Source organism: Muntiacus reevesi, chromosome 14 (genome assembly GCF_963930625.1).
Source record: "Muntiacus reevesi chromosome 14, mMunRee1.1, whole genome shotgun sequence".
Classification (NCBI taxonomy): domain Eukaryota; kingdom Metazoa; phylum Chordata; class Mammalia; order Artiodactyla; family Cervidae; genus Muntiacus; species Muntiacus reevesi.
The window spans coordinates 46,387,946-46,501,246 of record NC_089262.1 but is presented as its reverse complement, the minus strand read 5'-3'; the positions used below and the strand labels follow the sequence as shown (position 1 = coordinate 46,501,246).

The 113,301-nt window shown below is 39.4% G+C and overlaps 2 protein-coding genes and 1 pseudogene across 3 annotated transcripts; all 3 read right to left on the bottom strand.

Annotated features, from left to right (window-relative positions):
- Positions 1 to 2,957: 2,957 nt before the first annotated feature.
- Positions 2,958 to 11,102, bottom strand: SETD9 (SET domain containing 9). Its single transcript, XM_065905399.1, has 6 exons — positions 10,956 to 11,102; positions 9,176 to 9,543; positions 7,369 to 7,492; positions 6,188 to 6,303; positions 5,388 to 5,493; positions 2,958 to 3,415 (listed from the first exon to the last, which is right to left on the bottom strand). Exons 1-6 carry the CDS (start codon positions 11,051 to 11,053, stop codon positions 3,328 to 3,330), a joined length of 900 nt encoding a protein of 299 aa, XP_065761471.1. The 5' UTR covers positions 11,054 to 11,102; the 3' UTR covers positions 2,958 to 3,327.
- A 20,330-nt stretch (positions 11,103 to 31,432) lies between these two features.
- Positions 31,433 to 101,325, bottom strand: MAP3K1 (mitogen-activated protein kinase kinase kinase 1). 2 transcript variants are annotated; one of them, XM_065905404.1, is made up of 20 exons: positions 100,847 to 101,325; positions 59,963 to 60,113; positions 59,135 to 59,335; positions 55,752 to 55,952; positions 54,895 to 55,011; positions 54,377 to 54,525; positions 49,591 to 49,712; positions 48,924 to 49,005; positions 48,626 to 48,809; positions 46,007 to 46,285; positions 43,506 to 43,627; positions 41,813 to 41,904; positions 41,373 to 41,562; positions 39,776 to 41,057; positions 39,246 to 39,398; positions 38,390 to 38,552; positions 37,133 to 37,264; positions 35,973 to 36,115; positions 35,241 to 35,372; positions 31,433 to 34,008 (listed from the first exon to the last, which is right to left on the bottom strand). In XM_065905404.1, the coding sequence occupies exons 1-20, from the start codon at positions 101,323 to 101,325 to the stop codon at positions 33,859 to 33,861; spliced, it is 4,524 nt and encodes a 1,507-aa protein (XP_065761476.1). In that variant the 3' UTR covers positions 31,433 to 33,858. The 2 variants fall into 2 exon arrangements, with proteins under 2 accessions (XP_065761476.1, XP_065761477.1); XM_065905405.1 differs by lacking the exon at positions 100,847 to 101,325 and adding an exon at positions 99,784 to 100,142.
- LOC136146495 (small ribosomal subunit protein uS8-like) lies at positions 50,051 to 50,627 on the bottom strand (annotated as a pseudogene).
- Positions 101,326 to 113,301: the final 11,976 nt, after the last annotated feature.

Genomic DNA, 113,301 nt, shown 5'->3' with positions numbered 1-113,301 from the left:
ATTTCACTTGTTCTGACCAGAGCTTTCTCTATTTGTTTTCTTAATATGCAGTGATCAGATGGCACCTAATGTCCAGATTTTGTACAAGGACAAGAGGACATCTTTGCTTCAGTTGCTCATCTAAAACCACATTTCTTCATTCACAGACACCAAAGAGCCTTGATGAGCAGGCCTCCCTGGTGGACACATACACAGAAGTGCCTTCAAAGTGGGGAGAAGCAACAGTGTTTCTGGGCTGATACAGCCATGCGTGCAGACGGGTGCCATGTGAGATCTCAGCCCTTCAGGCGTTTAGGGGAGGGAGGAGCCTCCTGAGAGCAGAGTGATCTAGACACTTGGAGACCTTAACCCATTTCATCCATCCATAGTTTGCTTTTCCCGCATACTGCTTCTCTTCCTTTTTCAAAGGTTTCGTGGCATCTGTCAATTGGGTAGTTTGTTATACACACTTCCATTTAATTTAAATTAGTCTTGGGGTATAGCACTGTTTAGGATTTCCCACCCAGGTAAGTGATCTCTAATCTGTATTCTTTTCTGTGGCTGGCTGGTTTCTATGAAAAAAAAAAACTGCACAGGAGCACTGAGGTCCTAGTCCTAGATCAGAAATGCTCATATTTTTCAAGGCTTAATATACTTTAGCTGGCATTCACTTCAGCAAGAGACATGCTTCATAGTATACCTAGATTTTGATGAGATTGTTTTTATACAAGTAAAGCTAATACTGCCATGAAGTTGTTTCCTGGTGTAGAATAAAAAAAAATATTTCACAAACATGTCAGAAATGAAATAAGTCATTTATAAATCTTGAAAAGTTATTCCAGTAAGGAAAAGATGATTAAAAAAAAATAGCAGTGTTTTCTTTTTTAAAAATAACTCCATCCCTCTAGTCCAGACCAAGTCATCATACTGGCAAGCTCTATACTCCCATTGTGAGCATTTTATCAGCAGGAACTATTTTATTCTTTGAATCTTCCAGGACCCTTCACATAGTAGGCATTCAGTTTGATGAATTTGATGTTTGTTTCACTATATTACACTTAAGTTGATGGTAACTTTCCCCCCCAACTTAAGATAGTAAAACTTTTAAGACAAAAGTTAAAATAAGAGTATAAAGAACAATCCTGATTGAACAATTAATGTTATACCATATTTGTACTCTATGTTATACACATTTTTTAATGAATTATTTTTAAAAAGTCTGACATGGCAACACTTCACTCCTAAATACATCAGTCTACCTAACACTACCACGGGAGTTACATTTCTGTATTTAACATAAAGTTCTGGATAATAGGATCTTGATCAACTAACTTGGCTTCATATATATATAATACTATGATTTATTTATACTATACTATATAAATATATAAAAATAATGCTAATAATGATATATAAATAAAATATACATTCTACATATATATATGTAGAATGTATATTTTATTCTTGGCTTTTAGATATATATATATGTAGAATGTATATTTTATTTTTGGCTGCGCTGGGTCTTTGTTGCTGCAAGAGGGCTTTTCTCTAGTTGCGGCAAGTGGGGACTACCCTCTGGTTGCTGTTCTTGGGCTTCTCTGCAGTGGCTTCTTGTGTGGAGCACGGGCTCTGGGGTGCTCAGGCTTCAGTAGTCAAGGCTCCGGGGCTCCAGAGCACGGGCCCAATAGCCTGTGTGTTGCACAGGCTTAGCTGCTCCGAGGCATGTGGGATCCTCCTGGACCAGGGATTGAACCCGTGTCTCCTGCACTGGCAGGCGGATTCTTTACCACTGAGGCACCAGCGAAGGCCTGACTTGTTAACAAAGTGAGTTCCCCTGGTGGCACAAATAAAAGACAAATGAGGCTGAGAAAAAGATGCTCACATGGACTTAGGTGCATATATATCATACACGCTACATAAGAGAAATGAATGGGGAGTGTTAGGGGTTGGCAGTTGAGGATTGTAAATTTCAGTAGGTTAGTTAGGGAAGGTGACGGAATGAGCTATATGGCTATTTGGGGGGAGGTTTTTGGAGGCAGAACTAGTACAAAAAGCCTGAGGTGGGAGTGCACCCCGCAGTCTCAGGAGTGGCAAGGAGACAGCTGAGACTGTGTGGAGAGAGCAGGATGTGAGATCAGTGAAGGACTTGGCATTTATTCTAAAGTAGGAGTAATCAGAGTTCTGAGCAGATGTCAGCAGGATCTGATTTGTGCTTAAAAGAATCACTCTTGGCTGTCTATTCTGAAAAGGGGGCAGGAATGGAAACATGGAAAGCAATTAGGAGGCTACTGAAATTGCAATAAACTTGTGTGAAAAGCTGTTGGTGTAGCAGTAAAGAGGGTCAGAATCTGGTTGTACAGGTGCCATTGAGAGGCCCATAAATCACACCCTCACTATCCAAGTATGGAGCTGAGGGCTGGATGTAAGAGTCAGGTCCATGGGGATCAAAGTAACTCCTACTAATAGAACTGGAGAATGTGGCTTCAGAGCTGATGCCAGGCCAGCTCACTTGATACTCCACCTCTGAACTAGACTCACCCCTTTTCTGGCTGGGCTGACTACAGGCTATTCCCCATCCAGGGCTGAGAGCCACCCAGAACAGACTCTACTGGGAGAGTCCACAGAGAAGGAACTAGTGGGGTTTGGGCCATGGTGTCTAGTTCTTCTCTAAAAGTAATCTCAGAGAACCATTCTTCCTCCAAAAGGTGGAGAGAGAGGCAGAATTACTAATGGAAGCCTTCTAAACATGAGAAATGGGAATAGGTGTTCCTCCCACCACTATCTTTTAACTATATTTCCATGCCAAAACAATCTCTCTTACAGTCTCTTAAGCTTTGTAGGTGTGCACGTGTGTGAAAATGTTCAAATAGAGAAAATAGTATGACTCCCCATTGCCCCCTTAACCAGCTAAAACAATCTTGAAATTATACACAAACCCCAATTAACTCATGACAACACAACAAATATTTTTGGTCTTGGTTTATTCTGAATAAGTTTTTATGGATGTTAGTACACATCAACATGTAAGAACTGCTGATGACTTGGCTAAAATTTGATAAACTACCAAAGACAATCAAAAGAATAGTTGAAATTATAAGTTCAGATGGTGGCTTTTAATTTAGTAAGCTACTGTGTACTTAGGTAAAAACCAAATTAACACTGGAATTGCATTACAAATTTGAAATTGTAACGAAGCAAATAGGTTTTATGATGAAATACTAATATCAATAAACACAAAATTCTCAGTCCGGACCAATTAGGTATAAAACATTTGTTCTGCACGTGAAACTTAACCAAAAACATTTAGAATTAACTCAATAACTCAGTAGTAAACGTAATTTCATAGAGTTAGCTGACAATTGTATAGTAGTTTGAAAAAAGCTCTTCTCCTTGTTCAATGTCCCTGAGTGCAACAAGAACGACACATCGTAGTGGACTGCAAACAAAAAAACAGACAAAAGTTAGGAGTGTTAACAGATACAAGCTCATATTTTTAATACCATCAAGATGGATTTTATTGATAATTTTATTCAGATTCCTATCATCTCAATTTATGTATTTGATTTCCATAAAGAAATAGCTCTCATCACTGATGGAGGCATTTTAGAGCATATTTGTTTTGCATCATTTTAAAAAGCCCACAAATTAATAAGTATATATAACTGACTGCTTCTTTGAAAATGTTTCTATGTTCCAGTCCTCAAAACTGGTATCATAAAATGCATTTTAAAATGACATTATAGTTCAACACTTCAAAAAAAATTAATTTGTATTTTTGTATTCTGCAAGGCTGGAAACGTTACTTAAAATTTATTGGCATTAAAAAAAATAACTTTTATGGACACAATAAGACATATGCATACCTTCAGTGTTCCTACTCTTCTAACTTTTCCTATACTTGCTGAACAGTAATAATATTATACCCCAGAATATCAGGTTAAAAAAACTTCATTGTTAAAACACACACACACACATACATATAGAGACATAAAAGTTATCAAATTTTAAGTACAGGGAATTGTCTAAGTTTTAAATATCATTCATCATCAAAGGACAATAGGACCTGTATAAAATAAAGTTTGGTAGCAACTGGCAGCTAAGTGAAATGATATAAAGGTAAAGTCTTCCTATAGCATTGTTAATTAAAAAAAAACCTCTTAGCTATATACAATTACTTATATTTAAAAATTGTTACATGAGTATTCTCAGTAGACTTTCCACTTAATGCACAAAAAATAAATGTTACATTAAAATATATTCTTGGGCTTCCCTAGTGGCTCGGTGGTGAAGAATCCACCTGCCAAGGCAGGGGACACGGGTTCGATACCTGATCCGGGAAGATCCCACATGCTGCGGGACAGCTAAGCCCATGCACCATGACTACTGAGTCAGAGCGCTAGAGTCCACAAACCGCAACTTCTAAGCCCACATGCCACAACTGCTGAAGCCTGTGTGCCCAGAGCCCATGCTCCGCAGCGAGAGAAACCACTGCAGTGAGAAGCCTGTGCACTGCAACTAGAGAAAGCCTGTGTGCAGCCAAGAAGATGCAGAGCAGCCATAAATAAATATTTATTCTTATCACTTATATGTGGAATCTAAAAAATACAACATACTAGTGAATATAACAAGGAAAAAGCAGACTCACAGATACAGGGAACAGACTAGTGGTTACCAGTGGGTGGGAGGGGAAATGCAAGGGTAGGAGAGTAAGAGGTACAAACTTCTGGGTATAAGACAGGCTACAAGGATGCAGTGTACAACATGGGGAATATAACCAATATTTTGTAATGACTGTAAATGGAAAATAATCTTTAAAAATTATATAAAAATAAAAACAAAACCAAAAAAATGCATATTTTTTTGAATATTTCCCTTTTATTCACTCTTAAGTTTCTGAATCTAGTAGCGAAGTATACACAGTCAATAACGTGTAATTTGGTCCCTATATTTTTTTGAATATTTCCCTTTTATTCACTCTTAAGTTTCTGAATCTAGTAGCGAAGTACACAAAGTCAATAACGTGTAATTTGGTCCCTTTCTTCAACTGGGTGCTCTCATGTAAAATGGAGAACAGGATTCTTAAAATGATTAAAGTTCATTTGAAGTATTTGAAGGTAGGAAAAACAATAGAATCACCTAAAAAATTTTTAAGGTTGAAGCTTATAAAGTACTACATAGAATAAAAGTGGGTAGTGATAATAACCAGAATGAGCTATGTTAATGGAAATTTTAAAATTTCAAATAACCTACATTAACACATTTTATGATGAACATAAAAATCTAAGTTATACTTTTTCACACACACACAAAAAACCCAAACTCTCTATAGTTTTTTCTTAGAAAATATATATCTATTTTAAGGTACAGCATAAGACAGAAGATAGGAAAAACTTTTCGCGAAGACTAACCTTTGTCTGTCATAGCTGTAGGCAATGTTTGGAAGATACTGCTTCAGTTCTATAGGGAAAACTGCAGGCACATCAAATTCCTGATAACAGACATTAGCTGCTCTGTCTAAGAACAAGTACAAAACTTTTAGAAGCAGAACCATTTCATCAGGTCATGGAAAACAGTACTGAATTATGGCAATTGATGTATGGTTTTCTAAATTATTAGAAAATGCTCAAATTAATAATCACTATTATGTTCCAGGCACTGCGAGATTATATATATACATATATTTGCATGTTTTATTATTTACTTTTTGAAGATTAGGAAACAGCCTCAGAGAGAATAAAGGTTAAATAGAAGAGTCAGGCTTCAAGTTCATGTCTAACACCAAAGTCTGTGTTAAACGTAGCCAGATGATCAAGCTTATAGGAAAGTAAAGACCTAGAGAAGACTGGTAACTCAAAAACTTAGTAACAGAACCAATGTAGTGATTAATCTATAAGGCTGTGTTGAGGAACTGACAAAATAATCTCTAAGTTAACTAGTAAAAATAACTAAAATAATAGTGATCAAAAGGGTAGTTATCAATTGCCTCGTTTATTGCAAAATCAGAATAAAAACAGTTAAAGAATTCCAATTAATGCATATCATTATCTCCCCAAATTCTCTGGTTGATATCAGCCATTATAAAATTTACTTGAGGGCTTTCAATATCTGAGATATTAAACTTAACTGCCTCTGGCACTCAGTCATATGGCAAAGGAGGAACATTACCACTGCTATATTTTTATCTCACAGTCCCAAGGTGCCAACTTACCATTTGAACAATTGTTCACATACTGTCCTATAGCCAATGGATTATGAATTTCTGATGTTAGCCATGTACTATCACTCATTTTTAAAGGGCCAAGTCGATCCCTCCCATGGCAAGATCTGAAACATGTGGAAGCATTAGCTAAGAGACTGTTCCTCTGTATCTTAAAATTCAGTTAACCCTAGAATTGAGCAGTGAAATTTTTCTTAAAAACTTTTTATTGTTGTTTTAAACTTTTTAATTTTGTATTAGGGTATAAGCTGATAAACAATGTTGTCATAGTTTCATGTGAGCAGAGAAGGGACTCAGCCATACATATACACGTACCCATTCTCCCCCAGACTCCCCTCCCATCCAGGCTGCCACATAATGTTGAGCAGAGTTTCATGTGCTATACACTGCTGGCTATCCATTTAAAATATAGCAGTGTGTAACTGTCTATCCCAAACTCCCTAATTATCCCTTCCCCCCATTCTTCCCCCCACCCACCCCAGCAACCATAAGCTCATTCTTGAAGTCTGTGTTAAAAAAACTTATCTAATCAATTGGGCAATTAACTAAATAGATTTTATTTTTGGTCAATTTTCTAAATTGACTTTTTCAGAAGAGTTTAAGGTTCACAGCAAAACCGAGGAAAAGGTACAGATGTTTCTTAGGTACCCCCCATTCCCATACATGCACAGCCTCCCCCGTTTTCACCATCCCCAACCAGAGTGGTATGTTTGCTACAATTGACGAACCGACACTGACACATCATAACCACCCCAGAGCCTATACTTTGCCTTACAGCTCACTCTCGGTGGTGTACGTTTTATGGGTTTGGATACATGTATAATGAGAGGTTATCCATCATGATGGTATCATAGAATATTTTCACTGCCCTAAAAATTCTCCATGCTCCACCTATTGACCTCTCCTCACCTCCCCAGACTTTAGCACATGCTGATCATTTCACAGTCTCCATAGTTTGGCTTTTGCTAGAATGTCATATAGTTGGGCTTTATATATTATGCAGCCTTTTCCAAATTGGCTTCTTTCATTTAGTAACATGCCCTTAAGTTTCCTCCATGTCTTGTTCTGGCTTGCTAAATAGATTTTTACTTAAAGTATAAATGCCAGTGGTCAGAGTCATTGTGGTATGGTTCTGTCTCCTACAATTAAATTTGAACATGGCACCAACTTACCTATACACGACTTTTGATATTCCTTTGTCATTTCCATCAATGAGTACCCCATCTAGGCATCTAAAAATAAATGGATTTCCAATGGACTGGAAAAAGATTGGCTCGTACTTCTGATATACTGTACCTAACATACAAGATAAAAACATATTATAGCAACTTATAAAAATCATAACCATCATGATAAGGACCTTTCTCTGGAACATAACATGGAAGAATTTGCTTTAACTTCTCTACCTTTTTCTAATGTTTCCATTCTCCAATCTAGACTATCACATTCTCTTTGGTTACTTCCCTCTTTAAAAAGTGCCCAATATCAGAAGGAACACAGAACCAACTTGTCCACACATATGAACACCACATTTTAGGCTCAGTTTCAAAGTTGTGTTTTTGTTTTTATTTTTTAAAGTAGAGTTCTATTCGACATCTATTAAAGAAACTTTTAAGAAATGTATTTTGTTATCAACCAATTAGTATAGATATGTACGGGAATAGATGAGGCTGGCATTCAGGTTGTTTTTCCTTTCATTTGCAATGGAGGAAAGGAGCAAATATTTACAGGGTGCTTCCTATGCCGCAGGCATGTTGAAAGTGAAGTCGCTCAGTCGTGTCCGACTCTTTGCCACCCCATGGACGGTAGCCTACTAGGCTCCTCCGTCTATGGGATTTTCCAGGCAAGAGTACTTAAGTGGGCTGCCATTTCCTTCTCCAGGGGATCTTCCCAACCCAGGGATTGAACCCAGGCCTCCTGCATTGCAGACAGACACTTTACCGTCTGAGCCACCAGGGAAGCCCTGTTAATTTATTTATTAAATTTATTTTAGTATTTATTTGTTGCTGGCTTGTTCTGTTTAGTCTTTACGGAATTAGGACAGTTGTGAAGGAGGAAACAGATGCCCCTGTTTAAGGACATAGAATTAGAAGATAGTAGAATGACTACTTAAAAAACAGGTCTGTCTGACAAACATTCACACATACTTGCTACTGCACCAAATAACAGGTTTAACAAATAACATATTCTACTGAGCATTCCAGTTAATGATCTTTTGCAAAGAAACTGCTTTACTTATCAACTTTAGAAATGACAGGAAGATCTTTACTCAGTGATTTATAGATTTAAATTTAATCTTTATGTTTTAATCCATATCATTTTTTACCTTTAATTATTATCTAAGCCAAACTGACTTACTCTCTAGTAATTTCTAAGTAATCAGTCTTATCAAAGCAGGCCATACTATAACTCGCCTAAATTTAAATATTGATTAGGAAAATTTCCTTAAAAGAAAAATGCATTTATCCCAAAATGCTCCTGGATACTTTCTAATACATGAGATAATTTACAAACAGTTAATTTCCAACTCAAGATTTAAAAGTCCATGGAAATCATATTTGCAGGGAAGGAATACAGATGCAGACATAAAGAATGGATTTGTGGATATGGGGAAGGAGAGGCTGGGACAAACTGAGAGAATAGCAGTGAAACATATATATTTCCATATGTAAAATAGATAGCTAGTGGAAAGCTGCTGAATAACATAGGGAGCTCAACTTGGTACTCTGTGATAACCTAGAAGGGTGGGGTGGGGGTGGTGGAAGGAGGCTCAAGAGTGAGGGGACATATGTATACCTATGGCTGATTCAGGTTGTTGTATGGTAGACACCAACAGAACACTGTAAAGCAATTATCTGCCAATCAAAAAAAAATCTGTGGAAATCAGTTTCCAATACAACCCCGTATGTAAGGCTTATAGGGTTAGGTATTCTGTTGAACTTAAGAAACTCTTGGTCAAGTACTAATTATGTCATTTACCGGGATACATAGATACAACCGCGCCTTTCTGTACCAATCCTTTAGTAACGAAGACACCTTTTCCAGCAGAAATCAATGAGCTAGGTTCTCGGGCAACACTGAAACCCAATGTCTTATAAAGAATTTCTTCTGGTGTAAAGGTATTTTGCTGCTGATGTCTGTATTCAAGCTGTTTCACCCTTGGATGCTGAACTGACAGTAGGTCTTGATATTTTGATTTAACAGGTTCTGGAAGCACAGTCAAGATATCTGATTGTTTACTGAAATCATTTATGAATAGAGCCTGGAAAACTTTCAGTAATGTTCCTAGGACATCTTCATCTGAGATAACTTTGTCTTTGGATTCTTCTGGAACATATCGGAGGGTCCTGAAAATGGGAAAAGTTTCTATTCACTACCCTTCAACTGATAAAAGCCAGACTGTCTTGATATTCTCAGGGTTACTGGCCTTTATGAAGATAATTCTCATGTGTTTGAAGCGCATAAAAGAAAGAAGTTCGGAAAAGAGTTTTGGGGGTTCAGTTCTAGTTACCTGACTCCCAACAATACTTACACAAATCAACAACAGCTAATACTTACAAAAGGCCCATTCCATACCAAATTCTGTTGGGTCCTAACTTTCACTATCCCATTTTTGCAGACAAGGAAACTCAAGCTTAGAGATGTTAGGGAACTTGCCCAACTGTCCTAAAGCTGGTTAACAGCAGAACCAGAAGCAGAAAATGCGTTGGTTCCCAGTACACCTAAAGCCATTATGTCCTCAAATTGCAATGGCTCTTTTTACACGCGTGTAGCTTCAAAGACACATTTAACATTATATATGTCGTCAGTCTCTCTCAGTAGTACTTTAAGGATCACTTTTTAAATATTATTCTACTTCTTGTTTTACTTACAAGGAATCAATTTCCGCCTCACAGTTTGATAGTAGTAATGATGCACCTGAATTTACATTTCTGTAGTACGAAACTCTGGGAGAGCTCTTTGGCTATTAACCAGCCTTCAACCGAGCTAGTCTGCCTATTTAAGTGAGCATCGCGTTGACTTTTTCCAAAAAGGCTATTTACTAAAGCCAGTATTAACACTGATCCTACGGCCATCCACTCAGCTAGATCGCCTTCTTTAGGCGCTAAATCCGTATTCTAAACCCAATACTCCGACGTGCTTTTGGTGGCTTCTTGTTCGTTTTTGTACGTCAACTACTCCAAGCTGTTACCCTCACAGCCGAGCTGGGTTGTTTTCTCCGTACAAACTACAGAGCTGTAAAAATAAACCACGGTTTGGCTTTCCTAAGGCACTTCAAGCTCCTAACTATCCCGTACACGTTATTTCCCTTTTTCAAAAGTTCCTATTTTTTTGCCCAAACACCCAACGCCTGCAGACAGTAAGACTTAAAACTCTAGCCAAGCCCGCGGGCAACAGGGTCTGGAAAACCTCGCAGCGCCGGGAACGATGGGAAATGCGCCTTAGGCCCCGCCCACCTAAAAGCCCCACGCTGTCTTCAGGCCCCCAACCCGCCTCTGACTCAGCCAGCCTCCGCCTCGCCCACCTGGGGCCTTGCCCACTTCGAGCCCCGCCCACTCAGGTCCCGCCCGCCTCAGGTCCCGCCCGCCTCAGGCCCCGCCCGCCTCAGGCCCGAAGGCCGTCTTAGGCTCCGCCTGCTTGAGGCTCCACTCGCCTAAGGCTCCGCCCACCTCGGTCCGCTAGCGTAAGTCGCAGCGGCCGCGATGGCGGCGCTGGGAGGTAGGAAAACGGCATGGATCAAGCCGTGTCGCCCTCTCACCTCGGGTTGTGGCTTAGGTTCAGCGCGATCCAGGGTACGAAGCGGTACCTGTAACGGCGCCATCGCTGCCAGAGGCCCCGCATCAGGCGGCCCGGCATGGCTGCACCGTGGCGCCTTGACGAGGACGGCGCGGGAGAGGTGGGTCGCGGTCTCGGGCCCGCCCCGACCGAGGAGGAGCGGAGGCCGCGCCGTCCCGCCCCTTCGTGTTCTCAGCCCTCTTCGCTCCGCTTGGCTGTCCCGGTACCCCTTGGCTCCAGTTGCCGCTTCTCCGTTCCTCCGCTCTGTTGATGCCAGCTCGCTGAAACAGAGGTTCGTAGAACTGTAGGAGGGCCCCTTATTTCCTTTTCCTTTCTCCATTCGCTCGTGTATTTGCACACACGAGACTGACTCAGTCATCTTCACATCAGATGTTCATTAAGAAATAGATAATTGCCATTTCCTTCGGATGGAAAGTTTGCTTTCCTGTTCTTTGCCTGAGAGTGACGGTGAATCCTAACCTAAAAGTTTAAATCGAACTAGTCAGATCTCGTGGAAATTCAGGGAAATCAAGTAGCTTTAGGACTAATACGTTCTATTCCAAATAGGAATACAAAGAAAAAAATGTCAAAGTTTCTGTTTCACCCTATTATAATAGGATAATTGGCAAACTCCAGAGGCTCTGCTGTCAGGTGTTGTGTTTGGAAATCGACATCCTCCAGAGTTAACCTGATTTGCTAAATGGAGACAATTAAGTTCCAGGATGTGTAACAAATGGCATTCAGAGAGTAACTTCAAGGTCTCCAGACTTAAAAGGAACCAAAAAGAACTAGTTGACTTCTTACCCATAGTGATATACTTAACCTTTAAAAGCAGAAAAGCAGTTTTTGTATATATTTCCAGTGCTTTAAAATATTTTATCATACGTGTAATCATCTAGGTGTACACCTAGTACCAAGGACCATTTTGCCCAGACCTTATTTATATACTTTTTTGAATTACAGTTGACATACATTATATTAATTTCAAGTATGCAACATAATGATGGGATATTTATATATATCACCACCATAATGTAGTTAACATCTGTCACCATAGAAAATTTTTTTCCTGTCATGAGAACTTTGAGGATGTACTCTTAGTGACTTTGAAATGTGCAGTAGTTTTATTAACTGTCATCTCCATGTTGTACATTACATCCCCATGACTTACTATTTTATAAAAGAAAGTTTGTACCTTTTCACCCACTTCATGCATTTCATCCACCTGACAATCACCAATCTGTTCTGTTTCTATGAGCTTGTGTTTTTTGTTTTTTTTCAGTTCTTTTTTATTTTTGTTTCCACATATAGGTTAGATTATACACTATTTGTCTCTGTTTTATTTCACTTAATGCCTTTAGGGTTCATCCGGTTGTTGCAAATGGCAAAGTTTCTTGTTTCTTTTATGGCTGTTCAGTTTAGTATAGTCACTTAGTTGTGTCCAACTCTTTGCACCCCATGAACCACAGCACGCTAGGCCTCCCTGTCCATCACCAACTCCCAGAGTCCACCCAAACCCATGTCCATTGTGTCAGTGATGCCATCCAACCATCTCATCCTGTCATCCCCTTCTCCTCCTGCCCTCAGTCTTTCCCAGCATCAGGGTCTTTTCAAATGAGTCAGCTCTTCACATCAGGTGGCCAAAGCATTGGAGTTTCAGCTTCAGCATCAGTCCTTCCAATGAACACCCAGGACTGATCTCCTTTAGGATGGACTGGTTGGATCTGCTTGCAGTCCAAGGGACTCTCAAGAGTCTTCTCCAACACTACAGTTCAAAAGCATCAATTCTTTGGTGTTCAGCTTTCTTTATAGTCCAGCTCTCACATCCATACATGACTACTGGAAAAACCATAGCTTTGACTAGATGGACCTTTGTTGGCAAAGTAATGTCTCTGCTTTTTAATATGCTGTCTAGGTTGGTCATGACTTTCCTTCCAAGGAGTAAGTGTCTTTTAATTTCATGGCTGCAGTCACCATCTGCAGTGATTTTGGAGCCCAGAAAAAGTCAGCCACTGTTTCCACTGTTTCCCCATCTATTTGCCATGAAGTAATGGGACTAGATGCCATGATCTTAGTTTTCTGAATGTTGAGCTTTACGCCAATGTTTTCACTGTGCTCTTTCACTTTCATCAAGAGGCTCTTTAGTTCTTCTTCACTCTCTGCCATAAGGGTGGTGTCATCTGCATATCTGAGATCATTGATATTTCTCCTGGCAATCTTGATTAAAACTTGTGCTTCCTCCAAGTTCCATGTCCAGTTCTAACTGTTGCTTCCTGACCTGTATACCGGTTTCTCAAGACTCAGGTCTGGTGGTCTGGTATTCCCATCTCCTTCAGAATTTTCCACAGTTTATTGTGATCCACATAGTCAAAAGCTTTGGCATAGTCAATAAAGCAGAAATAGATGTTTTTCTGGAAGTCTCTTGCTTTTTTGATGATCCAGTGGATGTTGGCAATTTGATGTCTGGTTCCTCTGCCTTTTCTAAAACCAGCTTGAACATCTGGAAGTTCACAGTTCACGTATTGCTGAAGCCTGGCTTGTAGAATTTTGAGCATTACTTTACTAGCGTGTGATATGAGTGCAATTGTGTGGTAGTTTGAGCATTCTTTGGCACTGCCTTTCTTTGGGATTGGAATGAAAACTGACCTTTTCCAGTCCTGTGACCACTGCTGAGTTTTCCAAATTTGCTGGCATATTGAGTGTAGTGGTTTCACAGTGTCATCTTTCAGGATTTGAAATAGCTCAACTGGAATTCCATCACCTCCACTACCTTTAGCAAAACTCTTATGGCTGAGTAGTAGTCGTGGTATGTGTGTGTGTATTTACTGCATCTTCTTTATCCATTCACCTATTGATGGGCACTTAGATTGTTTCAGTAATAATGCTGCAGTGAACGTGGTGCAGATAACTTTTCGAGGTTGTGATTTGGTTTCCTTTTGGAAACAACCGGAAGTGGAATTGTTGGATCATATGGTAGTTCTAATTTTAATTTTTTGAGGAACAGCCATACTGTTTTCCATAGTGACTGCATGGATTTACATTCTCACAAACTGTGCACAAGGGTTTGCCTTTCTCTACATCCTCACCAACACTTGTTTTTGGTTGTCTTTTTTATAATAGCCATTCTGACAGGTGCAAGGTGATATCTCATTGTGGTTTTGATTTGTATTTCCCTGATTATTTAGTGATGTTAGCGTCTTTGCATGTACCTGTTAGCTATTTAGATAACTTCTTTGGAAAATTGTTCAGATCTTTATCCCATTTTAAAAATCAGATTGTTTTTCTGCTTTGATTCGTATGAGTTGGAAAATTCCATGGACTGTAGAGACCATGGGGTCACAAAGAGTGGGACATGACTGAGCGACTTTCACTTCACTTTGTATATTTTGGACAATACCCCCTAATCAGATTTGTGGTTGGCAGATCTTTTTTCCTACTCAGACGCTTGCGTTTTCATTTTGCTGATGGTTTTCTTTGCTGTACAGAAACTTTTTAGTTTGATGCAGTTGCACTTATTTTTTATTTTTGCTTTTGTTGCCTTTTCTTTTGATGTCAAATCCAAAAAATCATTGGTAAGAATGAGCTTACTGCCTGTGTTTCCTTTGAGGAGTTTTATGATTTCAGGTCTTACATTCAAGTCTTTAATCGATTTTGAGTTAATTTTTGTGTATACTATAAACTGGTGTTCTAGTTTCATTCTTTTTCATGTGGCTGTCTAGTTTTCCCAACATCGTTTATAGAAGATACTTTATTGTGTATTATTCTCTCCTTTCTTGTAAATTTATTGTTGTAAATTTGTTTATGTGCATGGCTTTATTTCTGGGCTATTTTGTTCTATTGATCTGTGTGTCTATTTTTATGCCAATGTCATTCTGTTTTAATTACTATAGCTTTGTAATATTTGATAGCAGGCAGCGTGCTGCATCTTGCTTTGTTGTTCTTCAATGCTGCTTTGGTCATTTGGGATTTTTTGTGGTTCTATACAAGTTTAAGAATTGTTCTGTTTCTGTGAAAAATGACATTGGGAAGTTGATTGCATTGATAGGGATTGCCATGAATCTGTAGATTGCTTTGGGTGATATGGGCATTTTAACAATATTAATACTTCTAATCCATGAGCATGAAATATCTTTCCATCTATTTGTGTTTTCTTCGGTTTATTTCTTTAATGTCTTGTAGATTTCACTGTCTAGGTCTTTCGCCTCCTTGGTTAAATTTATTCCTAAGTATTTTATTTTTTTTTGATGCATTTGTAAATGTGGTTGTTTTTTGTCTTTCTCCTAGTTCTTTTTTAGTGTATGGAGATGCAACAGATTTTTGCATGTTGAAATTGTTCCCCACAAGTTTACTGAATTTGTTAGTTTAACAGTTTTTTGGTGGAGTCTTTAGAGTTTCTTACATTTTGTATATTCAGTTTCTTTTATTTATTGAAGATATATTTTGTAGTCTCACCTTATTAGTTCGTTAAGTATACTTCATTCTTCTGTCTGTTTCTAAGGTTTCACCTTCAGGTTTAATATTTACTGTAATTTTCTGGTAGGTATAATTTATAGAGTTTAAAAAGTTTTCTTCTATTTTTGGTTTGTCAAGAATTTTTGTCTTAAGTTTTAAATGAATGGTGAATATAAAATATTTTTCTTTGCTATCTATTAAGATGATCACATAATTTTTCTCTGTTCTCCCGTTAATGTAGTAAACTATAATATTGTTGTTGTTTAGTCAGTCAGTCATGTCCAGTTCTTTGCAATCCATGGACTGTAGCCCTCCAGATTCCTCTGTCCATGGGATTTCCCAGGCAAGAATACTGGAGTGGGTTTACATTTCCTTCTCCAGGGATCTTTCCCACCCACGGATCAAACTCAGATCTCCTGCATTACAGGCAGATTCTTTACTGCTGTGCCACTGGGGAAGCCACATTGTTAAATGTTGACCATCCTTGGATTCCTGAGATGACACTACTCAGTTGTGAATGACACTTTTGTCACACCCTGTCATTTAACAACTTTATTTATTTAGATATTTTTGGCTGTGCTGGGTCTTTATTGCTGCACGCAAACTTTCTCTGGTTTCAGTGAGCAGGGCTACTCTTCCTTATAGTATGCAGGCTTCTCGTTTGGTGGCGTCCCTCGTGGCGCACAGGTTCTCGGCACTGGGCTTCAGCAGTTGCAGCCTGTGGGCTCAGTGGTTGTGGCTTACAGGTTCAGAGGCAGGCTGCGTAGTTGTGGTGCCTGGGCTCAGCTGCTCCACAGCATGTGGAATCTTTCCTAACCAGGAGTCAAATGCGCATTGGCAGGTGGGTTCTTTTTTCAGTTTCATGGCTTGTTTGTAGTTTTATTTCAGATTTTGGTGTTTGGCTTACGCTGACCTCCTGCAATGAGTTCAGAAGTGTTGCTTTCTCCTCTACTTTCTACCAAAAAAAAAAAAAAAAAATTAACTATAAGATTGGTGTTATTCCTTTGTTGAATGTTAATGGAATTCACCTCTGAAACCGTGGGCTTCTACTTATCTTTGATAATGAATTGAGTTTCTTTTAAAGATTGTAGGGCTATTCAGAATTTCTCTTTCATCTTGTCTTAAGTTTGATAAGTTATATTTTTCATGGAATTTGTTCGTTTCATCTAAGTCATCAAATTTGGTAGTATAAAGTTGTCCATAAATATCTTACTGTCTTTTTAATATCTATATGATCTGTAGTGATACATTCATTCCTAATTTTGGTGATTTGAGTTTTCTTTTTTCCTTCATCATTGTAACTGGAAGTTTATGGATCTTTTCAAAGAAACAGCTTCTGATTTTATTTATTTTCTCTGTTGTTTGTCTATTTTCTGTTTTGTTCATTTTATTGTTTTATATATCCTACTCACTTTGGGTTTATTTTGCCCTTCTTTTTCCAGCTTCTTGAGGTAGGACTTTAGCATCAGTGGTTTTAGACCTTTTTTCTTTTCTAGTATATGCATCTAAAGTTAAAAATTTCCTTCCAAGCATTATATTAGCTGAGTCCTGGGAATTTTGATATATTTTATTTTCATTAGCATTCATTATAAAATATTTGTAAAATTTCCCTTATGATATCTTTTTTGATTCATGATTTAGAAGTGTTTTTAATTTCTAAATATTTGGAATTTCCCTAGATATGTTACCGTAACTGGTTCTTAATTTTTTTTGTCACTAGAGTATAAGTATGTTTTCAATTCTTTTTTTTTTTTTTTTTGGAACGCACGCAGAGGTATTTTATTATCCATATTTAGGCAGGTATGCATACATATGTATGCATAACCACATATGGACACACACCATATGATAGACCGCTACTTATGCTTTGATGCTTGAAGATCATTTCCTCTCCTTTTTCTTAGCCATGATTCTGCCGGTTTTCAGTTCTTTTAAATTTGTTAACTTGTCTTATGTCCTAGGATATGCTCTCTCTTGGTGAACATACCAAATGCGGTTGAAAAAGAGTATATACTTTATAGCTATTTGGTTTAAAATTCTATATATATCAATTAGGTCATAGTGGCTGGTAGTGTCCTTTAGATCATCTGTGTCTTTAATGATTTACATAAAATTTTAAATACAGATAAATGAGAAACAACAGACTGCCAGACAATTTTCTAATATATAATATATGACAATCAAAAGATTAGTATTGTTAGGCATGGAGATGTGCTGTTGTCCAAAGTTGCCCTCTTCTCTCTGATTCTTTACCCCTGCTTCCTATTGTTTTCAGTCTCTTGAAATACTCTACCCAATTAAAGATATGTGTGCTGTATTTTTTCATTTAAAGCCCATTTATGCTGTTAATCACAGAAATACCATGTAGGAGAGATAAAGTTTATCAATGTCCTAAAAATCCACAAATAGTGCATGTGTCCCTAAATGGATTCTAACTTCAAGAATTAGTTCAGAATGAGATTTCAACAGATAATCTATTGAGCACCTATTGCAAGTGAGGGTCTAATGTAGGAGACAGATACTAAACACATAAATAATATCAGACAGTGATGAGTGCCCTGGAGAAAATGAGGTAGAGTCCTGAGAAGAGAGTGGGATGGATAACTTCATCCGTGTCATCTGTTTCCTCCTGGGACTTCACTTTCTTTATAAAGGTCACTTGGGGGTGGGAATTGTTGTAGCAACTTTGGATAGGGTAGTGGCATGTACAACTGAGACCTAAATGACAAGAAGGCAGAAAACTTGGGAAGATCTGTGGGGAGAGCCTCTGGGTAGGAAATGCAGAGGCAGTGAGATGGGTAGGAGCTTGCTTTGTTCAGGCAAGGCAAAGAGGGCCATGTGGCTGGAACATGATAGTAAGGGAGAAGGGAAAGATGCTGTCAGGGAAGAGGCCAAATCACGCAGGGCCTTGCAAGTTCAGGGAAGGGTTTGAGATTCTTAGTGTAGTGGGAAGTCTTTGGAGGGTTATGAGCAGAGAAGTAATAGGATCTGATTCTTGTTTTTAAAAGACCAGTTTGCGTGTTTTATGGATAATAGGTGGGTTGTCACCATACTTGGAAGGTTAATTAGAAGGCTAATATAATAGTTCAGGTTAGAGATAATGATAGTTTAGACTAAGTGGTAGCTACGGAGATGGAGAGAGTGAATGGATTAGGACTATATTTTGGAGGAGCTGACTGGACTTGCTGATGAATGGATGTGGGAGGGTGAAGTTAAAATACCTGTGAGAAATGTCAAGTAACTAGTTGAATATCCACACCTAGAGCTATAACCAGAGATAAAATTAAGATTCTTTAGCCAGAAGACTTGAAGAAGAGATGGCAAAGAATGTAGATAGAGCAGCAACCATGAGTTTTGCAAGATACAGGCCCATGATGACTTGATCAAAAGCAGTTTTGGTGAAAAGTTCGAGTGTGTTGAGAAAATGTGAGGTAAAGTAGGAAAAATGAATGTACACAATTCTTTGAGTAAGTTTTAGGAAAAGAGAGGCAGGGAAATAGGGCCAAAGGTGAAGAGAACTTTTGTAAATGAAAGATCCTATAGTGTATTTGTGTGCTGATGAGAATGATCCAACAGAAAGAAAGAAATTGATAGAGATGTATGACTAATTTCCAGAATAAAGTTCTTGAGAAGGTAGGAGCTGATTCAGAGCATAAGTAGAGAGGTCCTCTGACAGGAGCACGGATGCATCTTCATCCAAAGCAAGACGGATGGCAGAGATTGTGGTTTCAGTGGAAGGTGTGTTAGAGGATTTGGTTGGAGAAAGTTGAGGGCTAAATTGTGATTGTTTCTAGTTTCTCATTGACCTATGAGGCAAGATCTTCGACGAGAATAATTATAGGGGAATATTGGAATTTTGAAATGAGAAGATAAGATTTAAAATAGCCCAGAATTAGAAAGCCAATCTTATAGGGAAATGCAGGAGGGAATTACTGAACCATTTCAAATAAACCCACCAATGTTTTTCTGCTCTTGGACAAGAAAAGAGGGGTTCTCTTCCTACCTTCAGAGGGAATTAAAGTTACTCTCTCTGTAGTAAGTGATGAAAAGATTGAGTTTATGTTGACAAACTAGCAGATAGTCAAACATTTTATGAATTCCTGGCAGTTTATCCACTCAATATTTTTTATGGTCAGGATCAGTAAATAACTTAGAGCTTTGACTTTATCCAAGAAAGAACTGTTTTTCAAACTGTTGGAAGACAAGCTCATTTTGCATGAGTCATTATTTCACAGTTCTTTGCTCTAAGAGAGTTAATGTTTAAAGTTGGTGGATATTCTGGAGCCTACTTGAATAGCTACATCATCTAGTGTGGGTAACATAACTGGCAAATATTTAGTTACTGGTAACTGTGTGCCTACATTCAATATTATGGTCTAGTTGGAAAAACATAATTATAAATATTAAATAATAGTTACCACAGAATTTGAGTATGAGTTACTGGAGTTAAGGAGTGCTTAAAAAAAAAAAAAGAGTGCTTCAAGGAGAAGTAGATAGAAGAGAGATAGAAAGGAAGGGACAGCATAAACCAGCAGTTCTCAAAGTTCTGCCTAGTGACACTGAGGGTCTCCATGACCATTTTAGAGATCTGCAAGGTCAAAACTATGTTCATAATAGTACCAAAAGGTTATTTGTCTTTATTCTCATTCTCCCACAAGGGTACAGTGGAGTTTTCTAGGGGTCACATGATATATGGTAAAACAGATTGAACGCAGAAGTAGATATGAGTATCCAGCCATCTATTATTAAGCCAGAAATAAAATAGATTTGCAAAAATAGTAGAATGCCATTCTTTTCACTATTTGGGGGAATTTAGCTATTTTTCATAAAGATATGTTATCCATATTAACATATAATAGATTTTTAAATTGTTATTTTTAATGAATAAGTAAATAAAGTTTATCAGTTTTAATATGATACACTAAATATCAATAGATACAACTCACATAAACAAAAGCTCCTTGGGGATTCTCAGTAAAATTTAAAGGGTAATGGGGTCTGAAGACAAAAATGTTCAAGAATTACGTGTTAGAGCCACATATTATAATGCAAATTTTTAAAAGGAAAGTTGTGACAAGCCGTTTTATTAACTTCAGATATTGAAGTTAATGTCAGTTCTGTGAATTACAGTAGTATATTGCATATTGATAAAATTAGGCGCAAAGTATTTTGAAGTCATTTTGTGCTTTAGGATCTAAGATACTGTGTGAAATAATTATCATGAGGGTGGTTTTCCCAGGGCGAGGCCTATCCAGATGTGTTGACCCCTGCAACTTCCCTAAATGGGGAGAACTCGGCTGGATAATTTGTGGTAGTGGAGGACTGTGTTCGTACTTTCCCTTGGAAAAAAGAAAGTAAAAGACAAGAAAATACTGCATGAAAAGGAGAAAAAAATGGTCTCCATTAGTCTGTGAATTAGTAAAACTCACCTCTTTCTCCAGGCTTCCCAGGTGGCGCTAGTGGTAAAGAACCTGTCTGCCAGTGTAGGTAGCCGGAAGAGAATCGGGTTTAAACCTTGGGTCGGGAAGATCCCCTGGAGAAGGGCATGGAACACACTCTGTTATTCTTGCCCCGAAAATCCCATGGACAGAGGAGCCTGGCAGGCTGTAGCCTGTAGGGTCGCAGAGAGTTGGGTACAGCCGAGCATGCTTGCACATTGAGCACGCACGCACACACGCTCTTTCCCACAGTTTGCTGCTATCTAGTTTGAGAACCATCGGCATGAGCAAAAGTGCAGACGTGGGAATGAATACTGTGGGGTCTGCTCAGAGTAAAACTTTGCATTAGAAATAGTAGGAAATGAAATAGGCAGAGTAAGCTCAGACCATCATGAAATCTTGAGATAGGCAGTAGGTCATCGTTGAAGGTTCTTAAGCAGAGCACTAGCATGTGGAAATAGTTTGAGCTCAGAGGAACAGTGGTTGGCAGCGTGGGTGAGAGTCAACCCAGAGCAGGGTGGTCTTGAGAACAGGAAGTCAGGAAAGAAGGCATCAAGTGTCTTTTTAAAGCCTTTCTTTGGTTGTAAAGTGTTAACTTTTGTCTCAAGGGGATAGCAGAATAGTCCTCTGAGAAAATGCATAAACACTGAATTCAAGGTTTTGATTGGAAAAATGGAATTGTCAGTGAATTGCCTTGAGTTTTTTAAATTTTCTAAAAGGAGCAATGAGATTTATTCTTGAGAAAGAAGGGGTGTAAAGTCTGATTTCCAGTTGTCAGTCGGTACACTGCTGAGACCGTCCTTTCACTAAAGAAAGTGTGTGCTCTGCTGCCCTCTTCTGGAAGTTCTGTCAGTTCAGTTCCATACGGTCGCTCAGTCCTGTCCGACTCTGTGATGTGTAATTCCCTAAATAATTCTACCGGTGGTGCGTTAGTGAAGGCTGAATTGCCACAGGAAGCCCATTACAGGGGTAAAAAGGGAATAAAGGTAAAATGCAAAAATAAATGAAACCAAGTTGAAGAATATACAAACAGAAATATTTCCCCAATTTTTTATTTTGAAAATTTCTAACCTTTAGAAAAGTGCAGGGAACAAACATGTATCTTTTATGTAGGTTCATCAGTTGGTAACATTTTGTAACAATTCCTCTCTCTCTCTACACACACACATACCCCAACATATGCCTTGCACTCATTTCAGAATGACATTTAAAGTGAACAGTAATTCAGTATCATGAATATAGCTCCTATTTAAATTTTTCACATTTCAAAAATACCTTTTACAGCTGTTTGTTCTATTATTATTTGCTTTTAAAATTGGGTCCAAGTTAATCTAGTCTAATTTAATCTATCCCTGTTTTTGTTTTTCATGACATAAAACTTTTATGAGTACTGAAATTGAATCAGCAATTTTAAAACTCCCAACAAACAAAAGTCCGGGGCTGAATGGCTTCACTGGTGAATTCTATCAAAAATTTAGAGAAGAGTTAACACCTGTCCTTCTGACACTATTCTAAAAAATTGTAGAGAAAGGAACATTTTTAACTCATTCTGTGAGGACACCATTTCCCTGATACCAAAACCAGACAAAATATCACAAAAAAGAAAATTACAGGCCAGTATTACTGATGACTTAAATGCAGAAATCCTCAACAAAATCATTGTCAAACCAAATCCAACAATACATTAAAAGGATCATACACCATGATCAAATGGGACTTATCCCAGGGATGCAAGGATTTTTCAGTATCCATAAGTCAGTCAATGTGATATATCACATTAACAACTTGAGGAATAAAAATCATATGATCATCTCAATAGATGAAGAAGAAGTTTTTGATAAAATTCAGCATCCATTTATGATAAAAACACTCTCCAGAAAGTGGGGCATAGAGGGAACATACGTCAACATAATAAAGGTCATATATGACACACCCACAAATAACATTATATTCAGTGGTGAAAATCTGAAAGCATTTTCTTTAAGATTAGGAACAAGACAAGAATGCCCACTCTTGCCACTTTTGTACCACCTGCAGCAGTCAGAGAGTAAAATGAAACAACATCAACCCAAATTGGAAAAGAAGCAAAAGTGTCACTGTTCGCAGATGACATGATATTCTTCATAGAAAATCCTAAAGATGCTACTCGAAAACTACTAGAGCTCATATTGATGAATGTGGTAAAGCTGAAGGATACAAAATCAATATACAGAAATCTGTAGCTTTTCTACACACTAACAGTGAAATGTCAGAAAGGAAAACTAAGGAAAACAATGTCATTTACCATTGCATCAAAAAGAAAATACCTAGGGATGAAGCTACCTACAGAAGTACAGGACCCATATTGGAAAACTATAAGATAGTGAGGAAAGAAGTTGAAGACAACACAAACATTTGAACATATGATATATCTACACCATGTTCTTGGATTGGAAGAATTAATATTGTTCAAATGACCATATTACCCAAGGCAATCTGTAGATTCAGTGCAATCCCTAGCAGAATACTAATGGCATTTTTCACAAAACTAGAACAAGTAGTTAACAAATTTGTATGGAAACACAGTAGACCCCCAATAGGCAGAACAATCTTGAGAAAGAATAATGAAGCTGGAGGAATCACATTTTCTGATTTCAGACTATAACATAAATTACCACAAAGGTATAGTAATGAATACTCCACTGGCACAAAAACAGGCAGGTAGATGAATGGAACAGAGTGGAGAGCCCAGAGGTAAATCCATGCCCTTACATTTAATCTACAACAAAGGAAGCAAGAATATACAACAGAGAAAAGACAGTCTCTTCAGTAAGTGTGCTGGGAAAACTGGACAGCTACACATGAAAGAATGAAGTAACATTCTCTAACACCATATACAAAAATAAACCCCAAATGGACTGAAAACCTAAATGTAAGACCATTTCTTAAAGGAAAAAACAGAGGCCAAATCCTGTAACATAAATCGTAGTATTATCTTTTTGGATCCATTTCTAGAGTAATGGAATTAAAAACAAAAGTAAACGATTGGGACCTAATTAAACTCAAAAGCTTTTGCACAGCAAAGAGAAATCATACACAAAATGAAAAGACAGCCTATAGAATGGGGGAAAATATTTGCAAGCAATGTGACCGACAAGGAATTAATTTCCAAAAATAAATAAAGAGCTCATACAGCTTAATACGGAAAAACAAAAAAAAACAGCTCAATCAAAACACAGGCAAAAGATATAAATAAGCATTTCTCCAAAGAAGACATATAGATAGCCTGACACATGTAAAGATACTCAATATTACTAATTATTAGGGAAATGCAAATCAAAACTATGAAGAAGTATCACCTCACACCAGTCAGATTGAGCATAATCAAAAAGTCTACAAGTAGTAAATGCTAGAGAGGATGCAGAGATAAAGGAACCCTCTTACCCTGTTGGTGGGAAATGTATCAATAAATTGCCTCAGTCAGAATGGAGAACAGGCACTTTTCAAGCTGCTGCACTTCTCTCCAGGGTGAATGAGTCTGCATGTGAGCCCTTTAAGAGAGACATCTCAGTTCTCTGCAGCCGGAACCTTCTGGGGGTTCATCTCTTCCACTGCAGGTCCCAAGGCTTGCGCGATCCAATGTGGGGCACGAACCCCTCCCTCCTCGGGGAGAAGCTCTGCACTTTTGATGTCCCTCCTGATCGTGGATCACTGCTCCAAGGTTGGGTTTTTAGTAAGACCACTCCTTGCCTCTCCCGCTTGTCCCAGGGTGCCCTTTTATCATTTGTCATGAAGGCGCTGGTCAGTGAGTTTTCAGATCTTTTCTAGAGGGAAATGTTCTGAATGTTGATTTGGTGTAGGAGGAGATGAGTTGAAAATCTTCCCACACCACCATCTTGGACCACCCCTGGCCTGTACTTTTCTTTTTTCTCCTTATATTACTTATCTGACTTTGGTGTTGGTAATGCTGGGCTCATAAAATGAGTTTGGGAGATTCCCTCCTCCTTAGTTTTTTAGAAGAGTTTGAAAAGGATTGGCATTAATTCCTTTAATGTTTGATAGAACTCCCCAACAAGACCATCTGGGCCCAGGCTTTTCTTTGTTGAGAGGCTTTGGGGTACCATTTCAGTCTCTTTACTTGTTATTGGTCTGTTTAGATTTTCCATTCCTTCATCTCTCAGTGTTGATAGGGATATTATCTTCTATTGATGCTGACATCACTCTCCCCTCATACTTTTTTTGGGAAATATTTACTTATTTATCTGGCTGTGCCAGGCCTTGGTTGTGGCATGGGATCTTTCATCCTCTGTGTGGCTTGTGGGATCCTTCAGTTGCAGCATGCAGGATTTTTTTTTTTTTCCTTAGTTGCGGCATGCGGGATCTAGTTCTCTTGACCAGGGAGCTCGGAGTCTTATCCACTGGGACCACCAGGGAAGTCCCTCCCCCTCATACTTTCTTATCTAGATACTGCAGTTGTCTTCTGATGTTCTCTCTGCCTCTTCTTCAGCCAGCCCTGTTTGATTCTTTCTTCAAGATACTGCTAGAATGATCTTTTAAAAAAATACATATTTGGCCATGCTACTCCCTGCCAAAGGTTTTCCAATATTTTCCCATTCCTTGTTATTTCCCTTCCTTTTCTTTCTTTCCCTTTCATCCTAGTTACAGCCCTCATCCTCTGTCTGCGTAGATGTTGGGAGAGCTCATTAAGCAAATTGATTTTAAGGGAAAAATAGCACTTAGTCATTTCAAAAATAAACTTTAATACAAATTTCAGCATTGTGGGAAAAGAACTCTGGGTCATGAATCTTACATCATCGGTTTAGCCTCACTGTATTTCAGCATGAGGCAAAGCTGAAGTGAGGGCTGTGGGGTAGGTCTCATAGTGATACTGGGTTGATGCAGAGTGATGGGATTGGCTTCAGTTATGGGTGAAGTTCTTTAGTCACACGGAATTAGCTGCACCACTGGGATGGCATTAGTGAATGCTGCATATGCATAGTGGGCTTCTCTGGTGGCTGATGATAAACAATATGCCTGCAATGCGGGAGACCTGGGTTTGGTCCCTGCGTCAGGACAATCCCCTGGAGAAGGGAATGGCAGTATTCTTGCCTGGAGAATCCCATGGACAGAGAAGCCTGGTGGGCTACAGTCCATGGGGTTGCAAAGAGTTGGAGATGACTGAGCAACCAACACTTTCATTTTCATGTATAGTTTGCTACATGGTAATTAGGCTTTAGTGGTAAGCACCTCACACTAGTGCATAAAATCAGACATTCGTTTTCTCCTCGTAGATTAGTTCTCAGCATCTCCACTTTCCCCTTATGTCATGTATCTCAGAAGACAAAAGTCCTGGATTCAGCTTCCCGAAGCTGAGATTTCACTCTCACTTTGTTATTCTTTTATTTTACAAGCCTGGCCCTAGCTCAGAAGTCAAAAGCAGCTAGTCACAGGCCACATAAAGCATGTGAATTTTGTTTAGCCTACAGTTCCTTATAAAAATGTAAAATTAGCTTCCAGTGTGTAAACATCAAGAAATTGCATGTAATATCTAGATCTCTCCAGCCTCTTTTGAAAATTTACAGGTTTTGGCAGTACTGGGCTTTTTTTCTTCAGTTCCAATGTGGTAACTGTAGGCCCCCTTGGACATGAATTTGGCCTGAACTCTCAGGTCAGCCAAAAGCTCTGTTAAGGGTATTCTAGCCCCACAGGCATTTGAGTCTGTGACTCTTGGGTCACTTCATTCACAAAACACATACTGTGCATCCAATGTGCCTAACACTGTACTGAGCCATTTATATAGGCTCTCTTCAAAGCTGTTGGTTTCATCTTGTAGATGCAGAAATGGAGGTTCAGAAAGTCAAACAGGAGTTACACGACTGGCAAGTGGCAGAACCAGATTTGACCCAGGTAATGCTTCAGGCTCTGTGGTTACCGTGTCCATCATCATTCAGTTCAGCTCAGTCGTATCCGACTCTTTGTGACCCCATGAACCACAGCACGCCAGGTCTCCCTGTCCATCACCAACTCCCTGAGTCCACCCAAACCCATGTCCATCGAGTCGGTGATGCCATCCAACCATCTCATCCTCTGTCATCCCCTTTTCCTCCTGCCCTCAATCTTTCCCAGCCTCAGGGTCTTTTCAAATAAGTCAGCTCTTCGCATCAGGTGGCCAAAGCATTCGAGTTTCAGCTTCAACATCAGTTCTTCCAATGAACACGCAGAATTGATCTCCTTTAGGATGGACTGGTTGGATCTCCTTGCAGTCCAAGGGACTCTCAAGAGTCTTCTCCAACACCACAGTTTAAAAGCATCAATTCTTCGGCGCTCAGCTTTCTTTATAGTCCAACTCACATCCATACATGACCACTGGAAAAACCATAGACTTGACTAGACGGCAAATTAATGTTTCTGCTTTTTAATGTGCTGTCTAGGTTGGTCATAACTTTCCTTCCAAGGAGTAAGTGTCTTTTAATTTCATGGCTGCAATCACCATCTGCAGTGATTTTGCAGCCCAGAAAAATAGAGTCAGCTACTGTTTCCACTGTTTCCCCATCTATTTGCCATGAAGGGATGGGACCAGATGCCATGATCTTAGTTTTCTGAATGTTGAACTTTAGGCCAACTTTTTCTCTCTCCTCTTTCACTTTCATCAAGAGGTCTTTTAGTTCTTCTTTGCTTTCTGCCATAAGGGTGGTGTCATCTGCATCTCTGAGGTTATTGATATTTCTCCTGGCAATCTTGATTCCAGCTTGTGCTTTCCCCAGCCTAGCATTTCTCATGATGCACTCTGCATATAAGTTAAATAAGCAGGGTGACAATGTACAGCCTTGACATACTCCTTTTCCTATTTGGAACCAGTCTGTTTTTCCATGTCCAGTTCTAACTGTTGCTTCCTGACCTGCATACAGGTTTCTCAAGAGGCAGGTCAGGTGGTCTGGTATTCCCATCTCTTTCAGAATTTTGCAGTTTATTGTGAGCCACACAAAGGCTTTGGCGTAGTCAATAAAGCAGAAATAGATGTTTTTCTGGAACTTTCTTGCTTTTTCAGTGATCCAGTGGATGTTGGCAATTTGATCTCTGGTTCCTCTACCTTTTCTAAAACCAGCTTGAACATCTGGAAGTTCACAGTTCACGTATTGTTGAAGCCTGACTTGTAGAATTTTAAGCATTACTTTACTAGCATGTGAGGTAAGTGCAATTGTGCAGTAGTTTGAGCATTCTTTGGCATTGCCTTTCTTAGGGATTGGAATGAAAACTGACCTTTTCCAGTCCTGTGGCCACTGCTGAGTTTTCCAGATTTGCTGGCATATTGAGTGTAGTACTTTCACAGCGTCATCTTTCAGGATTTGAAATAGCTCAACTGGAATTCCATCACCTCCACTAGCTTTGTTCGTAGTGATACTTCCTAAGGCCCACTTGACTTCACATTCCAGGATGTCTGGCTCTAGGTGAGTGATCACACTATCATGGTTATCTGGGTCATGAAGATCTTTTTTGTACAGTTCTTCTGTGTATTCTTGCCACCTCTTCTTGATATCTTCTGCTTCTGTTAGGTCCCTACCATTTCTGTCCTTCATTGAGCCCATCTCTGCATGAAATGTCCCCTTGGTATCTCTAATTCTCTTGAAGAGCTCTCTCGTCTTTCCCATTTTGTTGCTTTCCTCCATTTCCCCGCACTGATCGCCAAGGAGCACTCTCCTCCTCGCTGTCTGGGACTCCGCGCTCACACAGGCACGTCTTTCCTGCTTTAAAAGGCCCAGCCTTTCCTTGCCAGTGGCAGTTCAACATGTGACTCTTGCTTATGGCAGAATTTAAAAATGACAAACCTAAAATTGTCACAACATGGAAATATGGCGGTTTAAATACATTTGTCACTGTTCTCTCCATGGATTGCAGTACTTCATACATTCTATTTTATGACAAGTGAATCACTACTGTCAGTTCACAATTGCATTCATTGGCATTTCCATATGGGCATGATACCACAACATTTTTCTAGATTCCATGTAACCTGCAGATTTCACCATTTTGAAAAACTTATCATTTAAATAGAATCAAGGAACAATAGTATTAATTCCTCTGAAACAGAGAGCTTTACTCAAAGTTAGTATTTTCCTGAAATGACTGGTCTGCCCTTTAGGAAAAATATTCAGAGCCTATTTATTTATTTTTTCAGAGCCTATTTATTTTTTATTTATTTATTTTTTTTTTAATTTCAGAGCCTATTTAAAAGGTGTACATTTAAAACCAAGCTATTACAGAAAGTTTAAAACAAATGTGGAGACACAGGGTGACTTCTGAACTGTTTTTCAGTGACATTACCTATCTTGCAGGATGATCATGAGAAAACCGACTACTGAGCAGAAATACAAAGAATGAAACTAGGAAACAACACCACACAATAAAAACAAGATACAATTGAAGACTAAAACCCTGGGGTCGGCCAAATGAGTTCCCCGGTACACTTTGAATTGCAGAATGATTGAAATTGCCTTACCTCCTCACTTGTGAAACAGAACATAATCACTGTGTTGCAAAGTGTCCCTGACAAATAGTAGCTGGTAAATTAATCTTTATTCTCATTCCCAAGTTTTAACATAGGAGGATGGTTTTTATGTTTTTCTATATGATGATTGAGTCATATGAACAGGATCAACTAAGTTTATCTGTTGCTGTCTGGGAACAGTAGATAGTATTTATATGCAAGTTTATGACATGTCAAACCAGATAACGAAGGTTTTTTTAAAAAGATGTGATTTTCAGTTAATTTTTTTTAAGGAAAAATTTCTTAAAACGCTTTGTCAAAAAAGCATTTGATGTTGATGGTGGTGGAGGCAATGCAATATGTAGGATCAGGAAGTGTGTGGGTAATCCATGAATCTTCTGCTCAATTTTGTTGTGAACCTAAAACTACCCGGAAAAATACACAGCTTACCTTGCCTTTAGGTTGCTTTCCTTACGGGTTACATAGGCGGGTGGAGAACCTGAGCAAGTTAAGTCCGTTTGTTGTTGCTTAGTTGCTGTGTTATGTCTGACTCTTTGTGGCTCCATAGACTGCAGCAGGCCAGGCTTCCCTGTCTTTCTGGAGTTTGCTCATATTCACATCCATTGAGTTGGTGATGTTATTTAACCGTAGCATAAGTCAATATATTGAGGCAAATGGAAACCAGGTTTCTTAACTGTTCAGAAAAGGAGTTACAAATATGGAAAGAGGGAAGTCTTGAATGAATCTGGGTAGTGGCAGACTGAAATTGAAAATTGGTATGAACTCATGGTTTTTGTGTATGTGTGTGTTTGTTTTGCATATGAATGCAAAAAACCATATATATTCTAGCTTTGTCTACCAAGAGGGCATGGGAGCAGTGACACCCCGGAGCAATAAGCATATCTAGCACCCAGTTTTTTAATACCAAAGGAGTCAAGGTTCTTTGGAAAAATGCTGGTCCCAGGGCTGAAGCAAACACACAAGATGGGTCTGAAAGTATAGAAGCAGTCAAAGAATAATGGGTGGCTTGTCAGTCCAGACAGAAGCTAAGCTCTGAGAGGCTCCCAGTGGCTAAATGTGACAATTCGAGTCAATATGTGATGACAGTAATGAATTCTGTCTCACTGACTAGGAATCCACAAACCCGTTTTGATATAAGTGAGTAATAAATGAAAGAAGAGAAAGGTCTTCCTTATAGCAAAATGCTCATTAATAAGTACATGGGGCTTCCCTGGTGGCTCAGCCAGTAAAGAATCTGCCTGCAAAGCAGGAGACCCAGGATCAGTCCCTGGGTTGGGAAGAGCCACTGGAGAAGGGATAGGCTTTACCCACTCCAGTATTCTTGCCTGAGAAATCCTGTGGACAGAGGAGCTTGGTGGGCTACAGTCCATGAGGTCATAAAGAGTTGGACATGACTCACACACATCGACACGACTCACACATGCACACACGTGTGCACACGTACACAACACAGGTGTGCAGGAACCAGAAATTCAGTGCTTGGCCACCAATCAAAGTAATAATCAGGTAAGACAACCAAGAGCAGAGAGCTAAATTTGGATAAATAGCAACATATTTATTTAGTCTCAAAGTATCGTTTCTACAAAATATCCTTTAAAGGTAGATATTAATTATAAAGGGCAGGAGTACTGTGGTGAAGCCTATCAGACCATCCAGTTTACATCAACAGCAGGGAGACAAGCTGACCTCGTGTGCCTCCTGATACGAGACACTGAGAAGGACACGGCCTGCCTCACCTGAGATATTCCTGCCCTGAGATATTCAGGTGCTCACTCTGAACCGAAGCCTGCGGAAGCACTGAATGGAACCTGAACGACTTTTATAAAACAATAAATTAAGGCTGAAGGTCAAGGAAGAAGGAATAGTTCTGGATTGACTGGGACTCAAGAAACATAACTAAGAACAAAGCTGATCTTGGTTTGGATCCTTTTGTTATAGAGGATATAACTAGACCGATGGCAAAACCTGAGTGGGTGGGGCTTTTGAGAGTGAATGGTATATGGGAGTGCTTTGTGGTATTCTTAGGACTCTTTTTTTAAGAATGGAATTATTCCAAAATAAATAAAGGTAACAACCTTTGTTCAAAAACTTTTATTTACTATAAAGACAAAACACCAAAATAGGTACAAATACTATAAAATTGGTTCAATGGGGTAAAAATTTTAATTAAAATATCTTTGATATATTTAAAATAACAAAGAATACATTTAAGCCAAATTTTCTTAACCCAGAGATTCTTTTTGTAACATCTGCTTACACAGTAAGGTGCTAATAGAAGTTAGCCCTTAAGCCCTGGAAGTCTTAGGAATCATAGTCATACAGCAAATATAATTTCATTGTGAAAGTGAACTTTGGTAGAAGAAAAATCTATAGGACACCTGAGGTAGTAGAAACTGGGATAAACAGCAGTAGACGTTATTTACAACTTGAGTACCAAATAACATTAAGAACACAAAAATAATTACACATTAAAATTTTCAGTCCAGCTTTGATCCAAAGAAAATAAGAATATTACATCACATTTGCATTGAAAACAAAACAAAAAAACAAAACACCACAATTACCAGCAAGCTGAGGGAACTGCAAACAAACTCAAACAATGGATTTTGACATCTAGAGGCAGTTTGAGTTTGAAATGTGGTGGGCATGGTGGTCTACAAAGTAACACTGATTAGCTGAGGTTCCTCAGTTTATACAGTTTACATCTCTGTCAGACACAGTATTAATCTGACCAATGATCTTCCAGTACATAAAATGGCAAGAGTGCATCCTTTAAAGCTTGCACATGAGAGACTTGGAAACAATCTTATTAGAACTGTGAAAATTCTAAAGTAGTCAAAAAAAAAAAAAAAAAAAAGGAAACAACACATTTAGAGCTACCAAACTTCACATTTCAGTACTATTTTTAACTCTTCAAATATTGCCAATCTTCCAACCAAAGGAATGTAAAATTTCACTAAGAAACACATTCATTTATATAAAAAAAAAAACTGCCCTGTAAACTTATCTTGTAACTTATTTTACTTCCAATTTGTGTTGTACATTTAAAATGTACTCTATATATAGCTTATTTAGTTTATCCTGAGTCTTTGAGAATAACCAATTCTATTTAACTCTGCAACAATTCAACTGGCTTCTGAAGAGTTAAAACTTAACATCTCAAAAAGTTGTATTAAATACTTAAATCAGTACTTGATTTAAAAAACTCACAGAAAAAGGGTAAAGGAGCTGCCATTTTCCTTCAGGATTCCATGCATCTGAATTCAGTTCAGATAAAAACCATTAGAGAACTGTGCAAAATCCAACGAATTAGTGCATAAATGAAATTTCAATGTCACTTTTCTTTCTGAAAATATTTTCCAAGTTTGAAGCAAATTTATTGTTTGGAAACACTTGTTTCTAGTTGCATAATGAAATTAATTTTTCTTTAGGTATCTCTCAGCCAGGCCTACTGCAAAGAGATGATACATGGTGGAAGGAAAATAGCAGTTAACATTATCAGTGGTGATGATGAATGATGGATTATTACATACAGAGTAAGACCTAAATGGTGTGAAGTTTCCTACTAAAGAAACATAATTATAAAATTCAAATACATTTCAAGGTCATCTTGATCTTGGTTGTGAGCTGCATCACAGAGAACATTTGATTTTCACTTAATTTATATTTAACCTGCATGAGAAGAGCAGTGACTGACTCAATGAAGGTAGTATTTTATCATATTCCAATTTTAAAAACAAAGTTTTTAAATCTGTATTTTAAAAAACTCTTGCAACAGCAAGATACTTAATAAACTCTAGTTCACATCTAGTTCTATTTTTTGTGTGTGTGGATTGAAAAGGTCACCTTTCCCTGAATATTAAACAAAAATGAAGGTGAAATGAAAGTATAGAACCGTAATTTCCAAAAACGAAATGAATGGGCCAACAGTAAAATGCACAATGAACCACAATTGCCCAGGCATATTTAAAAAAAAAAAAAGTCAATTGTGGGTCATAAAGAAGTTGTCAACTTTTTAAAATATATTTATATACTGCTACTTATAGCATATTCTGACCTAAAAGAGGCAGATACTGTTATAGCCAGTGACAAAAAAAAAAAGAACAGAACTGCAGAACCCCCTGCTTGTGATCACGATATGAAATGGAAGAATAATTGAAACATTAAAACAGATCCTGAGCCCCTCAGCTGCTAATATTGCTGAAAAAGTGCTCCAAAAAATTATGCTCTGTTAATTAGTCATGCAGACTTCACTGCTTTCCTGTTTACTAAGGGCCAGTTCTTTGAAAGGCACAGTTTACAGTTTCTGCACAAATTGTGGACTTTTGCATACTAAGCTTAGGTACAAATCTTGATTTGTCAATCACATACTTAGGTAAGGGTTCCCCACTGATCTCATTCATAGCTGTTCAGTGGCATCAACGCCAGCAGATCATCAACGTGGTTCCCCACAAAAGTTCTTTTCTCTTGTTGAGCATCCTGTCTCTGTAACAGTTTATTTGTATAATTGGCTACCACGTAGTACGGAAGACTGGATGCTTCAGTAGCTCTCTCGATGGAGGTCTGTCCTGAGGTTGAAGTTCTAAACAACGAAGAGCCACATCTCGTAAACCAGGAGACAAATGTGAGGGAATTGATGGAGCAGTAGTTGCACTGGCAATCTGTAAGAGACAACACTAGTGTTAAAGCGCTCCAGAACTAGAGCTTTTGATACAGAAGTACTCGTGCGTATATTTCACAACCTGTGCATCCTATACAGAGAAATTAAAACAGAAGTGGGTGGACTTTTTCCTAACAAGGTGTCTATGGTAAAACTCATGAATTTGACCAAATACTTTCTGATGAGATGGGAGTTGCAGTCCTCTTTATTGTCTCAAATGAACAAGGCCAAGGTGCATCAAAATGATTAGACAGGTATTCACTCAAATCAATTCTGCTTTCCTCATATTCTCCAAAATGGTTTGTCCTCTTTGCTTCATTGCATGTTTTTTTTGTTTGTTTGTTTGTAGCACAGAGAGCTATGCAGAGTAAGACTAAACCTGGCCAGTCAATTGAGTACATAAGAAACACAACTGCACTGGTTTTTTTCTCCCCAGGTGATTGAGGAAATTTTATAAGAATTGGGAGACCTGGAGGAGGTTACGGCAGGTGAGAGGTGCTGGGGGTCAGCTCGGAGGACTTACACTAGCCACTCAGCAACAGAGGTGATGGTGGTTTAAGTGCTTTACTCAGGCCCAGAGGTAATTCTGTTTATCCTCATAAGGTGAAATGAATAATTCATGAAATAGGTGTTATTATTTCACCCATTTTATAAACAAGAAAACAGAGGGCAGACAGAATAATTTTCCAAAACACAGCTATTAAAGGATGGAACCAGGTCTGTATGACTCCAAAGTCCAAGCTTTTAAACAAGCACAGGTCTAACTTAAATGCTAAAAACTCAATCATTACATTACTCTCTGGTGGAGACAGAGAAAGTTAATTTGAGAGTTGTCAGAAAGGTAGAAGAGCCTTAGCCTCTGCCTTAGGTATGAACTTTCTAAATACAGGAAATAGTAAATTTAAAAATTTGTGACAGTACAGTACATAAAGAGCTTCCAGTATTTAAATTTAAAAGTTTGATGTGTGTGTGTTTATGTGTATATGTAGGTACATATTTCACCCAGAAGCAATGATTCAGTATCTGCTAATTCAGTGTTCAAAGTGACTTTATAAAGCATGAGAACTAACTGTTCATGCTGCCGACATTCACTGCACCATATCAACTCCTAGATACACATACTTATTTTGAGGAAGATATGCTTTCATGTTAGATTGATAGTGAAGAAGAATCCACGAAAATGTGCCTGTTGCCAACTTTAGCAGAAAGAAGTCACTTTTGTCTCATGATTACCTTAAATATCAAAGCAAGATGATTGGAGTGCTTTTCTGCATTCCAGGGTGGTTTAGCGCACGCCATCTCTATAATGGCACAGCCGACACTCCATACATCACAGCTCCGACCATACTGCTGACCTCTCAGGACCTAAAATAAAGCAGAGTTACCTTGGAAATATGACTCACCAGAAGAAGAGAAAGCCACTCTTTATTTACGGGTTCTAGTTTTTCTACTTCAGAGCAAAACAGGGGGGTAGAAAGAGCAATTCCATAGACTATCTGTGATTTCATTAATAAGCTTAATCTCTCATGTGGCACAAGTATGTTTTGGAGAACTGTGAGCTTCAGCAGAGTCATATCAGAATTTCAAAGCCGCCTCAGTACACTTTTAAACTCAAGAGGACAACTAGTAATCACTGTGTGTGAACATGAAGAGCTCTGAACACAACGGAAGAGACCGAGTTCAGAACACAATTATTTTGCATGTACTTTAGGTTTGCCAGAAAACTACTACTATAAATTATCCAATAATTCTTTGTTAAAAATAGGCTTTAATAGATTTGCTTACAGGCTATGGAAAGGCAGGGATTAAGGCCTGAAAATCAAGGATATCAGCAAAACCTTAGTTTTAGGGCCATGGACTTCCAACTAGTAAGCACACACAGGATAACACCGCAAAATTATTTGTGTAACGCTGCCACACAGCTCCAAAGTATTTTCTCTCATCACACTCAGAGCTGCTTCTCACCTCAGGTGCCATAAATGCAATTGTCCCCAATAACTGTCCCTGAAACTCTCCTGCACCAGTTCCTTTTGATGCCAGCCTGGCTGCAGCTCCAAAATCAGCAATTCTCAGTCTCTGACCTGTGCTGTCAATGAGCAAATTGGCACCTGCCAACAGAAAGAGCAAACAACCTTCTATGTTAAAAACAACAGATTAAAAACTCAGTAAAATGCTACTAATGAGATAGGACAATGACAAAAGAAAGACCGCATGTCAGAGAAATCTACTCTCCTTCCCAATTCACTTCATTAGTAAAGGTACATAGTTCTCCATGATGTAAAATAAAATCCAAAGCCTCAGAGGGAAAATGGGGCAAAACATCAAGGCATTAGGAATAAAAGCAGAGATTTTGTGATACTTTAGTGTTAAACTTTTAATATAATGATTCCTAACAAAATCTTTCCTCAGAGTTCAATTTTTAGTGTAGTTTACACTTTTAAGAAAAAGTTCTGTTTAAACATACTGACATAGATAGACCAATTCAGACTTTATACTGTAATTTCATAGTTATAGCTTAATAAAAAATAAATGTTATAAAAAGAAATTTATGTCAGAAAACCAAGATGCTTTTTTTTTTTTGGCCATGCCACCCAGCTTACAAGATCTCGGTTCCCCATCTACGGATCGAACCCAGGCCCCAGCAGTCCAGCAGTGAAAGTGTGAAGTTCTAACCGCTCTACTGCCAGGGAATTCCCCAAAGTTGATTTTAATAAACCAAACTGCAACAGCTTTGAGAGGCGCTTTCTTAAAAGAAGTTTATGATATCCCAGTTATTTTAAATAAAACCAAGAACAGAAACCTTTGGGGAAGCAGTGTGTCATGAGACCAAGATGGAGGAATCGGAGACCTGTGTTTTGTACTTCGTTTGCCACCAATTAGCCGTAAGACTGTGTAAAAGTCACAGCTTAAGGCAGGATATAGTATCCTGATCCTGAAAGTTCTTTTCACTTCTAGTAATTCTAGTGGTTTACTTAGGAGAAATTTGAGTACTCAGGAGATATTTGGTGAAAAAAATCCCACAGTGAAACTCAAGTTAGAAACTATCAACAAAGGTCCAAGTTTTAAAATGACATTTGTTTTCTGCTTATTGGTAATAAGCAGACAGTAATGAAAAGAATCCTTACCTTTGACATCTCTGTGAATGATCTGGTTTTCATGGAGATATGAAAGGCCACGTAGTAATTGCTCAGTATAGTTGATAACTACTGACTCCTTGAAGGCTCCGTATTTACTGAGCAAATGAGCCACAGATCCCCCTAAACATGTAATAATAATAATTAATAATAAATTTAAGCCAAAGTTAAATTGTTTATTATACTTTGATTATATAAGCTTGCAGTGCATGAGCTCACATTCACATTTGAAATATTAAATTTATCATCTGCATCAGAAGTGAAACTGACTTAGAAACTAACACATCCCAGTAATCTTAAAGTCTATCAATTAGACATTTTCATGGAACCTGCATGAACTGGTTTTCTGGAAAGTCAAGATTTCAGAAACCTTTAAAAGTTGACAATTTTGGTTGGAACTGTTTCTCATATGTACAATTCACCTCTCTTTTTGACCAAGATACACAAGATGCCTTTCTTAAATACTTAAGTAAACAGTGAAATACTTAAGTAAAAAGAATGGGAGGAGCCAGAAGAACCCAGAATTAGGCTTCCTATCTCACCATTTACCATCTATGACCTGGGACAAGTCACAAACTTAGTAAGCCTCTTCTAGAAGTATTTATAGTCAACACATATACAACCATCAACCACCTACAACCAACATCAAAGAATATAGTAAAGAACTGATTTGTAAATAGAAATACACCCTTCAAACACAAAAGATCTAAGAAGTTAAACCAAGCACTTAAGTATTCATTACACCCCAAGTCATTTATTTTACTGAATATATTTTATTGTATTATGCTAGGTAATATAGAATAAAACAGTCTGTTTGTTAAAGTAGATGACAAGGTTCAACTTTACGCTTCAGTGCTAGTATACTTGTAAGTTTTAAAAGCTGTATTGTAATTTTATTTTACAGTTATGTTAAAATATCTCAAAAATCTATCCAATTAAAGATGGCCAACTAGACATATATGGATCTTATCATAGAAGGTTTGAACAATTATTCCTATAAAACAATGGCACACAATCATTTTAAAAGACACACTGTAAAAATTTTAAAGGTAATGAATATTTTATTTATATTTAGATGAAAGACAAAATATTTACAGTTATACAACTGTACTATGTTAGGGCAATTTGCTTTTAGAAACCTAAACTATTTAATAAAGTAAGTGTTCATTAAACTGTTTTCCTAAATTTACTATCAAGCAAAAGTTAAATCTATGTATTACTCTTTTCTGATTTAAAACATGAACATACCTGCCATCCATTCAATGAAGAGATTATAATTGCTCTTCTCACACGTAGCTCCCAACATCCTAATGATGTTTGGATGATTCAGATGGCTCATCATTCTTATCTCTTCTCTTAATGCTTCTACTACTTCTTCTTGCTCAGAAGATGTATTTCTGACATATGTCACCTGTTTCAATAAACATATTTATATAAAGTTCTGAGTCCTGATGAGTTTTCATTTACAATTTTCACTAACAATCTGATCTAAAATGGACAAACCCAAATTAGCTTATGTATCAATAGGAGATTGCATTTATTATGCTCATGGATGCAATGTAGATACTTTAAAAAAAAAAAAAAAACCAAGTCAGTCTTCTTAGATAATAAGACTCTATCTTAAGCAGCAAATTTGATAAAAGGCTGGGGTACAGCCACTCTTTCAAAACTGTCTGAAGACAGACTAAAAAATGAGAAAAGACCAATTGTAAGAACCAGCATGTCCTGAAAATGAAAACTTGACTTATCATATATTGATAAGCATGCTCATTACAGAGTAAACCACAGAAATCCCAAGGTGACACTGCACCAGTAACTTGGCTGAGGGGAGTATAAAACCATACCTCTAATAAATATAAAAAAGCACAAATAAGAAACACAACCTTTGTAAGGCCCATCTGGATACCGCATCTTATGGTAATCATGCTTCAGCTTTCAAATACACCCATGATGCTTTTGGTGCCCTGGCAACAACTACTTTTGAAATTTAGGTTTCTGAAAACTTAAAGAACTAAAATATACACACATGGGGATATATCCTTTGTTTTTTTAATTTTACTCATTTTTATAATTTTAATCATTTATAAGCACACTAGACATTTACCTGTTTAACAGCCATTAAAGTTCCAGTTCCCACATCTTGAGCCTGATAACAAGAAGAGAAGGCGCCAAGGCCTATCTGCTGACCTTTCAGCCATTCACTGTCTTCTCTATAAGGCTGTTTTGCTTTGGTATGTCCTGGTAGAGTCTCCGGTGTCTACATAATAAATGAAAGCAATCTTTTTACTGTCAAGAGTATAAGTCTGTGAAATTAGTCTAGCAAAATATTACTCTTGTTTAGTCTGGCTTCCCAAATCACCTATAAACTTGACTTCTGAATGGACAGTGTTGGTGACCAATGTCAAATGCATAAGTGATTCACCATTGTAGAATCAACCAGAAGCGCCTCTGAAATAGGCAACAAGTATTTCTGTTCAAGCAGTGACACAATTAATTAATTGCTGTACAATTAATTCTGTGTGAAAAATCTGCTTCTTATAGTTAACTCACATTAGAAGCCATATTTCTGAACTAGATTTATTTTATTGTATGGTCCAAGGAAACTCTTAACTGCTTAAAAGACTCCATACTTACATCTTGTTGAATAATGATGATATCTTCTCCATTTTCAACCTGTAGTTGAGGAACTATGGGGAGGGCATCCTGAGATGCTGACATTGCCATGGCAATCGCTAAAGCTTCTTCTTCTTCAGCTTCCATCTTTTCTTTGCACTTTTGATTATGATTCACATCATCTTTGTAGGTATCATCATTTTCATCTTTTTCAGGAGAGAGCACAGCAACTTCTGACTTAAAAGTTACTGTTGTGTCACTTGAAGGCATAGACGCTTCAAGAAGGTCCTCAATACTGGAATTGAGCTCTGTATTGACGTCTAATCTGCATTTCTCTTCTACTGGGGTGAACACTGTCTCGTCACTGGGTATAACAGCATTACTGCTATTGCTGCTACTGCCAAAACTGTCATCACATTTGGAACTACTGTTCAAATCAAGTGTCATACTATTTTTTGAGGCGTCTCCCTGTTTACTTGTATTACTTGGGGTAGGTCGAGATGGCTTTGGCCTGTGTATATTACTGGAGGGCAGGGGTCTTGACTGAGTGAAGACTGGGGAAAGTTTATCTGAGTCTTTGTTTTCAGAACAGTTTCTCTGGAACTGTAGAGAAAACTTGCGCTGTGTTTGAGGAGATGCAGAAGGCATTTTGCAGGGAACAAACCCCTGAGGTCTCTGCTTAGAGATATCTGTCCCAGTGCCAGGTGGTACAGATGGGGCTGATGAAGAAGGGGTTGACAAGGCTGGGAACATTAACTGAGAGTGAGGAGATATAGGAGAGGCGTTCAGACACTGACTGTGGGGTCTGCCCTTTGTTTGAACCATTGGCTTTGGTTGCTCCATTGTTGTTGAGCTAGGAAGTCCTACTGAAATGCTGGCCAGTCGGTCAGAAATGTCCTCTGAACTGGCACTCAATTTTGTAGCACACAATCCTTTTCCAGTTTTCTCTAAATGGTCCGTGCGTTCAAAGGAACTGTTGTCCATGGCTTCTGGATAGCTGTTAGGGGCAGATGCCTGCAAAAAGCGGTCATGTCGACCATCCAAAGTGTCTTCTATGCCCAGCTGAATGGCCTCAGCAATTTCCACCTCGTCTGCAATAGCCATCAAACGACGCCGCATCCTGGTAAAATGAGTGGAACTAGAAACATTCAGCATTTCTAACAGTTTTGAAAATACATGGGGTACTGCAGTAACCATTCTCGCAGAACTCAAATATATCCTTCGGGAGAGTTTACCAACCATTGAGTGGGAATTATCAATGGACTGCAAAGCAAAGGTCAGGAGGGACAGCAGCTTCTTATACCTGAAAGAAAAAGCACATTCAATTATGAAACAAGTTAAAATTACTGCAAACTATATAGAAATAAAGAAAATGGTACTAATTTACAGCTTTTGCATTAAAAAAAATTGCTTCAGTATAAAAGATCTATATATTTTAAATAGCCTAGACTTTAGGTGTTTGTCAATCAAATATTAAAGTATTAGTAACCTATATGTGCTCTGTAGTTTCTGAGTCTTCCATTAATCTAAAATGTGTCCTTCTTGGATAGGTATGAGTCGGGGTGGGATGGGTTAGGTAAGAAGAGGAAAAGAAATACATTTTCAGAAGAAAAATTACCTGACTTCAACAGGCTCAGCTTGTGAAATATCAGTACTGACAATATGAGGGTAAAATTCAGCAGGAAATTCCAACAGCAGTCTATCTATGAGACAAAGCCGGCCCAGGAGTTCTTGCCAGTTGTTGGATTCAGTTTGGTTTCCAAGAATACAATTTAAGACATAATCAACACCACCAATACCAATGGATCCTACAAAACGGAAAGCAAAAATAACTGAAAAATAGTGATATTAAAACCTAAAAACATGATCAAATTAAGTTTAATAAAAATATTCTGAATTAATTTCAAGAATTTATCTTTCAGATTAATTTTTAATGTTAGCTGACCAAGTCAATTTATAAAATTACTTCAAAATCCTGCAACTGCCATATTAGAGATGAGATTAGGCTAAGGAAAATTATAAAATATGCTATATTAATTTTAAGTGAAAAGTTATTACCAGCTTTAAGTATTTCTCTGCCAACTGCCAACTCTCCTGCTTGGCCTTTGCACAATTCCAATAGCGTTGATATAGACAGCTGACTTGTGCGACTAAAAATGAAAGGAAGCAACATCAGAGTTGAGTCTTGGATAAAATATATATTAAAAGGAGAGTAGTAATGTAACGCATGTGAAAAGGTGGGAAAAAATGTTTTTGAGGACTATCACTAAAACTGCATTACTGATGTCACTATAAGTCATAATATTTATTATTAGGTCTAATTTAATAAATTTTACCTTATCCTCTATGTTAAACACAGAATCTTCACTACTTACACAGCAAGTATTAATTTAAATATCAAACCATATAAAAGGCTTATTTTCATTATCATGTACTGTTAAAATAAGAAAAAAGATTCCGACATTTTGACTTCAGGATTTTCACTAAGAATTGTTAAATTAAAAACAAAATCTTTCCATCTAAAACTTTATATTCTTTTTACATAGCCAGATTGACTTCTAGATATCATAAAATCTCTTTACCATATTTCTTACAATGTTCAGTCATTCAAGTGACCAGACAAACAACCTAACTTTAGAATTTCAGAGTGGACAACAAAACAATTGCTATAAAAGCACTGAAATTCTCGGGGGGAGGGGGGGAGAACCCAAAACCTATGTACTATTAAGAAATGAAATTATTTTTCTAGGTATTTTACAAACATGTTAATTTTTCTCAGATATTTATAGTATTCTCTCTAAGCAACAAGAAAACCTCTAATTCTTACAACGTTCAGTCTTGTGCAGAGAGACAATGGAGGCGAAAGACAGACTTCAAGAGATGACAAGTCAAAGTTAAGTGCTTAAATTCTGAGACCCTCTATAGACTATGTCGTGTGATTTAGGGAGGAAGACAAAGTTAGCCTGGAAGAGCTCCAAAAGGAGGCAACTGCAGGGGCAAACTAAGGGAGTCAATGCTCCTAACCGCCTGGGATCTGCTGGGACACAAAGAGATTAGAACTGCCAAATGTGTTGACTGTGGCTATGCTTTATGTATGAAAAATGGGTCTTTTCCTCCCAGTTTACGGAAAGGGGAAAAGGAAGAGAAAGAACCAGTGGTCTAAGAAAAGCATAGCTTGTCATATTCCTTATCACCATACCTCATTTCTCTACTTTGTAATTTCATACCTCCAATTAGGGCTATTCTGTCCTTTGCTCATTTTTAAGGATATTGCAAGGATATATAGAATTATTGTTATTTGACATAAACTGTCACAGAGTAAAATTCCATCACAAAGAAAATAGTGAAATTTTTTTAATCTTTTTTTTCAGTCCTGATAATACAAACAATGTGTAATAATTTTATTGGCTTCTATCCTGTGTAACTCATTCTCTAAAATGAGATTATACCTCATATATCAGCTATTCTTATCAACTGGATTTCAGTTTTAAGAATATTACTTTAAAATAAAACAGAATCATAATAATGTGGAGGTCCATGCAGTTTGTTATCCTGTTTTTTACCTGCCATTAGTTCTTCTTTCCAGTCCTTAAGAGCTTTAAACGTTACATGTTAATTTCAAATATCACATTAGAAAACCATATTCAAGGCCTCATTTAATAAGCATGTATCCTTCACTCAGCAGGTGTGAGGCTCCGTGCTAGGCTTTTAGGACAAGAGGGTTTGAATCAGTTCATTAAAAGGGCCTTACCTATTGACGTCTGCACACTTGACTAGGATGGTGTCTACAACTGGCCGGAGAAGTCTCTGCAGTTTGATTCTTTCTGCCAGACTATGGCAAGGAGTATATACTAGCATGGCTCTCAACGTTTTCTGGGGGAAAAAGACTGAAGGTCAGTTTAACTACACTTAAAAAGCATCAGAGACAATGGCCTAATCTGAGACATTTTGAGAAATAAAATAATGATAGGAATAGATTATGACCCATAAATAAGAATCCATGAGTGAATACAAATAAGAAACTGAATAGGGAACTCTCAACTATTTTTGTAATTTTTAAATGTCTGAATTAATTTCAAAATAGTTATTTTAAAAAGAAAGTGAGAAAAGGAGCCAATCTGAAAGAGTATTGGAAGTGGAATGTCATGATGCCTACAAACAACTTTCAAATGGTTCAGCAAACAATTATCTATGGGGAGAGAGGAGAAGAGAAAACAAAGGAGGGCAAGAGGAAGCGGCCTCTGCCCCCACGGTGTCTGGCACGTAAGTAACTGCAGAGGAATCGAATACAGGTCATTCCGAGCCCCTATAGTCTAGGAGCTCACAAAGGCACTGGGACACCATCTGAACTGGGTAATAAACAACTGGAAAGTAAGGTGGTATACCAAACAGTCAAGTACGTCTGAAGCTTTATGCTGGAAAACAGTAAGAAGAAAGAAGTAAAAAGCTGAGCTGAGAACATGAGTCTTTATTCTACAGCATGCTGGTCTTTATTCTATAGTATTCTGTAGGATACTGGGTCCCTCGAGATGCTAACATGAAAAACAGACCATGGTAAGATAAATGTGGGAGATAATGCATCTTATGCCATGATTAGATTCCTAATGTATATTAACTTATGAAGGTTCCTAGAAGCCTTTCAGTGAACAGACCCATTTAACCTCATGTGACTCTGTCCTTACCAATTTTAACTGAACACACACTCTTTCTTCAGGGAACTTCTCATAACCCGTCCAGACTTCCACAGAATAAGCTTTAGGAAATGCTGTTGAAGAAACAGAAACCTCTAAAGGTTTCTGAGCTGGAGAATAAAGCGGCATTTAAGGAATAATGATGGCCACTATATTCAACTTTGCTACAATGCACTAGACATTATGGTTAGAGGTTTCTATTTCAAACCTGAGAGAAAGATATTTTCATTATTTTATAGGTGAAAAAGATAAAATTTAAGAGTCCTAAAGTTACACTGCCAGCACACTGGAGAATGGGAATTTGAATCAAGTTCTCTCTGATTTTGACCATACATCCAGGTGGCCTAGGCTAGTCCCAGTTTAACTAGCAAATTATTCAAGTATTCCAGTTGGGGTGATAAATCAGGAGTTCACTCCATTTGACTCCAAACTAATGTTCACAACCCTATGCCATACTGCTATTCAAAATGAAGATTTTACAGGCATAGTCGTCAGAGGATGGATTAGAAAAAGATTAAGGGTGGAAGTTTCCAGGTGGCGCTAGTGGCAAAGAACTGGCCTGCCAACGCAGGAGACATAAGAGACTCTGGTTCCATCCCTGGGGTGGGAAGATCCTCTGGAGGAAGGCACCGCAACCCACTCCAGTGTTCTTGCCTGGAGAATCCCATGGACAGAGGAGCAAAGAATCAGATGAGACTGAAGTGACTTAGCACGCATGGAAGAGTAGAAGCAGAGAGATGAATGAGTTTTCAAAAGATCAGGTAAGGATTATTCTAAAGCAGTGGTTCTGAACTGGGGGCATTTTCAACCCTCAGGAGACATTCAGCAATGCCTGGAGACACTGCTGGTTTTGACTGAGGAGAGGAGAGGGCTGCCACTGCCATGTAGTGGGTGAAGACCAGGAATGTTGCTAAACATCCTATGCTGCATAAGATGCCTGTCTCAATGTCAGTAAGTGTGGAGGTTGAGAAACTCTGTTCTAAAGATGTAAGTACTCATAATTTTAGCCTACAAAATTACAAACAGAACAGCCTCCTTGTCATTCTATCTCATCATGAAACACAGCTTCTAACAGATTAAACTAGAAAAACAACTCAGTAATTTATGTCACAATCCCCTTTTGTGACAAAGTTTCTGAATTTCCATACAATGTTTATTTAAAAATCAGCTCTTAATGTCTACTAATACCAATTTTTAAAAAAAAAAAACCAAAGGTAACTTTGGTTACTTTGCTACCCCATAAAATATTTTTGATTTGGTCATGTATAAGGTAAGGCAAATAAAGATATGAACAGCTAGCTATTGCTACTTTACAACAGCATATAAGAAAACTTAACCAGATTAAAAGAAGGAAAATCCAAGTGAAGATGCTAAATGGAAAATTGCAATTTCCTGGGATTATAAAATAAAAACAAAATTTGGATTTTCCAAAATCAAATTATGTAGTTTTACTGAATCTTAAAAATGGTAACTGCAAGCTGTCAAGAAGAAAAAAAAAAGAAAACAAACAACAACCCAAAGCAAACCCATACAGGTACAGTTAGAGAATAAAGCTACTTACTAAAGCAGCAACGTACACTTTGTAGACAGGGTCAGCACAGACCATTGACAAAACGTTGCAGCATGCCTCCACCACATCTCCTGAGATACTGGTCTGGGAAGACCCACTGGTGGCTCCAGCGCTTGGACTGCTTCCGCTACTGCTCCCAGAATTTCCAGTGCTCTCCCCATTTGCCAGTAGCAGAGCCCCACTAACGTCGTGGGAAAGACGTCTGAGAGCCATCTCTCTTACATTCCAGTTTCTAGAAAATAAGCAGCCAACGAGTTCCATTCCAAATACCTATAGTGAAACAGACAAAATGAATTCAATGTGAAGAAAAACTAAAGTGTTTTGCATTAAGTATGACTTTTGATTACTAAAGGAAAATTGGACATTTCTTAAATCTTCATCGTCCTATAAAATTTTCAAATGTGTCCATTAGGACATACTCACATTTAACTGGTCATTATCAAAAGTCCTTAACATTTATTTATTAGCTCAAGTAAAACTAAGAGTGAACACCATTAAGTAATCAGATAGATATATATGTATTTCTGTGCTGCTGTACCTAACACAAAACAAACTAAACATATCTGTGAACAACCCCAAATTCGTATCTGTGTTAACACAGTTTGCAGAGAAAAAAACTGAAGCAAGATTTTAAAAGACAAATCAAGAAAGGTGTAGGAGCAAGGTATTCAGGAAGTAACAGAATTTCTCTTACTTGGTTAAATAGAAAAACACATAATGGATAGAGCGGAAAAAATAAAAAGACTGAAAAACAACTGTGTTCAAATCAGCAAAGGATAATGAAAAATATGTATAATAAAGTGTATGTCATGATAGTAACCATTACCTCTTCTGCAGAGCCAGAGAGTCCCTAGAGAGAGGGTGCATGGCATTGACATTATGGACCAGTTAGCTAAAAGTAAACTTAATAGCTAAGATAACATCATATGAAAAACTTCTAACTATTAGAGACTGAATAAACATGATTTGGGGGAAACAAATTATGACAGTTTTTGTGTGTTCTGTTTTAGAGTGATAGTAAAGAAGACTAAATCAATTAGAATCTAGTGAATTTATTATATGCCTAGCACTGTTAAATGGGGCTTCCCTGGTGTCTCAGATGGTAAAGAATCTGCCTGCAATGTGGGAGACCTGGGTTCGATCCCTGGGTTGGGAAGATCCCCTGAAGGAGGGCATGGCAACCCACTCCAGTATTCTTGCCTGGAGAATCCCCATGGATGGAGGATCCTGGGGGACTGCAGTCCTTGGGGTTGCAGAGAGTCAGACACAACTAAGCGACGAAGCACAGCACTGTTAAATAGCATACCACTAGTCTTATGTCTTATATGATATTCCTCATAAAAAAACAAGAATATATAGCTTAGTCCAACCTACAGCTTAAGTAAAACAAACTAGACCACTGCCTTGAAAAAATGGCATCCAAGGCTCAGTATCAACCTGATAGTTTTCTTGAGGAATCATGAAGGGGCAGGTGAGAGGCCATGTTAAATACCATTAATGAATTAGATAAAATATTTATTAAGTTTGTAAATTTTATTAGAATCCTATTGGGTTGTTAACATGCTAAGAAAAGAGAATTCAAAAGCTTCAGGACTATAACGGTCACAAAAAGAAAAAGGAGATAAATTCTACTGATGTATATGTAAGTGCAATGAGTTAACCTGTGTCTGCTTAGAAATTTAATAGAGTTTACCAGATTGTCAACACTTTATTTCACTATAATCTACTGGAGATATTGTCTGGTTTTGGATTATACATTTTAAAAAATAATAGATTAAGCAGATAACAACAAAGAAAACCATTAGAATTCAACCAACCAACAGAAATTCTGATTTACTAAGGATGAGAAAGCATTTAAGCAAAAGAGAAGGTAAAGGGATGGAAACTACTCTTACAAATCAAAACGACTAATATATAAGGTAAATGCCACATATTTTTTCTTATTCATCCATTCAGCACGTATTAAGTACCTGACATATGCCATGAGAATACAAATTGGAGAAACTGAGTTTAAATGGTAACAGGTAAGAAAAATAACAAATTCTTGGCAGGAATGGGATTAAACACTGGAATAAGTTAGTATTAAATGGTTCTAGTGTCCATCCTTGAATAAGGATATTCACTTTTATGTCTCTTAGTTTAGAAAGATGTTTCTAGAGGTGGAAGGTGAGACTGCAAAGAATTTTTAAAGTTTCAGCTCTATTGTAAGTGGCATAGTATTAACGTGATGTGTGCGTGCATGCTCAGTTGCTCAGTCGTGTCCAGCTCTTTGTGACCCCATGGACTACAGGCTGTCAGGCTCCTCAGTCCATGGGATTTCCCCAGGCAAGAGAGAATACTGGAGTGGGTTGCCACTTCCTTCTCCAAGGGATCATCCCACCCAGGGACTGAAGCCGCCTCTCCTACACTGGCAGGCAAATTCCTTACCAATGAGCCACCTGGGAAGCCCCTGCATAGTATTAACACCAAAGGTCAAATTAAAATTTTCAGTAGAATACAAGTCATGATGGAGGCATGCAAAAGTACTTTCTTAAATTATAAACTGGGGAGACAACTACATTAACTAGCCTTAAATGGTTCTTTGAGAAATGAAGAACAAGAACTACTTGCCTGAATCCAAGGCTCAGCTAAATCTTTGTAAGAAGGAGGGATCTGCTGAGTCCCGTAATGAGTAAGGTTAAGATTGCTCTCCTGACTCCTCCGCTGGGATCCAGCCAAGGGATGCTGCTGGGTGGTCTGCTGCTGTGTAGCTCGCAGGGGAGAAGGGGAATCCACAGGGCTGGACAACTCGTGGCTGAATGAAAAGTGAACAGAGGTTGCTAAGAAGAATTAACAGATTTAAAGGACACTGTGAAAGCATTTTTATTCTTTATTAAACATACCCAAATCATTAACGCATAATTATTACCTGTAGAAATCGTGGGATCTCCACTTAGATCTACAAAGGGGACATATTAAAGGTTCTCTATTTCTTCTACATTCTTCTGCCCCTGAAAAATTGTAGGGAAAAAAACTTACAAAAATGTTTAATATTTACTATTTATGTAATAATTATTCATAATGGCTAGTATAGGGTTTATATATGGAAGGCGCCTCAAAACTTATATAATGGTTACCTAAAAGCAGGAAAACACAGCAGGCTAGATTATGCTGATGCTCATAATTTTTGCAAATGCTATTATGTAACAAGTATCTTATATATTGTTTTCCAAAACATTCTGCCCACTTGATAATCTGGTCATATCATGCAAACCCTGCTTCGATGTTACCTTCTCTGGAACGCCCTGCCCTTGCATTCTTCCACCCCTTTCCCTCCATGTGCACCCACCAGATCAGAACTGTTTCTAATTCTGCGCACGCCTTTCATTACCACGGGTCACACTTTATAACGTTTCTTTGCTCACACAGCTCATCTCCGAACAGATCTAAACTCTTTTTTTGTTGACAAGTTCACATAGGGCCTAAGTATACTTCGCCTCTCACCAGTCTTGCCAAAGGCCATGCTAAAATCCTAGCTAATACAGTTAGCGTGCAGAGTAACCGTGTTGACGAAGCACAGGGGAAAGCGCACGTACAAATCGACATGCAGTGGTGGTGCAGCTTGTTCCTGCAGCCATCTTCACACACTGTGAGACTTTCTTCATCAAGCATGCCCAACAAGCAAATGGGACACATCTGTTCCTCTTCATCTTTTATACTATAAGGAAGGGGACACAAAGGCATTAACTACCAAAGAATGTCAACAGAATTAAAGTCATATGCTAAAAACAATTTTGGCTTCTTCAGAGTATGAAAAAATTAGTTAGAAATTCTTGTTTAGGAGCGTCGTGTACATAAACTATTTGAGAAGTATTTCTGCTGTTGTTATAATTTACAGTAATTTTGAATGTGGTTTAACCTTTCCTTGCTATGAATATAATTCAATAAATAAACTAAATCTCAAGAGATACATGTATCACCCAAATTTTGTTACTGCACCTTTTGAATAAAGGAACTACCATAAGATCTATGTATAAATACACTATATGCCAACACTGTCAAGATTTCAATTATTGGAAGGACTGTGGAACTTATCTATTCCACATCCTTAAGTATGAAGGCCTATCTCAGACACTTTTGGTGAGTATATAATCTGATCCAACTTTCCTAGAAAAAAATCTAGGAACAACTGTTTTTTGGTCCTCTGAGGCATTTTATTTGTTTGTATTACATCCCTAGAAAAAGAATCCAAGTATTTTCCCTCCTGTGTGTTTTTGTCCTGCTTCTTCATGGTCCATGATGCCAGGTGGGGTTGTCAGTACAGTGAAACCAAGCTGACGGGACAGAAGCAGGTTATTCTGCCATTTTTCTAGATCTCTGAGGTGCACATCAAATCTGGGTCTGATCACTCCTCCCTTGTTTAGCCTGCCTGTGAGGTTCACAACAATTTTCGCAGCCCTGTGATCATCAATGCTTTCAAATTCGCCAATGTAACCATGCTTCATCATCCCTGTTAGAAACCTGATGATGACTTGGACGATGAGCACGGCCTAATAAGCATCTGGCGTTTGCCTCTCTTTTCAGCACTGTTGATGTTCTTAACAGCATCAGCCAGGACACTTGTGCACACCATTATGGCAACATGGAAAGACGATGGAAAGAGCTAGAAACAGCTATTTTTAATGCACATAATCTTTCAACTAGACTTCTAGGAATATATCATAAGGAAATAGAGAGACAAATAATAAAGATATATGTGTGAGAATGTTCATTATACTACGACTTTGCATAATGAAAAAAAATCAACCAAAGGAACATCAAAAGAAGGTTTAAAACAAAAAAAAAAAACGTACACCCAGGCACTATGAAGCCTGTGAAAAGGATCAGAGATACAGGATGACAAAGAAAACTATTTATAATATACTGTATGATGAAAAAATACAGGTAACATGACAATTCTAACTTGTATAGAATGGTTTCATTTATGGCAAAATTGTAACTTTATTATGTGTATTTTAATTATATGATAAATATAATTATATTGTATATAGCATTCCCATTATATACAAAGTAAGTATGATATCAGTAAGAAAAATATTAGCAACTCAACAGTAAAACAAGCAAAGAAGATAAAAAGGCAGCGGGCTTAAGAAAGACCAATAGCAAATAAACAGAAAAAGAGAAGTACAAAATACATATTATATTAATAAAGCTCTTATTTTATTTGTCTTTGGTGGGGTGGGATAATCTGACTGACAAAAATTAAATAGGTTGATAATGGCATAGGAAAACAGGCTCTCATATACACTACTGGTGGGAGTGAAAAAACTTACAATTTTTAGGAAAGAATTTGCTAGTATTTCTTAAGATACTAAACGTACATATCCACAACCTAAAAGAACCTGTTTTCTAGAATGCTTTCCTTCAGACATATTTCAAGTAAATAGAAAACTCACTGCATTTTTAATTAGGAAAAAAAAAATAGAGGTGTTATAAAGAATCCACCTCCAATGCAGGGGACACAAGAGACACAGGTTCAATCCCTGGGTCGGGAAGATCCCCTGAAGAAGGAAACGGCAATCCACTCCAGTATTCTTGCCTGGGAAGTCCCATGAACAGGAGCCTGACGGGCCACAGTCCATGGGGCCACAAAGAGTCAGAAATGACTGAGCACCTGAGCACAAATGTCCATTAATTATGGCAATAGCAAAATACATTGTGTTTTATCCATATAAGCTTCCATGACCATAGTAAGAAAGTAGTATATATTTTTGTACTGAGGAAAATGTTCTTGATATATGAAGTGAAAACATTTTTTTAAATTTAAAAAGCAAGTTGCAGATAAAATTATGTCACAACTTTATATTTGTTTAAAAATAATGAGAGAAGTATTGGGGGTAACACAGCCATGCCCCTTGCTGTCTGTGGCTACTTCAGCTACAGGGCAGAGCTGAATAGCTGTGACAGAGGCCAATAACCCTCAAAGCCCTAAGTATTTAAAGTATAAAAATGTTACCTGTTATAATACCACCAGTTAATAACCATTAAAATTTTTACTCATTTATTTAAGCACCTGTAATACCTTTTATATATATGAAAAATGGGTTCATGCATGACAGCATAATCTGGATTTTATTTCATACCATTCAATAGTCTTCAAAAGCATAATTTTAATGGCTGTATGAGATATTCATAATATGGGTATATCTTAACCATTCAGTTGCTGGATATTTAAATTGTTCCAAATTCTTCACCATAGTACTGTGAGAAACAGCCATATATGTAAGTCTTGTGCATTTTTCAGATTAAATTTTTTTTTCTTAAAAAAAAAACAGTAATACATTTACTAGATTAATGACTATAAATGTTTTAAAAAGTCACGTTACTTTTTTACAGAAAGTCTATATCACTTTATATACAGTAAAGCATATCTTATAAGAACTGAACTGTCTCATTACAATCTATTAATTCTGTAAATTAATCTGATATATATATATATATATATATAATATATATATTTTTAAAGAAGCATTTTCTTAGTTATTTGGTTGCCTGAACAATTTTCATATGTTTGTTAGCCCCTTGAAATTCTTTTGTGAAAATTCTTCTCATGCTCTTTGCCCACTTCTCTACTGGATCACAGGTTTCTATTGTTTTGGTGGTATGGTTTTGTTAACTATTTTTTTATATATTCAATCTGTCCCAATTCTGTTTTTCATTGTTTCTTATATACTATTTTTAAATTAATATAAACTGTGATAAGATCTCCAGATAGATTTTCTTTTTCTTGATTTTAGTCTTAAAATGTTTACTTTAGACATAAAATTTTGTGATTATATGAAACATTAACTTCTGACCTACACAGTATACTCTTAATAAGATTACAACTTCTTCAGTTTCCCCTCTTGGATACAATAAATCAAAAAAAAATTAAAAAAAAAAAAAAACCCGAATTATGGCCAGCACATATTTAGAGGGTGCTTTTTTCATCTTAGAGAAAGATACTTTCTATTGGCTACCTGGTTTTAAGCATTTATTATTTCTTTTCCAAAATAAAAAGCTATAGAAATGTCAATCAAAAGTAAAATGGCTCTAGAATAAGTTTGGGTAAGGAAGCTTGAGAAATAAAGCTAATTTTTTCCATTTATTTAGAAGAAATGAAGGCTAAGAGAAAGAGTCCTGAACCACAAGTCAGGACACTGAGGGTTCGGTTCTGCGTCTGTTCAAACGACCTGTTCTGGTTTTACTTATCTCTGAACCATGTCAACTTGGAAATCTCTAATGTCCCCCAAAATTCATAAAACTCTCATTATAAAATCAATCCATTTAATAAAAAATAAGAAAATTCAAACATTTACTTTTTCCATAGATTAAAAAAAAACACTTCTCTCTCAATTCTTTACTTCATCATGCTCTTGCCTGATATCATCACTTTCTATTCCTCAACAATACTTAAAAGATCGATGGAATGAAAATAACAACTTAATCACTTAGACCAGTGCTTCTCACACTGAAGTTCCTGAGAACACATAGGAGGTGCCCTTCTAAAAAAAGGAGTACTCCTTTCTGGAGTAATTTTTAAGAACCTCATTTTTTTCATTAAAACCAATAAAGAAATCTTGGAAAAGAAAGAAAACTGACATGACTTTTTATGATAATACTCTTAAGTTTTTCCACACCTGTCATATTGGTTTACAACTCAGATCTTTCAGGATTATGAGTTTAGTCTTATCAGCAATTAGGCAATGGAAAAGTTTGAGAAGCAACACAGATTCTAATTAATAACTATGATTAACGGGTATTGTAGCTCTTAATTACAAATGATTAGTCTCTTTGTTCAGAAGAGCCTACTTATGTTCTCACATGTAAAACAGGCTGTAATAAGGACTCCCTCAGGATTATCTATGAGAGAAGCAGTGATATCATGAAATTAAAAAATCCTATATTTGAAAGTAATTTTGGATAACCACCTTGCCTTGTACATAGTTTATAAAAGAATTACAGACATATTCTTTACACAATGCCTCAAGTTCATTATCTCCCAAAGTGATAAAAACCTACCTAATTAGACAACATAAAGGTGCTTAGCACAAAGTGATAATTGATGAACAATAGCCACTTACTTTATTTTTCTCATGAAATGGACATTTATTATATTCTGAATATTTAAGGTGCCATTTTCAACACTGTAGGCCTCAGGACAAAATATCCAAATATACTTTGATGACTGTTAATATTTTTTACCCGTGATTTTAACTTGAAAGCCAAGATTCAATAGTTAATGTCATTTTAGAGCAACTTAACAAGTATATATATATAAAGAAATTACCCCTAAAAGAGTAAAACTGGATTAATGCTGTTAATTCCTTGAAAAGTACTAACCTGTTTTCCGAACTAGATGCAGAAGTGCTAGATGATGACAATGTATGAGAATTCGACATGCGTGAAACAAACTTCTGGATGGTGTTACGAGATGGAGCTTTGATCCTTGAGCTACGCCTACTGTGATATTTCTGGAACAAACTCTCAACCTAACATTGAAAAAAGACAGCAACGTGACATTTGTGCCATAATGTACATATGATGAGTTCTATAGGTTTGGCTTTTATAAGCTTTTATAAGTTTTTCACAAAGCCAATTTAAGAGTTTCAAAAATAAGAATACATATAGTTTACTAAGAACAGTATTTTTATAGCAGGTCAGTGTTTACTTTTTTTCACTCTAGAAGAAAAAAACTAATTAGTAAATAGATTATAAGAGAACTATTTACAAACATCAAATAATCCTTACATACATTCACACCTCTGAAATGACTACTGTCTACTTAAATTTAAAGCTTATGGAAAAATTTCAACAATTGGTTGACAATTTTACTCCAAATCATGCATTTAAAAAATTACCTCAAAATTCTTTAAAGTTTTTCTCCATAACATTGGGTCTGAAGGTTCTAGCTGAAATACCCGGAGCATAACAAATAGCAGATGAATACAAAATGTTCCACGCCCACAGCTGCAGTTCTAAAGAGTTAAAAAAAACAAACCTCTACTTTAATAAATCCATGTTCCACTAGAACTCCTAGGTTGATCCCTTTAAAAATATTTCCAAGTTTATTATACTAAACTTTCTATTAATTTCTCATTATCTTTATATAATAAGATATATAAGGATATGCAAGAAAAGCCTACAGTTACCTCCATGAATTAATCTCTTATTTTTGATTTATTAAAAAGACCAGGGGCTTTCCTGGTGGCTCCGTGGTAAAGAATCAACCTGCCAATGCAGAAGACATGGGTTCGATCCCCGGTCCAGGAAGGTCCCATATCCCTCGGAGCAACTAAGCCTGTGCACCCCAACTACTGACCCTGTGTTCTAGAGCCCGGGAGCCACAGCTACTGAGGCCCGCACACCCTAGAGCCCATGCTCTGCAACAAGAGAAACCACCGCAATGAGAAGCCCGTGCACCACAAGGGAGAGAGCAGCCCCTGCTCGCCACAGCTAGAAAGAAGCCCCAGCAGCAACAAAGCCCCGGCACAGCCACAAATGAGCTATGAAGAGACCAAACCTGTATTCTGCAGTATATCAAATCATAGTAAAACCCGTTATAAACACATTAAAGTGTTTACAGTTCCCCAAATATAATTTGAATTCTCTTTAAATTGCAGAAGAGAATTAGATAACTAACTTAAATTTAAGAATGTCACAGTATATTGAGTTAGTACCAGATCCTAATAAAATGTAAAATGGTGGCAATTCCTACCTGAGGCCCGATAAACACCCGGTATTTATTGTCTGGGCTGTCTCCCCCAATCAGGAAGGAGTTGGGTCCTATCTGCTGCAGTAAGTACAGCCTGGCCCGCATCACTTTGTTCACACGGCGGTTTGTTTCCTCAGGGCTGTATGGTGAGAAGCCATCTGGTGAAGGGGCTCTTCGAGGTGGTGTGATTCTCCCGCTCTGAAACTTCACAATATTTTAAAAATTAGGTAAATTGCTCCTAAGAAATTTACTCCTCCATAAGAAAAAAAAAATGACCTAAAAAAGGTCACACCAAACCTTTTTTATATTTACCAAAAAAATGCCTCAATATATAATATGATGGGACAAAATATGTTTTGCAAATCCATTTGTCTGACATATTGCTATGAGTAAATTTCTAAAATCTGTCATCCCTATAATAATAAATCTTTGGCCAAGAGCGACAACCATATGGTAATTTTACAAATTGTAAGTATTTGACATCTTTGAAAAGTTTTATGTAAACCAAAATAAAAAGTATAGAAAATTTGCTTTCTAAACAGGTAAAATGACTTCTTTCTATTGATGAAAATTAAGCATCCAATTTCCTGGCTTCCACTTAAGGGATTACTAAATGTGCTTCCTGTGACTGGTCACTTACAAACAGCTCCGTGGAATTCTCCGTGGAGAAGGAGTGGTAAGTGACTCTTCCCAGGTCAAGACATCTCACTGGAGGCTGATGAAAACACTCCTGCAGTGAGGGTGATGTGTCCCACTCTCACTCCACTCCACTGATCCCCCTAGAACTTGGTCTTTTCATCACTGTCCAGTGGAAAGTCTACTTCTTTTTGATGCCAAGCTAAACAGTTAAAAGGTAAGAAAAGGAAGCAGTTGGAAGCCTCCAACAGGGCTGGTGGGAATGTAAAATGGTGTACCTGCTTTGTAAAACAATCGCACTTTGAAAAGCTTTGTAAAGCAATCCCACTCCTGTGAATATATCCAAGAAAAATGAAGCTATGTCCACACAAAAATGTGTACAGAACTGTTCCCAGTAGCATTGTGAAGCCAGAAGTGGAAACCAAATGCCCATCAACTAATGAGTGAATAAACAAAATATGTATATCCGTACAATAGAATATTATTCTACAATTAAAAGTGAGTGGAATACTGATACAAGCTATACCATGCATGAACCTTGAAAGCATGATGCTGAGAGCAAAAAGCCAGCCACAGAAGACTATACATATTATATGATCACATTTATAAAAAAGGTCCATGCAAATTGTATATAGTCAGGAAGTAGATTAGTGGTTGCCTAAGGCTGGGGAGAGACTGCTAATTAGTCTGGGGTTTCCTGTTGGAGTGATGAAAATATTTTAAAACTTATTGTAGTGATGGCTACAACTATGTAAATATATCAAAACTCAATGAATTGTACAATTAAATGAGTGAATTGTACTCTATATGAACTATATCTTAATAAAACCATTTTTTTTTGAATAGGCAATTACTAAAAAGTAAAACCCCAAACAAGTACACATGCACGTACTATTGGACTTGCTAAGTATTCACGCTATGGATATGCTCACTAGATGTGCAAAATGATGTATGCATAAAAAATATTTTTGCAAGACTGCTTTTAGTAATGAAAAGTTAAGAAGGAACATAAATGTCCATTAGTATGTAGTTCTAAGAAGCCATGATTTATCTCTATCCAGATAATGAAACGCTAGGTAGCTGTTAGAATGAGGAAGTCACCTTGTCTAACATACATCCTAAAGAGGGTGCAGGGGGAGGGGAGACACAATTCTTTATTGGCGGTAGACTTTCACTTTGATGACCCCCATAGACCACACTTCCCAGTATATTTATACACCCTTCTGTAGTCCCCTACCACACTGATTCTGGGATTTGGGCATGTAACTAGTTTTGGGCAATAAGGCATTAGTAAACATAATCCAAGTGGTGGCTTGAAAAGAGCTTCCATGCTGGGATTTGTTCTCTTGGATCACCTTTTTTTTGGGGGGGGGTGCTTAACAGAAATGTATCGTCTCATAGTTCCAGAGGCTTGAAGTCCACAATCAACGATCAAGGTGCTGGCAGGGCTGGTTCCTTCTGAGGGCTGTGAGAACCTATTCCACCCGCTATCCTAGCTTGAGACACTGCTGCAGCCCGATTTCTGCACTGTGAGAAAGAGATGCCAACAGCCCCCAGGTGTTCCACCTGAAGCACCAGACAGGGGAGTGAACCAGCCGTGGACATTCCAGCATCTGCAGATGCCACGGGAAGCAGACATGAGCCACTCCTGCTGAGCCCTGCCCTATCTGAGAGCGGTGAGTTAATAAATGAGTGTTCCTATTTCGAGTTTTTAAAAAAATAGCTCATTTAAAGGTGTGGCCACATAAAGCTGACAAATACTGTTGAAAATCTTGGGCTTTACTGTAAAATTTACCTGAAATTTACTTTCTGAAGCATTTATGTGCTTTAACAACCTCAGGTGTGAGGAAACCCAAGTCTCCCCCTTCTGGTCACTGTGCCACAATTATTTTGCCATTATTCATTTGCTCTTCAAGGTTAGAAAGTTTTAACTTGCACTCCTGCCGGTGGTAGTCTCTCTGTCGTGGAGGTCAGGACCTTTTACAAGTCTCTCTGATGTCTGGCTCAATACAGAGGCGGAACCGGAGTACTGGATCTCAATACTGAGATTCTCATCATGCTTCTGTGTTCAGTCTGCTGCGATATGGTATTTTGGTTGAGTACATGAAGAGAACCTGGCCTCACGTAGATATGTGTTTGGGAAATCCTTTTCAAATAATAATGAATATTCATCTTTGATACTACATCAAAGGAATGGCAGATCTTCTAGAAGTTCATACATTTCATGGTGTAATATACAAAAAAAAAAAAAATCACAAGTAATAATACTATTGGGTCTATTAAAAGTCTAAGTACTGAGATGCTATTAAGCTGACAGTGGTGGATGTGAGTTTTCCAAAACTCTAATTTTTGCTTGAAATCTCAAATTTTACTAGTGAAGAAACATATCAGTTGTTTTCCTTGAAGTGAGTCTTACTTAATTCTCCGTAAGGAAAATGTCTGTCAAATACCCAAGTGAAGAACACAGCTCCTACTGTTAACTTTAATTCAGGCAAATGCACCAGCGGCTTTACTCACCACTGTAAATGTCAATGCAGTGCAAGAGGCAAATAACATCTCAGTTTTATTACAAAATTAGTTCTGACCTAATGGATCCACAGAAAGTATCTCAGGGCAAGTACCCTGAGCCTAGGGTCTATGGGCACACTTTGGGAATGTTGCTCTAACAGATGGTTAGCCAATCTTTCCCGTGTTATAAGTAAGTTTTAAAACTGTAGAAGCTTGGTACATTTGCTAAGACAATAACTTACGGGCACTGGAGAAACTCTTTTTCTCCTGACTCCTGGCGATTCAGATTTCACCGAGCGACCCGAGGGGGAGCCTCCGGGGGAAGGGCTGCGTCGGCCTTTGGGAGCTGAGGAGGCGGCGCTCGTTGGGCCCTCTCCTTGAGACTCGGCTGCCAAGTTACTAATTTCAGATCCGTCTCCTTTAATAGGGATTGGTTTTACCACCTAAATTAAAATGCCAGTATGTTATTACATAAAAAATAAAAAAAGAAGTAAATGTGAACATAAGATTAAGACAAGAACTCAGTTTTTTAAATTATGCAATATTATACAACAGAAAATATATCAACTTTTCTTTATTAGTTTAAGTCGTAAGTGGGAGGCTATTTTTAACCACACAGATTTCAGTCATTTAAGCTTTATCAATTGAATGTAGATAATATTTATATAATACATTTTAAAATGTTGTCTTACATGAATTTAAAAGATTGAGAATTAAGATCCTTAGATCCTACCTTAGAGATAAAACATCAAAATAAAATTGGAAAAAACGCTTTTCTTTTTTAAGTACAGAATAAATCACTAATTAGAGGATTTTAGAGACACGGACATTAGAGGGCAGTGTTGCTCTAAGCATTACCTCTCCCGCTCAACCAGAGGGATTAGTTCTTAGAACAGTTTAAGTTGCTTAATGAGCACAGAGTTAGCTACATTTTAAGTGTCTAGAAAATGTCAAAGCAAATAAAACTGCTGCTGCATTTAAAGTGAAGGGGAAAAAGCTTCCGAGAGGATCGATTTATGCTTAGTTTCCCACTTCCTGCTATGCTTCCTGCCTTCCAGCAGGTCACTCACCACAGGGCCTCTCCTGTTTCTCCGCTCCAGCCATTCATGCTTCCAGGCCGGCATGCAGGTGGCCTTCAGCTTCTCCCTGATCATTCGTTCTTCTGGGCGATCGTCCATCTTGTGCAGCCCCTTGAGAGTTTCTTTATTCTCCATCTCACGACTAAAACAAGGAAAAATAAGGAGAATGAGATTTACATATGAAAAATAATTTTCAAGAACAATATGGTTTTACTTCATACTGTCAATGGATTTGTCACTAAAAAGATAACTGCTAAAATCCCCAAATGCCTTAAGCAAGATATGAAAATGTCATTATGAATCACTATGTTGTTGAATTTACACTGTAACATGGACCGTGTTAAATGCTGCCTGATAACACTAGTTTAATAATGTCTTTAAAAAGAAAGGTTCTATTTAGAAGGTGCAGGCTTACTAGTAATATAGTGCAGACCTTCCTTTGTTTCTAGGTAGTTAATAAAAAGCATCTCAAGACATTAAGCACTGCATTAACAAATACATTCATGAAAACTGCAACGTTTCTGAATACACCATTTTAACATACTCAAGTATATGACAGACAAATATTCAGAAGAGCATTTTACTACTATTTATCCCAGGAATTCCAATAACTTAAGTCAATATAGGTAAAATCTGGAAAATATGCTCATTTGTGGAAATAAGTTAAACATTTAATAATCTAGGTGAAACCTAACCACATCTTCTAACCCATAGTATTTTTTCAAAGTCTCAATAATTGTTTTCTCAGAAAATGATATTGTAATTGGGGTCAGTCAGTTCAGTTCAGTTGCTCAGTCATGTCCAACTCTTTGCGACCCCATGAATCGCAGCACGCCAGGCTGTGAAGAAAGCTGAGCGCCGAAAAATTGATGCTTTTGAAGTGTGGTGTTGGAGAAGACTCTTGAGAGTCCCTTGGACTGCAAGGAGATCCAACCAGTCCATCCTAAAGGAGATCAGTCCTGGGTGTTCTTTGGAAGGACTGATGCTGAAGCTGAAACTCCAGTACTTTGGCTACCTCATGCGAAGAGTTGACTCACAGGAAAAGACCCTGATGCTGGGAGGGATTAGGGCAGGAGGAGAAGGGGATGACAGAGGATGAGATGGCTGGATGGCATCACTGACTCGATGGGCATGAGTTTGAGTAAGCTCCGGGAGTTGGTGATGGACAGGGAGGCCTCGCGTGCTGTGATTCGTGGGGTCGTACTCCATATATAAATAGTAAAAATTACCTGGTACAAACATTTTTACCTTTACACCATAATGTATTGTGGAGTTATAATAAGATATCCAGGAAGCTGGTAACTTTTGGGAACTAACTCTACAAAGCTAAATAGGTAAAACATCCACTAGTTTCAAAATACACTCATATCCACACACGGATATATGCAATACACAATATATATAGGCATGGATTTTAAAATCTGGTTTTATAAGGAAAGAGTTAAAGCAACTGCATCCTGGGAGAAGCAACAATTTAAATTCTGTAAAGCTACAGAACTTTTTTTTTTTTTTTAATTACACTGATAGGAAAAGGAAATATTCAAGGAAATACCGGAGATGGTAACTGCAAGCTTACCAAAAAGTCAAATTCAAACTCCTCTAGAAATATTCCAGCTAATCATTACTATAAAGCAGCAGCAAACAACAACAAAAAACCCAATAGCAGCAACAACCCCTCCCCCCGCCCAAACCTACTTAAAACAGGCACTAGAAAGGAAGTAACAGTTAACTGGTTTTACTTAAGCCTCAATACCATGGAGGGAGTGGAAAACAGGGTGTTAAATACCTCTGTGCCTGAAACTGGCCTAGATATTTTTACTAATGCAAAGAATACATAACATTTGAAACTTCCAGAGAGGCATTAAGACACACCACATAGTAAAATATTTCCACTACACAGGTATAAAAACTGTCACAAAGAAAGAGGCAATATGGGAGGGAGAGAGGGAAGGAGGACGTTGATGTTTTCTTTTTTTTAATTTTCTTATTGTAAGTATTTGACTGCTTTTCTTGCTCTGATTATAAAGTGTAAATGTTAGAGGTGGGTCAGAGGAAGAGGGAAGGATGTAAGGAGAAGGAAGGAAGGGCGGAAAAGGAAGGGAAGAAGAAGGGGATAGTGACAGAAAGTGGGAGAGGGGAAAAGGGAGAGAGAAAAAGTGTTTTCTAAAAAATTCATCCTGCTTGATCGATCCTTACCCAAGGAAACTCAAATTTATAGGCAATCAAATTCATGGCCTGACTGCACACTAAAAATTCACTTACAGCTCTCTGGTATGAAAATCACTTTCCACCCAGTAACAATGTTGCAAGGCATGGCTTAAAGATTCTCAGGCTAGTACTCAAAACAGAAGTCACACTGTATAACGCAGTGCGTTTTTACACCAGAAGCTCCTGCAACCCTGAAAAAGGTGCCATCTTTCCCCTGGTCCTAGATCTCTCCTCCCCAAATTTGTTTCAGGAGTATCTCTTCTCAATTCTGTATTTTCAGTGTCTATTCCCCAGTACTCACTCAAACACACAGAGAACTCCCCTTATCTAAACAAATCTTCCTCAATGATGTGGCTTCCTTCAAGTGGGTATGATTCTCCTCTTTCCTTTCCACTTGTCTGAAAATACTATAATCTTTCAAGTCAATTTCTTATTCCTATCCTCTAATATTCTCTAGTAAGTAATACTTAATATTACTTATTAAATATAAATATTTAAACATACTAGTAGCTCAACTTTTGCACACATCTAAGATTATTTCTTTAGAACAAATGTCCTGAAATGGAATTGCTGGGTCCAAACGTACACAAATTAAGACTTCAGTTAATACAAATTATCCTCAAGAACACATACTTCCAGTCACAATGCTCAGGTCAGATTGTCACCTTAGCTCGTATCAACTAGCAGCAGACTCCTGAGGGGGCTTCTTCACTTTGAATCTTACTCCAATCTGTGCTTCACAGAGCAGCCAAGGTCACTTCCCTCATTAAAACCCTCTGGTGGCTTCCCCCTGGGCTGAGGGTAAAAATCCAAAATGTTATGGCTTATGAGGCCCTGCATCATCCAGTCTTACCTCAACTGAAGTCACCTAGACCCCCTCTCCCCCCACACACTGTTTCTTTCACTGACTGGCTCCATCTCTCCTGCTCAGGTTTTTTGCACAAGCTGTTTCTTGTCTCCTTTTTACCTCATTAATTTCTACCCACTCGATGGCTTTTCTTCAACTCCTTACAGACCCTTCCCACTCTCAATTAAAAATCTCTAGTTCCACTCTTCCACAGCTCTGTACATTTTCTTTGAAGTGTTCATTGCTGTAGGCAAACCTATAAACCACACTGCCCCCCAAACTGTAAGCTCCATGAAGGCAGAGGACCAGTGTTTCCATCCATGGCTATATACCCAACATCTAACAATGCCTGGCTTACAATAGGTATGAAAACAAATATTAAATGAATGATCATTTGTTAACATCTTTGGCAGCTCTAAGAACCTTCCTGGTTTTAAAATTTAATGATTACTCATGTAACTTAATCTTTTTACAGTTCTGCACTTAATGTCTGTAATTGAAATGTTACTCAGTGGAATGATTTTTGTTGTTCCTAAATTGATCTGCAAATACAAACCTGTTTTTTCTAATATCTTCATAAGTAATACTTACATATTATTAATTCTAAAATGTGTATTTTTTCACATTAAAAAAAAATTATCCCGCCTAAGGAAGGCAGCAAGGACCCTCTGCAATGCAGGAGACCCAGGTTTGATTCCAGGGCGAATGGCAACTCACTCCAGTATTCTTGAGATTTATCATCTTATCAATTAATATAGTTACAGCAGGAAAGTTTTTTTTTTTTAAATGAACTAATCTAAACAGATTAACATTGTTACAGATTAAGCTTTATCCTCCTTTCCTATTTATTTAAAAAACATGAGGTTTCTTGCTTTTTTTGAATGAATCTGTAACTGACCTAGAGCTTAAAAAAACCTTTTCTCCTGAGGTTAGATTTCTAGTTTAGTCTCTTTCTAGACCTACAGAATTTTCCTACTAATATTTTTAAAAAACGAGATGCTGCACTTGCCCCTTCTCAATGAAGCCACTCAGTCCTCCATGTATCTGGTACCAGCCACTGTTGATTAGATGGTCACTCTTGTAGTTCTCCCTTCCCTTGTCTTTTGGGAGATGATTTTTCCTGATTCTAACACTCTAATACTCATTGGTATATACGAGACCCCCTTCCTGGAACCTCTTACAGGCCAGCCAATGGCCTCTTCTCACGGCACTAAAACTTTACCCTCTTCTTAGGCACACCAAGATACTTCACATCTCTCTGCCTTTGCGGATTTACTTCCTGATAGGAATATACCTTTTGAAATCTCGTAGGCCTTCAGTAAAGAATTTCCTACCACCGTTCTACAGCAGTTAGCCATTCCCTCCCAGGATGCTATTAATAGTATTAATTATCATACAGCATAAACTCTAGTATTTAGGTAGCTGCTTCCCTCACCACACTGGGAGCTCCTCCGGGACGGGTTACCACATCTTATTCACTCTTCTATCATCAGCGCCAAATGTCCTGGACAGGCCACAACAGGCACCCGCAATGAAGCCAGAGGGCCTGCCCAGTCACAGCCACCGTCCTTTCCCAGTGTCTCTGACACCCGGGGCACCATGCTTTATACATCTAAACCCATCCTGCACTTCACAGCTGGCTGGCTGGTGCAGGAATGTGCCCTGATCCAAAGACCCTCTGCACTGGATGGTGTGTGCATCTTAACCAGACCTTCTCTCTGGGAGTTTGAACACAAGATACCTGGAGAGTGTCGCTGTGAGAAGAATGGCATCCAAATAGACAAAAATAGCAAAGCAGTAACCAAGAGCAAGGAGACAGAAATAAGGGAGAAGAGAGAGAAATTAGTCAGAAGGAAGATATGGTTAGAGACAGGGAGAGGGGAAGAAGCAATCAAAGTAAACATGTACCTGGCTCCCCTGTAAATGCTGTCAGTCAAATGAAGCTACTCTCGTGTCTCCCCAGGGGTGAGTCATCACGCTCTCCAAAGGCCACGTGACACGTGTATGCGCTGCAGGGGAGAACCTTCACGGGTCCCTCGCTGGGCACTGAAATCACCTCTAATGTGTCTCTCTCCCCTGCAGCCCCCAAGAGCCGACGAAAACACTAACTCAACACAAAAGACACTCCAAGAGGCTCAAACCCCAGTCGATCTGACTCTGAAGCCTGTGCTCTTCATTGATCTGGCAGGTCACTGTCAAGTCTGATTCTGTTTTTATAACAAGTCAGCATCAGAAGTCTATGCTTGAGACTTGCTTGACGACTCAAAGAGGTTTAAACAACTTTTTAAATGGTGACTTTCATTATACAAATTAAAGAAGCACATTAATTGTATAAATCAGTGGAGTACTTCACTGTAACAGTAATAATGACTACAGTGATATGAAACCTTTCTGGAAATTAATGAGGTTTAACCTTAGTATAAATAAAGATTTCCAGAACAGTTTCCATTATGGATAACTTTATTTAGAGAGAATCTCAATTCTCTCGGTGTCCAAGCAACCTCAAAGAACCCTGGAAAATACACCGAATTATTTGGGACAGGCGCAGTTCAGAGCCAGTCAGTTGATGCCTACCTGTGAAGTTCTCTTAGCAGAAGGAATTCACATACTAAAACCCGTAAGCTTTGTTACCCAGACGAGAGTGAGCAAGGGAGGAACTATCTCCCAGAACGAAACCAGACCACTCTGGGATCCTTAAAATTTACGTTGCCAGGTGAAAAGCAAGAGAAGGAGACTTTGGTAAGGATAAGCAGAGTGTGGTGACGCATAAAGGCTATGACAACAGAGGCCAACAACCCCTTACCAGGGACAGAGCACTGTGCTAACAGCTCCCTGAAGGGTCGCTTCAGTCAGTTCTCATGAGAATAGGACTCTCTATTGTTGGCTGCAAAATGGGGCTTGTGGGATCCTAGTTCTTGACCAGGGATCAAACCAGCGCCACCTGCAGTGGAAGCACAGAGTCCTAACCACTGGACCACCAGGGAAGCCCCAGTGATGAGACTCTTACTATCCCACTGGCAGATTAAAAACAAACAAACAAACAAAAAAAAACGGGAGGTTACGTTATGTGTCCAAGGTAATAAAGTCTGTATGCGAAAAACACCAGAGAAGGCAATGGCACGCCACTCCAGTACTCTTGCCTGGAAAATCCCATGGACGGAGAAGCCTGGTGGGCTACAGTCTGTGGGGTCTCGAAGAGTTGGACACGACTGAGAGACTTCACTTTCACTTTTCACTTTCATGCATTGGAGAAGGAAATGGCAACCCACTCCAGTGTTCTTGCCTGGAGAATCCCAGGGATGGGGGAGCCTGGTGGGCTGCCGTCTGTGGGGTCGCACAGAGTCGGACACGACTGAAGCGACTTAGGAGAAGCAGAAGCAGCAGCAGCAGCATCCTGCAAATACTCACTCTCTAGCTGACCTATGCCAACCTAGACATGGAAAGTGCCAGTTCTTCAAGGGCAGGTCCTTTCCCCAAGCCACACCCTGCTGCCACAAACAAAGCACCCAGAGGAATTGACACCATGGGCTTGATAAACAATCAATGACCTGGAGTTAGCGTAGCTGGTTACCACTCCTAATCAACGAAGATCTGGGAAATAAAACTGCAGATGTATCCAGCACATGTAATAGACACATACAGTCTGTTTAATCCATAACTTCTACCACAAATGAGTGCCTCTGGGGTATATAAACAATTTCAAAGAGAACAGGAAGAATATTCAAAAGGTTTCCTACTTCTAAATTAGTAATTCATAAAAGACTGATTTAACAATCACTGTATAAATATAGTAACAGGGAATTTACAAAACAGAGCTACTAGGCAACACTGAACCATTTTTAAAGGTGGCAACTCTATTGAAGCTTTTTTTTGATGAAGTTTATGGAGTAAACTGGGCTTCCCTGGTGGCCCAGATGGAAAAGAATCTGCCTGCAGTGTGGGAGACCTGGGTTTGATCCCTGGGTTGGAAAGATTCCCTGGAGAAGGGAATGGGAACCCACTCCAGTATTCTGGCCTGGAGGATTCCATGGACAGAGGAGCCTGGCGAGCTACAGCCCATGGGGTTGAAAAGAGTCAGACACAACTGAGCGATTGACACATACATGGAGTAAAACTACAAGCCTCAAAGTCTCCCTTTAGAGAAAATAAGAGAATCAAAAAGAAAACTGTATTTTAACTGTAAAACTCTTCTATACTATAGGTTTTTAATATGCATGCTAGAAATGTATGAAAATATTTAAAGCAATCAATAAAGTCTACAGTATGAGTAAACTACAGAAAAGTAAATTACTCCTAATAATTGTAAGTCAGTGTGCTACAAGTTCAGACATCATTAAAACAAATGTTTTTTAATGTATATAAAATATCAGTAACTAGCCATTAGGACACTATTATGATTAACAGAGGCTTAAGTGAAGAAAGAAAAAAGATTCTAGTTTGTTTTATTCATGAATCACATTTTTAATTTTTCCTTTAATTCTGCTCAAGACTATTTGATGATTAAAAGAAACCTTTCTTGATCACAAACATTCATAGGAATAGTCAAATGAATTTGATAAGACTGCCTTGCAGGTTTTATCAAAGTAAAATAAATCTTATAAAATTGACATATGAGCATTTTGGATGGACTTCAACAGCCTCCAAAGTTACTGACACATTTAAGGTAAACTATCAAGGCTAGACTTTCAGGTAGACAAGTTCGTGCTGTTGTGCTTCAGTGGTGTCCGATTCTTGCAACCCCATGGACTGTAGCCCGCCAGGCTCCTCTGTCCATGGGATGTCCCAGGCAAAAATACTGGGTGAACTGCCATTTCCTTCTCCAGGGGATCTTCCTAGATAATGAATAAATGATATCAAACTAACAGGGCTATGTTTCTTGTGGCTGAGAACCCAGGTAAACAAAGAAAAATATACAATGCAAAGTGATTGTCTAAATCATTTCTTAATATCTACCCAGGCCAAGAAAAATATAAAGCAGCAATGTAAAAACTTGGTTAAGATGTTTCCTTGGGGCATCCATGTCTCTCAGAAATGTAGCTACTGGATTCCATTAAAAGCCACTACATCCAAGTTATTAATGTACCACAAACAAATCAATTTAATCTGTATTACTGATGTCATCACTCAATAATGGAACCAAGATGTTCTATCAAAATCTGGAAAAAATAATCATTCTTCCTTCTAAACATGCTAATAGATAAGTATAAAAATCATCCAATGTAAGTATGAAACTAACTAGGTATACTTTATCAAATCAGGGGTATAATAGAAGATAATAATCATATGTACTGACAAGTGTGTAGCTGACCAGTAAATGTCAGAAAATGTCAAACTGCAATAGAAGTTAAAACTTGAAAGAGGAAAAGATAATTCAGATAGCTCATATATACAGCAAAATTCAAGGGGGAAGCAGCTATGTAGAGAAAATCAAGGATATGCAATGACTATTAAAATTGACAATAATTTTGAAGAAAAAGGAAATAATATGAATAAAGTCAGTAATCAAATTAGGTTGGTAAGGAAAGTAAAATCCTAGAAGATTCAGCAATTTGAAATTTTTAAAAAAGCATTATTTTTAAAGAAGCAGTCAAGGAGAAAAATCAGAGAAGGTGAGGGCAGGTGTCTTTTCAAGTTAACACCACTCCTGTGTGGGCAGAAAAGAAAACAAAACCGACTGAAGTGAAACCAATACGTTGTCAGTTCTGTAAAGTCTTAAGGTTCAACTTCAATGAAATTCACTGACTTGTCTCAAATTATGAACTGAAATTTGATGATGCTATTTATGCAGACAAGTGAAAACTGTAAAAACGGTCAGAACTGAACAGAAATGAGTTTCGTGGTTTTGTAAAATTCATCGTCTCACAAAATATATGAATATCTTAGTAACAGAAAAACAGTGAGTGTGGTTCTGTTACCATGACAGACAAAACAAAATGGACTGACAAGTTACTAGCTGTCACTGCAATATTTATGACTTAAACTTAATATTGTACAGAAATACTTTCTTTTTGTACTCATCAAAGGAACCACTTCTGTAACAAAATTTATAAATACTATAATACTATTCTTCTATCCACCTTCCCATGGGGTAAGAGTCACACTACTCTTCTCACTCATGAACTCAGAAAATCTACAGGTTTAATGCAAACTATTTGAGAGCCAGTGTTTACAGTGGGAGTTTAAGAAAAGTATGGTTCCATTTCTCATCTGTTCCTTTCCAACAAAAACCCATGAAAGCTTCAAATACTTTTCACTCTGTGAGCTTGTATTCTTTTAATATTCAGTGCTAAAAATTCCACTGTTTATTTCTTCCTCTGTTGTGTCCTTGATAACTGACGAAGAAACTTTAGAAACTGTTAAAAAAAAAAAAAAAAAAAAAAACCAAAGAAACTGGGATGTGTGAGCATCCTCTTCCTGAGTATTTGAATATACATCAGTAAGCAAGGAAAAGGATGCTAATTTTTTACAGTATTTTGCTAAATGTGTATTTCCTTTCAAGAATTCCCCTTTCAGGCTACTTGACAAGTCTAGGGTTGGGAATGTGTAAAAGACAACTGATGCATAAATGTAAGTGAGCTTTTAGAGAAGTATATTAGAAACCCCTACATACTACTACCATGGGGCAGCTGTCAGCAGAGCCGCGTCCTGTCCCCCACGAGGGCACTGGTACACAACCCAGGGCACAAGGCGGGCATTCCTGGGAAAAGATGGCTGCTCCTTCGCCATTTTGGTTTTCATCAAAAAGATCCCAAGTTAGTGTTATGGTGAGCTCTTAAGTATGTTTCTCTGGAACATTCTCTAATGGGTGTGTGAATACATTTTTACTAAGCCAATTATCTTGAAAGAAATGCGACCACTTTGGTTTGAATATTCTAAAAGATCAAATGAACAAAACTAATAGTTGGGAAACTGGCATGTTACCGCACATTTTCTCTTTCACAGTTTAAGAAAAGTAAAGTTAAAAGTGTAACATGAGCTACTGTTGTTGAGAGTCGCTAAGTTGTGTCCAACTCTTTTGCAACTCCATGGACAGTAGCCCGCCAGGCTCCTCTGTCGATGGGATTTTCCAGGCAGGAATATTGGGGTGGGTTGTCATTTCCTTGAATACCTTCTGTATTAATAAAAAAACCTTCGGTTGTTTTTAATGTTCCCAGATTAACGGAGAAGGCATATAGTGTGAAGTAGAGCACAAAGCCCTCTTACAGCCTGTGTTCGGAGAATGATCTCTTTCAAACCCCATGGAACAGCTAGTACTATTTCTATAATACTTCTTTCTAGCTGGTGGAAAGGCATGTTAACTGGGATGCTCAGAATGAGGAAAAATGACTTCCTGACAAATGTCATTTTCTTCTCTATGCTAGAAAACCATTCTGTTCAATGAATGTTGGCACGCCTACTATGTGTAAGCTCTGAACTAGGCAACAGATACAAAGTGGGATAAAGAAAAAAGACAGGATCTCCATCCCTCTAGGCGCTTAGTCTAGCAGAACAGAGAAAACATGCCAGCACTGCTACAATAGGAGTATTCTAATAGAACATAAATAGTTGCAAGGATGGAGTGGATCTCCATCCTTAATTTTTTCTAGCAGAGTCCTGGAAAGCCCTACAGAGGAGGTGATGCCTGAATAGCTTTTAAGGAAAGAAAAGGACTAGCAGGCATGAAGCTGATGAAGGTTAAAAGATTTTCTTGACAAAAGAAACAGCTTTGGTGAAAATAATGTCTGACAGAATACTAAACAATTTATCATTTTGTTTAGGAAACACTAGATAAAACTAAACATGTTCATTTAAAGACAAGTTCATCATACTTTTTCATGAAGAAAAAAAAAAAGGAAGGTAACAGTATTTTGCACACTAATTTGGCACAAAAGTCCTTATAAGCAAAACACCTTTGACAGAGTCGCGGTCCTTAGATTATACTGTGAGAAATCTGTACAGGATCATCTCTATACCCTTTCTGGCTCAAATTAGTCAATAGGTCTAAGAAGGAAAATACAGACAAGAAATTAATACCAGTTAATACTGTTTCAGTGGTGGCTTTTCAAGCTATCATAAAATTCCGCAACTGTCTTCAGTGAAAGTAAGCCTCCAAAAATCAAAATATGGGGGATAAGATTATTTGACAGCCAGCCAGAGATGAGTAAACCCACCTGGTATGAACTCATCCTGAGAGCAGTGGATGTCAGACACTGAAACCTGGCCTAGTCTAACCACTAGAGGCCAGTGTGCTAGTCACTTAGTTGTGCCTGACTCTGCAACCCCACGGACCCCAGGCTCCCCTGTCCATTGAATTCTCTAGGCAAGAAAACTGGAGTGGGTTGCTATTTAGTACTTCAGGGCATCTTCCTGACCCAGTGATTGAACACAGGTCTCCTGCATTGCAGAGGCCAGAGTCTGTCCCTAAGATCTACCCCAGGCCCATTTTATTCACTCTGCTTAAGATTTAAGCCTGGAGAGAAGACAAAGAATATCAGCCAAAAAAGAAAAATCCCTGACAAGCCATTTACTTTAAAAATCTCTACATGCCTAGAGGAAAACCCCAGAACTTGAAATAAAGAAGGGGCCTGGGGAATGGCCCTCACTTCTTGCAAACCCCTGGAGCTCTGGCATTGTGGAAGCACTCACATGTCTTCAGCACTGATGACAGTGCTTCTGGCAGTGACTGGTGGGAAGCAGGTCATGGGAGAAGCAGAGGCAGTGAGACCAGTGTGGCTGAAGGAGGCAGTGCTATCCAGACACTATCATTGCTGTTTTTCAGTCGCTCAGTTGTGTCCAACTCTTTGTGACCCCATGCAGCATGCCAGGCTTCCCTGTCCATCACCATCTCTTGGAGCTTGCTCAAACTCATGTCCACTGAGTCGGTGACACCATTCAACCATCTCGTCTTCTGTCATCCCCTTCTCCTCCTGCCTTCAATCTTTCCCAGCATCAGGGTCTTTTCTAATGAGTCAGCTCTTCACATCAGGTGGCCAAAGTATTGGAGCTTCAGCTTCAGCATCAGTCCTTCCAATGAATATTCAGGACTGATTTCCTTTAGGATGGACTGGTTTGATCTCTCTGCTGTCCAAGGGACTCTCAAGAGTCTTCTCCAACACCACAATTCGAAAGCATCAATTCTTCAACATTCAGCCTTCTTTATGGTCCAACTCTCACATCTGTACATGACTACTGGAAAAACTATAGCTTAGATTAGACTGACCTTTGTTGGCAAAGCAATGTCTCTGCTTTTTAATATGCTGTCTAGGTTTGTCATAGCTTTTTTTCCAAGGAGCAAGCATCTTTTAATTTCACGGCTGCAGTCACCATCTGCAGTGATTTTGGAGCCCAAGAAAATAAAGTCTGTCACTGTTTCCACTGTTTCCCCATCTATTTGCCATGAAGTGATGGGACCAGATGCCATGATCTTAGTTTCCTAAATGCTGAATTTTAAGCCAGCGTTTTCATTCTCCCCTTTCACTTTTATCAAGAGGCTGTTTAGTTCTTCTTCACTTTCTGCCATAAGGGTGGTGTCATCTGCATATCTGAGGTTATTGATATTTCTCCCAGCTATCTTGATTAAAGCTTGTGCTTCATCCCAGCCCAGCATTTTGCATGATGTACTCTGCATGTAAGTTAAATAAGCAGGGTGACAATATACAGCCGTGATGAACTCCTTTCTCAATTTGGAACCAGTCTGTTGCTCCATGTCTTCCAGAGATGGCTACACGGAACTGACCACATTCATTCACTAGTACATGCCAGGTCCTCACTGGGGAGTTTAGAAACTATGGGTGTGTCTATTAGGGACACTGATGGGGCAACAGCCACCCAAACCAGTAAAATCTCAGTTGTATACTCAGCAAAATCAAAAGGGCTTCTTATTCAAAGGAGATGACATAACGTGATGTCCACGTTCCTAGGATAGGGGAGATAAAGTTGTACCACAAGTGTCATCAAGACATATGGCTTGGGGATCAGTGATGAGAGTTCTGGAGCTAGAAGGCCTGGGTTAAAATCCAAGGTCTGATACTGACTAGCTGGATGGCTTTGGCCCAAGTTATTTAACCTCTCTGTACCTCAACTTCCTCACCATAAAAAGAATAATAATACCTACCATAGGATTAAACAGGTTTACAGGTAAAGTGCTCAAAAGCAAGTTCACCCCCCTAATTTCCTTCCAGTGATTTCTTTTCTCTGTATAATGGAGATAATAGCCAGTATTTCTGATGTACTTCCTGTGCACCTTTCACTGTTTCAAACCCTTTGTACATAGTTCTCATCTCACAGTTTTAAAAAGAATGAACAAGGAAGAAGCACTGAAAATGGCGTCAGGTATCTGGTGAGCACACAGTGAAGAACCTACAGCTGCTCCCATCCTCACTACTGACTACCCTGCCGCTGCTCTCCACGGAGCCCTCGTCCGTGCCGGGTACTGTGCAAGGTACAGGGGCTCCGTGAAATCGCTCACAAAGCTACGAGGTCGCAAACAGAGAAACTGCCAGGAAGATTCAGTCAGTCTAAGAATCCATGGTAAGTGGGACTTCTGAGTTTCCAAACCAGGCTTCTCCCGCTTTGAGGCCCTGGGCTCTTCCTTCTGGTCTACGCTACTTCACAGCTTCCCTTAACAATATGGTAGTTGGAAAGCAGACAGAAATAGCAAAAACAAAACTATGTTCTCTGGATTCAGGAGGTAACAACGCTGATTAGAGATATCTGGGATGTGAAGACCGCTAACAGGCCACAGTGGCCCATTACCTCTGGGGAGCAAGGAGGGAGCGGGTAAGAAGACAAAGCAGGCTCCAGCTGTGTCTAAAGCACACTCATTTCTTTAACACCCAACTGTGGCAAAAATGATAAAACATTAGCATTTATTATATACAGGTAAAAATTTTATGGCTGTTCATTATATTATTCTCTGATATTTTCCCTCTGCATGGCTGAAATACTTCCTTAAAAATAAACATGTGCTACTTTTCTCTACACTGCGGAAGGTTTCATGGAACCAGTGAAAAATAACAGGATTGGGAAGTCATAACTAGGCCATTAACAGCGACAGAATCTTAAGTAACACCCAACCTTTCGGAAATTCAAGAATTTACCAAATCAGATCAGACTACAAGATGATATTTCAGGGACACTCAGAATGAACACAATTCATTTATTAATTGCTGTTGCTGTTTAGTGGCTAAGTCGTATCCAACTCTTTTGGGACCCCGTGGACCACAGCTTGACAGGCTTCTCTGTCCACGGGATTTCCCAGGCAAGAAGACTGGAGCTGCCATTTCCTTCCCCATGGGATCTTCCCGACCCAGGGATTGAACCCACATCTCCTGTTTGACAGGCGGATTCTTTACCGCTGAACCCCCTGGGAAGACGTCATTCATTAAGGCTACAATGTGAACACTACAGTTCTGCAAGGGAGACAAAATATCAAAAAATACATAGCTCAATAGGATCCACAGACTGTTAATTCTGGAGGGTACCTTCCAATAGTTTATTTGCATAAAATATTCTTTGTACATCTATAATTCAGTGCCTCCTGGTGTTTTAAAACGTGAGAATCCTTTCTCAACATTACCATTACCATAGAACAAATGTGGATCCACAGACTCTGTGAAAACTTAGGCTGGAAATTACTAAAACTTTTAGACTCAGTTTCCCTAACAGTCACTATGGTAAAATCAATTCAAGTCTAATTAGTGAAAAGAGTGAGTATTATATACGAGGGACTCTATTAGAGCTCTCTCAGAAAGCTAAAACAACTGTCAGGAGAAACAGTGAAGAAAGGAGAGCCCACAAAACATGGATTTTTCTTTTTTTAAACACTGAAAACATTAATTTTCCTAGTTTTTTTTTTTTTTTTAAAGAAAAGAACCATAACTTTCTCCTCCTTAAAAACATAATCATCCTGCATATTTAAGTGCTTCAAGTCAAAAAGCTGTAAAGCAGAAGCCAGAAATGAGAAATGAAGCATGGTGGCTTTCTGGCCACGCCTCAGCTTCAGCTGTGACAGCGTCCCAATCTGTATTCTAACTCCCCCAGTCCATAGCTCTCTGCGGCCACCAAGCCTGCTCTTCCCATACTGCAGTCACTGCAATTTATTTACTTATTTATTTTACTTTTAAGATTTACTCTCTTAGATGCAGTTTATTATTTAAAGTGGAAAAAAAAGGTGATTCATCTTTGGTGAATTACATTTGATATTTAGGACATAAGCTTGACACATTTGGATTAGACAACTTAAAACATTTTATGTGGAATGATACCTTACACTGTAACTTCGGGAGACAGTTAGGGTGAGGGACAGAAAGGCTTGGCGTGCTGCAGTCCACAGGGTCGCAAAGAATCGGACACGACTGGGCGACTGAACAACAACCTTACACTATATACTTTTTTGTTTTTGACCTCAGGATTTTAACACAGTATATCATCCCTCGGCGGGCTGTATTATTAATCTGTCTACATCAGCAAGTATAAATCAATTTAGCATACAGTTCACCTCCTTTAAAAAAAAATCACTCCCTACTTGCACAGTCCAGTAAACAAGTGGAAAAGCTGGAGACAGTTGATACCTAGCAATGTATTAAGCCAATACACCACAAACGTGCCAATAAACTTCAAATGATGACCATATAAATTTCCAAATGAAGTCTTTTACTTCTGATACTGGTGTGTCTGCTTGTGTTCATGTTCTCAACCTTTCATAGATAAGAACTACCAAAAAGCACCACGTGGTTTACTCTGAATCCAGTGTTTGGGATTTGTAACTTCAGGAATCTCCCCAAGTGACCTATGGCCAAGTTATGATCAGTCTCTGTACTAACATCCCCAAGGAGACTGAGTTCTCCCCAGTAGATCCTGGCCAATGCCATATGTTCCTCAATCCTTTTCAATTACTCCTGGGAATAATTCCTATTCCCTGAATGTCCACACACACGTCTTAAAACAAACACAAACCCTTTCAGCTAGAGAAAACATTAAAATAATGGGAAGGTTTTGAAACTTGCAAAGTGCTGAATCATGCTTATATTTAAGTCTTGTTTCTGCAACTGGTTTTGGAGGCTCAAACTCCCTCTAAGAAAACTAGCCACTCTAGTTAATCCACTAGAAGATCGGATCAAGAGTGAATCTAACTGCTTTCTTCACTGTCAAAAATTATTGCAATTAATTATAGCACACAGCTGGAGAAACCAGATTCAAAGGGAAACAGAACACTCTAGGAATAGAATGAGAGAAGATAAAATCTTCATTCAATAGGTGGCACTGTTTCCTTAAAAATGTAACAGGCAATTATTAAAAATATCTGCCCACTAATAACTTGAAGGAGAAGGCACATTAATTCCAATATCCTGTCCCAAATACGGTCTGAATCATTACATTCTGTCTACTGAAATAATGTCTTCTCATTTCTGTAGGTGTTCACAAATATGCTTATTTCTTTTCATTGTACCAAAAGCTACAATTCAGAAGAACCAAAGAACTGTGTTTATTTTAAACTGGCAGGCTGTGATGTAAAATTTAGCCTGATATATGATTCAAAACACATTCTTCCTAACCATTTTCTGATTTTAAAGAACTTCATTACAAAAGAATAATCTGAATGGAAATAGGGAAAAACTACACTTATAATATATAAACTATATTATTGTTTTTGTTTTAAAACATGGCAGTAAGTTTTTCATAAGCATGTATGTGAATATTCTTTTTAACTAAAATAACTGACAAAATTCATTATCACTCCAGCTGATACTCAATCTCAAATTTTTAAGTTGAAAAATAGAAACAATGCTGACAATTGATAAAATGTGATTTTAACCTACCATACAGAAGCAGCAAAAAACAGAGTTTGCCTAATTTTCCTTAATTAGAAGATTAGAAAACTTCTTTAGGTATATCCTGTTCCCATATTATTTCTCAAATTCTATCTAAGGTCACCCCTTCCTTGAAGAAACTATCCCAGAAGCCGCCTTCAGCTTTCCGCACTGGTCACAGCACCTCTAACTCAGTGGGCAGGGGGGTGTCCTTCCTCTGTCCCAACTCAGCAAATAGCACTCTGCTATAATGGCTTCTTGCCTGTCTGACTGCAAAATCCTTGAGGCAGAAATGAGTCTTAACTTTATGTTCCTTGCCCTAGCAGAAAGCTTGGCATAGAGCAGATACTCAATAATATGTGCTGAATAAAGGAACAGATTGATCTTTCCCCTTGGGCTGTGTTTCACTTCAGGGCAAGGCCTCTGTCTTACTCATCCTCCACTCTAACAATACTGACTCTGCAATGCCTTTTACTTGTGCGTGGCAGGCTGAAGACAGCAACACCTCTCCAATATGAGTCTATAGGCCAGAAAGATCTCTAAGGTATAAACAAGCTTCACTGAGGCCTTTGTGTAAACCAAGTCCCCACCACTAGTTTTACGGACGCTGCAGAAAGAAGAGTTGGGAATACCAGTTGTAGTAAGAGTGACAGATTTCATCCCCAGTAAAACAGAGATGGTCAGTAAAAGAAGCCAAAAACCATGAGCCTAGAACATCTGCACTTCAGTGGAAAACACTTTCCATAACTTGAGAACTTGTCTATGTCTCTAACTTGGTTAATGCCTACTGATATTCCTGCAGTTAACAAGAAGAAAAAGGTTGAAGAAAACCTCAAAAAAGTTTTGTGCCTGGGAGGGAAGAGGCAGAAGTCACGAGACTCTACCCTACACTAGGAAGCAACCTGAATGGAGAAAGCGGACTAGATGAGGAGCTCAATGAACGGGATGTCTCTGGGAAAGGGACCGCACTCGAACCCCAAATCGAGATTCCTTAAACCTGGATTCTCCTAGTTTGGGCGGGGGGTATAGCTGGCAGGATGCCACAGCCTAACTATGAAGAATAAGAGAAGCTACTTCTAGAATGTCAATTTTATTCCAACATTTGGGAGAGGGGATGCAGTGACAGTTTGAGGTAAAAATATAAATACAACTAAAACATAAAATTCAAACGAATTAAGGTAAACTATGAGAGTAGGGACTTGAATCAACTTTGTTCAGAGGTCCAAGCAAGCATTCCATGAGTGGCAGGCTGTGTACCATGCTCCCGGGCCCTTTCTCTTAACAGAAGGCTGCCGACGAATGCTCGCCAATTAGCGAATGCAGCTCTTCTCAACAACCTTCCCATCACAATTTGACAATCATAATATATGTGGTGAAACTTCAAAAATCTGTTTAGGGGACATAATTTATCAATGGTACAACCACTAGCCACATATAAGTACCAAGTCACCCTCGACCTGAAGCAAAGATGAACCGTGTGAGTGCCCAAGTGTTAGCCATGTCACTACCATTTTCCATCTAAGAATGTCTGTTGGTCATGCAAGATAAGAAGCAGCATTTACAAGGGTATGTCTAAATACGTCCTAAACTATTTTATAAAAAGAAATCATTTTAAAACTTTAATATTTTATTATTACCAACAGAGCACGCTGGATTACCTCCCTAGTACTAATCACCACACCCACGCCTTCAACACCAAAATCTGACTGGCTGCCAGTCAGGGACACATGCTGCCCAAGCTAAAAGGGGACCTGGAGAGTATTTCTATGAGGAGCTGCGAGTGACAATTAGGAAGAGCGTGGAGTGATGCAAGACCCACCTGGAAGGCTTGGACAGAAAGCAAATCTTCGGAACCCTTGGGGCAGGAAGGTCACTTACATATTCATGTCATCCTAAGGGAAGGCCACAAAGCATGAAAAAAAGTGCAACTAGAAACCATGAAATGGGTTCCAGATTACTTACAACCGTATTTTTGTGAAGACATAATCTCTATGGGGGCAGGGATTTTTGTCTTTTTCCATCACTGCTATATTCCTAGTGTAGCCAATTCTTAAAAAAACTTGTCAGGTGGATAAATGTTTCTTTAAACCCTGAGAAATATTAATTTAAACACAGAGAAAACTCCTACCAACGTATATTTTGTAACTATGGCAAATTTAATCATGGACTGGCTTTCCAGTCACTATGCAGTCAAGCATCCTCCAAGTCCCCTCCCTGAGAAAATGTCAGTATTTCAGGAAAGAACACTCACCGCTTTAACAACAAACTTCCCTTCTTTGCTCCACCGTCTTCAGCCTATAAGCATTCTCCCTTCTTCCTGCCTTAAAATAAAACCCAACCCAGCCCACCCCAAAATGCTTCCCTGCTTTCGCAAATCCTTGGGGCTCCTGCCTCTCCCCTCCTCTGGCTTCTCAAGAGGAGCCTGTGCTTCCTCACAGCCCTGTCATCCCTTAGGGAAGTTCAGCGGCTCTGATGCCCAATACCCACTACAACTGCAGGCCTGGGGACGGTGGCGGCGGCCCTTGCATCCCACCCCGAGGCACTGCAGCTGCTGACCGTCTTCTCCTTGGATAAAATCCTCTGCTCTGCTTCTCGGGTGTCATCTCTCCTGCAGGATCTTCTCTGCTCCCTTCCAGGAAATCCTGGCACTCCTCAGAGGGAGGGATCTGAGCTAGAATTCCCCACTGTCCTTTCAGTGACATGGAGATGGGCCTGCGCCTACTTATCAAGAAATTAAAATGTTCTCAGCCACTGTGAGCTTCTGAGATACTCAAGAATGCAAAGTACCATTAATGAGAAACACTATGAGAAGCCAGGAAACTTCAATCTCAGAGGCAGAATTACTATCAATGTAATAAGAAATATAAAGCTAAGCATATTTTACTTCCTACAAGTTGTTTTCTTAAAGGTTGTATATAAATATAATACACATAATAACATTTTCAGGTGTCTCACACTGAATCATTCTTGACTTTTTAGAGAACATGTCAACACAAGTTTTTAGTAACAGGGCTTTCTTAAGTGCAATAGTATTTCTCTCCTCTTTCTTCTTCACTGCCTACATCATTTGTACCCTAAAAGCATGATCAGTAGGCAGCATTCATGGAGTTGTCCAATATCCAGTGTGTACATGGAAATGGTCAAACTCAGGCAGAACCTACAGCTACGCAGTTTTCTCAAAGAGCTTCTCATGAAACTAGCTACTGATAATCAACAGCTAGCTAGACAACACAACAGAATTACCTTGTTACCTACCCAGCTCTTATCTGGGGATAGCTGAGTTCCTAGAACAGCAGTATACATGTGGTATATCAGTAAACATCACTGAGTTTGGAATGATAGTCTAAGTTTCCATAAGCAGCACATGCATAAGACTTGTGGGACAGCAAACACATCACTTTTGTTACTTAAGAAAACAAAATAATGGAACATTAGAGACGCAGTTAAAGGCAAAGATATTTATCTTGCCTTAAAGGAGATTTCAGTTTTACCTGAGTGACCTTTCTATAGTTAAACTCAAAGATAATCTCCTTTGTTTGCTGGGGAGATTACTGAATTCTCTCAGAGCCACTAAGCTCTTTTAATTATAGAAGATGATGCCTGCTGAAGACAAAATATTGATAGGCAAGCATTCATTGATCTATATTACCAGTAGAGAACAAACATCAGTAAGAGAAAAAAATGAACTTAAGTCCATTTAAACATAACTGTCTATTGGATGCTGGCCTTAGAAACTGGTATCTTTACTCAAATTAGTAAACAGGCACAACCAACAATCAAAACACACCAATTAAAAGTAGGCCAAAGTCTAAATTGAGCTTTAATTTAAAACCACTGGAAATGAAAACTAGCTATTATTTTCATGACTCATTTATAAAGAGCTCTAATAGCTATGTTCAGCTGTAAAGAAATAAATCTCAAGTGCCTGAGCTATCCAAGGCAGCTCCCTCCAAGCACGCACTGGGGCGCGCAGGTGTGAGCCTGGGAGAAGGCCAGAGGAGGGGGTGTGTGTACACCCAGAGCAGAGGGTCAGGAGTTTTCACTTCGCTTGGTTTCTAAGGAGTCCCACCAGCTGTAAAATGGGAGCAGGGCCGGCTCACAGGGTGAGGAGGGAACCGTGTGCAGCCACGCTGCAAAGCCTCCACAAGTGTCTGCACTGACTGTGCACTCCAGGCACATCTCCCGCTCTGCTGGCAAGGGTTTGCGCATGAACAAGTCCAACCACATTTGCACCCTGAGCCTACTCTCTTTTCCAGCACAGTCAACACACTGAAGTCTAAACTTGTGTTTACAACTGGCCTTATTTTATAATAATGTCTCGTAACAACAAAAAATGTTAAAAAAATATTTCACTGATGCTTCTTGCATATTTTGAAAGACCTAAACAGAATTTAAAATATCATCATTAGGTATGATTTTTTTACTTCAGTAAAAGCCAAGACAAGAAAATGAATAATGGATAATGAAATCTATTCTCTGATGTAACTCAAACTCATCTCCTGATTTTAAAGAAACAGTAAAATATGCATAAAAGATTATCATAAGGTTAAAGAGCCATCTTGGAGTCAAGCTGCCAGGGTTCACACCCTGGCTTCAGCACCCACTAGCTGCCAAGTTACCTCATCTCTCAGGGTCTCTGTTTTCTCATCTGTAAATTCTGAATAAAAACTGCTCTTACAAGGATAGGACTAGGCTTAAAATCAGACAAGCTATATAATGCACCAGTGTACCTCCTCAGAGGAAATTAACTACTACTGCTATTTCCAGTAAGACAAGCACAGCAGGAGAAAGCAGCTAAGCAAGCATGAACTAAGATCAGCTAGGCATGGGAACCCCAGCTCCGCACTATACCGCAGAGCTCAACCTCCTGACAATAATGGGACCTCTCTAATGCCACTCCAAGTCAGAGCTTGTACTTTTGAGTTCTAATATACTGTGACCCTAAATTCTAGTAATTTTTATCCTTTGAAAGTATTTTCATATCCCACCATCTCATTTGATCTTCTCAAATTCTGGTAGTAGGAAAGGTATCATTATTTCTAGTTCGCAGATGAAGCCAGTCAAATTCAAAGCAGTTAAATAACTTAATGTCCTGCAGAAGTGGTAAGAGAGCCCTGGGGACAGGACTGATGAGCCTGAGTCCACCCCAATAAGCAGCTGGAAAGCAGGTTGAATACCTTTAAACTCAAGACAGCTGGCGATTCCCTATCCCATAGCTAAAAGAGGAAAAGAAGCAATCAAGTATGTCCACAAGGAACTCTTGAATTTGAACTGCAATTTGAGTAGGCTTTTCATTTTAACTGAGACAGTAAAGAAAACTAAAGTTTTGTTAACAGAATAATTTTGGTTTTTAAAGTATTATCCACACTATTTCATTTTCAGGTAGTGCTACTTGACTCAAGAGCTCAAAGAAGGATTCTCATGGAATTCATTTATTTCTAATTTTTTATTAGTCCTACACAAGCAATCACAGATATACCTTGAAATAGACTAGAATGTTCATAAGGTTCTCACAGTAAGTTACAAATCAGAGGTTAAAAATATTTTAGGCCAAGGTCTTCTGTGGTCCATCTTCCTCTCTCAGAATCTACCTACCTTGGGAAAAAACCTGATCAAGTTTCACAGCTCACTGGTTCTAGAGATCGATTCTGGCCACCAACACCACAACCAGCCCTTCCTGCTCTCTCCCATTCCTGAGCTGGTCTCCTAAAAACAACCTCGTGACTGCTTCTATGCTCCAGCAGGCAAGAACAGTTCAACATCCTTTTGTTGTTTTTGTTGTTGCTGCTGTGTGTTTAGCTGGTTTCCCTGGTGGTGCAGTGGTAAAAAATCCACCCACCAGTGTAGGAGACACAGGTTTGCTCCCTGGATTGGGAAGATTCCCTGGAGAAGGAAATGGCAACCCACTCCCGTATTCCTGCCCGGGGAAATCCCAAGGACAGAGGAGGCTGGCAGGCTACAATCCATGGGGTCGCTAAAGAGTCAGACAGGACTTAGCGACTGAACACCAACAAACATCCTTCTGAGCAAGCCTTATTCAGGAGAAGCAGCTTTGAGAGACATCTGAAAAGATTCATACTGAGAACTCACCCTGCTTCAGCTGCAGTAAGCAGCTGACCGCTCTGCTACCCAGGATCCAAGGTGAGACTAGTGATGTTTCACATCCCAGACTTACTGGAGAGATTCCAAAATAGTCACTGGGCTGTGGGGCAGAATCTGACACTCTAGCAGCTAAGAGTATGCATGTCACCGCTTCCCCCATGACAATCACAGGGGACATAATCCTGGACGACAGTTGGTGATGGCTGTCAGATAGCCACAGTGACCACAGCCTCTGAACCTCAAATTCACACACGTGATCCTAAAAAGCCAAAATCTTATCCCATTTTCACAGGTAGAAGAGCTGTAGAAGACAGACCTGGAATGCTGAAATTTTAATGGTTTGTAGAAAGACAAAATATTCTATTTCAAAAGATTTGACACATGTGGCTGCCTAAGTACATGGTAAAGAATGAATCAACATTTTAAACATGCTCTTCCTTAAGGAGAAACTTTTTACCAAAGCTATGTATTATTATCAATATTAAAAATGCAGACAATCTCCACAGTACACAGAAGCAAATCCTAGATTAGGCACCTAAAAAATAAATAATTGGTAGCATGCAATTTTCTATGTCTTTGGGCTAACTTTTGCAACAGTTTTATAGGGCAGGGGTAACCCAACAGTGTAAGGTCAGGAAGTCAGCCTAGGAGTAAAAGTATGATAAGAGATACACATTCCATCCCGGGTTGGGAAGATCCCTTAGGGAAGGAAGTGGCAACCCACTCCAGTATTCTTTCTTGGCTGGGAAATCCCACGGACAGAGGAGCCTAGCGGGCTATAGTCTAAGGGGTTGCAAAGAGTCAGACATGACTCAGCACACACACATATACATAGGTCATCTAAAGTGTCAAGAGGATTTCATAAAAAATGCAAACCCTTATAAATGTTCAACAGATAATTTATAAAATGAGACTTATTTTTAATAAAGAACAGAGAAATACAGGAAAAAGTATGAATGCACTGGCACTATAGGACCTTTGCTACAGAATTCAGTGTAAGTTGCTCATTGAAGACTGTAATAGCAAGTTCCAGTACAACCTGTCAGCATGGAATGAAGAGTCAGTACTTTAGAAAGATGTGTGTATTTGGCGGGGTGGGGCAGAGAGGGCGTGGCATGTGTGTGCTGGGAGGAAAAAGAAACAGAACACACACACACACATACACACACAATTTCATCTTGGCTCAGTGCATGGCTGACTATATTCTTTACTTAGTTAAGAAATTTCCACTAACTTATTTTTAGTAATTAAAATACATTCAGTATTTTGGGTAACCTTCAACAAGAACAAAGCATTCTATTGCACATGCAATTCTGAACGTATTTCTTTTCAAGCTGCTGTATCGTGTAACCAACAGTTTTATATATTATAACCAAAACTTGGCCTAGGAAGTGTAAGGGAGAAGAAGAATGAAGTTCTTGAACATAAACCTTTTTCTCTTTGATGCCAAAACTGCCTTTACAGACCTAAGTCCCAAAACTGTAGGCTTTGTTCTCATTTGTTTTTGGTATTATTTAAAACTCTTCTAGCAAATCTTGCAGTGGAGGGTATGTTCCACTATCCACTTATAAAACTGTAGGATGATTCCAGTCCACATTGTGCAAATGACACTCTAACTGCCTTACTGACTGGTGACAAAACCTACAGCCGGCTATCAAAATCAATCACAACCAGCTAGAAGAATGGTGCTAAAGCAACCAAGACTCAAAAGGACTTTGCTCGGCTTCTTATCACAGCCTTTGTGGTGATAGCATGCAGTGTGTGCATGTGTGCGAAGTTGTCTCAGCCGTGTCTGACTCTCTGCAATCCTATGGACTGCAGCCTGTCAGGCTCCTCTGTCCATGGAATTCTCCAATACTGGAGTGGGTTGCCATGCCCTCCTCCAGGGGATCTTTCTGACCCAGAGATTGAGCCCATGTCTCTTCTATCTCTGGCGCTGGCAGGCGGGTTCTTTACCCCTAGCACCACCTGGGAAGACCATCATGCAATAAGTGCTCCCAAACAACTGAATAACTGTCACAACAACTGGAACTTGAGCTGTGTGAGTTTTGATAGAAGCAGGAAGGGTCAAGTATTCTTCACTACCAGGAATCTAAGACAAATAGTTAATTACTGTTGGAGGTCCCTGTGCTCAGCACTGAATTATGAGCAGCTTCAGTTGTGTAGATGAAGAATAGTGGTGGGTGAAAGAGTCTGCAGGTGTGAATATGCTTCAAATTGATATAACCACGATTAAATCAGTCAAAAAGTTCTATTCCAAAATGATTTGATAGTCAAGATTTTCTAGAACTTGAGCTCCAAATTATTAAAGATTAAAAAGAAAAAAAAAGATTGATAGTGAAACTCACACTGTTCAGTAACTGCCAAAATTACATGAAAAGAACCTACAAAACAGAAATCTGAATTTTCACAATTAGGAAACAATACAATTCAGTGTCATTTTTTAAAAGATTTTTTAGTTTAAAAAAAAGTTTGTATACATATGTATATTTACAAAAAGGTCTTCATAAACATAGGAAAAAAGTCAAAGGACTGCTTTGCTTATTAAGAGGTTATCCCTAGAGAATATCCTTTCATTATGCAATTAAAGTTAAGGGGAAAATGTTTTTAACAGCAGTCGAGTTACCAGAATTGAACTTTCCTGGCGGCTCAGATGGTAAAGAATCTGCCTGCAATGCGGGAGACCTGGGTTCAATTCCTGGGTCAGGAAGATCCCCTGAAAGAGGGCTGGGCAACCCACTTCAGTATTCTTGCCTGGATAATCCCCATGGACAGAGGAGCCTGGCGGGCTACAGTCCACGGGGTCGCAAAGAGTTGGATAAAACTGAGTGACTAAGCACACACAAGTTACAAGAATTAGACTTAAAAGTTATTTTCAAAACTACTCTCTACACATATTTGCTAAACATAAACATGCAAGCGACCATGCCCTAATTTATTTTTTCCATTTTGAAAACTATGTTCTCCCAGCATAGTTGTATGCTTCTTAAAAAATAAATACTTACCATCATTTAATGTCAGTTAACAGATATGACTTCTCTGTTTTCTGAGCCTTCACTGCTTTTCATTTGCATTTTTTATAGTTGATACCCAGGTTTAAAACTCCAAGAATTAATAAGTTCAAAAATCTAATTGTTTCAATAATCAGAACTAAATTTAGCCATAAGAAATAATTTTCAAGTTAAATTTTTGGAATATTATTTGCCAGAGTTTGAGGGGAACAAAAAGATTATGTGAACCAACCATTTCTTTTCACAGATAAGAAACAGACCTAGGAGACCAGCCTTAGGTCTTCACAAAGTGATGAGAACCCTCATCAATGTCCTACCGATGACATGCTTTATCCCACAATACATAATTTGAAAGTTGCGTTTTCCATTATTCTAATAATTTCAAAATACTAAGGAAACTATACTGCTCTCAAGATGCTGCATAATCTACACAAACTGCCTTTGTTAAATTAATGGTAACTTGTAAGGGAACTGTGAGTCTCTTTACATCATCCTCATCTGTACAGTCAAATGTTTAAGTGGGGAGTCTTCATAGTTACTTGCAGTTATACTACAAACAGTTTTTACTGAGTGCTTCTCCGGGTTAAGAATGGTGCTTCATTATCTTATCTAATCACCACCACTCACTCCATTTTCAAGATGAGAAATTTGAGGTTCAGAGAAATTAGGTGACTTTCTTGGAGTTCAGTGACAGGTGAGTGACTAAAAGAGGATCTGCCTCCTTGGGCCCAGCATCCTTGTGCTGCCCCTGAAATGTAATCGTGCAGTTTCAAAACCACATTCAGGGACCAGGGTGGCTGGAATTCATCTGCCTGAAAACATTTCCCTGTGAGTCTCTGAATCTATGGAGAGCTACTAGAAATGCAAGAGCCACAGCTTCTAGACTGCGGCCTCAGACATAGACTGTCTTGCTCCAGCTTTGATGTAACTCCTCCTTTGGGCCTCCTGACCCACTTCCTAGGGCGCTGGAGTTACCTGTCAGACTACAAAGGCTTTCTATTCTGTCCTAAGCACTGCGAGCAGCATGGAGGCAGAGAGCCCTGCGTGGTTCTCGGGCTTGGTTGCTGAGCCCCGACCCCACCCAGACAGGGCTACCCGAACTACACTCACAGTTCTCCATATCAGCACACAACCCACCATGGACTTCCAGGCCTCCGTGCGTTCTCCACACACCCCGGCCCCTAGCCCCAGGCCACAAAGCCTCTCTCCAAGTCCCTTTCACCTGTTTAACTGCTCTGCACTCTTCAGGACTTAGTAGTCCTCCCATTTCCTGGAAAACCCTTCCTGTATCCTCCCATTCCCAGCAGACTGGCCAGCCCCACCCTTGTCACCGGGCAATCTGTTACCTCGTCAAACTTCATGGGCTTCCCCACGGCTGGGTCCCCAGCACCTTGGCACCTAGCTCACAGCAAGTCATTCCAAGAGTGTTCATGAAGGCATGACCCCACCAGGGTCAGGAGTGATGACAGCACTGACAATGCGCATTCACCCCGGCATGTTTACCACTCTGCCTTTCCGTTTTTAGAAAAACCACCCACAGACCAGACAAAAAGATCTGGAATGACCCTACATCTGACGTGCTTGTTTTCCTATAACCCTATGAGTTCCTCGGAACCTCGCCCATAGAGACCAGGCGGCTGATACAAACCTTGTAATGGATGCGCCTAGGCCACAATCAGCCTCTGTGCTCAAGCACTGAGCGTATCTGTTCTCTGACTTGAGGGGTCTTGGATTACTCTGGGTGACAGCAATCCAGTTGTCCCCCTGGAGCCACAGAACACTGGTGCCAGGACCTCCTGCGGGCACCAAACTCTACAGATGTTCAAGTCCGTATACTATAAAGCCGTGTAGGACAGTCAGTTCTCGATACCTGCAAGTTCTGTAACCACGGAAACAGAGGGTCGACAGGACGCTGCCTGGCACCAAAATATTTTCCCAAGACTGTACCTCTGAAATTTTAACACAAATTAAAAGAAAAATCTGATTCGCTTTACCATAATGTATTGCAATTTTTAAAAAAATTTTCTTTTTAAACACTTGTTCAGTAAGACATGACTGTACATGGGATGAGAGAGGAAAAACTTCTTAAAAAGATTTATGAGGGGTTTTCCTTTTTTAAAGAAAAAATATTTACTTATTTATTTGGCTGCACCTTGTGTTAGTTGCAAGATTTTTACTTACAGCATGCAAACTCTTAGTTGAGGCATGCGGAATCTAGTTCCCTGACCAGGGATCGAACCCAGGCCCTCTACATCGGGAGTGAGCAGTCTTGGCCACTGGACCCCCAGGCAAGTCCCTAAAAAGGCCTAAAAGTGGCAAAACTAATTCAGATACCAAAGAGTTCAGTAGAATTCACAATACGTGTCGACTTCTGGGTAAACTCTGGGAGACAGTGAGGGACAGGGAGGCCTGGCGTGTTACAGTCCATGGAGTCGCAAAGAGTTGGACACAACTTGGCGACTCAACAGCAACAAGCGACTTCCGCAAATAGTCACGTTTATATTTAATACAATAGAATACCAAAAATTGTTAACTGCGGGGGGAATAAAAGCATATTAAAAATTACCTCACAGCAGACACAAAATAAGTATTCTAGACAGAAGAAACAACATTTAGTGCACTGAGAGAAAAGAAGGGTCAGCCAGGGAAACAAAAATGTGAACCTAGCCCTGAATGACTGGAGCAGGGTGTTCAGGAGAGGGAGCTGAGAGGGGCGCAGAGCCAATTACCACGAGCTTCTGAACTACATTAAGGAGTCTGGACTTTATTCTCAGGATGAAGAAAAGTTTTTTTTTTTTCCTCTCTGAGTTCACTTATTCAAAGATAGAACACGGCCATTCAAAATCATAGAGCACAAAATCAACTGAGTTTAAAGCTAGGGAATTAAGTTGTTCTATTTAATTTACATTAATAAATATCTTAAAAGAAGCAAATGTAGATTTTAAGATTTATTAAGACACTAATGACCCAAGTAACTAAGAGAATCTAAGTTGAGAGTGATATTGTGTGATTTTCAGGTTGAAAGACTACAGTAACATCTATGTCAACTAGACAGCAGCAAATACAAAAGCATCTTTTGAACTGTACAGTTATACTGTATGAAGGAGTTCATTCTATAGCATCTCATCATTCTCCTGGCCTCAGTTTGTGCAAGAAGGCCTGCTGGACACCAGCAATTCACATTACATAAATTATCCACCACTCACAAGGTGTAAAATCTATATCACACATGTATAATACGCATGAACAGAAATTATTCTTGAATGCCAGAAACAGTGCCAGTTATTTCTGACAGACTTGGGATTTCCCACCTTTGCCACTGGTTAACTATCTGATCTGTTTAAGCCTGTGTTTCGGTTTCTTCACTTTTAAAATGAGAAGACTGAGCTAGATTTTGTCTACTGAAGTGTCAAGATCAGACTTTCATGGTAGAAACCTCACTCTAACTGCAGTGTAGAGAGTGACTGGGGGGAACATGTCCAGGAGCCAGTGGCTGGTTAGGAAGAAGCCTTGTAAGAATTGGGAGGAGGTGACAGAGGCCTGACCCTGGCTTAGCAGCTGTGGGGGTGGATTCCAGGGCTAGCAGACAACTGACAACAATAGAACTGGAGACTGATTGGATGCTGAGGGAGAGAAGGCCAGCCTGAGAGCACAGCTGCTCGGAGGTGGTGGCAGGAATTAAACCAGTGGCACTCCAAAGGACCAGGAGATCTGACCGGGAGGATGGAGATTCAGTTTGGGTGTGTGGTGGCAGCAGCTGGCTGAGCGGCACCTCCTGGAGAAACTATTCCAGAGGTAGGGGGATGCAGGGTTCCGTCACTGAAGCCAAGGCATTTTAGGCATCAAAATATTATAAAAACAATTCAGCAAAGATACAACTAATAGTCTTCTGATGTATCTTTTTCTCTCCAGTCAATGACATTCTTTAAAGATCTCTGTATAAAACTTGAAATGTGATTATTTAAGAATTGAGCCCTTTGTGCAAGAGTGAGATCTGAAATAAAGAAATGTATTTGGGAACGTCAAAATATTTGAAAATTTAGTATGTGATAAAGTGGATACTTTTAATCAATAAACAATGCTGGGACACCTAGCCAATCATTTGGAGAAAATAAAGTTGGGGCCTTAAACTTCAGATAGATCAGAGACCATTTTTTTTAAATCTATAAAAACAGTACTAGAAAAGATTAGTGAATTTTTATAAACTTGTGGTAGGGAATAATAACAGCTATTACCTGCATAGCGTTCATCATGTACCAAGCACTGTTTACCGTGTTTATACAAACACTTTGTCCCTGCAACAACTCTGAAGTAATATCTTCATTTTATAGTTGAGGAAATTGAAGTGCAAAGAAGTTAAGTAACTTCCGAGGCACACTACTTCACCGTGGTGAAACTCTGACTAGAGCTCAGGCATCTGTACTCTGAACCACCACACAGCACAGTCTCCCTGTAAGACCATTCAGAAGGAGAGGGGGAGAGAGAAAGAAAGAAATGAAATCTGAAGGAACATTTAAAGCCTCTTTATGGAACAACAGTATAGTTGACATTCATAAATGATAACAGAGGAGAACATTTCCAATAAATGTCAAGCTAATATTCTAATACATAATAAAAATCAATAAGAAAAAATAAACAAATTTCTCTCATGTGTGAAAGTCACAAAAGAAGCAGGAAATCGTTAATAAATACAAGCTGTACTATGATGCTAATAAGCTAAGAAATGCAAATTAAAATAAGAAACCATCTTTCATAGACTGATAATATCAAACACTGGCAAGAATGTGAAGCAACGAACACCCTCACATACCATGAGATGAATGTAAGCTGGCACAATGTTTTACAGGGCAATTTGGCTACACGATAAAAATTTTAAATATGCATAATCCTTTGACTCAGCAGTTTTACTTCCGAATATTTGTTTTACAAAACCAAATGCACAAATATCTGAAACTATACATACAATGATAGTCACTGTAGCGTGATATAACAACCAAACAATAAACAATATGTTTAGAAAGAAGAGATTGGTTAATGAGACAATCAAATGATGGAATGCTATGCAGTCATGAAAATGACAGCTCTTTAATCATTGTCAAGATAATAAACAAAATGCTGTTAAGAAAAAAAACTGTATAGCAGTCTACATAGTACTGCAACATAGTACATAGTACCACACAGTACACAGTAGTACTACCTAGTTCTTTTGTTAAAAGATATTTAAAATAAATTGTTCTGTTGCTTTCGAAAGGACTAACCATTTTATTAATAAAGCTTAATCTAAAAATTCTGAACTCAGAAAAATCACAAGGACCGTATCTAACAGTGTAGAAATGCCAGTGTGCCAGAAAAACTGAAACGTATTTACAAATTTCAAAATAAGTTTATACTGACACTAAAAGTTTTTCAGGAATGTTAGTATCTACATTAAATAATGTCACATCTTTTTTTTAAAATCTAAGGATCAATGAAATCAATCTGATTTATTACCCAAGAAGCATTTAAGAATATAATAAAATCCAGATAATAAATAGCAGGTACAGCCAATTAATTATTTTGAAAGAGGAAAAAAAGAAATGTGAAATGTCTTTCTCAAAACACTGAACATCTTAAGACATGTGAACATCAAGAATCCAACCCTTTCGCAAGCAGACATCTTATTAGACCAAAGTCCTCACAGTAATTAAATAACTTGGTCAACATTGCAAAGCTGGCGCTTGCTGCCTGACTTCTCACAGTCTAGCTAGGAGAAAGGGCAGTATATATCAGTGGTGGTGATTAACTGTTAAAGCATTTTTTTTAATTGCAGGATATAAAATGACTCAGGCCAACAAATAGAGCAAAAAAATTCTGCTACACAGCCAATCCAGAGGATGTTTGTAATGAGCAGCATCCAATTTTATGTAATTCTAAAGAACACTTCATTTATTCAGCACCAAGGCTACATGACCACCTCTTCCAGATAATTTGGATGTTAACCACTTTGAGGATCAAAATACTCTCTATGACTATCATGGAGAAAACTTCCTTAATATGTTACAAGCTTCCTAACTTAGTTGACTGAGTGGAGGGAAACACAACAATCTTGCAAGCCACAGTCATTACCATTACAGAAGACAAAACCAATCATGTAATCTTGATCACTTTCATTTTACAAATAAAGAAGTTGACACCCCGAAAGTAATGTGGGAAAGTGCTGTGATTTAACAAATTCCTAACCTTAGCGATGATCCAGCTGTGTGGAAGCAGACGTTCCGACACCAGGCGGCCCCCAACTGCAATGTTTTAATGTCCTCTCAACAGGCCCCTTTCTCCTCCTTCTTCTTCTCGCCTGTCAGGTCTCTGCCTATATTCTGCCTTTTGGGAACCTGTCTCTTGCTCAAAGCATGGGTCTTCTAACTGGCTGCTTTTAATTGCAACACATAGCTTAGGGACACCAAATAGACAAGACTACAAGAATAATAAAGAAATGTCAGCAAATCCTGAGTGAATGCCCCTGGAACTCTTCTAAGTGTAAAATCAAAGAACTTCAAAGCGCAGATTTTGTTACAGGCCCTTTGGCAGCGCAGAGCCTTCTTTTCTTACTTCTTAGTGCTAAACCGTGTTCCAGATAAGGGAGGGTGCCAGGTTTAGTTACCACCAATAAACTTCAAAACATTTTCTGTTAACGTGGATTCTTGGTTCCTGAAATCTCACATAGTACTTGTCTGGCAAATCTTTTCTTTAATGCAAATGTGAACTATTTATCCCAAGTTGAATCATTATCAGTAGCAAATTCATAAATTTTGGATGAAGTAGGGTAATTGGGACAAAAATCCTAAACATGGTATCCTAAACTTAGATAACATTCTGAGAACTCAGAAAAAGGAATCATTGTATTAATGCATAACAGCTCCAGGGGTATATTTATTTATATACATATGCACACACACGCGCGCGTGCACACACACACATACGCGCGCGTGCGCAGACACACACACACACTTTCAACTCCCTGGTAAGAGCACAACTAAATACACGGAGCAAACACTTCTTCCTACAGCATATTATCATGCAGTATTCCTCTGTACCACATTAAGCCATCCTACTTCCCCTGTGGCCCTTGGTGTGTTTAATACTTCAGATACCTCCTAATGAACCTATCACACACTGAATATTTGGAAACACCAATCATCTAGGCTTTTGCCATTTAACCCCATTTCAGCTAAGTCTTGATTACATCTGACCAAAGGGGAAGAACAGACAATCCACTGGTTTGATCTTGCAACATCATAACTACCTGCATCCATTTATTCCACAAATTCTTACTGAGGATATACTCTGGGCCAGGCATTTTGTTAGGTTCTGGGTTCCTACCCAGACAAAGGCCCTGCCCACTTATGTCCTTTCAGTCTTCAAGGGAAGGCAACCATTCATCAAATGAGATAAATACAAAATCAAAACACTAACAGTAAGGACATGGAGCTACAAAGCCAGTCTAGGAGATCGGGGAAGGAAGGCTTCCCTGAGGAAGCCTCAGTGAGCTAAGATCTGAACAGGGCGGAGCTGACTCAGACTGGGAAAAGTGCTCCAGGAGAGAGGGCAGGCAGTACCACAAAGGCAGAGGTGGTGTGCTGAGTCAGGAAACGAAGGCAGTCCTGCTGAGAATAAGGGTGTGTGTGATCAGAGATGGGCCCAGAGAGGCAGCCAGGGGTGAAACCAGGCAGGGACTCTGTAGGACATCTTAAGAATTCCGTGATCTTTATCCAAATAGAAAGCATCTGAACGTTTTAAAATTCAATTTACTTTTTTACAGGAAAATTGCTACACTCGGATTTACATTTAAAAATGATGACTCTGGTCACGCAATATGGAGAACCAACTGGAAGAGAGGAAGTAGGAGAGAGGGAGCAAGTGAGGAGGCTGCTATGTCAGTTCAAATGAGAGATCACGGAGACCTGGACTAGGAATATGGTAACAAACCACGTCACCAGCCTCTGATAAGGAACTGAAGACCTGGCTTTGTCAAGGGCAACTACTAGGTTCTGGTCCTGCCACTTCAAGAGCAGAGAACTCATGAGTATGAGTAGGCTAAGGTGAAAGGAAAATCCTAAATTTGGTTTTAGATACCTGAGTATGGATGTGTTCTGTGGCATCTAGGAGAGGTCATGGCTAGGAAAATAAACTCTGTACTCATTCATGAAAGGCCAATAGTTGATCTAAAGGCATTAATGAACTGGGGTGGGGGTGGAAGAGAGGAAATGACAGAAGGCCTGGACCTGAGGATGTTCTAATATTAATGCTCAAGAAGTTGAGGAGCCATTAAATAAGGGTTGGCAGGGTTACGAAGACAACCAGGAGGGCTTACCTATCAGCACAAAAAACTAGAACTCAAACCCCAGAAACTCAATTTTCTCAATATTTGACACTTTACACATGCCTCCAATTACTTTGTAACTACACTGAGTTATTAAACTAATTCTGTAAGGTTTATATTATATAAAATTGGTCAACATTATTAATCACTGCTTGCTAAATACCAATTACTGCTACAAAATACCAAGCAATACACCAAAACGCATAAGAAATAATTCCTGCCTTCAAAACTTGCCTTAAGCTAGATTATGATTAAAATCACATTAAGTCATGAGTCAGTGTATCTTCTGATACACTTATTTAAAAATTAATTCATCCTAACACTTTGGGAAAATTAATTCATCCTAATGTGTGTCCTAACACTCTTAGAAAAGACCCCGATGCTGGAAAAGATTGAAGGCAGAAGAAGGGAATGACAGAGGATGAGATGGTCGGATGGCATCACCAACTCAATGGACATGAGTTTGAGCAAGTTCCGGGAGATGGTGAAGGACAGGGAAGCCTGGGGTGCTGCAGTCCATGGGGTCGCAAAGAGTGGGACGACACTGAACACCACCACTCACATGCATCCAATATTCACGGGTGCCAGACACTAGTCTAGATGATGGGCAATGGCATAAAGAATAAGACAGAGTTCCTTGTCTGTTAGCAACTGATATTTAGTATTCAGAATGCTGTAAGACCAGTTTGAAGATTATTTGATGCTTTATCAGTTGAATGGTTATTTAGGCCATAAAGGAAGGCAATAATCCCAACTATTTATCAACAGTACAATCTCCACCCCCCACCCCGATACCTACCCTCTTCCTCCTCCACATACACTCAGCATCACGCTTACTGTGACACTTAGTTAACACACTAACTGCAGCACTGTGTGCGCTCCAGGCATTTGCTTCAGTCTTCGAGAGGACTGAAGGTCTCATCAGCAACTCCCAGGTGACAGACTGCATTTTCAGAAATACACGCTTGGTGGGTCTTAAGAACTTAACAGCTCTTGGCTCTCTACAACATCTCAATCTATTAAACCAAACTAACCAGACTGGTTATTTCAAAGCATTCTATCGCTAACAGTACAGAACTCCTTTCCATACCAAACATACCTAAACCAACCCATGGGCCAGAGTAAATGAGGCAAGGATATCTTCTTGATTATCTTATAGCCTAGAGCATACTTTATATGTTTCCCAATGTTATTTTCCTAACTAGCAGAGTTGCTTGTACTAATAATAAAGCCTGAATTTTAAAAACAGTGTTGGCAGATCCTCAGTTTCTTGCTCCTATACTCCCTTCTTATTTTTCTCTTCAAGAAAGAAAAAAAAAACACACATCTGAACTTGCAGTTCCATACTCATACCTTTTAAGAATATAGGCAGATATAGTTTGAAAGTAATCTGTATTCCTTTTGCCATTGCTGTGGAAATGGAAAAGCTACAGTATATATCTGTCCTAAGAAAGGGAAAGAGACCAAAGGGAAAGAGCAAAAACTAGCAGATCAAAGATACAAGCAGAACAAAGCTTTCACCTTTAACTACTGTCCTGGAAGGTCAATTATTCCTCAGAAAGCTAGGGAAGTACTGCTTATTCACTGCAGAGATACAGTGTGAAATGCTGTGGGTGAGATTCAGAGCACTGATCCTTAATCCAGGTGCCCCTCTCTAGTTCCATGTCTCTTACAACACTGAACATGGTAGTGTGAAACCTCTTCATAATACAATCTGCCAGCAGAAACAGAGGCTGTGTGCATTGATGACATTTTCTCTACCACCCAGGAAAAAACCTCGCAGAGGTTCATAAAAGTTGGATGAATGAAATCTAAAACAAGTACAAACAAATAGGGTCTGACTCTACTGGAATAGTTTCCATGTGTGACGATTAAAATGAATGTGTGATATTATATTAGCTTCTTTATTTCCTTCTACTTATAACATAAACCGCACAAATCAAGAAACCTAAGGAACACTCAACATTAATCAACCATTCTCCCTGACTAACACAATGAAGTGATCTAAGTACAAATCATTTATTCTCCTTGCCTAACAAGATGAGGTGATCTAAGCACAGTTTACCTGTATTACATGTATGAGTCCAGGTTACAAACACCAAGCTTTATGGACACGTCAGGAGACAAATGTATTGGCAATGGCACTGGGTAGAAACCTATCATTCTCACGTTGACTCTTTTTTTTTTTTTTTTAATTCTCACATTGACTCTTGAAGGACAACTTCCTCCTTCAAATCATTAATCTGGTCATTAATTTGTAAAAGAGAGTGGAGACAGCAGAGAGGGATGGAAAGAAATGGACTGTGCAGTGAGACCGTCATGGACTGGAATCCTAGCCTGTTTTCCAGTCGTGGGATCACGGGGCCTTAGCATCACACATGAGTTTCTACCTCTTGAAAACAGAAATTACAACACATTGGAAGGATGCAGACATGATGATATGAGCTAATATATAACTTGCCTGACACAGAGAAGGCAAGAAAAGTGACTATATAAAAGTACTTCTACTTGATCAATGAACACGTTTATTAACCACAGCAAAAATCCTCCTATTCTCTTGCAAGAACACCCAACTAGCACAGTTAGCTTTGCATTGAGTATTTATAAATGAACATTTACTTCAATTCTGTTTCTGATTATTTCTTTCATGTTTCAAAATATTCTTAAATTATTTCTTAAGAACAACTTGGGTTGATTCTTAATAGTGCATATATTTCCTCACATTAATCTTTTTTACCCATCTACATTTTAAAATAATTCTAATTTTCAGCTTAGGATATAAAAAGAGGCCAGGACTGAAGAAAATAACCAAGTCCAAGGAATATACCTGGTACATCTGATACAGCAAGGCATTTCAAGGTTAAAAGTGCAATATACTGCAGCTCTTAAGGAGCCTCTGGAGACTAATGCTTCTCCATGCCACATTCTCCTATTGCCTTCCTCAAAGAGAAATAACCCTCAGCCCAAGAAAATTGGATACAAAATGCAAAAGTTATGCCTTCTAACTCAGAGAACTTCTGAATGCCCCATGTTTTTCCTCAGGGAAATCCATTCCCTATTAACTGCCCCAGCCACCCCAGCATTTCTTCTGGAATGCTCCCAGCAACTGTCAAGGGCTGATCAGCAGACAGCCTAGGCAAGCTGTAGCTGGTTCTTTTGCTGTTGTTGAAAGCAAAGAACACTCCTTTCATTCCATATTTTGAAATCTTCCAAGTCAGTAAGTCAGCAACCATTTCTAAAATGTGCAACATATGCTTGAGGTACTATAGGAGATGTGAAAAAGAATATCAATGAACAGAGCTACTTCCTGTTTTTTTGTATCTAGCAAAATGGGAGTTATTATAACATATTGGAAATAATGTATTAAGGAATGTTGGTTAACCAGTCACTCATGCCAGAATCAGATATGAAAAGAAAACTAAAGTTGGCAACAATTCTAGTTCTAATATTTCCCTTTCAGAATTATATTTAATAATCTTTGAAGAATGCATTCATTTTCTTACCTGATTCAAAATTAAACTTGGAGACAATTCCTAACTACAAAGCTTACAAATTCATGTAAGACTAACTGATGTAACTACTTCTATCATTTTATAAAATCACCAATTTTTTAAAAAAACTTATTTTGGGCAATAATTTTCCTACACCTCCTTTAGTAAAAAGTCACTAAATTATATTTTTAGTCCAGAAGCTTCTAAAAGGAAGTGAAAGCTGAGGGGCTATAGGAGGATATAAAAGCAGCCTATGAAACAGCTTCAGTTTTAAGGAAAAACTAACATTAACAAGTACAGCATATCTTGTTCTTTCATGGGGCCAGCAAATTGATAGTTAGGTGTTTTTTTTTTTTAAGTTACAAAAATAGGATGGAGTAATTATATCTACCAAACTCACAATAGCCTGTTCAATGGAGAGTAACACTGTAATTTCTCTTCAAAGACAGTAAATAGGAAGAAAAAGCCCCTAATTCTGTAATAGAAGGAAAAATCCCAAACCCTTGGGCGCCACTTACAGGCAAAAAACTTTCACTGATTTCAGTTACTAACCTGAAAAAGGGGTGGACTTAAAATCTTCTATTTTTAATATCAGTATTATTTATATTATTTACACTATAAAATTATATTTCCACAATTTCAATTTCTGCACCCAAAGGTCAAAAACTGAAGGAAATTATGAAATTTTAAAACTTTAGGAATTCTCTTTAAAAAAATACGACAGGTCTTAACAGATGGGTGTCCAGATGTATGGTACTACTGAAACATAAAAATATTTCAAAATCTCAATGTTAGATGATCCTACTAAAGTATGAATGTAACTATTATCCAAAAAGTAAAGTTCAATTACGATTTTACTGCTTACAGTCAAAGTGCTTATACCAACAGATTCAAATGAATTTCAACCCCATGAATAAGGAAATATGGAAAAAATTCACTATTTCAAAAGTAGAGGAAATCAGTATTTTACTATAAATGAAATGTTTATGTATAACATTTGGGATGAACAAACAGCATTCTGGCCAGTGAAATTCATTTTAAGAAATGATTTTCCCGATTAGTCTGTTATTTCATATACTATGCAATTATAATCCACCCTTTCAAAAAAGGAGAGGGGGGAAAACTAGCTTATAAAATGCAAAAATTAAACACGGATTACTCACCCCCTGAATTTTATCTGCTTTCACTTTCGTCCTCTTATTTTGTGTGGAGACAACACTAAACATCTATACATTAATTTTACAGTTGTTCCTCTTCTACTATATTCATAGCTCGTTAAGATGCCTAGAATGCTGAGGCTTACTAAATTATTTACTGCATCCAAAAACTTGGTTATCATGGGAATAAGACAAAATTCACCTCTCAAATTCTGGGTTTAATATCTTTAACTGGACCTCACTTGTAGTAATAATCGCCGACAAGGAATCATTCCAGTCAAGTTCTAATGTAATCTGCAAAGGAGCAGTAGTGTAGAGAAACAACCCTTGTAAGACTAAGCTACATGTACAAGTGCACACAGGAAATCAGCACAGTCACAAGCCTCCGTTTCTCTCGACATTGCCACGGCACACTGCTGACCACATTTTTAGGGTTCCCTCCCCCGCGAGGTGGGGAAAGAGAAGGGGGCAACTTCTAAGTAGCAATCAACACACTGCGGTTTTAAAGAATCAAGTTGCCCCCCAAAGTGCCAAATCACTAGATAATTAACGAAAGCCAATGATTCCTACTGTCAAATTCGTTTCACAAGGGAAACCAATAATACAAGGCACTCTTTAAAGCACTAAGAATAAAGGTCAGGAAACCCTACAAGGAAACGGGTGGCTATCGCAACATTTCCAGCAACTCAAAATACCCCCCAAACCTGTGCTCTGCATACACTAGTTAGATTTAAACACAAACAAAAACAAGGACTGTTGCTGTCACATTTAAAAGAATTTCCTTAAACAAAAATTTCTAGTTGCCAAGAGTCAGGCCAGGAACGGCTGGCCTGAGTTACCTTGCACATACCGTAACGCGCAGGCAGCCCCGTAGCACACCGCACTGGGTCCCCTGGAATCCCGCGGCGGCCCGCGCAGCTGCAGGGAGCAGCAAGCACCGCACCCGCGCCGCGGTCCCCAACCACGCCGGAGAGGCTGCGGGGAGTGGGAACCACCGCTTTGCAAGTGAATGGCTGACACATCCGGTCCTGGCTCTTACACCACTCCGCCAAATGCAAACTTCAAAGGCCAAATTCAAACTCCAAAGAGAAGTCACTCAAGTCTCCGTGGTGCGGTCTGCATTCCCCCGGAAACTAGGAGTCCCTCGGGGGACGCGATTAGAAAATTCTCTGTCCTAACACCCCGCAAGCCCCCGAGAGCTTGCAGCCCGTCAGCCCGCACCGCTTTGACAGGCGTTACGGAGCCGTTCACCCGGAACCCCCTGCGGCCGCGCTCGGGGCGCGCCGCCTCCGTTCCGGCCCGGCCTCCGGGTACCTGCCTAGAGGCTCTGCCTGTCACGGCCCAGGGAACCCCACCGCTTTCTGCGCCGCCGCCCTCCGGCCCCCCAACCCGGCCTCGGGCAGGACTGCCCACCTACTCCGCCCACCTACACCGCCCGCCCGCAGGCTCAGGCCTCACCCCCGCGGCCCCCGGGACTCAGGTCCGGGGTCGCCGCCGCCGCACTGTTGCTCGCCTCTTCCAGCCTGACACGGAGGGCAGCGCCAGGGTCCCGTTCCGGGGCCCCTCGGAGAGCCCCGATTCCAGGAGCCCCACAAAGCCAGCCCGGTCCCCCACACCTTATCTCAACTGGTCCAAGCAGCGCGGCTCGCACGCCTGTCACATGTCTGCAAACAATAACAAACTCTCCAGCACGTCCCCGCCCCGGGCCCCCGTCCGGTCCCCCAGGCCAGGTCCGGGGCGCCGCCCGACGCTGGAAGGGTCAAAGGGGGTGCCCGAGGGCTCGGGTCCCGGATAACCGCGCGCAGCCTTGCTTTGCGGAGCCCTGGGACGCCCTGCGCGATGCCGGGGTTCATTCATTGCACTAGCCCGCCCGCCCCCCAAGTCCCCGCCGCTCCCCGGGCCGCGCTGCTCACCCGGCTGGGGCCGCCGCAGTCGGCTCGGCGGCGGGCGTCCGCTTCTCCCCCGGCTCGGCCCCCGCGGGGCTCTGGGCGCCGCTGTCCGGTGCGGCCGCCGGCTCGGCAGGGTGGGCGCCACCGCGGCTCGCGGCTCCGTGGGGCGGCGGCACCGCCACAGGCTGGAAACCGCTCCCGCCCGCCGCCGCGTCCTGGGGCTCCGGCGACGGGGAAGTGGAGGAGGACGGCGGCGAGGCGGCGAGGAAAAGCGGCGGCTCCGGCAGCTGGTCCAGCTCCACACTCCGCACTTTGCGCAGCTGCCGCCGCCTCCAGTCCGCCCGCTCACGGCCCCCACTGCCCGCCTCCCGCAGCAGCCCCGCGGCTGCCGCGGGCGCGCTGCTCGCCTTGAGGGTCCCTCTGCCGCCGCCCGCTTCGGGGCTCGCCGCCCCGGCGCCCGGGAATCCCGAGGACGAGGCGCGATTCCCCGCCGCCGCCGCCATTTTCTCTCGCGGGCTACATTCGCTCGGCCCCTGCGAGGGAGGGAGGGGGCGGGGAGAGTGCAGGGGGCGGGGGGCGGGCTCTGCGCATCTAGCGTAGGGCTGGCTGCGCCAACTGCGTAAGCGCGGCCCTTCGGGCGCCCGGACGGGCGGGCGCGCGGGGTTCAGTGGGGGGAGGACGGGCCGCAGGTTTCGGGGGGAGCGGGCTCTTAGCTCAGCCCCGCACGCGGGCCGCCGAGGTGGCCGCTGCGGGGGCGCGCTGGAGTTCGCGCGCCTCACCCGCCGCGCCGCCAGGTAGTCCCGGGCTGCACCGGCGAGAGGAGGAGCCTCGGTGGCAGAGCTCCGCTTCCTCTCCGCCGCAATCTCGGCCCGGCTCGGCCGGCGCTCGCCCTAAGGGAGTTGCAGTTCGAGCTTTGACGGACGGTGCGTTGAAGGGGGCACAAGCCAGAGGGTCTGCAGTCTGTCATTCGCATGCCCGTTGCAGTGGGCGTCGGGGAACCGGGGCGCGGACCGACCTACCCCCGCCCCCGCCTCCACTCCGCGCGGGACGCGCAGGTGGCGCCCGGGGCGCTCGACTGTTGCAAAGCGAAAGAAACCCAATGTTCAGCTGACGTGATGCCGCGAACCCAAAACACAAACTTATTTTTAAAAAAAACAAACAACTTTCCTCATCTTTTGCCCACCCCCAGATCGTACTACAAATAAAACAGAAGTTTCTGGAATATCGTGTTCAAAACCTGAAATCACAGGTTTGGGACATCCTCTTCACCCACTGTCTCGCCCCCAGCTAGAGAGAGACCGAGAAGACGGGGCCACGGGGTCGCGGGCGGGGGGAGGGTGGGGTGGTCGAGGCGAATTGTTACACATCTTTTTCTTTTTATTCCTCCGCTGCCTTTGGGAAAGGCAGATATGCAGGACCGCAGACAGCATGTTTGGGGAAGGAACCAGGAAGTGCCGGCTTCTGTCATCCTCCGCCAGGTTCTGACCTCCCCGAGTCCTATGCCTCTGGCTGCACGTCCCTCTTCCCGGCAGGGTCCGGCTGCCGTCGGCTTCCCTCCGCCCCCACCCCCGGAGCCCGAGCTCCCCGGCGCGGCGGCACGAACCCTGCTAGTCCCTGAGGGCGTCTGGCGATAAGGTGCCCTGGAATGGAAAAGGCACCATTTACATGTTAATGATTTTAGACCTTTCTGTTGGCTTCCGTGTCGCGTTTACTTCTCCCCTCCCTCCTTTTCCTCCAGCCGGAGTGTCTGGGCTGAGAAATCTCCCTTAAGCCGGGAACAGAGTCCCTAGATTTATTTGGTGAAACTGGAATTAAGGCGGGGGTGGGGCGGGGGAGCGTCGTGGAGGGAGAGAGCTGCTCTGGAAGAGAAAGGAGAGCGCTAACTTGTCAGTATGCATATATTTAGACAAAAGTCTAAACTGTCTACAAAATAATTCCTTTGATTTCTTGGAAACAGATAAAATGAAAACCTCTTTCTTGGCTATAAATGGTAACTGAGGAGGATGGTGATATCCGAGGGATTTTTAAAGCGGGTTCAGATTTCATATTAGCTCCGTGTTAACTGCTACGAAGCCTGCCATAAGCTAGTTTTAGTTACATCCAACGGTACAAATTTTGAAACTTTAGATAAATCTGTTAAAATTTGAAGTCTACAGTTAGGCTATGATTATACAGTCTTTTAATGGTAGCCAAGTGTATCATCCAAAGCAAACAGTAGTTATTTCCTAGGTCTTCCCGGATTGTTACACCCACCAAAACCTACATGGGGAAGGATAAACTTGTTTCTTTCTTATTTAGATTAGAAAACCTTTACATTTGCACACACATACCTAGGTAACTGTAAATGAGAAAAATAAGTAGATGCCTTCAGCTTTTCAAAAGTGTTCCAGTTCTGAAGTTTGGCCAGAGTAGCAAAACAGAACGGGATCCAGTGAAACATTTACTTTAGCCTCTTCATCTGTGCTCAGTGATGAAAACGGGACCCAGCAAGAAGAGCACACTGCTATCAACTAGCCACAGTCTCTGGCCTCCATCCATCACACCGCCATGGCGAAACCTTAAGTGCTGGTCTTTCACCAGGTTTTTGGTGCTTTGAGTCATTTCCGCCTTTAATCTTTTATGATTATATTCGAGTTGTCATTACGCACCTTGCACTGACAAACTTATTTTTTAAGGAAGAATTATAAAGGACGTGCTTGACTGAAAAGGGTGTTCTTCCTCCATCATCTGTTGATATAAAGTCTTCTTTGAGGAGACGTTAACCTGTGGAATTGCTACCATAATTTCTGCATCTTAAGCATGGTTAAAATTCTATCTCTAGTTTGGTGCTGCTGGGTCCTGCTTTATATTACTGCATAAAGACATATGTCAAATTGCCTTAATTTGTTTCTTTAATGACATTAAGGAGACTTGTGACTCTTCCAAGTTTGCTTGTACACTGAAAATTCCAGTTCCTATTTCCAACCTCTTTATTTCTATTCACTCTCAGACACGAATGTTGCAGTAATTTCATTTATGCTATGACAACTTTGGTAACCTTTACGTCAATATTTTACAGATCACTGCTTCCACATAGTGCTTCTGGGAATCACCTAAGTCATACTTCAGTTCCTGAATCACACTCATTTGGAGGATCCAGTTTAATATTGGTGCATTTCCTTCTTGTGCATAAACATCACTGATTTAGAATGAACAGATTTAATAGGCACTGCAGAAATATTTCAGTCTGTGTATCATTCACTTTGTATTTCTTAAATACCTATTATGCACACACAAGAAATTTTCTTCTCTTGAGAGATTTACAAAAGTAAATAAAACAATCCATTTGCAAATATTTTTATGAGTGGGTGTTTATCAAGTTGACTCTGCTAGAATTTCTAATCCATCTATGTGTGGGGTTTCACGCCTCTGTTTGTGAGATCTATGTCTTAGGTAGACATAAAGAGTAAGAAGATAACCTTGAGAATAGAGTAAAAGCTGGTATCCTGTCAGGGTTATAAATATTATTATGAAATACTTGCAGGAGAGTTGGGGTGAGAACTTGGTTTCTCTGTGCTCTTTCCAGACACCATACTTCCCAAGTGTTTCCAGATGTCCTAAGTTGGGAAATCTTGTCATGTATAGGATAGTTGACCTTTTGTAAATACACTGTAGGTGACATAATAGTAGAAAGCTTCTTCACCAACCTCCACTTACTGACTCATCTGGTAACAGATTCCGGTCATTCCTGGTGTGGTGTGCAGCAGGCAGAGGGATGCTGCAGCATAACGAACGCTCGTGACACCTGCACACTTCTGCTCCCACCAGGTGAGTTATGGACCCCAGCGAATCCACCGTATTTGTTCCCAAGTCTGACTATAGCTCCTGTAACTATCCCTATGGAATTTAATTAAGTCCTATTAAACATGACTATGTAAGTACAAAACAAAAGTTATTCTGATGAAAACTAAGTTAAATGCTTTGAAAGAATGAGTGAAAGCAAGACTCTGAAAAGTCTCTGTCAAATGAGTTATGGATATGAGGATTGTGAAAGAATGGAGAAAAAAGCATTCAAATCTATAAGAACTTTGTACATGTCTCTCAGTTTTCACTTTGCTTGAAAGAAAATAAGAGTGAAAACTGTAGACCATGAGAGATGTCAGAAAGCCTCTGGATAATGGACCCATACTCAAAAGACCAGGACCCTCCACCCAAATACTGGTTAAACCCCCAAACTATACAAGACAAAATCCTGTTGCTTATGTTTTAAGCTAAAGGAAAATATCTTATATTATATGTACATATGAGATTCTTTTTTATTAACCAGCCATCGAAATATTTTGCTTATATTTGCAAGTATTTAAAATCAGAAACTAAATTTTTGTAGTGAATAATGAAAGCCAGCTGAATCGGGATTTGATATTTAAAAATACAACTGCAACTAAAAGAAATTTGATTTATCTCACAGTTAGCCAAATTCGACTTACCTTTACAACTCTGAATGATTCTTTGAATTCTGTTGAACCCTGTTCATTGCTCTTTTTTGATGTATAATGCAATATTCTTTTTCTGTTTAAGTTTTATGGCTTAATCATGACTATCATTTTTGCAGAAAAAAAAAACTTTGAAGACTTCATACATTTCTCCAAAGTCCTCCTGTAATATTCCATTTCTTTTATTGAATCAGTGTCCTTGTTAGTTTCCTCTTCATTTGTGGTCCACTGGTCCAAATCTGCTAAATCCTATGCTGACAAGACCTTACACATGATCTAAGAAGTTTAGTATCACTTCCAGTGGTTTAGTCAACTTCTTCATCTTTTGCAACATTTATGCCTTCCTTTTGTAATTATTTGCATTGTTTTAGGGTCAAAACTGCTAACGAAGTGTACAAAATTGATATCCACTAGAGTAGTGCCATCTGATAAAATATAAAGCAAGCTGCAAATGCAATACTCGTGTAATTTTATTTTATTTGTAATTGTAAATTTCCTAGTAGCCACATTAGAAAAACTAAAAAAAAGCAAGTGAAATTGATTTCAATAATATAGTTTATGCAGTATATCCAAAATATTACTTTTTCAGTACTTAATCAATATATAAAATATTACTAATGAGATTTTGTCATTATTTTTTTAACTACATCTTTGAAATCCAGTATGTTTTTTACTCTTCAGAACATATCGAACATCATTTGAGTCACATTTCAGATGCTCAAAAGGCACATGTAGACAGTGACCAGTGTTATTAGATAGCACAGCCCTAGAGCCATTATACCTAAGACTTTGGAGTTTTCAGTTCAGTTCACTTCAGTCGCTCAGTTGTGTCCGACTCTTTGCGACCCCATGAATTGCAGCACACCAGGCCTCCCTGTCCATCACCAACAACCCAAAGTCATGTCCATCGAGTCGGTGATGGCATCCAGCCATCTCATCCTTTGTCATCCCCTTCTCCTCCTGCCCCCAATCCCTCCCAGCATCAGGGTCTTTTCCAATGAGTCAGCTCTTCGCGTGAGGTGGCCAAAGTATTGGAGTTTCAGCTTCAGCATCAGTCCTTCCAATGAAAACCTAGGACTCATCTCCTTTAGGATGGACTGGTTGGATCTCCTTGCAGTCCAAGGGACTCTCAAGAGTCTTCTCCAACACCTTATGGACCATTAAATGTCCAGTTAGGCCTCCAACTCTTTAGTGGTTCCATGTTACATACAATATAGAGTGCCGAATCCAGATTCCTTTTTTCATTCATTGTGTATAATTACAAATATCCACATTTGTATGTTCAAGAAATAACGAATCACAATAGATATAAATTAGTAACATGTAAGTTAGCATATTACTCTTTCTACCTCCAACAGCTAAACTTTCAAATAAATTTCAGGCACCCTTGTCAGTTTCTTTCTTAACTGCAGTTCTGATTCTGTCCCCGTTCCTCAGACTCTTTAGTGGTTCCATGTTACATAGAGTATAGAGTCCAAATTCGTTCTTTCTTTCATTCATCAAATATTAAATGCATTTTCTCCTGTGTGCTGGGCACCACTCAAGGTCAAGGAATGAGATCAGCATAAACCTGCCACCTGCCTTCATCACATCTGCAGCCTACCACCATTGACTGCTGGGTTCTAAGCATAGCTCACCCTGTCTTGTACCTGGGCTCCCACCACAGATATCTGTTCCTCAGGTTGGGAAGAGGTCATGCTATCTTTTCCTCCAAAGGAACCTATGAGCCCTCTTCTTCTGAAAACTCTTCCTTAAATCCACTCCACTCCCAAACTCTGACCACCACCACCCCTGGGTCTGGCCCATTCTTAACCTTTGAAGGGGCAGGGTGAGTACACATGAAGGCCCCATAGCAACATTTTAAATTAGCTAAAAGTCAGAATGTAAACCAATAGTGGATAAAATATATTTTAGACTTCTACCTTGATATATATACTTTCATAAAGACAAAACTGAACATTATGTAAAGTTGTGATTTTTTTTAAAAGACTGGCAACAAAATATTAAAGACAATTATATCTGTTTTCCATTGATGGGCTGACTGGATGAGGAATAAAATAAAGATATATCAAAATTTTAAATAACAAATATTTAAAGTTGAATTCTAAATTTTTTAAAAATTTAATTAAATGTAATCAAGTATTTTATTAGGATAAAACTATTTGCAGTCCTAGCATTCAATATCCATATAGTTGCCAATGTAAGGAATAGCAACATACTTCACATGATTTGTCTATACCTACACAAATACAAATCTAGGTCATATACATTGCTTAATATTGCAAAATTTTTCTTAGCATTTGTGTCTAACTGTTGTGAATACTGGCCCAATGAGTGAGTAGCTCAGGACCCATGAGATAGGTCAAAAAGAGAAGCAAGGACGTGCGGTTATTCAGGAATCCATTACATTCCTATTATCAGAGGGACAGATTTGATAAGTTAGCTTATTTTTCGCTTCTCTTATTGAATATGTCTACTAGTAAGATTCTCCCCAACTACAAATTAATGTTGATCTCCAACATGGGCAGCAGTACAGCCACAGACCTTCTCGACCTGTCTAAACCAGGGGACATGGCGTGAGAAGCAATGCATCTCTGGGTACTGAAAGGCATCGATCTTGAGAACAGAAGCTTAGGGTTATGCGTCATGCTGAGCCAGCACTGCACCCCAGACCCAAGTGACCAGGGCAGCTGTGTAGTCTTTAAAACACTTGTTCTCCAAATTTGTGACACATGGTGCACTTCTATCCTCTTGCCCAGGTCTGAGGGAAGTACTACTAAGCACCCGCTAACAGGCAGGCCCCTTCCAGGTGCTGGGGGTAGAGAAAGTGAGAAGATGCCCTTTCCCTAGGAGAACTTCCAGAGCCTGCCTTGCGTGAGAGCCACTTGTGTCCATGTCAACATTTTCCACCGGCTAATGAGACCCCAGAGGGAGGGACCGTCTCCTCTTCTTCATCCTTGCCTCCCCAGAGCCCCTAGCTCAGTGCCTTGTATGTAGTAAATTCTCAAGTAACGGGAGTTGACTTAGGTCGCTGTGCGCTGTGCTGTCCTTAGGCACTCAGTCATGTCTGACTCTGTGACCCCGTGGGCTGTAACCCCCTCCAGGCTCCTCTGTCCATGGGATTCTTTAGGCAAGAATACTGGAGTGGGTTGGCATGCCCTGCTCCAGGCGATCTTCCTGATCCAGGGATTGAACAAGGGTCTCCTGCATTGCAGGCGGATTCTTTACCAGCTGGAGAGGTCGTTACCAAACAAACTAAGACTCCTTAGGATCTGAGCATCAATCACAACATTTGCTCCCTAATGGGGAAGAAGTTCTCTTTCCTAAAAGTGATATGACTTTATTTGCAAATATTGCTGTGCACTTTCTTTAGAAGAAGGTGAGAATTAATTTCTATATGCATTCTAATTGGCTCTTATTGGGGATATCTGAGGGGGAGAGAAGAGGGATGTAAGGAGAGAAGGAAGGGAAAAGGGGAGAAAGAACTGAGGAGTGGGACTCTGAAACACAGAAGAAGAGAATAACAGAAAAGGAGCCGTATCTGTAACACATGAAACAAATCTGAAAGTTTGTAGGAAGAGGATCTCGGAAAGTTTCCAGGGAGCATAGGAAGTTAAAAATTATTAACAGTTATAAATTATTTATTGAGCATTTATTATATGGTAGTATGTGATAAGTACTTCATATAAGTTAACTTTTAAAAAAACTTTTTATTTTATATTGGAGTGTAGCCAATTAAAAATGTGATCATTTGAGGTGGACTGCAAAGGAACTCAGCCATACATGTACATGTATTCATTCTCCCTCAGACTCCCCTCCCATCCAGGCTGCCACATAACATTAAGCAGAGTTCCGTGTGCTATACAGTCGGTCCTTATTGGTCATCCATTTTAAATATAGCAGTGTATACGTGTTGATCCCAAACTCCCTAACTATCCCTTCCCCCATCCTTCCAAGAGGACATATAGGTGGCCAAAAAGCACATGAAAAGATACTAAACATCACTAATTATTAGAGAAATGCAAATCAAAACTGTAATGAGGTATCACCTCACATGGGTCAGAATGGTCATCATCAAAAAAATCTACAAACAATGAATCCTGGAGAGTTTATAGAGAAAAGAGAACCCTCCTACACTGTTGGTCGGAATGTAAATTGGTTAAACCACTATGGAGAACAGTATGGAGGTTCCTTAAAAAACTAAACATAGAGCTACCATATAACCCTGAAATCCCACTCCTGGGCATGTATCTGGAGAAAACCATAATTCAAAAAGATACTTGCACCCCAGTGTTCATTGCAGCACTGTTTACAATAGCTAAGACATGGTAAAAGAATAAAGAAGATATGGTACATGTATAAATGAAATATTTCTCAGTCCTTAAAAAGAATGAAATAATGTCATTTTCAGCAACATGGATGGACCTACAGATTGTCATACTAAGTGAAATAAGTCAGAGAAGGAGAAATGTTGTATGACATCCTTTATATGAGGAATCTAAAAAGAAATGATACAAACAAACTATTTACAAGATAAGTTAGGGAAGGGATAGTTAGGGAGCTTGAGATTGACATTACACACCAGTATATTTAAAATGATAACCAGCAAACTCCTACTGTGTAGCACAGGGAACTCTGCTCAGTGTTATGTGGCAGCCTGGATGCGGGGGAAGTTTGGGGGAGAATAAATGGATACATTTATATGTATGGCTGAGTCCCTTTACTGTCCCTCTGAAACTAACACAATATTGATAACTGGCTATGTTGTTTAGTTATTATGTGGCAGCCTGGTTGCGGGGGGGGGGGGGGGAAGTTTGGGGGAGAATAAATGGATACATTTATATGTATGGCTGAGTCCCTTTACTGTCCCTCTGAAACTATCACAATATTGATAACTGGCTATGTTGTTTAGTTACTAAGCCGTATCCGACTTTTTTGTGACCCCATGGACTGTAACCTTCTAGGCTCCTCTGTCCATGGGATGTCCCAGGCAAGAATACTGGAGTAGGTTGCCATTTGCTTCTTCAGGGAATCTTCCCAACCTAGGAATCGAACCCACATCTCCTGTGTTGGCAGGTGGATTCTTTACCACTGAGCCATCTGGGAACCCTACTAATTGGCTATATTCCAATATAAAATAAAAAGGGGGGGAAAGAATTGCGACATAGAAAGACTGATCTTTACGATATATTCAGCGCACACTGTGGACACAGCATCCTTTTAGGTGCATTAAGAAATTAAAATGTTTTTGCAAAGTTAAAAAAGAAAAGTGAAAAAGAAATACAACTCATGAGGTGAGGGAAACAGTCTTGATTTGGGGACTCAGTTTAGTAACTGCTCTGCATTTCCTAAGAGGACACCTTCACTGACTTCCATCTCTAATTAAATTACAAAGAAAAATAATTTCTAAGATGAAAAAGTAAAAGTGTCAATGTAGTAATGGCTCTAAAACACAGGAAATGTCTGCAGAGAGCCCTTCCCTAACACTTATTTATTGGCAATTGCAGGATGCATCTGTTGCTTCAGATGATTTAGTGGCCGAGTGTCTGCATGACCAATTGTAGGAGAAGATGGTAAGATATGGAAGCTTAAAAGGAAGCATTTACTCTCCTCAATTTTGTCATTTCCAAAACAAGTCATATCCTACCCTAGTCTGAGAGAGGGAAAGTTAAACTAAAAATAGCTTTTCTTTGAGAAGTGCTCCTAATGTTGGGGGAAACCTCAAGACTATCTTCTTTTTTACTAAATAGAGTCATTTAAATGGGTGGGCAATGGACAAGAGTTTGAGAGGAGAGATAGTGAAGGACAGGGAAGCCTGACTTGCTGCAGTTCAAGGGTTGCAAAGGGTTGGACACGACTTAGTGACTGAACAACAATTGTCATAGCTCATTAGTACATATGAAAATACTGGAATGCCAACTCATTTTAAGATAAGAAAACAGTGGACCAGGCAGAATAAGACCTTGTAAATAAACACTTCCTCTTATTTTAAATCACTTGATATCTCGGAGAGTCTCAAAGTTTTGTTTTTGAAGAGTCGTCTCCTTTAGAAATAGCTACTGACAGAGTCACTTGAACTGACTTGAATTCCAAGAAGATTTAGGTCTTTTAATTTTTCAGACATTAAAATTTTCAGGGATGAAAGTTATATGGGAATATCATTGGAAATCAAAGTCTTCTGAAATATAAGGACATTTCTAAGCCAATTTTTAAATTGCTAACTTTTCCTAAAAGGAATTCTTTATCATCCTGAAACAGCTGACTGCGTGTTGGGTGGTACTTAAGGTTCTGCATTAAAGGCTGAAGAGACTCAGGACTTTGCAAGAGTATTGTCTACAACTGGTGTTCCTCACTGAGTGTCAGGCCCAGGCCCAGCTCTGCTACTCACGTGGCAGTTACTGATTATTCTCTGGTCTGGAGGAAGAGAAAAAGCATCTCCCAAACAGTCTGGCCTGCCTCAGACCCAAGCTGATAGTCTCTTTAGAGGACGAGCATATGTTTGGAGTGGCCCCTTCCAACTCAGCTGATTTTTAGCCCCTTCACTTGTATCTCCTTCTTCTTCCGTGGGTGTTAATTTCATTTTATTTAAAGGGAACTATTTCAGCATCTGTCATAACTTTTCATATTAATCTGACAGTAATACCAGCTTAGGTGACTACCAGGAGTCCATCCCTGATGAGAGGATGACATAAACTTAAATCCTTTGGGTTCTCTGTGAAAAGCTCCGGTTGTTTTAACCCAGGGAATTTGCCACCGGATTCACTGCCTCCCTTATGAATATACACAGAGTAGTCTGGTGAGCTTCCCAGTTTCTCAAAGAAGGTCTTCCTCCTTTTTTTATTGACATTGTAATATTTCATATTCCTATTATTTTTGCCTGCATCTGTACTTTGCCAAAAATGAGTTGATTGTTTTTAAGGGAGGAGGAATACTAGATGATCCAGAGAACAAAATAAATATATAGCAGAAAGTTATTGGTGGGAAGACCAACATTAGCGACAAGCTCATTCATGAGAATGAATGATTTTGGATCTGATTCACCTGAAGCTTACTGAGATTTCCCTCATGTGTCGGGTGTTTTACATTCTGTCCCCCTATTTAATCCTCCCACAACTCTTTTTTGAGACTGATTTCTTCCTCCCATTTTAGAGACTCAGAAATGGAGCCTCAGGGAGAATTTTTTCATCCTGCCCCAAATCACTTGGCTGGCAAATTGGCAGCATAGGCTACTAACCCTAAATTTGTTATTCTTTCCACTCTATATCACTGCTTCCAGGAAGAATAAAGGTATTTCTGTATAATAATCAGGTGGCACTTAATCAGTCAACCAATATGTATCGAGTGCAGATAAGGTACCAGACACTTGAAGGTTTTTTGAGTAACCACAGCGTAATCGCTCACAGTCCTCGGCCAGCGCTATTGAGAGCAGTAGCACAAGGTGTCCCAGCAGTTCATTGGAGCCGGAAGTTCAGTTGGTGGTAAAAGTAATAAAGTTTCTCTGAATGATGCTGAGTAACTCAAACAGGACCATGCCTGCCACGTCACCTCATTAGTGTTAACCCTTCAACTCACAGAGGCAGCAGAGTGACACCAAAGAACGTGGGACCAGAGCAGATTCTTATGCGTTCAGTGAGGTCATTCAGCAGGCCCAGTAGGCATTCAAGATACTCAAATGCCCATATAATACTTTCAGTTTTGTGTTTTCTCCGTTTTGCCCATTGAATACTTCACACTCACCTTGTTCAGTGAAGTCTGTTTCAAAGTGCAGCTCTTTCTTCTTCTTTTTCTCCTAAAGATGCTCGCATGGATGAGAAAGAAAAAAAAAATCTAAAACAAAGGTGCCAAGAAAACACTTTGCTTTATAACGTCCTCATAACTGAAGGAATGCTAATCAAAGTTTCTCTTTAAAATAAGTTTTGGGTTGACTCCAATATGGAAAGTTCCAGCTGCAAAGTGTATAATCCCAGAGATTTGTAAATCCCAGATATTTTCCTTGTTCTTTGTCTT

Coding starts and splice junctions, on each gene's coding strand:
- MAP3K1 (XM_065905404.1), bottom strand. CDS start 101,325: ATGGCGGCGGCGGCGGGGAATCGCGCCTCGTCCTCGGGATTCCCGGGC. Junction 55,953..59,134: donor AAAGAGTTTCTCCAGTGCCC/GTAAGTTATTGT, acceptor AATATTGTGAAG/TTTCAGAGCGGGAGAATCAC. Junction 34,009..35,240: donor ATCTTGCTTTGATATTTAAG/GTAATCATGAGA, acceptor TGTCTCTTACAG/ATTGCCAGTGCAACTACTGC.
- SETD9 (XM_065905399.1), bottom strand. CDS start 11,053: ATGCCGGGCCGCCTGATGCGGGGCCTCTGGCAGCGATGGCGCCGTTAC. Junction 6,304..7,368: donor ATATCAAAAGTCGTGTATAG/GTAAGTTGGTGC, acceptor CACATGTTTCAG/ATCTTGCCATGGGAGGGATC. Junction 5,494..6,187: donor TGTGAACAATTGTTCAAATG/GTAAGTTGGCAC, acceptor ACTTGTTCTTAG/ACAGAGCAGCTAATGTCTGT.